Below are 140,387 nucleotides of genomic sequence, written 5' to 3' on the forward strand. Positions count from 1 at the left end.
ATAACCTTTGGTCTGGTAATATCAGTTCTAGGAATTTGTCCCAAACTAATATTCAGATATGTGGAGAGTTATGTTTGTACAAGGATGTGCATCCTGGCTGGATTAATAAATAGCAAAAATGGGATAAATGCAGATGTCCAACAATATAGAATTGCTCAAATAATTATGTAACAGTCATATAGTAAAAACTATGGAATCATTATCAAAAAGCAGATTGTTGGTTGCCTGCAAAGGGGAAGGAGTGGGGAGGGGTCATCAAGGGCAGGAGGAGCTTTTAGATGTGTTCACTATGTTAATCGTGGTGATGGTTTCACGAGTGTATACAGATGTCAAAACTTACCAAAGCGTACACTATAAATATGTGTAGTTTATTGTGTCAACCTTAAAATAAAATAGCCAGTTATTTTACCAGCAAGATGATTCAGGAATTCCAATTTGGGACATGCAAGCTATGGCAAACCACAGGCAAGTTTGGAAAACTAAGCAGAGGAGCATTCTTTTATAAAGGAAAGGAGGGATTTGGGAGGGGCTATTATAAACAAAAAGCCCATTGGAGGAAAGCCAGAGTTCAGGGTGGTGATAGTTTCTCATTGGCTGAGTGGTGGTGATTTCTCATTGGCTGGGATGGTTGCTGGGCAAGGAGAAAACTTTCTTCCTCTTGCTGTAGTAAATTAGTAGCCTTCTTCCTTCTTCTTTTAAACATAAAACTTGAAAGCATAAAAGTACTAAAAGAGAATATAGGAAAATTTCTTTATGACCCTAGAGTGGGGACAATTTTCTCTATAAGTCAAAATTTGGAAGCCATAAAAGAATAAGAAATTTATAGAAAAAAATCATTTAAAAAATCAAAGTCAAAAGACAAATTGGTTAGCCCTCAAGAAAATGCAAATCAAAACCATAATGAGATACTCCTTCATATCCACTAGGATGGCTATAATCAAAACTACAGTGGGAATTCCCTGGCAGTCAAGTGCTTATGACTCCACACTCTCAATGCAGGAGACACGGGTTCGATCCCTGGTCGGGGAACTAAGATCCCACATGCTGCACAATGCGGCCTAATAAATAAATAAATAATTTAAAAAATTTTTAAAACAAAAACTGCAGGTAATAACAAGTGTTGATGAGGATGTGGAGAAACTGAAGCCCTCATACACTGCCGATGGGAATGTAAAATTGTGCATAGCCAACAAGTGGAAAGAAGCGAAATAGCCATCAACAGATGAATGGATTTTTAAAAGGTGGTATATCCATATAATGAGATAATATTCAGTCATAGAAAAGAATTAAATACTGACATATACTACCACACAGATGAACCTCAAAAACACTAAGCTCAATGAAAGAAGCTGGACTCAAAGGCCACATATTGTATGATTCCATTTATATGAAATGTCCAGAACAGGCAAATCCATACAGACCTAAAGTAGATTAGTGCTTAAAGTAGATTACTGTTTAAGCCTGAGAGAGTTGGGGGCAAATGGGAAGTGACTGCTAATGGTAGGAGGTTTCTTTTGCGGATAATGCAAATTTTCCAAAATTAATTGTGGTGATCATTGCACAACTCTGTAAATATACTAAAAACCATTGAAAACCATCCACCACTTCAGATGGATGAATTATATCTTATACCATATGTGAATTATATATATATATATATATATATATATATATATATATATATATATATATGTATGTATACACACACACACACACACACGCATTTCTTTTTTTTGGCCACACTGCACGGCTTGTGAGATCTCAGTTCCCTGACCAGGGATTGAACCTGGGCCACGGCAGTGAAAACCTGGAATCCTAACCACTAAACCACCAGAGAACTCCCATGAATTATATTTTGATAATGCTACTTTAAAAAACATACACTGGTGAGGGTATGAGGAATAATTTTATATGTCAACTTGACTGAGCCACTGGAGGCCCTGAACTTTGGTCAAACATTATTCTAGGTGTGTCTGTGAGGGGGTTTCTAGATGACATTGACATCTGGATCAGTGGACTAAATAAAGCAGATTGCCCTCCCTAATTTGGGTGGGCCTCATCTAATCAGTTGAAGGCCTGTATAGAGAAGGCTAACCTCCCCCTGAGTAAGAGGGAGCTCCTCCTGCCTAACTGCTTTGGAAGAAGGACATCAATTTTTATCCTGCCTTCAGACTCAAACTGAAACATTGGCTCTTCCTGGGTCCTGAGGCTGCTGGCCTTCGGATTGGAACTACACTATGGGCTGTTCTGGGTTTCCAGTTTGCCAACTGCAAATCATAATTATGTGAGCCAATTCCTTTTTTTAAAAAAATTTTATTGGGGCTTCCCTGGTGGCGCAGTGGCTGAGAGTCCGCCTGCCGATGCAGGGGACGCGGGTTTGTGCCCCGGTCCGGGAGGATCCCACGTGCCGTGGAGCAGCTGGGCCTGTGAGCCGTGGCCGCTGGGCCTGCGCGTCCGGAGCCTGTGCTCTGCAACAGGAGAGGCCGTGGCGGTGAGAGGCCCGCGTACCACTTGCCGATGGGCAAGTGTGGGAGTAAGACGTTTCCCTCAATACTATTTTTTAATATAAATTTATTTATTCATACTTTATTTTTGGCTGCATTGGGTCTTCGTTGCTGCTCACGGGCTTTCTCTAGTTGCAGCGAGCGGGGGCTACTCTTCATTGCGGTGCGTGGTCTTCTCATTGTGGTGGCTTCCCTGAGTTGTGGAATATGGGCTCTAGGCGCGTGGGCTTCAGTAGTTGTGGCTCGCGTGCTCTGTAGTTGTGGCTCGCGGGCTCAGTAGTTATGGCTCCTGGGCTCAGTATTTGTGGCGCACGGGCTTAGTTGCTCCGCGGAATGTGGGATCTTCCCGGACCAAAGCTCAAACCCATGTCCCCTGCATTGGCAGGCGGATTCTTAACCACTGCACCACCAGGGAAGTCCTCCCTCGGTACTTTTTTATACTGACTTGATATTTGAACATTAGTGATTGAAACCGTCCCTATTTAAAAAAATAAAATACCCGTCCTGACCCACCTACAGTATACTTGTCAGTTGCCCTTGTAGAAGGTCAGGCCCAGGAGGGTGGTGTCTATTTTGTTCATTATTGTACTTTCTGAACCTAGGAGAGGTCTGGGTCTGGCACACAACAGGTGCCCCAGAAACGCATTTGGGATGAACGGCTGAATAGAGAGAAACTGGAAACAAACGAAAAACAACAAACAACAGAGAATGCTCGACAGGAATGAAGGTGCAAACTATGGAATATCATAGCAGAGTTAAGAAAGAGGTGTATCTAGACCAAGTGAGTTTCAAAACATACCGTTAAGTTGCGGGGTGGGGGGATTCCAAACAACCCAATCTGACTTATGTAAAAGAAGTCCCTAAGTAATACTCGTGTGTGTGTGTGTGTGTGTGTGTGTGTGTGGTGTGACGTAAAATGTGGAAAAGTCTGGAAGAACATCCAGCAGAGAGGGGAGTTGGATGGGGTGGGGAGGGAGGTGACCAGGGGCTTCTGTGCAGTTTCCATGTATTCCAAGAGAATGCATCTAGTACTCGGGGAGAATGAATAACGTCAAATCAAAAAAACCATAGAGACGCTTGTGCACCATACGACTTCCATTTCGTAAACATGCACGAAATGAGAGTGAAAAGATACACAGAAAGTAGAGCCATCGAAAGATGGAAAGGAAATGCAGCCGCGAGTGTGATTCCAGGCAATTTTAAAACTTTTTGATTACGGTTCAGTGTTCCTTGTTTTCCCACAATGAATACACCTTAATTGCGTAATTTAAAAGGGTAATAGAGGGGTGGCCTGAGCAGCCAGCCTTGTAAGTCAGCTGCCGCTCCAGACCCTGCGGCGACTGGCCGCGGCGTAAGCGGATCCGCCGGGGTTGCACGGACCGAGGGCACCCGGCTTGCGTAGACGGAGGGCACCCCAGGAGGAAGCGCGCGGCCACGGGGAAGCCCCGCGCGTGGAAGGGCGCAGGGCGGGCGCACTCGGAGTATCCCCGGGGCTCCGTGCTCCGGCCCGGCTCCGGGGTCCGGGCTGGAGGGCACGCACGCCGCCCCCAGCCTCCTCCCTGCGGCCTGAAATCGGCCAGGGGGCGATTTCACAAGCCCGCCCGGCTCTGCGCCGAACCGGTCCCTCCCGAAGTCTGACTCTGACCCCGCGGGCGCGGCCCCGGGCGACCTTGACGCTCCGCGAGCGCCCGCCAGCCGACCTCTGCTGACCCCGGGAGGGTGTGCGGGGAAACAGCGCGCCGCCGAGGCCGCCTCTCCCTCTAACCTCCAGCTCCTCCTCCTGCGTAAAAGAGCGGCCCTAGGGAACCCGGGGACGCACAGGGGCGGGTCGGTGGGCGCCGAGAGGAGACGGGGGTGGGAGAGCGGAGGAAGCCGGGGGGCGTCCCGGGGCCCCCTCCCCACCCGCGACCAACGCCTCCCCGGCGAGCAGGACCGGCGGCTGCGCGGGACGCCCGGGACCTTGACCTTCCCCGGGCCTGCGGCGGGCACCCAGGCGGGCAGGGAAGGGGCCTGCAGCTTCGGGATCGTCCTCCGAGCTTCCCACGAGAAAAACACAGATTCGAGGGAGCAGGACAATTGGGCATTTTTTCAACTGAAACCGCGTTCGGCAGCCGCCAGCAACCGCTGGTCTGCCGCTCCCGCCCCACCTGCCCCCCCAATGCCCCCCCAACCCCGCTGCTGGGGCTGTCACTTCCTTCTCCGCACCCCACCCATCCCTGAAATTCCCCGGCTTTTCCTCCTCCCGTCAAAGGCAAGAGATCTCAAGGAAACAATTAGTTTATCTGGCGGCCAGTTAGCGCCTAGCCAATCCCCCTCTCTCCTTTCCACAAAAGGTTTGGCGGGTTGGCGGAGTCCAAGCCCAGGGGCTTCAGAAATGGGACTCCACCGCGGTTCCGGATCTAGAGTGAGGCGTGGAGACGCCTCAGGTCTTAGAAAAGGCAGGTGTCCTGGAACCGGGCCCGGTGGGAGGGCGCGAGAAAGGGGTTATCAGTCTGTTTGGGGTCATCTGGGGAGGCTTCTTGGAGCTGATGGTGTCTGAGTTGGACTTGGAAGGTTAGATGGGAATGTTTCCGGTGGTAAGGGAGACGGCCAGCGGCTTGTATTTCAGGGTCAAGGTCAGAGTGGGGGGCTGCACCCCTCCCCAGCCCTCCCCCACAGGCAGATTGGCAGCTGGTGTGTGAAAAGAGCTATGGGCATCCATCAGGGGATGAATGGGTAAACAAAATGTGGCATACCCTTACCATGGGATATATGCGGCCCTAAAAAGGGATGAAGCACTGACACAGGCTACAACCTGGATAGACCTTGAAGATATTATGCTCAGTGAAGGAAGCAGACATAGAAGGCTACATATTGTAGGATTTTATTTATATGAAACTTTCAGAATAGGCAAGGCTATAGAGACAGAAAGTAGATTCGTGGTTGCCAGGGCCTGGGGGCCTGGGAGGAGTGCTGCTGATGGGGGATGGGGTTTCTTTTAGGAAAGAAAGTTTTGGGGAACGTTCTGGAACTAGACTGTGGTGATGGTTGTATAACCGTGTATATGTAAAAACCACTGACTTGTACACTTTTATTTTCTTTTTCTTTTTGGCTGCCCCCTGCACGGCTTGCGGGATCTCAATTCCCCGACCATGGATGGAACCCAGGCCATGGCAGCGTGAATTGTACACTTTAAAAGGATAATTTTATGGTACACATGAGTCATATCTTAGTAGATTTTTTAACAGGGAGGAGGGCTATGAGCAGAGCCCCACGTGGACCCAGCATCGTCCTCGTTGCTGCCTGTTTTGCAACAGAGGAAAGTTTGCCCGCTTTGGGCCTCACAGCTGGACACAGCCACAGCTGCGCCAGAACCCAGATGCCCTCTGAGCATCTTCTCTGGGGAGTTGGGACTGGGTGTGGTTTTCCCCATCTCCCTTCCTGGCACCTAGCCCACGGCGTGGGAAGGCACCCTGGGCGGTGGGAACCCCGAAAATAGATGCCCAGAGGCCGGAAGTGAGATGAGGTCTTGAGTGGAAGAAGCACCGAACTCATCGAGGCTTGTAAACACAGGCTGGCGTGGTCTCTTGGGTGCAGATCTGGGGAGGACTTGTGGCCCTGTCCTGGAGACAGGGCCGGCTGCCTGAGTGTCCCACCCGTGCGGTCGCAGAGCCAGCACTCAGAAGAGCCCTGTGGTTGGTGTAATGCCTAGTTGTCACCGTCTTGAAATTCTTAATGATTTTTGAACAAGGCTCTGCAGTTTTGCTCTGTGTTGTGCTGGGCAAATTATGTAGCTGGGTCTGCCTGAGGTCACAGGATGCATCAAAGGTTTCGAGATGCAGAAGGTGACTTTAGGAGCACCAAGAAGAAGGACAGGCAGGAGTGAAGTTTAGAGGGGTTCCTGCAGGGGACTTTGAGATGGGATGAGGGCCTGGAAAGGACGGGCCAGATGGCAGGGGCCCCAGGGAGCTAAGCCGGCAGGGCCCTCCATCCATCTGCCCACCCACCCATCCACTCAACCATCAGTTAATCATGCAGCTAACATTTCTGAGACCATATGATGTATCAGGTGCTGGTTAGAGCGTCCCCACCCTTTGGAGCGTCTGGTCCATTGAACACCAGCTCCCATCCACTGTATTCTAGGCCATGCACACTTTGTCCCACTTTCTGTTTTGTTTTGTTTTCTCATTTTCCCTTTCTTTTCACATGAGAGAGTATTTGTTTCTTGCCTGCCTCTCCCACCAGAGTGTGGACTCCTGAGGGCAGGGCTTGGTCTAAAGGCTCTGTCACTACTGAGTTGCTGAGTATGTATTTGCCAAATGAATGAATGAATGGACAAATGAATGAATGGACAAGTGAATGAATATGGGTAAGAAGAGGGCTGGATTCAGATCATTCGAAAGCCCTACTTGCTAGAAGGATTATGGTAACCTCTTCATGAGTAATTTAAAGGATTATGGTAACCTCTTCGTGTGTAATTTAAAAGATATACTAAAATAAGTGTAAGAAAATCCATCAAAGTTCTTCCTTTGAGGGCTATTTGCTGTTTTCTTTAACGTAGAAAATATAACACCCCTCCCCCATTTTTCTTTTCTTTGTGGCCCTGCTTTGCTCGCACCTGAAGCTTGACTTCTCCTCCTGGTAGGTGACAGCCCTCAGAAGCGAATGAGTCAAGTCATTTCTCTTGGAGAGGGCCCCTCTGTTGGGGATTTGGGAGGATCAGAATGGGAGTGCCAATGTGGCAGGGTGGAAGCTCGCAGGAGAGCAAGGCTAGTGGCAGAGGCAGGGCCAAGGCAAGAGGCTGGGAGCCTCACCTAGCCTGGGGTGGGGGCCAGACAGAAGGGAGCCAAGGAAGGCATCTGAGAACAGGTCCCAGGGGAGGGGAGGAGTGGGGCAGAGGTGACTCACGGGTTACAGAAGGAGAGGATTCTGGCGGAGGAAGGGGGGAGATGGGACAACAGTGAAATGCAGCAGAGGGTCCCAACAGGATGGAACCTGGGGAAGAGGCAGGTGCGGCTGGTCACTGGTGAGCCCTGTGTCACTCTTCATCTGGCCGTTCATCTGCATCCTTTATCATATCCTTTACTAAGTTGGTAAATGTGTTTTCCTGAGTTCTGTGATCCACTCTAGCAAATCAAGCAAACACAAGGGTGGGGGGCTCTTTGGAACCTCTGATCTGTAGCAGGGGTCAGAAGCACAGGTGATAACTTGGACTTGCAACTGACAGCTGAAGTCAGGGGACAGTCTTGTGGGACTGAGCCCTTAACCTGTGAAATCTGATGCTATCAATGGGTAGATAGTGTCAGATTTGAGTTGATTCTTGGATACCCTAGTGGTGTTGGAGAATTGCTTGTTGGTGTGGGGAAAACGTCCACACACTGGGTGACCAGAACTGTCAGAAGTGAAGTGTTAGGGACTTCCCTAGTGGCCCAGTGGTTAAGGCTCTGCGCTTCCAATGCAGAGGGCATGGGTTCGATCCCTGGTTGGGGAACTAAGATCCCACATGCCACGCAGCGTGGTCAAAAACTTTTTTTTTTAATTTTGAAAAAAGAAAATTCTTTCAAAAAAAAAAAGAAGTGAAGTGTTTCCTGTGAGCAGTGAAGAAAACAAACAGGGAAGAAACACACAGTGGGGCAGAGCTGGGGGTTTCCCCGCACAGGAAGGGTAGACAAAATCTGGTTTTCCTAAACAGGTACAAAACTGGTTAATATTCTACACAGCAATAAAACCACAACTTTGGCGAATACTTTTTTTCAACTGAAAGAAATCCTTGCATTGCTTTTTCTTTATTTAAAAAAAATTTTTATTGGCATATAGCTGATGTACAATGTGTTAGTTTCAGCAAAGTGAATCAGTTATACATATATAACATGTATCCACTCGTTTTTAGATTCTTTTCCCGTGTAGGCCATTACAGAGTATTGAGTAGATTTCCCTGTGCTGTACAGTAGGTCCTTATTAGTTATCTATTTTAATTCTTGCATTTTTGTGGGACAAAAATCTACCAGTTACATGTAACTTCATAAGAGTCTGGGGTTTAGTCAAAACACAATTCCCTAGAGAATGAGCTAATCCTTGGATGGGCGGAGTCAAAACACAATTCCCTAGAGAATGAGCTAATCCTGGATGGGCGGTTTAGATGGTGAGCCGGTGAATGGACATTCCAGACATCCTTTTGCCTTGTTTCAAAATTTTGGATACATTTTTCTTAAACTGTGTGGGTCAGGAGTTGATAAATGGGCTTTGGAAGGTCCAAGACTGAAATTATTTACCACTGTTGACGTGTGTGTGCTTTTTTCTGCAGAAAGTGTTTGTAGCTGTCATCATGTTTCCAAAGGGTCAGTGACTGCCTTCAACTCCCAAGTTTAAAAACTATTGACTCAAGGTATTACCTCCTCACCTCCTTCTGCAAAGGGGAAGAATTAGCATCTTGACACAGAAGTCTTCTGCCGATGCTTATTTGGATATTCAGGCATCTGTTAAAATGTGCCGCAGGATAGTCACCTCTTCCCCATCTCTGAGGTCACAGTGTCCAGGCAGGCCAGTCAAGTTGCCAGCTTCAAAGAGCATCTGCTGAGGTGTCGCCTGCTCTTTGCCCAGCATGCTGCTCTGGTCACACCAAGAAGCTCAGGTCCTGGCCCGAGCTCACATTCTCCAGGTGGGCTGGCTGGTGGGACCCTCAGAGATGCCTGGGATCTGAGGAGGTCATAATGCTGAACTCTGAGCTATTCGGACCTTTCCAAATAGCCTTAGAAAGGTCCCACATTTATCTGAAATGAACCTACATGGATCAAAGTGTGCATGTTGTCTGCCCCTGGCTGGCAGCCCAGCAGGTCTTGGCAATCCCTGTGCTTAGAGGCAAGCATCTCTTGAAGGAATGAATACATCTCATACTGATTGTAAGATGGCAATTGTGCCCATGTTTCTGATTAACAAATGAGGAAATAAGTTATTAAATGTGCTGTTTATAGACAAAAGCTATTAAAACATGTGCTCCATAGAGGGAGAAGGATAATCACAGCCAACATTTATATGGCGCCTACTGTGTACTGAAGAACGTCCTAAGGGCTTCCCATCAGCTACTCAGGTAATCTTCATTAGGATTCTCCAAGGCAGCTTCCACTCCTCTCCCCATTTTCCAGGTGAGGAAACCACAGGACATAGAGGTTAGGATCACTCAGCTGGGAAGCAGCAGAGTCAGGGTTTGAAGGCCGTCTAGATTTGGAGTTCACAAGCCTAAGTGACTAGAATTACTGCTTCTTCAAATAAATAATGGTGGTGACAGACTTAGAGAACAGACTTGTGGTTGCCAAGGGGGAGAGGGGAGGGGAGGGACGGATTCGGAGTTTGGGATTCCCAGATGCAAACTATTATATATAGAATGGATAAACAGCAAGGTCCTACTGTATACCACAGGGAACTATATTCAATATCCTGTGATAAACCATAATGGAAAAGAATATAAAAAAGAATGTATATATATGTATAAATAAATCACTCTGCTGTACAGCAGTAATTAACACAACATTATAAATCAACTATAGTTCAATTAAAAAAAAAAAAGAATGGTGGTGAAAGTTTGCTCATTATTGTCCCAGCCCAACATCCTTGTTTTTTTCTTTTAATTAATTAATTTTTAAAAATTTTATCTATTTTTGGCTGCGTTGGGTCTTCGTTGTTGCACGCAGACTTTCTCTAGTAGCGGCGAGCGGGGGCTACTCTTCGTTTCGGTGTGCGGGCTTCTCATTGCAGTTGCTTCTCTTGCTGTGGAGCATGGGCTCTAGGCACGGGCTCAATAGTTGTGGCTCGTGGGCTCTAGAGTGCAGGCTCAGTAGTTGTGGTGCACAGGCTTAGTTGCTCCGCGGCATGTGGGATCTTCCCGGACCAGGGCCCAAACCCGTGTCCCCTGCATTGGCAGGCGGACTCTTAACCACTGCACCACCGGGGAAGTCCTTTTTTTTTTTTTTTTAAGTGAAGAAACTGAGGCCCAGATGGGGGAGCGAGGCACCCACAAAGCCAGCCAGGGGCAGACCTGGCCCAGGGTCCAGGCGTGTCCACACCTGGCCACTGTGATGCCTCCCTGGGAAGGCAACCCTCACCTCTGCCCACCTTCCCTGTGCCTAAAAGGGCCCCAGCAGGGCCCTGGGTGTGGTGAGGTGCAGAGGAAAGAGAGTGGAGTCCACGCCCTGGAGAGGAGGAGGAGGCAACAGGACAGGAAGGAGGAGAAGAGAGGCTGGGGCGCAGGTTTCCTTTGCCGCTGCTGCCCACAGCCCTGCCAGCTCCTTGGCTGCGGACACTCTCCTCGCTGCTCTCCCTGCCGCTCCCCTGCACTAGCAAGGAGCTGGCAGCGGTCCCCACCCTTTCTCTCCTCCCCAGCTCCACAGTCTCCCCAGGTGACCCAGTGTCTCAGCTTCATCACCTCTTCATTTCATGACCACCCAGATGGCCTCACCCCTACCACCAACAGTCAATGCCCTACTCACCTCTAAATCTTTTTTTAAGTTTTGATTATTAAAATTGAGGCCATGGGAATTCGCTGGCGGTCCAGTGGTTAGGACTCGGTGCTTTCACTGCTGGAGCCCAGGTTCAATCCCTGGCCGGGGAAATAAGGTCCGCAAGCAGCGAGGTGCGGTCAAAAAATAAATTAAATAAATAAATAAAATAAAATTGAGGCCTAACATCAGGGAGAAAACACCATCAAGTGCATAATCTTATGCATATGGAGGAAGGCATTTTCATACACCCCACCTCCCCCCACCCCACCCCCACCACGGGCTCCTTTGTATATTTCTAGGTCAATAGCCATCACCGCTGTTAATATGTCTCACTTGGGACTTCCCTGGTGGCACAGTGGTTAAGAATCCGCCTGCCAATGCAGGGCACACTGGTTTGAGTCCTGGTCTGGGAAGATCCCACATGCTGTGGAGCAACTAAGCCCTTGCACCACAACTAATGAGCCTGTGCTCTAGAGCCTGTGAGTCACAACTACTGAGCCCACGGGCCACAACTACCGAAGCCCGCGCTCCTAGAGCCCGTGCTCCGCAACAAGAGAAGCCAGCGCAATGAGAAGCCCACGCACTTGCAGCAGAGTAGCCCCCATAGCCCCTGCTCGCTGCAACTAGAGAAAGCCCGCGCACAGCAACGAAGACCCAACGCAGCCATAAATAAATAAATAAATAAATAAATAAATAAATAAAACAAACTATCAGAGGGAACAGAAAGAAAAAAAAAAAACTCAAAAAAATGTATCTCACTTACGTTATTGAAATAATACAGTATATTTATGTGTGTGTGTGTGTTTGGCTTTCTTTTGCTTAACATAAGCTCTGTAAGATTCATCCACATTGTGTGTGTCAGTAGTTTACTCTTTTTCCTGGCTGTGTATTATTACACTGTATGGAGAAACCACAATTTATTTAACCATTCTACTGCTGATGGGCATCTGGGTTGTTTCCAGATTTTTGTCACCTTGAGCAAATCTTCTATAAACCTTCCTGCCTGAGTCTTTGCATGGACATGGGTTCTCATTTCTCTTTGGTGCATACCCAGGAGTAGGATTACTGGGTCGTAGGCCAAGCCCATTCAATTAAGAATTCGTAAAAAAAAAAAAAAAAAAAAGGAATTCATTGTCACTCTGAGGTCCTTTCACTGGCACATGGTCGAGCCGCCTTCCTTCTTTGCTTGCATCTGCGTTATCTCATTTTCTCCTCACCAAATCCCAGTGATGCTGGCTGAGCAAACATTGTCACCACCCTGATGTGAAACTGCTACTACTTACTCACTGTCTATGGGGCTCAAGGTTCAAGTTCAGAAGTGCAGAACTCTGAGATTATAAAATTGTCTCCTATGGGAAATAGAAACTGAGTTCCAAAAAATCTCACACACTTTTGGACCAGAACCTGCTGGGAGCTGCCAGCAAGAAATGAGGCTGGCAAGGGTGAGTGGGATTCAGCTGTGCTCTTCGCAGGCCCAGAGGGCTTTACAAGTTTTGTATTACAATTGTTTCTCTATTTTAGGTTGGACAATGGCATTGCCATTCTGTATTTTTTTTTAAAGGACCTTTATCTTTCTTTAGCGATTCGTACTCAAGAACGTGTGGACAAAATGACAAGATTTCTGGGTTTGCTTTAAAGAAATCAGAAAAAAAGAGGGACAATATCCGAGTAATAATAAAAACATTACACGCATTTTTTAAAAAAGTGTTCCTTATGGCCACAATAGGTAGCTGCTACAGTGTGTTCCAATCAAATCCGGGAAGAATTTGAAAAAAACAGAGCTTAAGAAAGACTACTTTCTGAGGCAGACTCTGGGATATTTTTGACCCCGAGGGAACTCAGGACCCAACCGGGCTGGAGCTCCCCAGGGACCTAGTTCCTCAGTTCTTTATTAATAGCCACCCCGGGGAGCTGCAGTCCCCAGGAACAGAGCTCAAGAAGGGAATGAGGCCTCCACCGCTCGGCTGGAGTCGCCAGCAGGCGTGGGCTCATTATCGTCCCCGGAGAGAGTCCAGCCTCTGGAGCACAGGTGAGCGCGGAGGCGACCGCGGTCCCTGCCCCTGCCCCTCCGGGCCTGCAGGTGACACTGAGGGCAGCACGCAGGGAGGGGTGCACCGTCAAGGCCGCAGAGCCCTGGGAACAGACGGACGCCGGGCCAATCCCTGCGGGGCGCACGACGGGGCAAGGAGGGAAGGAGAAAGTGACCTTGGGGCGGGGACCTGCAGACAGCTGGGATTCCAGGAAGAGGAGGGAAGGGCATGGGGGGTAAAGCGACCGTCCAACTTGGGAGGCACAACCCAGGGAGGCCCACAGGCTGGTAGAGACGCGCAGGTGATTCTGGAGGAGCCAGGGTAGGTGCGGTGCGGCCGAGCCTCGGGCAAGTGTGCCTTGGCCCAGACCACTTGCCCTCTTGGGCCACGAGATCTTCGGGGTTCGGGGCCTGGGATCGCTCGCGGGCCAGACAGGAGCCAGCAGGGGAACGAAATCTCCAACTTCTAACTTCAAAGAAATGCGAATTAAAATAAGGAGAGATACCCCCCCACCCCGCCTTTAGGATTGACAGCCAGCGGTGGTGATCTCCTGGAGACCAGGCCGCACTCCCACACCCGGGGGCGGGGGCGGGGGGGTAGTGGACGCTTTTCCAGAGGGCAGCTCGGCAAGTGGCACCAAAATGTCACCAAGGCGTCTCACGTGCCTTTGACCTGGCTGCTTCACTTCTAGCGATCTACCGAGAGATATAGGCGCTCAAAGACGCACATTGACGGCCCACACAGCTTCATTTATGTCTGCTGCGGTGAAAAGGGGGTGCCTAAGTGTCCATGGGGCGCGTTACATACTGTGAAAGCCTCGGTCATCTCTGTGCCTCGACAGGGGATCCCGTCCACGACATAAGCCAAGTGAAAGCAAAGGAGTGTTACAAACAGCACTTATCCTATGACTTCATTCAAAACAGCCTGGAGAGTGTGCGCCGACAGTACACTGGGGGCAGTGGGGGGGGGCGGAACTAGACAGGACTTTCATTTTCTCTTCTAAACCCATCTGGAAAGACAGAGGCCAGCAGGGAGTTTTCTCCGCCCAGAGGAGCGGCTGACCCTTAGGAAAGCCCGGTCTTTGTTCATAGAACTGGTTATTTTATGGAGCACCTGCTGTATGCGGGACCACCCGCTGGGGCCTGGGAAGCATTTTCGGCAGAGATAGAGAAGGGGCTGCTCACGCCGCGGGAAGCGCGGACCTCCACCCCGCGAAGTAGCTGCAGGTGGCAGCTGCCCTTGGCCTGGACCTAGACTCTGAGATCGGCCAGTGCCAGCTCAGTGACAGGTACAAGGCACATCAGTCACTCTGTCTCCACCTTCAGCCATTTCTATCCTGGCACCTACTATGCTTTAGGTGCCTGAATAGTTTACTAAATCTTACCAAAGCCCAGCAAGGGAGCAGTGTTTATCCCAGTTATATGAAGAGGGGGCTCAGAAAGGTCACTGGAATAGGCATTACCATGTCGGTTTCGTGAGCCACGCTGCCTCAAGATCCTATCAGCTGTCACTCCTGGGATAAGGTCCAATTTGGAGTGTGGGCTCTGAAATCAGACCCGGGCCCAATGTCGAATCCATCTTCTTAGTGTGACTGTGGGCAGGTTAGTGATCCCTTCTCTGACCCGGGCTAGGATCAACTATTTATAGGGGTGCCGTGAGGATTATATGGGGCAATGCCTATAACGGACGAGCATGAGCTAGGCACTGTGCTAAGCGCTTTTACGGGCATGGCCCTAATGAGTTGGCCCATTTTTCAGATGAGGAAACTGAGGCTCGCAGGGCGAGAAATCTCGTCCTAGGCCTCAAGCTGGCAGAGGCGGAGGTGGCCTGCACCCCTACGAGCCTCAGTTTCCTCGCCCGACCCGCTCCCCAGGGCGCCCCGCCCCTGCTGATGCCCCGCCCCGTTCGTCCAGGTCCCGCCCTTGGCCCGCCGAGCGCCGGGAGTCGCCGCACAGCCCCTCGCGCCTCAGCCAATCGGCCGCGGGCGGCGTCGGTTGCCTTCAGCTTCGCCCGCTGTCCTCCCGCCCGGCGCTCGCTCGCTGCCTCGCTCACTCAGCCGCCGCTGCTGCTGTGGCTGTCGCCGCGCCTCTGTCCACCGACTCGGTAAGGCCGGGCTGAGGCCGCGCGCCGCGGGGGGGGGGTTGGCGGGAGCCGGGGGCTGGCTGCGGCGGCGCCCAGGGCCAGGGGCGGACGGGGACTGCAAGGGCCCGGACCGAGGCGGGGGCGGGGGGCCGCCGCCTGTGTCGGGGCGCCGAGGGACAGCCGTTCTTAGAGAGCTCGAAACCGGAGCGGGGCGGGACTCCCCATACCCCGCAGTGGATTGGGTCTAGGGGGTCCGCGTCAGTGTCGGTCCGCATGCGGGCAGGTCCGGTGTGGCTGCGGGAGGGATGCTCAACCCTTCGGACTTGGCCGGACGCCTCCGGGCTGGGGCCAGTAGGGCCACCGGCTCTCTTTCCCTTCCCATCTCCCCGTCACTTCCCAGGAGTGGGTTGATTGGGTCTCGGGGTCTACCCGAGGATCGGTCGGCCTTGCGAGCAGGTACTGTATGGGAGCTGGAGGGACGCTTGACTCTCCGGACTTGACAGGATGCCCCCGGCCAAGGGACACCAGGACTGCCGGTTCCCTTTCCCCAGCATCCCACTCCCTTCGCCGAAGTGGATTGGGTCTGGGGATCCGTGTTAGGGCAGTGGAAAGGACGCGACGGCGGGAGGGATGCTCAGTCCTCGGGATATGGCAGCGCGCCGCGGATCCTTCCTCTATCTCGCCCCATCCCCTCCCCCTCCGAGAGTGGATTGGGTCTGGGGGGCCGTCCCGGGGTCGCGGGCCGGCCGAAGCGGGAGCCAGAGGGACGCTAGGGACTCAGCAGGGCGCCGCCGACCCCCTCCAGGCTCCCTCCCCCGCAGCGCAGCCGTGGGGACACGCCCTTGGCGCTGGGACTCCAGGCGGTGTCCAAGCGCCCTAGGTGGATGCGAATGGAGGCACCGGGCCTGGGTCCCCTCTTGCGAGCGCCCTCCATCCCCCCATGCGGCGCGCGGTCTAGGACAGGTGGGCGAGGAGAGCCTGCCCAAGGTCGCGCCGGGCCGGGGAGCTTGCCTTGCGGGGGGTGGGAGGGTGTGGGCGCTTCACGTGACCAGGCCTGGGCGAACTTGGCCTGCGAGCCCGGACGGCGTGGTCAGGGCGGTAGAGCAGCCGGGGCTCCGGGGCCCCTATTCCGGCAGCCCCTAACCCCAACTCCCTGGGCGAGCAGACAGTTCCTTTCGTTTTGGAAAGGCTGTGGATCAGTGTCTTTATAGTGTAACTCGGTGGTTGACTCACGTTAAAGCCGAACGGAACAAAGATGATCTTACTTTTTTAACTCCAAGAGTTAAAAATCTCGAGAAATCAGGTTGAATACAGAACAATTTAATATTACCAACTTGGAGCTGCTTTCGGTTTCCTCTGTGCTCCATGTGATATTAAAATATTGAAGGGCAGATTTTAGTAGGAAACTGGTAACTTTGTAAGTCACCAAATAAAATCAGTTTAACCTTTTGAAAAGTGTATTTTGTTAGACCATTTTCTCACACAGGCTTCCGGTTTCTGGTCATTCCAGATATTCAAGCATGCTTATTTCTTTCTAAACCACAAACCAAATGAATAAAAAATGGCCGAACACACTGGTCTTTTTATTTATTTATTTTTTTATGCCAGCAAGCATCACCCCCCTTTCCAAATTATTTAAGGTGACTCTTAGTGAATGTGGCATAAATGAGAACATTAATGCTGATGATAATGCTTATCGTTGAGGCGAGGGAGTGTTTAGTTCTAAGTGATAGGAGCTGAATGCAAAATTCTCGGTGGAGTTTGGGGTGGTTCTGCCCCTGCGTGCCCGGGGGCTGCTTTCCGTATGTAAATGAACGGTTTCCTTCCAAAGATGTGTGGCTAGACCTGATCTTGCACATTGAACGCCATCTGAACAGCTGTTGGAATCAGAAAGAGAGCCATCTTAAGGAGTGCACATACTTTGTATCAAGAGTGGCAGAAATTGGAGTTATGCACAGGCCGAAATAACCTTTCGAGTTTGTACTGAAAACAAGCGGCCTTAACCCAGAGGTGAAGGGAAGAAAGCTGGCGTCGCTGCCGCCCGGCCTTGGCCCCGGCCCCAGCCCCCGTGGTCACCGAGCGGTCAAGCCTGGGTCTCCGGGGAGTCCTGGGGCGAGGGCCCGGGCTTACGCAACCCTGGCCCCGCGTGCCCATTCATGGAAGCACAGTTAATTGTTCCTTGGGCTGCGCGGTGAGCCCCTTCCGGAGGCGCTCTGGGCTCGCGGGGCGCGGGGCAGCGTTTCTGGTGTGGGCTGTCTTCGGGCACACCAAGCTCTTAACTGTCCCCAAAGTTGACCATGCAGGGCTCGGCCTTCCCTCCCAGAGGCGCTGCATTTCGCCCGCTGTCGCCGGAGTGGCACCGCCGCCGACGCGCGCCAGCTCGCTCCGGAAGGTGTCTACCCGGGCCGGGCCGGTGGAACAGGATCTGAACTCCCGGGGCGCGCCAGGCCGGGGGCGGGGCTCGCGGTAACCTTTCCCCTACTTTTCTCAGCCGTCACGTGACGCCCGGGGGGGAGGGGCGGGCCGCGCCGACCGCAGCTGCTGGCGTTGCCTGTGAGGACGCGTTCCAAGCGAGCAATTAAAGTTGCAGCCTGGAGTCTAAAGGCGGTGGGAAGGTGGGAGGCGGAAACGCTTACCCGCTCCGGCCAGGGGCTGGTTCTGCACTTTGATCCAATGCATTTTTTCCTTTGTTGGAAAAAATGTTTAGTCACTCTGCATGGTTATTATTGGCAGACCTGACAGTTCAGTTACCGGTGGAAGCCTGCACTTTGAATTCCGGAAAAATTGCTGCTTTTAAGAATAAAATTGTTGCTCAAGCTGGTGTGTTTCAAGTGTGTTTCGGAGACTCTCCCTCTTTAACGAGACCTCTACTTTCTTCGAATGGCTTGAGCCCCTCTTGAGCTTTTCCTGCGAGGACTTTTCTGTTTTAAAAATAAGTACTAGAAGCACACGGTGCAAAATGAAGGGGGTGCAGGTGGGAATTCAGCACAAAGCTGGCCTCCTCACCCGGTACCCCTCCCCAGAAGCTACCACTATTAAGTTTCCTTGACAACTGTAGAAATAGTCTAGGCTGTACAGGGCGTTAAAAAAAAATCTGTTACAGACATCTCACAGCTCCATCAACATCAAGTCCTACTGCCAAAGAAACAAACCAATGCTTTATAAAATACAGAATTGGGAACAATTAGGGAAGCAGAGGCCGAACTTGCATGGATATGTAAGGAAACCAGCCGTGAAAAGAGCCTTTTTGAGGGGGTTTCCTTTGCATTATATTTGTACACAATTATATTGATAATCCATATAATTATATTTTGAAAGATGTTGCATAAAAATAGGCAATATATGAATAATACTACTAACCTTCAACAGTTCATCCTAACGACATGGTAAAAATACGGATAATCTAAAGGAAACTCTTCAAAAAATCTGTTACTTAACACAAGTAAGGAATATTTTCTGCTTGTTGATTTCTGATTGCCTTTTGATTTTGCTGCCTTTTGTGAACTTCACCTTTTACCCCAAGCAAATATTAGGTGACTGAGAGCCTCCGTTCAGTGGAATGTCCTTTAGTTTTTTTTCATGTGAGCTGTTTTTGTTTCCAGGAATGTTTAGGGAAGTTAATAATTGAAAGGAATTGTGCTACCCAGTGAGGTGTGCCTCTCCAGGCGTACAGTAGGTTAATGGCCACTCTGGAGGGTTGGAAAATAGGGTAGCTACGTGCAGCTTACGAAGGCTTATCGGCTAATTGTTGGACACCGAGTTCTCTAGGTAAAAAGGAAAGGAATCGTTCGTACACTCCATGTGGTGGTTCACCCACCCATCCCAGGAACCTGAGGGTCATCCTAGATTCTGCTTCCTAAATGGCTCTTTTTTAAAAAAAAAATTTACTTATTTATTTGGCTGTGCTGGGTCTTAGTTGCGGCATGCGGGATCTAGTTCCCTGACAAGTTTGTATTAACAGCTAGAGTCTGTCATAGAGTGAAGTAAGTCAGAAAGAGAAAAACAAGTACTGAATGTTAACACATATATATGGAATCTAAAAAAAAAGAAATGGTTCTGATGAACCTAGGGGCAGGCAGGAATAAAGACGCAGACGTAGAGAATGGACTTGAGGACACGGGGGTGGGAGGGTAAGCTGGGATGAAGTGAGAGAGTGGCATGGACCTATATACACTACCAAATGTAAAATAGACAGCTAGTGAGAAGTAGCCACATAGCACAGGGAGATCAGCTCGGTGCTTTGCGACCACCTAGAGGGGTGGGATAGGGAGGGTGGGAGGGAGACGCAAGAGGGAAGGGATATGGGGATATATGTATGCATATAGCTGAGTCACTTTGTTATACAGCAGAAACTAACAACATTGTAAAGCAATTATATTCCAATAAAGATGTTAAAAAAAAAAGCTAACACAAAATAACCTTGCCTTTAAGAAGTCGTCATACGCTGTAACTCGGACTTTCCTTCTTATGAAATAATACTTCATTTATAAGATTATACATGTATCACTGATTTTTCCAAGTGTCGGCCTCTCCGTGCCCTTAAAAAGATTTAATGCACGGAGTTTTGGTTTCTTTCTCCTTTTGCAAGCGAACACTGTTGTGCAGAGTGAAGTACAGTAATGCTGCTGAAAGTTAAATGTCAAAGACGTTGGGCTGGGGTATCAAACGTAGTGGGAAGAGGAAGGATGGAAATCCACATTCTTGGAGGACTGCTGCTGGCCTGTGGCTGCAGTTGGGCAGGTACAGAGTATGTTCCTGCATTGGAGACCTAATGTGAGTTATGGGTAACGTGCGTACTTTACTTGACAGGAAACAGATCTTATGAATGGCGATGACATGTGCTCTAGGCGCCCCCCCCACACTCACACACACGTCTAAGTGTCAGACCTGGAAGTTGAACCCTGATCTGTGTTCTCCAAAACGTGTGCCCCCTCCCCCTGACAGGCTGCTTCCCAGACCACTGCAGGCAGAGGGCCTGGGTGTTGGCACTTCCCCCAGCCCAGGGCCCACTGGATGTGACATTGAATCAGCTGTGTGTGTTTCTGGGTTTCCACTTCCTGATCTCTAAGGCGGTGCCTCTGACACCTGTCATCCTGTCTCACAGGGGTTTTATGAGGATCCAAAAGAGGCCAGATGTGAGAGTAGTTTTGAGGGTGTGAAATGAATACAGCTTCCAGCAAACAATACGGTGGCTGCAGGCAGGGCTTTTTTTTTTTTTTTTTTGGCTGCTCTGGGTCTTCATTGCTGCACGCGGGCTTTTCTTTAGTTGTAGTGAGCGGGGGCTACTCTTCGTTGCTGTGCGCGGGCTTCTCATTGCAGTGGCTTATCTTGTTGCGGAGCACGGGCTCTAGGCATGCAAGCTCAGTAGTTGTGGCACGCACGCTCAGTAGTTGTGGCTTGCGGGCTTAGTTGCTCCACAGCATGTGGGAATCTTCCCGGACCAGGGCTCGAACCCGTGTCCCCTGCATTGGCAGGAGGATTCTTAACCACTGCGCCACCAGGGAAGCCCCTCAGGCAGGTTTTATGGATACGGCTGCCTTCTGTAGTCCTCAAATTGTAACGTGTGGTTTGACCAGTTCAATTGTACTTCTGGGTGCAAAGGAGAAGCACGTGTGTGGGAAATATGGGGCATCCCCCACAAGGTTTTAGGGACATTTGAGGGAACCACACCCTGGTGGCGAGGAGAGGTTCGGGGACTTCTCTTGGGTGGACGCATGCCTCTCCCAGCCGTTCTCGCTCAGGCCATTGTCCTGATGTTGGCCAGGCTGGAGGGGGTCCTTCTGGATTGCCATACAGAGAAAAACACCTGAAGAGGTAGTGCAGATAATTGGGTTAGACAATTATATTGGCAGGTTACGCCTGCCAAGACATTCTGTATTTTCTTTCTGTTTTTTTTCCGGCCGCTCAGCACAGCATGGGATCTTACTTCCCCATCACGGATTGAACCCGCGCCCCCTGCAGTGAAAGCGCGGAGTCTTAACCACTGGACTGCCAGGGAAGTCCCCAAGACATTCTGTATTTTCTTTATAAAAATGTGACCCTCGATGACCTTTCCCAGTTCTTTTTCTTGGTGAAATCACATTTCTCTGCATTTAACTGGTTAACCATTACTTGTTAATACAGCACAGTATAAGTGTTACGTTTGAATTTGCTTTAGTTACGTTTGAATTTGCTTTATTTTTACAGTACCTCGGTAGGCAGAACCTGTTGTTTTTCGAGAGCCATAGAAAAAGGGATAATGATTCGGGTTTCCCCTATAACCTGCCTTGACTCAGCATCTTTACCCTGTAAATGTGAACGGTTTATTATGATATACTTCACTGCGAGAAATGAACCGTGTGGCCAGTTTACTTAACGCGGCTCTTCAGCGCTCTGTCATCAATTCAAGATGTAGCCATTCATAGATGAAAGTTCCTGCACCTTGCCTGTGCACGAAGCCCTCCCCCAAATTTAAAGTGAGTTCTGAGTCTCATGTTCTTGCTTCTAAGATGCCTCCCTCAGATTAGGGAAAGAATAAAGTGTATTTGTTTGTGTACACACTTGCTGAACAAACACAAGAGCACAAGTACAGAGGATCATGTCTCCAAGGAAATAAGGACTGGCCCATGGTGTGCAGAGAGGTGGGGTGCCCGCGCTCTGGTGGAGAGGCGCCCTTTTTTTTTTCTTCCCGTTACTGCTAATTTTTGCCTGCATCTAACCTCTCACCCTCATTAGCAGCAAAATGGCAGGAATACTAAATACTAAAGAGCAAAAAGGAACCTGAGAAGACACATGGACCCCTGGGCTGGTGAAGCCGTTCCAGAACCTTCCTGGTACTTTCCTTGATGTGCTTCAGGTAGCAGTGCTGAGGTAAACCTGGGTACCACCTTGGTTGTCAAGTATGGCAGGAACATGGCTTCCCCAAGTTGCAGCCAGTCCTGGAGGGCAGAATCAGCTTTGTTCAGCTGAACCCTCCCAGGCGTTGGTCACGAGACCGTAGAAGAATATGTGGTAGAGGATCAGATAATTGCTCTGCCCGCGGCTAAAGATGATGCTACAGATTCTTCGCCTGCACTGGCTTCTCACAGGAGGTTTTCCAGGGGTGGCAGCGCAAGCGTCATCCAGCCTCACTCTGATGAGGGATACAGGCTGTGCTCCTGGAGACCCTGCCAGGTACTCGTGCTGCGCTAAGCTGTCGCTTCCTGTGGGTGACCTTTTCTCAGAGGATTTCCAGCTCAGCTGTTTGCCGCTAGATGAGGTGGATTTTAATAGAAGGCAGGGTCCGCTCCTGTGGGCCTGTGAACTGTGCAATTCTAGTGGGAATACTGGAAATACTGGAACATGGGAGTAATTTTAGAGTTGGCACCCGCTGTATTTGTAGTTACTGTACTTTTACTGCTGGTTGCAGTCACGTCATTTTGGTTACGACAGAGTGACCTAATTTTGTATCTGTGTTGTAACGTTAGGAATCTTAAGTAGAACTTTGTGTGGAGTACGTACCACCTAACTTGGTAGGTAAGAACATGAGTTTTGGAGTTGGACCTGGGTCTGATTCCCAGCTCTGCTGTTCGCTAGCTGTGACCTTGGGCAAGTTGCTTGACATCCAAGCCTCGGTCTTCTCATTTGTAAATGGGAAAAGCAATAGTAACCAATTCCTAGAGTTCCCGTCAGAATTAAATGGGTTAATGCAGGTAAAATACGGATCACATTGTCTGGCATATGCCAAAGACTTTGGTAGAAAGAATATTTTGTATCTTCATTGTTAAAAGCACAAAAATTAATCTGTATGCCTTACCTATCTATCCACCTACTACCTACTTCTCTCTTTATCTGTTAATTTCAAGACCGTTTTGAAAGGCTTCTGACAACACATAATTTATTATAGATTATATTATTATATGCTATAAAGACCGTTTTCTTGGAAACCTGCCGTCACATGGCAAGTTTTTATTGTTTGTTTTATATTATAGAGGTGATTTTCACCCCTCAGTTTTCCCCAGGCCTGTTTTGAAGTCTGGCCCTGCACTTTACATTGGGTGACCTTTTACCTCCTTTCCTGCTGCCTGTTGCAGAACCTCGGGGGGAGGTGGAGGAGGCCGGCTCTGAAGGAGGCCAGATGCCCTTGAGGGAAACAGGATGTCTTATGGATGACTTTTTTAAAATTAATTAATCTATTTATTTATTTATTTTTGGCCGCATTGGGTCTTCGTTGTTGCGTGTGGGCTTTCTTTAGTTGCGGCGAGCGGGGTCTGCTCTTCGTTGAAGTGCGCAGGCTTCTCATTGCGGTGGCTTCTCGTTGCGCGGAGCACGGGCTCTTGGCGCGTGGGCTTCAGTAGTTGTGGTACACGGGCTCAGTAGTTGTGGCGCAGGGGCTTAGTTGCTCCGTGGCATGTGGGATCTTCCCCGACCAGGGCTCGAACCCGTGTCCCCTGCATTGGCAGGCGGATTCTTAACCACTGCGCCACCAGGGAAGTCCTTATGGATGACTTCTTGATTACATGACCAGTGTTACGATTTGCAGGCCACTGACCTCTGAGGTTAAAGGCTTTTGTTAAGAGGAATTGGTTGTGGAGAAAGACGGCAAAGTGAACACATGTGACAAACAAAGTACAGACCAATTTATTGGCCAGGGAGTTAGAGGGTGGCATTGGGCTGTTAAAATGAAGGTAGTCTTAACAAAATTGAATGAGGCGTTGCAGCATTTCTCCCCCAGATTGTTCACTTGACATTCACTGTTGGAGAACTGTGGGCTCATGGTTTGTTCGGAGAATTCAACAAGGATTCGTGTCCTGGGGAGCTTTACAGCTTATGTTGGGAGCTTAAAGGAATAACTGACAGGTAAAAGTCATTCGCCAGCAAGTGCAGCTGAAATTGCTAAATGTAACTGATAGAATTCCTGTGTTTCCAGAATGTGCATTCCAAGGCAGGCACCTGGGCTAGGGGAGCTGTAAGCTAGGTGTGAAGCAGGAAAAGGGAAAACGAAAAAGGTCAGAAGGCATCCATCCCAGCTATGAGTCGGAGTTCACAGGCCACCGGTCATGGCCAGTGGGCCTGGCCAAAGAGGAGGTGGCCAGGAGACTGAGCTTGGGAGGGCCTCGGGAATAGCAGCATAATTCAAGACCGGAAGTGTGAATTTAAAAAATTGCGATAAATAGGTCGTCATTCTCAACCGGAGTGTCTTATTCTGGATCTCGGTGTTTTTCCTGGAGCAGATTAGCATAAGGTGCTTAAGTGCTCTGGCACAGACCTTGGTGACTGTCTCCCTCCTTTAGTGGCCCTCCTGGTTTCTAAGGCGGCACCGTCGCATGGTTCCCACGTTCAGCTGGGCGGGCAGCAGCGCCCAGGTGTGTCCCGGGCCGGGAGCTTTGTGCACAATCACCGTCAGGTGGGGCTCCAGGTGGGCGCTCTCCACCTGATGCGGTCAGAAGTGATCTCTGTCCTCCCAGGGGAAACAAACGGGTCCGTAGCCCCACGGCCAACACACACACAGAGAGGGCTTTGTTTTCAGCATGTTGGATCAATTTCTGGATGTCTCCCCGCAGCTGGGGGGTTGCTGCCACCAGCGGCCACCTCCAGTTTACCCCCGAGCTGGTCTGGTGGAGCACTGCAGGAGGTGGCCTCACGTCAAGAACAGTCCCCAAGGGGCCTTCTCCCATCACCTAGCCAGACCTCCGGCAGGGAGGAGCAGCCAGCCTGTGCTCCCAGAAGGTTCTTCCACTGTCCCCCTGTTCCCTCCAGTTCAGAATTCTTGTCCGAGGGCCTCCGGTAGTTGCCCAGTGATGATTTGCCAGAACAACTGAGTGCAGAAGTGGAGACAGTTTGTGTGTTTTCTTCTCCAGCCTCCCGAGTATCCGGGGCACAGGTGCACGTTCTGTGGGTGGGTCCCTGGGGAAGCCACATCTCTCCACCCAGGTGGAGTGGTACTGGGGGAGAGGGGCAGCATACCTTCCCAGAACAGCAGGTTCTGGTGCTGGTCCAGCACGGGGTGAGGGATGGAGTGAGGGCTGCCCTAACCCGTCCGCGCCCCGGCATGGCAGGCGGTTGGAGGTGTTTCAAGGAGAGAGTTGGCCGGGAGGATGCGGGAAAGATGCAAGATGGGTTTTCAGTTGACTTGTTTTTGGCATCAGTGTAGATGAGTTTGGAGAGAGACTCATGTGCACAGATACAAGACAAAGCCCTGGGCAGGGCCTTGTGGGTGGCTGAATCCCGGGTGCAGAGGGGCTGGAAGAGGACCCTCAGCAGATGAACTGGTAAAACAGTCTATGTACCTGGTGACCTTACCTGGGAGGGAGAGGAAGCTGGAGAGGGGACCGGCACGTGGACACTCAGGGTTTAGCTGCACACCGTGTGTGGGCATGGCAGAGCCCGTGCCAGCCCAGGGAAGCCGGGAAGGGGGTGCCGCCCGCTCGCCTGGCCCTTGGGGCCCTGCCGTACCCTTTTTTTAAAAAATTTTTTGGCTGTGTTGTGCAGCATGCGGGATCTTGGTTCCCCAACTAGGGATGGAACCCGCGCCCCCTGCAGTGGAAGCACGGAGTCTTAACCACTGGACCGCCAGGGAAGTCCCCTAGCGTGCCCTTTGCCTTCATCCTGGAAGGTTGAAGGGGTGCAGAGAAGAAGCTGTCCAGGGTAAGTGGCCCGGATCCAGACACAGGCCCCAGCCTGCCAGCTGGCCCCAGGGCCCTTCCTCTCCTGCTGTGTTGAGGTTCCCAGCGGCGCTGACAGTGACAGGACAGCCGTGCCAGCCTGGGCTGGCGTGCCTCGGGGCTCCAGGGATGCGGACCGGGAAGGGAGAGTTGGGGAGAGGGCAGTCTCCGGTCCACATGGCACAAGTATTAGTATCTGTTCCTTCCGGGAGCAGATATGTAGGTGTGATTCCTTGCTCTCGTGTGTTGGCAGTATCTCCTGCTGTAAGACAGAAAACATCCTGCTGTATTAATACAGTAAAGTTCACTGGGGCTCTTTTGCGGTCCTCATAATTCCTGATTTTCCACGAGTTTATTACTGGCGTGCCCCCTTGCACCTGGAGCAGGTCTGGCCTCTCCCCCAGCTTCACCTGGAGGTGGTTTGCTCACAAGGCAGGTAGATTTGCCAGCAGTGGGGAGGCCATTCGTCAGCAGTGGCCCTTCAGCTCCAGGCACTTTTGCCAACTCTGCGGGGCTGCCGACCTGAGTGACTTCAGGGAAATATCCAGAGGAACAGCTTGCCTCTCTGTTGGCAAGGTTCGCACCATTCTCATGGTGGTTTTCAAACTCTGGTCTGGAGCCCTCCACCCAGGAGGGCCAAAGGGAGGAAGAAGAGGGTTGAAAGGCTTTATCCACCAACTTTTCCTGTGTGTTTACATTTGAAGAAAAAGGTCCCCATTTTTAGAGATGTTAGGAACCCTCTGGTCGAGCGACCCACGGGAGATGCTTCATTTCCAGGGGCCACGGTCAGCCTTTGGGAAATGATGGTAGCTGTGTCTTCATCAGTTACTCCAGCTGCTGCTTCGGGGCGACTCCAAGGTGGGAGAGGCAGGGCAGTGCGTTCAGGCTGCACCCACACCCACCTGGGTTGGGTGGAAGGTAGGAGCTGGGGGTATGACCCGCGAGGGTGCCCCAGGACAGGGGGCGCAGTGACCCCACAGGCAGCCTCGCCCTTCCTTTCTTGTTTCTGTAGGTGTGGTTGGGTGGGTGAGCAGCTATTTCCCTGTGGTGTCTGGGGAGCTTTGAAAGTTGGTCTCTGGGTGTGAGATTTAGCACCGGCTGCAGTGGATACGTGTTTTATTTCCTTAAACATACTTTAAGCAATTATTAGAGCAGATGACAAACATACAGAAGAGACACAGGCGAGAATTCTCTGGCGGTCCAGTGGTTAGGACTCTGTGCTTCCACTACAGGGGGCACGGGTTCGATCCCTGGTCAGGGAACTAAGATATCCCACAAGCCATGTGGCATGGCCCCCCGCCAAAAAAAAAAAAAGAAGCACAGGCATAAGGATTCTCACTTGGTCACAGCCCAGCTTCACCAGTTCTCACATATGGCAATTCCTACCCCTGTCCATCCTTCCCCCACCTCCAGTGGTTTTGAAGCAAGTCCCAACATGATAAAAGATAAAAGTGCATTGGTAGGGCTTCCCTGGTGGCGCAGTGGTTGAGAGTCCGCCTGCCGATGCAGGGGACATGGGTTTGTGCCCCGGTCTGGGAAGATCCCACGTGCTGCGGAGTGGCTAGGCCTGTGAGCCATGGCCGGTGAGCCTGCACGTCCGGAGCCTGTGCTCCGCAATGGGAGAGGCCACAACAGTGAGAGGCCCGCGTACTGCAAAAAAACAAAAACAAACAAACAAAAGTGCATTGGTAAATATTTCAGTATGTATCGCCAAGAGATAGCAGCTCTTACCGTTCAATTAAAAAATAGTTTTCTAACTTTGTAAAATGTGTGCATGTTATATTTGAAACAGTTGTTTTCAGGCACCTGCAAAAGGTCTCATCCTGATGAATTATAACATACAATACACCATATGTTTATATTTCCATGTGTATTGGTGAAGCAATGCATAGAATTTAATTTGAATCACAAAGTTGGTGATTTGACATTAAAAAAAGACAGCAGCTCTTTTAGAAAATAACCACCATATCATGTGACACCTAAAAGCATTTAATAGTAATTCTTAAGGTTATGAAGTAACAATTGTTTAAAGGGGTCCTTAGTGTGAATGCAGAACTAGGCCCACATCGGGGGAAAGGAGTAGTAACGCCCCCACCCGCCCGCCCGCCCCCCTGAATTACATGTCTGAGGAGAGAAGGTTCAGATGCATGAGTTAAATAAATAGATACCACTTCTGTTTCATGAGACAGCGGTGTTTGTGTGACAGCTTTATTGGGAGATCATTCACATCCCATACCATCCACGCACCTCAAGTGTACACGTCAGTGATTTTAGTATATTCACACGTATGTGCAGCTGTGACCCCCATAAATTTTGGGACATTTCATCACCCCCAAAAGAAACCCTTCTCTCCTTAACCCCACCTCCCTCCAGCCCTAGGCAACCGCTACTTTCTGTCTCTGTGGATGTGCCTGTTCTGGACATTTCCCATAGATGGAATCGTACAATACGTGGCCGTCTGTGTCTGGCTGCCTTCACTCAGCATCATGTTTTCAAGGTTCACCCGTGCGGTGGTGTGTGTCAGTGCTTCATCCCTTTTTATTGCTTGTAAACAGCATCCTGTTGTATGGATAGGGCATATTTTGTTTACCCCCGTTCATCAGTGGGAGGGTGTTTGCTTGCACTTTTTGGTTATTATGAATAATGCCGCCGTGAACATCATGTACAGATTTGTTGTGCAGACACATGTTTTCATGAGCATAAGCCTAGGAGCGGAATTGCTGGGTCGTGTGGTAACTCCACATTTGACTGTTTGAGATGCTGCCAGACTCTTCCAAAGGGGCTGTGCCATCTGACATCCCGGCCAGACGTGCACGAGGGTTCCGATTTCTCCACATCCTCTCCAGCGCCTGTTATCGCCCCTCCTTTTGATTATGGCGGTCCTGGTGGGTGTGAAGTGGTATTTTACTGCAGCTAAAGCTCTGCATTGTCCTGGTGGCTGCAGGGGGCAGTATTACAAGGCTGCATGTTTCCAAGTGCGAGGCTGTGGATGCCAAAATCGAGGGTGGAATTTTCACTCGATAGATTTGCAGAGGGAGCGTCTCAAGCCCTTGTCATCCGGTTCACTAACTCCTGCTTCTGGCTCAAATCAGGGGAGGCCGGCTCACGATAGTCATCCTGGCTCCTGCAAAACTAGAAAAACAAATTGTCCACCTGGAGGGCACTTAAGACTCTTCTATTTGGTTTTTAGTCTGAACCAATCAAAACAAGCAAATCACTAGTTAAATTTAGAGTTTTTTCGTTTTTTAAAAAATAATTTTTAGGGACTTCCCTGGCAGTCCAGTGCTTAAGACTCCATGCTTACACTGCAGGGGGCACGGGTTTGATCCTTGGTGGGGGAACTAAGATCCCACATGCCACATGGTGTGACCAAAAATAATAATAATAATAATAAAATAATTTTTATTGGAGTACAGTTGATTTTAAATGTTGTGTTAGTTTCTGCTGTACAGCAAAGTGAATCAGTTATACATATATATATATCCACTCTTTTAGATTCTTTTCCCATGTAGGTCATTACAGAGTATTGAGTAGAGTTCCCTGTGCTGCACAGTATAGGCCCTTATTAATTATCTATTTTTCAGAGAGTTCTGATAAAGGCCTCCAGAAACGGAGGCTGTAAATATCCTTGTCTGTGTGCCCCGGCCCGGCAGAGATTAGCTCCCTGAGCAAACACCGGACACATACCTTTGGAGAGAATTGGCTACAAACACTATATTTAATCTACTGCCATTAATAATCCCTTCCTGTTCTGCACAAAGCCCTTGAAAGATTTTAAAAATCATTGAGGGACTTCCCTGGTCGCACAGTGGTTAAGAATCTGCCTGCCAGTGCAGGGGACACAGGTTCGAGCTCTGGTCCGGGAAGACCCCACATGCCACGGAGCAACTAAGCCCGTGAGCCACAACTACTGAGCCTGCACTCTAGAGCCCGTGAGCCACAACTACTGAGCCCGCCTGCCACAACTACTGAAGCCCACGCGCCTAGAGCCCGCGCTCCGCAACAAGAGAAGCCGCTGCAATGAGAAGCCTGTGCACCGCAATGAAGAGTAGCCCCCGCTCGCCGCAACTAGAGAAAGCCCGCGCACAGCAATGAAGGCCCAACGCAGCCAAAAATAAAAATTAATTAATTTAAAAAAATCATTGAAAGGGTAGCCAGTCACATAAATTTATTTGCTGTGATGCATGCTGTGCAGAATTCTTATCTTTGTAAGACCTGCTTCGTGTTCACCCCAAGGCTTTGATGGGGGGAGGGGTTGAGTTAACCTTCAGGTTCTGGAAAAATCTTAAGAGCCACCTTGGGTAGCTTTTCGAGAAATGGATTCCAGCTGTTGGTTTAAAATGTCTTCAACATTTTAAATTTACCTGTAGCGAGCTTTTGCTTAGAGATCGTGCTGCTTTCAAATGGGATCTGTCTTCATAATTAACCAGGCTCTGGACGTTTGCTCTGTGCCAGGTAAATAATGTGTAATTTTTTTTTTTTTTTTTTTTCCCACGCCGCACGGCTCGCAGGATCTTAGTTCCCTGACCAGGGATCGAACCCAGGCCCTCAGCAGTGAAAGCACAGAGTCCTAACCATTGGACTGCCAGGGAAGTCCCAAATAACGTGTAACTATTCTTGAATGCTGGGCAGCTGGCACCAGGCCAGGGTTCCGTGAGTGGGATGCAGTTTCGCTGACTTGCTTTTTTCTTTCAAGGTCATCCGAGCAGAGCTCTCAGGTGCCCATCCCAGCCACTTCCTCTGCCCCAGCACCTCCACGTCGGTGCCCCGGTCCACCCCGGGGTGAATGCACCACTCCCAGCCCACCCCACGCTGTGGCTCTTCTGTGTGTGGAGGCTCCGTGGAGCCCACACGGTTCAGACCCCAGCCCCAGGGCACCTCCGAAACCTGTCTGGAGTGAGTCATCCTCCCCGTCCCCAATGTTCCCACTCTGGGCCACGCTCTCCTGGAAGACCACCCCAGCTTCGTACTGGTCTCACTTCCTCACCCCACCTGCCCCTGGCTCCAAACAGCAGCGCGAGTGGTCTTCTTTAGAACAGACACAGACACAGGAACTGACGCCCCTGGCTCACAGCCCTTGGATACTTTTCCATTGCCCTTAGCATGAAACCCGACTGCCTCTGGGACTTCCCTTTCTGAATTTAGCGCCCACCTTGACCCCAGCCACCCTGTACCTCCAGCCCTCTCACAGGTCTGCCTTCAGGCCTGAAAGTCTTGCCCTCTGGCCGATCCTTCTCCTGGGCTTCTGTGTCACCTGGAAGGTCCCCTCTGTCACTCCCTCTTCTTTCCGCCCCCTGTCTGAGCTGCAGGAGGGCAGGGGGACCTCCATCCTCCCCACTGCTGGCACATAGGAGGCAGTCAGCACACGCTTGTTGAACAAACCAGTGAGTGAAAGTTGAGATCATTTGTCCTGATTTGCTGAAGACTAAGCTAGTTTGACTTTTGTAACTGGGTATCTCTGAAACCGCCTTACCCTTGATTTTGACGGGTCCAACGTCTGCCCCCAATAGGCTTATTACATGGGTAAAAAAAGGAAACATAGCATGCGATGGGGATACACACACGCACTCACAGTGTTGGATTTTTATTCTGGTTTATTCTGGATTTTTCGCTCCTCTTTATCCACATGTGCTTGCTGGCACACGGTTTACGAGGAGGTGGTGCCATCGCCTGCCTTCAGAAGGTTGGCAGAGGGGCCGGTGGTGGGGAGGCCAAGAGGGAAGAGGTGAGGCAGGAGCCCGCCAAGGAAGAAGGTGAAGGGAGACCAGATATGCCCAGCAGGGGAAATGAAATGCGCTTGCCTTTGCCAGGCGGGGAAGCCCGCAGGGAGGGCCAAGCCTGCTGCGGGGAAATGTGATACTGGCTGTTGACAGCAGTTTGATTTCTACAGCCTCTGAGGAGGAAGGCCCAGCCTGTCTTGTCCACACCCCACCTCCCCCTGAAGGTTCTGTGCGTCTGGTTTTCATGGAGTCCTTTGTGGAGCCTGAAGGGGTTTCTCGGGCAGCCCCACGCGCACCAGAGGCCAAGGTGTTTGGTGTTGGTCCTGTTTTCCCACCGTTGATCCCCGAAGATAAGGGATCAGGGGCCATTGTGGATGCATTTGTGGACTTTCTGTGCCAGCCTCTAGGCTGGCTGGTGGGCGGGAATGGGATTTGCCTCCCATTTGCAGGGCAAGTTGCTAAACCGCCCCGGGCTTCCTGGGTCAGCCGGGTGTAGACTGGGTGGCAGAGTTGGGTGGATGGCGGGTAGTGGAGGGAGGAACGAGGGGTTCCCGCCCCTGGACTCAGCTAATCACCCAGCGCCTCTAAGCAGAGGCCGCAATTGTCTGTATCTAGCTGGACCAGCAGGGAAGGGGTGATGGCTAATCACAGAATCGGGTGTGTTAATGAAAAACTTGTAATCTATCAAATGGGAGGAAACAGTGAGATTTCAGAATGGATTGCGCTTCTCTACAAGTTAGAGGTTTTCTAATGTCCAGTCAGTGCCCCTTCGTGTTACGTTCTCCCCTTGTCTTTTCAGGAGCTCCATAACCATGGCGGAGGCTCACCAAGCCGTGGCCTTTCAGTTCACGGTCACTCCCGACGGAATCGACCTCCGGCTGAGCCACGAGGCCCTCAGGCAGATCTATCTGTCTGGACTTCATTCCTGGAAGAAGAAGTTCATCAGATTCAAGGTTTTCAGACACTTGCTTCAATCTGTACAGTATTCCCTTTATTGAAGTTTCAGTGTGTCAGAGTGGTAGTTGACACATCATGTATGTTTCCTTGGTCCTTAAGGCTTGTGATTCCCATGGATTGCCTCGCTGAATTCTTGGAGAAATTCTGTAAGGCAGGTAGGGTGGATGGGGACCCCGTAGGGCAGGCGAAGAAATCAGGACTCGGAGGGGGTAAGTGACCTGCTTGGAAGAAGCAGAATAAAGGCTAGAATCCATGTCTCGGCTCCGAGTCCAGAACCCTTTACACCTTTTAGGAAAAGGGTTGTTTTTCAGCTGTGTGAAACCGCAGCGAGTTTAACAGCAGTCTCGCCAATAAAATAGTCCAGCGTTGAAAAAGATGCACGTAAATGCAAATACAGTTAACTACTCATGTTCTCAATTCTGTTTACCTGCAAGAGTGGACATTTATTCACTGTTTTTAAGCACGTGTCTTGTTTTTAATTCACTTATTTTAAAAATTACAAAAGTCATGAACATGCATGTACCCTTCGCTTAAAACTTCCCCAATTTTGCTGTTTAGGGAGACACTGCTGGGGAAGATCCCTGGGGTGTTCCTTACCTGCTGCTTGTAAGAATAAATCCTTCCTTTTCCCGAAAATAAGAATCACAGAAGGACAAATGCATGTTTAGAAAAATTCAAACAAGACGAAAGTGCACCAAAAGCATCTGCCCCCCCGTTCCCCAGTTTGTGTGTTTGTTGTCCAGTTTTCCCTTCAGAGGGCAGCTCCGAGGCGGGCTGTTGAAAAGGGACTTCCCTGGTGGTCCAGTGGGTAAGACTCCACACTCCCAATGCAGGGGGCCCGGGTTCGGTCCCTGGTCTGGGAACTAGGTCCCACATGCATACCGCAACTGAGTTCACATGCCGCAACTAAGGAGCCTGCAAGCCGCAACTAAGACCCGGTGCAACCAAATAAATAAATAAATATTAGAAAAAGAAAAAGGCCCAGGAGCTAGGGTGGATGGGAACAGTGACCAGGGGGACAGTGGGCCGGCCCCTGGGACCTGGCCTGGCTGGACAGGTGTTCCCGGGCTCTGCCGGAGGGGTCTGGGGCCCCGTCACACTGGTCCCTTGTGGGCGCCAGCAGCATGACCCACCCGAAGTGGAGGAGGGCGCCACCTACAGGGGAAGGTGCCCTTTGTGCTCCTGACCTTGCTGGGACGCCTCCTTTTACCTACGAATGGAGGAAAGTAGAAGCTTGAGTGCCCCGGTGTGGCCGTTGTCTTAACCCAGTGGAGACGTTGTTCCCAGACTTTAAAAACCTTGTGGTACTGCCGAGGGGGCAAAACTAACGTACAAAAACAGTGCACAGCGAGGGTGCATCCTAACCACGTGGTTCCTTAGGGGACCATCTGATGCTCAGAGGAAGCGGGGGCAAGGCTGGCAGAGTTGCTGCCGGGTCGGGGGGTGTGGTGAGCAGAGACCTTTTATCTAGAAACGTCCTCCGTACATTTTAATTTAACGTATGTACCTGTTTATTTTATAAGAATGGTTCAGAGAACACCAGAAGGCCCCTCTGTGCCCAACAACGTTCTTTAAAATCTTTTGTGATTCTCCATAATAAGAATAACATGTAGGGATGTGTAAGTCTCTTCTGAGAGGATTCAGATAAAGCTTTGAGAGTTTTTTAATCTATTATCTTAACTATTATCAAATCAGTCTTACTAAGATGGTTTCAGTAAGATTTTTAAAATTTATTTATTTATTTATTTAAAAAAATTTTTTAAAATACTTTGCCTGCGCTGCGTGGCATGCGAGATCTTAGTTGCCCCACCAGGGATCAAACCTGGGCCCCCTGCATTTGAAATGCAGAGTCTTAACCGCTGGACTGCCAGGGAAGTCCCAAGATTTTTTAATTGGAAGTTTTGAAACATATGCAAAAGTAAAGAGGGTAATAAATCCACACTGCTCGTTTCCCATAGCTGTCAACATTTTGCCAATTTTGGGTTATATGTCTTCCTTCCCCCTCCACTGCTACTACTTTTTTGAAGGTAGGCTGGGGGAGCTTTGGCTGAAGCATCTAACGGCAAATTCTCGACATGGAGTGAGGTTTCCTGGAAATACCTCGGGTTGAACGGTGTCTGATTCAGGAGCCGCAGGAGGGATGGTTTTGGAGTTGGGGGAGGGTCTCCAGGCATCCTGGGTGTAGCCTGTTGGGGAGAGGACATCGTGGTTGGCAAGGTGGCCAGTATCCTGAGTCAGTCTGGGTGAAGCTAGGGAATTTGTATGTTAAACTAGTGCTTCGGGTGAGTCTAATGTTCTGGGGTCACTTTCGGGGAGAACTGTTTTAGGGAGGGTTTTGGCTCAGAAGTAGAGGAAGGGAAGGAGCTGGACAGAAGTTGGAGCAGCTGGGGGCCGGAGACTCTGGGGAACGTTTCCAGTAGTGACAGTGTGGCCGCTTAGCTGCCCCTGTGCGCAGACCCTCCACCCCTCCACTGCCTGCCAGCTCACGGGCCCCCACCACCAGGAGGGACGTTGTTCATGCTGTGCGTGTCTGTGTTTAGAATGGCATCATCACCGGCGTGTACCCGGCGAGTCCCTCCAGCTGGCTCATCGTGGTCGTGGGCGTGGTATCAACAATGTACACCAAGATCGACCCCTCTTTGGGAATAATTGCAAAAATCAATCGGACCCTTGACAGGACGTAAGTAATCCTTTCAAATCTCCAACGGTCTAGGGAGTTATTGACTTTTTTGTTGCTGACGTTTTTAATGTCTTCTCACACATCATGGCTGTTGTGGATTCAGTTGGAGGCTTTTGCTGTGGTTGTCATGTCGGCTTTCTCCCCGTGTCCCGGACTGGTATGAAGGTCCCCTCGGGAGTTTGGGGACCCTTGTGGCCCTTTCTCTGGAGACCAGGGACAAGAAGGGCAGGCTTGGTCCCGGGGTACCCGCCAGGACATGTCAGGGCCCAAGGTGGGGGCCAGCAGTGGCAGTCAACTTAGCCTGGCCAGGGGGACCCTCAAAACGAATTTCTGCCCCAGGAGCTGGTTCTGGACAAGGTCTTTTCCCTGCACTGGGGTCCGTCCTGGAGTTCTGGGACCCCGGGAACTGACTGCTGTCGGGGGCTCTGGGGAGACCTCAGCCCCTCAGCTCCCTGTCTGATGATTGGCTTAGAACACCGGGGGACCCCAACACTCTCTCCTGGTTGCTATAGATTTTTCTAGGAGCTTTTTTAATACCATGATATTCGGCAGGGCGGGGCCTTGGGTTGATATTTTTCTTGCGAGGTACGTGGTGGCTGGGGTCTCATGCCAGAACGTTGGCCGTGCCCTCGAGGGCATTTCTGGAGCCCCTCTTTCTTCCCTCCGGTCCTGGGGGTGGCCCTGGCTCCCGTGTAGCCTCTCCTGCCGTTTGGCCCCTGCGCTGCAGTGACCTCTCTCCCTGGGGTCTCCGACATGAAAAAGTGAGGAAATGTTCAGAGATGCAGATTCCTGCCCAGAGTCACAGAGAGGGGAAGTGGGGAGCTGGAATCCAGAGCCAGCTCCGCGTGGTCGGACACCGGTGCTTCCTTCAACGTGCCCTGAGCCTCCCCTCGGAGAACCTTCTTGCCAGGCAAACGCAAAAACACAGCACCTCTGGGGGCTTCCCTGGTGGTGCAGTGGTTGAGAGTCCGCCTGCCGATGCAGGGGACGCGGGTTCGTGCCCCGGTCCGGGAGGATCCCACATGCCACGGAGCGGCTGGGCCCATGAGCCATGGCTGCTGAGCCTGCGCATCCGGAGCCTGTGCTCTGCAACGGGAGAAGGCCACAACAGTGAGAGGCCTGCGTACCGCAAAAAACCCCAAAAAAACCCAGCACCTCTGCCTTATTGGTGTTTGAGTGGCCAAATGATGGGACATACACAGGTCTGTTTCCATTACCCCATTTGTGATGGCGGCCCTGGCTCTGGAAGGCACATTTGAAATGTTTGGTTTGGCTGCACCAAGCAGCTTGTGACGGGATCCTAGTTCCCCGACCAGGTATTGAACCCGCGCCCTCGGCAGTGAAAGCGCCAAGTCCTAACCGCTGGCCCACCCGGGAAGTCCTGTGGCAGTGAAAGCGCCGAGTCCTAACCGCTGGCCCGCCCGGGAAGTCCCGTGGAAGGCATATATTTATCTTCTGGTTGGAAAGTACTCGTGCCTCCAGCTCAGCTGTGGCTGTCCCCTGCCAGACCTTTGATCCTATTCCTGTGTTGCTTGTTAACACCGGAGGCCATCGTAGGTCTGTTACTAGAGAAATAATAGTCCCCATGTCTTCGTCCCGTGCTTGGGCTTTGCTTTTTGCGCCACGGGTTTTGGGAGGCAGGTGGGGTCTGTGAGGGATGGGGTGCATCCCAGGTGTGTCCACGGGATCCCTGGGCCATAGCTACCGGGTCGTGGCTGGGCCTGAGCTAAACAGATGAACTTCTGGACCTTTTACTAAATCAGTTGGTTGTTTGGATTTAAATATTGTTCTTTCAGAAAAGAACAGGAAAGTAATGTGGCAAAATGTGACATAAAGGAAAGCTCCCAGCTCAGGACTGAATTTGATTCTGATCGCTCTCAAGAAATGATTAAGTGGTTTTCAGTTAAAGGTCGGAATCTTCTTAACATTGCTTTGAGCGGGTGCCCCTCACTCCTGAAAGCTGCTCCTAATTCATGGTGTCCTGGGATACACGAGAGTCACCGAGAGTCCAGCTGAGTTCCTCGGAGCCTCCGGCCACCTCGGGATCGCTGGCTCCTGCCTTTATAAGCGTCCGCAGGGCCCAGGATACAAAGCCCTGTCATTGCAGTGGAAGCACGCCTGTGCTGGACGCCTGCCCAACTCCTTGGTCTGCCTGGGGGCCGGGAAGCCAGGCAGGGACCCTGTCGCTCTCACCTCCCTGTCCCAGCCTCTCTCTTCCCCTCCTTTATTTCCGGGGAGCCGCAGGCCTGCCCCCCCTGCAGACGGTTCACCTCCGATTTCCTGCCTACTTGGGTTTAACACAGTTTTTAAATTTACTTTTGAGCGGGGGCAGTCTCTTTGCACTGGATTGTATTTAGAAGTGTTGCCTATTTAAAGCCCTTTCTAATCTGGGTCTTTATAAGATTTGTTTCTTTGTCTCTCTAAACCAATTGCGGTAAACTGGGCCATCCCTGGCCCAAATTTAGAAAGACCAGGTGAAGGGGCCAGCGTCTTCCAGGTTCAAGGGCTGTTCTGCAAAGTCTTCCTGGAGAGGGTTCCCAGTGTCCTGAGGTTGCAGCTTCCCTGAGTGCAGGTGTACGTCGTGCTCTGTGTAAGCCCATCCCCTGCATCCTCGGAAGGGACACGCCCTTTAACAGAAAGCTATTAAAGCTGATGCTTGCTGTCAAAGTGCCTGTATGCATATATATAAAAAATGCTGGGGGACTTCCCTGGTGGTGCAGTGGTTAAGAATCCGCCTGGCAATGCAGGGGACACGGGTTTGAGCCCTGGTCCGGGAAGATCCCACATGCTGCGGAGCAACTAAGCCCGTGCGCCACAACTACTGAAGCCCGCGTGCCTAGAACCCACGCTCTGCAACAAAGAGTAGCCCCCGCTCGCCGCAACTAGAGAAAGCCTGCATGTAGCAACAAAGACCCAACACAGCTGAAAAATAATTTTTTAAAAAAAGAAAAAAACTTAAATGCTGAACACATCATTTGTTTGTTAATGTAAAAATACTACTTGATTTTTGTGAATCAAGTGTGTGTGTCTTTTCCAAGTTCAGTGACATAGGACTTAGAAATCTAAAACATAGATTGTCTGAAAGACAGGTTCTTAAATCCAAGTTTGCTTGTAGATTAGACTATCAGAAAAGAAGGTAGAGGTTTAAAGTAGAGACTACAGTTAAACTTGAATGCAAGAATTGACAGGATATAGAAAGATATGTTTTGAAGCAGACTTTTTGCCAGTATTTTACTTTTTGTTTCTGTGTTAGTGAACTAAGAGAAGATGTTTAATTGGTGGTTTCCAAATATTGGCGAAACCTTTAGGTTAAGGATATAATTGACATAAAACATTGTATTAGTTTTTAGGTGTATAACATAATGATTTGATATATGTATATATTGCAAAATGATTACCAAAGCTTTGTTAACATCCATCACCAGATATAGTTACAAATTGAAAATGTTTTTTAGATTTCATTATAACTGAGATTGTACAGTATGTGTATTTCTTTTTTTAACATTTAAAAAAAATTGAAGTACAGTTAATGTATGATATTGTGTTAGTTTCTGGTGTACAGCAAAGTGATTCAGGAATATATACATATATATTATAGTTTTCTACATCTGTGAGTCTGTTTCTGTTTCATTAAAAAGCTCGTTTGTGTCATATTTTAGATTCCACATTTAAGTGATATCATATGGTATTTGTCTTTCTCTGTCTGACTTATTTCACTTGGTATAATGCCCTCAAGGTCCATCCACGTTGTCACAAACAGCAGGATTTTCTGCCTTTTTTCCTCGCCGAGTAATATTCCACTGTACTGACATATACCTACCACCTCTTCTTTACCCATTCGTTTGTCCATGGACACTCAGGTTTCCATATCTTGGCTGTTGTACATAGTGCTGTCGTGAACATGGGGTGATTTCACTTCCTTCAGATAAATGCCCAGAAGTGAAATTGTTGGATCGTATGGTAGTTCTAATTTTAATTTTTTTTTTGAGGAACCTCCATACCGTTCTCCACAGTAGCTGCATCAATTTACATTCCCACCAACAGTGCGTAAGGGTTCCCCTTTCTCTGCAACCTCACCAGCATTTATTATTTAAATTATTTTTATTTTGAAAATATATTGTGGTTTCTAAAACTACAGCCCACAAAGGTGAATGAGTAGCTGCATTTCTTCTTTTTTTTTTTTTTTTTTTGCGGTACGCGGGCCTCTCACTGTTGTAGCCTCTCCCGTTGCGGAGCACAGACTCTGGACACGCGGGCTCAGCGGCCATGGCTCACGGGCCCAGCCGCTCCGCGGCATGTGGCATCCTCCCGGACAGGGGCACGAACCCATGTCCCCTGCATGGGCAGGCAGACTCTCAACCACTGCACCACCAGGGAAGCCCTTCTCATTTTTTGAAGTCCCATCTTTACCGGATAATATATTACTTTCCTTAGCAAACGAAAACATTTTCTCTGTCAGTTTTCGATTTAAATGATCATTTTACGTCATCAGTTTCTACATTTATTCATGGTAAGTGTTCCTGCCCAGATCGAAAACAAGCTCTTTTGATCTAAACAGTTGAAGTAATAGTTGTGCCAGTTGATCTGCGTTTCTTATACATCCTGGTGAAATCCCAAGGTGTGTTTAAGGAAAAAGCGTCCTGAGCAGCAGGAAGGGAACGTGCAGGATGCTGCCGGCTCCCAGCCCAGGAGAAAGCAGGTCAGTCTGGGGCTGAGCTCTCATCGTGGACGGACCACCGCCTCCCCCGTACCCTCCGTCCTCATTCCTAGGCCTGGAGGAAGTTGTCCATGCTCCCCAGTTATGCAGATTAGCCTTGGTTTGTTTCGAGGACCAGCAAAGCAGATGCGGCTGGTTCATCTCGAATCCAGGAGAAAGATGGCTGAGTCTTTTGAGAGTTGGCTTAACACGGGTTGTCGTCTCCCTGATCAGGCCTGACTCCAACTGGGGTCTGTGGCCTCAGCTGTGTCCACAGGAGACCACCCCACCTTGTAGCACGTGGCGCCTCTCGGCGCCATTGCCCGTGGCCTCCTTTCCACGTGGACGAACCTGTGGCTTGTCTGGTCTTGTCTCGGCAGTAGCTACATGTCCAGCCAGACGAAGAAGGTGGTCAGCGGCGTCCTCTTCGGCACGGGCCTGTGGGTGGCCCTCATCATCACCATGCGCTACTCTCTGAAGGTGCTGCTGTCCTACCACGGCTGGATGTTCGCCCAGCACGGCAAGATAAGCCGCGCCACCAAAATCTGGATGGTAATGCAAACTCACTGCCAGTGCACGACTGGTGTGGATGTTTTTAAACCGCTCTCTCGAGGTATGCCTGACATCTGCGAAGCTGTAGCTCTTTCACAGCTTGATGTGTTCACAGATAAGTGTGCACTTGTGACCCCTTCATCACTGCCAAGGCCACAGATTTACCCACTCTCCGAAAGTTTCCTCGGGCCCCACTTACGCCTCTTGCCTTTGGCCGTAAGAGCATTTAACATGAGATCTGCCCTCTTAGCAAATTTGGAAGAGTCCAGCACAGGAGTGTTGGTTCCAGGCCCGATGCCTTAGGGTAGGTCTCCAGGACGTGCTTATTTCTTGTAACTGAAACCTTGTCCCTTTTAACCATCCCGCAGCCCCGTGTCCCCCAGCCCCCGGCAGCCCCCATCCCTCCTTGCTGCTTCCATGGTTCCACGGACCTGTGAGACCATGCAGGATGTGTCCTGTGCCTGGCTCATCCGTCAGCTCCACATCTGGTGTGGGAGGCTTTTACTTCTGAAAGGAAGGTCCTCGCTGGGCCTTTTCCCCTGGGTGACTTTTTTTTTTTAATTAATTTTTGTTGGGGTATAGTTGATTTACAATGTTGTGTTAGTTTCAGGTGTACAACACAGTGAGTCAGTTATACATATCCATATATCCTATATACATATACATATATCCATTATACATATACATATATCCATTCTTTTGGAGACTCTTTCCCATATAGGTCATTACAGAGTGTTGACTAGAGTTCCCTGTGCTCTACAGTCCCCTTGGTGACTTGAGCGTTGCCCCGTAAGTGCCAGAGAGCTGATTCAACGTGCCTCATTGTTTGGGCCAGAGGCTCTTTTTCTTTAACGATCTTAGTGTGTTCTGAACATCTGGTATTAATTAATGTCTGCTGGGTTTCTCATCCAGGTCACCCATCAAATAAAAGCGCCATCCGTCCGCTTCTTTGTAGCTTTTCTAACCTTAGCTGACCGGTTGACCGGGACTCCCTGACTCACCCTTAGCTTCTAGTACCTTCCATCAGCTCACCTCAGCCCTTAGTCTGCCTGTCACTTACCGGCCATGTGCGTGGATGTTTGTCCCGTGATGGGTTCATCGGTGGCAGAATGCTATCCCCTGGGGCTCCTTGTGAAAGGAGCAGGCACCCTCGTGCCCAAGCCCACCGTACACCCTGGGCTTCACTCTTTCCCAAACCGACTTCCTGCTGTTGCTTGGACGTAAGATTTCTGATTTCCAGACAAGTAGAATTCAACTCCCAGGAGAGATTCTGAGATGGTTTCCACACTGTACAGAGCAAGGTAAACGACCGTCCCCAGGGTGGCCTTCATGGCTGGTGTCCAGGTGAGTCCCACCTGCTCTTCGACATCAAGAATCACCCCCCTGCACACTGTGAGCCCTGGAAGTTCCTTTGAAGTCTGGTCAGCATGAGATGACCAGTCATCACAGCAAGTTTAGATCATTCCAGACTATAGCAGGCAACTATGTGCCATCCACCAGGCTTGATATTGACCAAAGGGGCTGCACTTGGCTCCAGGTCCAGGTCCCTCTCCCAGCCCCGGGAGCCAATCCTGAAAACGAGGGCCTTGCAGAAGTAGGTGGGTGGAACTTACCTGCCATGCAGAAGTGCAGTCAGACCCAATGTCAGGGTGCCCGGGGAACAGCACCGCCGGGACAGGGCAGGACGTCTCAAGGCATCTGTCAGACGTAGGGTTTCATTCACCCTGGGTTTTATTTGGGGTTACTTGTTTGCTGAGGCCTGCAAGTGTAGGGGCAGAAAATGGACTAGAGGAAATGAACCAGCACAGAAAATCAGTCCACGGTCAGCAGGTTGTATATCCTGGAGAACTGGCTTCGGATCTTTGACAGAGCTCGTCTTTGAGAATGTACCTTTTTTTTTTTTTAAGGGTATGGTCAAGATCTTTTCAGGCCGCAAACCCATGTTGTACAGCTTCCAGACGTGTCTGCCACGCCTGCCGGTCCCAGCCGTCCAAGATACCGTCAACAGGGTAGGTGCGGCTTCGCCCGTCCCCAGAACGCTCGCTCTGAAACGCCAGCATCTTTGCAGTTAAGGTCTATGACTTGATGGGACTTCCCTGGTGGTCCAGTGGTTAGGCCTCTATACTCCCAATGCAGGGGGCATGGGCTGGATCCCTGGTTGGGGAACTAAGATCCCGCATGCCCCACGGCATAGCCGGAAAAAAAAAAATCTCATGGCAAACCCACCGCCTAGCAGCAGTTTTGTGTCCTGTAAGTTTGCTTATGCACGTGGTGGACGCTATTGAGTGCTGTGAACTGCTCCCTGCCTGCTCTTACCTGCAAGGGCCAGAGCAGATCAAAGTGGGGACCCCGAAAATTCTGAACTGGAGGCCTGGCCTTGACCTGGTGGCGTGACCTTCTCCGTCCCTATCATTCTGGCTCCTTTCCCGTCCTGGTGTCCTGAACACCAGTCTTCGGTCCTACCCTTGGCTCTCAGGGCTTCCCCACCCATCTCATTGGCACCTTCGTAGCTTAGGTGAGAATAGAGCTCTTATTAAGGACCAGATGACGGAGAAAAAAATACACATTGAAAGTTCCTTGTCAATCAAACCTCGATCTTGTCAGTCTAGTATCCAATTTGATGGTTTTTGTGGTGATTCAAGATCTGGGAGCTTGTATGCCAGTAAAGGACAAAAAAGTTTACTTGTTGAGTTATCACCGATCTAAAACATCCTTTAGTATTGGAGTTAGCTACCTTGTGTGAAGACCTGCCTCTTTCTAAGGCACAAGGAAGGAAACCGCCTGTTTTAACTAGGCTTGTGTTTTTCCCATCAACCCCAGTACCTGGAATCCGTGAAGCCTCTTATGAAGGAAGGAGACTTTACACGGATGACAGCTCTGGCACAAGATTTTGCTATCAATCTCGGGCCGAAATTGCAGTGGTATTTGAAGCTGAAGTCCTGGTGGGCTACCAATTATGTGAGTATACATACACGCTATTTTTCTTGGTGGCATTTTCTGTAGGAGCATATAATCTGTTCCATGAGCCAGCTAGCTTCCCTGCGCATGGCGGGTGGGAGGAGACATTGAAACGAGGCAGGGGGGTTGAGGTTTTGAGGAATGGCTAGCTTGGAGGAGAAGGTGTGACCCAGACACACCCGGTGGGTGGGGCTGGAAGTGGGAGGTGGCTGGAGAAAACGTGGTGGGTGGGGCAGGTCACCTTCGAGTTTGATCCTGCGTTGGTTACATGGGCGTGTTGAGTTTGTAAACATTTTCACATGTACGCTTAGGTTCTTAGGTGAGCACTGTTCTGTATGTGTATGTACTTTACAAAGTGAGGGAATCGTGATCCTTGGGTCCTGGAGGTTGTGGATGCGGTTAGGATGAGGTTGCTGGCCTTCTAGGGGACATCAGGAGGACAGCACACATGGACCCTGTGTGGCTCTGAAAGGGAACTGAGCATGGCTCAGTGGCTGCCTTGGGGAGGCTTGGCAGCAGAAGGCGAGAAGCAGTCTGTGGGGCAGTTTGGGGTGGTGTTGATGGTCAAGAAATGTTAGCAGTCCGACATTTATCCCTTCTTTTCCATTTGGTTTTTTTTTTTTTTTTTAACCCTCTATAAAATGAAGGTGATCTGCCTTCTAGCTATGTGTTGACTTGAATAAAACCGCTTTCCAGTTCCTTCCCACTGTTTTGCATTCCATCTAGTTAGGGCTGTCTTGGCCCCCAAGAGAGGGACAAATGATGTCAAACGTGCATGACAAAGCACTAAATGCACCCTCCCCCAGCCCCCCCACACCCCGCCTCCGCCCTGGGCAGCCTGGTTAAGCCTGTCGGTTGGTCTCTCCTGTGTGCACCTGACAGGTGAGTGACTGGTGGGAGGAGTACATCTACCTCCGAGGACGAGGGCCACTGATGGTGAACAGCAATTACTACGCGATGGTGAGTCCCGAGCCGTGTCTGATGGAGACCACGCACCAGGGTGGCCTCCTCCCGGCCCTGTGGGCTGCCTGGGGACGCTGTGGGTTTCCCCGTGCTCCTCTGGCCCTGCCGTCCCCGTCCGAGGCCTCACGCCCCTAGCAGGGAGCCCAGGACCTGCTTTGCACACTGGAGAGCCCCGTGGATGTCCTTTTGGAATTGCCAAGTAGCTCAAGGCACCCACCAACCTGCTGCAGAGACATTCGGATCGCACAAGTGCTCTCGTGGCAATTGGCTTTCCTCGTGGCAGCGAACCTCTCCCTCTTTTCCTTCCCTCTGTTTTCCTGACTGAGCCTGCGTAGTGGTGAAGGATGACATCCCTGCCCACCCCGAAAAGCTCAGGGGCCGTGGGTCGGCTGAGGGTTTGTCCACACGCTCAGCTTTGTTATTCTGGGCCCTGGGACGCCAGGGGTGCTGCACTGAGTGTCATTTTCACACCTCCTTGGTCTTTCTTGCCTTTTGAGACATAGGTGGTCTGCAGAGCACACCCTGTTATTTTTTTTTATTATTATCATTTTTTGCGATACGCGGGCCTCTCACTGTTGTGGCCTCTCCCGTTGCGGAGCACAGGCTCCAGATGCGCAGGCTCAGCGGCCGTGGCTCACGGGCCCAGCCGCTCCACAGCATGTGGGATCTTCCCGGACTGGGGCACGAACCCATGTCCCCTGCATCGGCAGGCGGACTCTCAACCACTGCACCACCAGGGAAGCCCCAGAAGACTTCTTTTTGAGAGTGAGCTGTCCACCTGGTGCCCTTTCGTTCCTGAAGACTTTGGTGTCCATTTCCCACATAATCAGGGGCAGCCCTGCGCATAGGTTCTCTCAAAATATAGTTGAGACAAGCATCCCTTGGACTTGAAAAATGTAGACACTTAGAAATGTGTCCCCAGATTTAGAAAGTTGCAAGCACTGCTCTATATAAAAGGTTATTTTAACCTTTGGTTCCTTCTCATTCAGAAAACTTCCTAATTATCTAATTGCTCCTTTCAATTTCTGCTTTCCTTTTTATGTATTCTATGAGGATAATTGGGGTGAAGCGCTGTTATCTTTTTTTTTTTTGGCTTGAATTATATTTATTTACAATTTACTTTTAAAATATACGGTTACCTTTCCTAGCCCAAGAATTATTTGGGGGCTTAAAACGTGAACACAATAAAACTGAAAAAGGGTAGAAGATGAAAATAATTTCTTTTCCAGCAGAGCAGATGTCATTAACACCTGTATAGAAATATTTTAACTGTGTGTTGAAGTTAGCTTGTCTTTTCCTATTAACATGCTCCCTGCTGTTGTGTGTTTTCTTGTATCAGGATTTGCTGTACATCACACCGACTCACATTCAGGCAGCGAGAGCAGGCAACGGTATCCATGCCATCCTGCTTTACAGACGCAAACTGGACCGGGAGGAAATCAAACCAGTACGCAAACAAACTGCTTTTTAAAAAATTCTTTTAGAACAGTTCTATCAAGGTGTAACTGATGTACTGCACATGTTTGAAGCATCCGCTTTGATAAGTTCTGATATACTGATGTATATCTCTGTACTCGTGAAACCATCACCATAGTCAAGTTAGTGAACCACCCCCGAGAGTTCGCTGGTGTCCCTTTCCACTCCCCCCCGACCATCGCCTTGATCTGCTTTCTGTCACTCTAGGTTAGCTTGCATCTTCTAAAACTTGTGAATGGAATTTTACAGCATGCATTTTTTTTTTTTGGTCTAGCCTCTTTCACTCAGCATAATTACTTTGAGATTTAATTCTCCTCTGTATCCTAAATGGATATATGTTTGATGTATTTTAGTTCTGCAATTTGTCCTACGAAGAAGCCCTCGCTTGCTTGTGAAGGAAATAATATAGCTGTCTAGCTACTCATGAGAAGGCATTTTTTCCTTCTTTTTATTTTTTTAAAATTTTTATTGGAGTATAGTTGATTTACAATGTTGTGTTAGTTTCAGGTGTACAGCAAATTGAATCAGTTATGCATATACATATATCCACTCTTTTTTAGATGCTTTTCCCATGTAGGCCATTACAGAGTGTTGAGTAGAGTTCCCTGTGCTACAGCAGGTCCTTATTAGTTATCTGTTTATATATAGTAGTGTGTATATGTCAATCCCAATCTCCCAGTTTATCTCTCCCCCCGCCCCGGCATTTTTTTTTTTCTTAAATACCCCTTTGGTTTAAGTGTCAGTTTATAAGTGACCCATTAGGGTGTGTTATTTAGGAATAAGAAGCAGGATGTTGTGCCTTGGCCTGGTTCTGCAAACTCCAGGGCAGCACGGTGTCCCAGGGAGCCACCGTTCTTTATAGTGTTTGGAAAAGATTAAGTCCAGCCACGCTATGTGCACAGAAAACAAATCCAGCATTTAAATGTGTGGACTTGATTTGCTCCTTAGGTTTTTGTCTGAAACATGCTTCTATTACAGATTTTTCTTTTGGGATCTACAGTTCCACTCTGCTCCGCCCAGTGGGAGCGAATGTTTAATACTTCTCGGATCCCAGGAGAGGAAACAGGTGCGTGATCTGCTCACGGTTCCTTTGCGAATCAGAACTTTCCATCCTTATGCTCAGGAGTTGTTGGAGGACACCACACTGATGAGTGCTGACCTTCTAAGATTTCAGAGATTTCAGGCTCGTCAACCTTCCTTCTGTTGAATTTCCTTTGTCTTTCTCAGGCCTGGACAGTTAACTGATTTTCAGACCTCAGTTTCTCTTCGGTTGAAGGCTGTCTTGTGGTGGAGTTTTTTCCTAGGTTGGGTTAGGAATATTCCTATTTCTTCATCTGGATCTTTCAGGGGCGTTTTGCTCTGGCTGCCACGCAGGGTTTATGGTGGAAAGCGCCCTGGATTGTGCTCAGGGAAACCAGATTTGTGGTTCAGCAGCTCACTGCCAGCAGCCTGACCTGGGATACGTGACCCCACTCCTTTCCCACTGCCCAGCATAGGGGGGCCACATCTGTCCCAGCCGGGACACCCTCAAGAATGTAAGGGAGAGACAGTGGCACCGCCTGGGTCCATCCCAGGCCCACCAGGGCTCAGGCTTAGCGAGGGTTGCGTCCTTTGCTCCAGGAGACACGTCCAGTGAGCGGCCGAGCAGAGCTTAGCACTCAGGCCTGTCTGATCCCAGAGCTCTCGATTCGGGTCCTCTACCAAGTCCTCTGCAGACCTTTGGGAAGCGGACTCGTGAGCTGAGCAGAGTGATGCGGGGAGAAGAATTGGTGCCGTCACAGGTGGTTTTCTCCCCTCCCCTAACCGGGTGCCTCTGGATTCTGTCTCCCCTCACCCCGTCCCCAGACACCCTCCAGCACCTCAGGGACAGCAGGCACATCGTCGTGTTCCACAAAGGCCGCTACTTCAAGGTCTGGCTCTACCATGACGGCCGGCTGTTGAAGCCCCGGGAGATGGAACAGCAGATGCAGAGGATCCTGGATGACCCGTCGGAGCCCCAGGCTGGGGAGGCGAAGCTGGCAGCCCTCACGGCGGGAGATAGGTGTGCAGCCCCTCTGTGATGCCGTTGTGTCTGGGGGCCATTGGGGGCGGGCGCTCAGGGTGCTCTCCTCACCCAGGGTCCTGTCTGGCGGCGAGGTGTGTCCACTACCTGCAGCCCTTGGCTTGGCTTTGTCCCCGGGGAGCGGGTTCTGCCCCCACCCTCAGGTCCCCTCGGGCATCTCCGTGGGACAGGCAGGCGTGCATGTGCACGGGTCCCAGGGCACATGACAGAAGGAAGGAGGTAGGCGTCTTCCCAGGGCTGCGGCATATTTAATCTAGAAACAGACGTGTTTAACCAGGGCCTCTGTGTTAGGGGTAACTTCCTGCCTCGTCTGAAGCTTGAGGACCTGGCTTGTGCAACCTCGGCTCTGATACCTTTGGGGCTGGATAAGTCTGTTTTAGGTGGCGGAGGGGAGCATTGTCCTGTGCACCGTAGGGCGCTGAGCGGCATGCTGGCCTCTCCCACTGGATGCCAGTAGCATCCCCCAGCGTGGCAAGCAAATCTGTCTTCAGTCTTTGCCCAGGGCCGCTGGGGGCAGTATGGTCCCTGGTTGAGGACCCCTGAGGTCAGCAGTGTGGCCACCGTTAGGGCAGCACTGGGAATAAGGTGGTGAGTGACCGACCTGTGGAGAACAGGAAGGTGCCCGGGCGAGGGCACACAGAGACGGGCAGTGAGCCGTGGGGACCTACAGGCCGCAGAGGCGTCCAGAGAGCAGATGCTGGAAGCCGTGGAGTGGGTCAGGGTGCCAGAACTCCAGGTTGGATGGGTCCCGTGTGCCCGGCTGCACTTGGGCTTGATTCTGTGATGGGTTGCTGTTAAAGGGACCATGTTAGGCTGGAGTGACCTGAGCAGACTTGGGAGATCATTCTGGTCCAGGGGCTCCTGGAAGCAAGATCCTCGCTGCTTGAGGACCAGAAACAGGCGGTGTTAGTAGGAAGGGAGGCTCAGTCCGAGAAGCTGGAGTGTTTGGCCATCTCTGGGGGCAAAGACTCAGCTGGAACAGAGGGGGCGTGTGTCCTGGGGAATGAGCCCTGGGTCCCCAGTGCTGATTGAGTGTCATTGGGGCACCCAGCTGGGCAGAGGTGGGGCGGGGCGGGTTGCAGGCTCAGTGAGCTCCACCCTGATGCTCTGCCCGTGGGGCATCGCCCATCTCCTCTGCCTGAGCGCCGACGCTGTCCCCAGGCACTGAGGAGAGCGGTTGGGGCTGATCCTGTGATGGGACCCGTTGTGTTTATGGGCGTTTTGGTCCCATGGGCGGCCTCAGCTGAGCACTCGGTGCGCGGGGAGAAGAGGGTGGGAGACAGAGGCCAAGTGGCCCTGATGTGGAAAGGCGGGAGGGGGCCTGAGTGAGGGGGCCCAGGAGCCATCCGGAAAGCCACGGCTGGGGTGGCTCTCAAGAAGTGGGTGTCCCGTTAGCACTGTGTACCCCACGTAGGGCGGGACGGAAAGGGATCCCTGAATTCTGCTCCCGGGGTGCCCCTTATCAAGGGGGTGTCGTGTGGCTGTTTGTAGCATGGACGCATTGACCTGGGGCAGGCTGGCCTGGGTAGGAATCCCAACCTGCCACGAAGGAGTTGTGACTTCATCTCTGTGCCTCAGTTTCTTCATCTGAAAAATGGGACAGTGGTGTCGGGGTCCGTGAGCTCGTCCCAGCACCAGGGAAGTGCTCTTGGCACTCGCTGTGGCTTCCGTGGGGAGGTTCCGTGGAGGGGGTCTGGGCACGGGGCTGGGAAGGATGTGAGGGGGGCCCTGCCTGCCTGTGGGTCCGCTGCCCCGGACGGCGGAGCTTGGGGCCCGTCTGGATTCTTGTCCTTCACTTGGCATTTATGGACGAGGTTCCATGCCTGCGACTGCCCTGGAGCAGATACAAGGAGAAGGCGAGGCCCCTGCCCGCAAACAAAGCAGCCCAGCCGGCAGGCAGGTGGGTGACTGCAGATGCAGAAAGTCGCAAACGTGTAGTTTTCCTTAAACTCCTACAACACTGGAAACTGAAAACCGTTGTCGTTTCAAACATCCCACGTAAAGAGATGTCACCAAACTGCTGCAGGTTTTTTTATATGTTTCTTTTTCATTTATTTCTTTTTATTTTTGGCTGCGATGGGTCTTTGTTGCTGCACAAGGACTTTCTCTAGTTGCGGCGAGTGGGGGCTGCTCTTTGTTGCAGTGCGCAGGCTCTAGGTGCGCAGGCTTCTGTAGTTGCGGCACGCGGGCTTCAGTAGTTGCGGCTCATGGGCTCAGTAGTTGTGGCACATGGGCCCTAGAGCACAGGCTTGGTAGTTGTGGCGCACGGGCTTAGTTGCTCCGCGGCATGTGGGATCTTCCCAGACCAGGGCTCGAACCCATGTCCCCTGCACTGGCAGGCGGATTCTTAACCACTGCGCCACCAGGGAAGTTCCTGCTGCAGGTTTAATTGTATTTAATCCTCACTGCAGAGTCCCCTGGGCCAAGTGTCGCCAGGCCTATTTTGGACATGGGAAAAACAAGCAGTCTCTGGATGCAGTGGAAAAAGCCGCGTTCTTCGTGACATTGGACGAAACAGAACAAGGGTATAGGGAGGAAGACCCGGTTACGTCGATGGATAGCTACGCCAAGTCTCTGCTGCACGGCAGGTGTTTCGACAGGTATCACGCTTTCCTTCTGAACCACAATGGTTTGCCTGTGGACTTGGGAGAAATGTTACATGTGGCTGACACCCAGCCTCAAGTATGTATCTACGCTCTTAAGGGATAAGGCTAGTGTGAAAATATGACTGGTAGCTCTCTTCTTTCCACCAAAACTGTTACACACACACAGCTTAAGCAGCGGCTTTGAGGTCCTTCCCCTCTTTGTGCACAACACCTCCACTTGGAGATGCTCGTGAGGAGTGGTTGTGGGTTACCTGGAACCAGGTGGGGGAAGGTGGTACCTGGGGCCTGACCTGGATGTCGGCTCTGGCTTTGCTCACCGAGCGCGTGATTGTGGTGAGGCTCTTCCACCTCTTGGAGCCTCCTTTGCCTTGTCTGTAAAGTGAGGTCCTGCCTGCGCATCAGGCTGGGGGTGAGGATTGGCTGGGGTGGGGGAGGGGTGCGGCAGGCACAGTTGGTCTTCCGTATCCTTAGGTTCAGCCAACTACAGACCGTGGACCGTTGTTTTAGAGCCTTGGTTGTGGAGCCTGCGGATACGGAGGGCCAACTGTGTGGGGCTGGAGCATCCTCAGGTTTTGGTATCGGCAGCAGGTCCTATAACCAACCCCCTGGCAGATACCGAGGGACGACTTTGCAGCCTCCTATTTCTCCGCAGTTGCCTTGTGCATCCTTTTTTGTTACAATGATACGCCCTGTTCTGCTCTCCAGTACCTGAATGCCTATCTCTGCATCGGGAGCAGGGGAGAAATGAACGACTTTAGGGTCTTATGTGTGCTTTTATTGTCACCTGTGGAGACCTGTTCACCCCTGCGGGTGCCAAGTCAGTGAGCCCATCCAGAGGAAAACAGATACATCGTTTGGGTTTATTTGTGTCTTTGTAAACGTGTAAGTCACATAAACATTTTGGTTTCGTGTAGGTGGTTTGATAAATCGATCACGTTTGTCATCTTCAAAAACGGCAAGATGGGCATAAACGCGGAGCACTCCTGGGCCGACGCCCCCATCATCGGTCACCTCTGGGAGGTGAGTGTCTGCAGGCTTAACCTGAGTGTGGAAATTGCTGTTGGAATTTCTGAATTTAACTGAATTTAACTTCACAGTATCTGTCTGGTTATACTAAGTGTTTCCAGCAGGTGTCGGCGCCGAATGTAAAGTTAAATCAGTAACGGAAGTCATTCCTGTCTTCATTCCCTACGGCTGAGGGTCCTTAAATGGAAACATTTAATGTCATGTCCTGATGGAGCCAAAATAGTGAGATGGCCTTGGCTCCAACGCACTGACATCAGGGCGGAACTGAAGCTCAGTTATTTTGAAATAAACCACCCCTTCTTTGCTGTGTTTTCTAGATTTTCCTATCTGCCAAGCGTTAGGCCAAATAAAAGCAAGGATATTAAAAATCTTGGTTTATAAAAATGCAGCATGCCTTTTACCACTTCACTTAATTCTTAGAATTACCAAGTTCTAAGAAAACCCACCAAATCCCTGTCATCTTCTCCCTCCATCTAATATTTTATTTTTATTCTTTGGGCCGTGCCATGCAGCGTGTGGGATCTTAGTTCCCTGACCAGGGATCGAATCCAGGCCCCCTGCATTGGGAGCGCGGAGTCTTAACCACTGGACCACCAGGGAAGTCCCCCACCTAACATTTTAAAATACAGTGCGGGGCTTCCCTGGTGGTGCAGTGGTTGAGAGTCCGCCTGCCGACGCAGGGGACATGGGTTCATGCCCCGGTCCGGGAAGATCCCACATGCCGCGGAGTGGCTGGGCCCGTGAGCCATGGCCACTGAGCCTGTGCGTCCGGAGCCTGTGCTCTGCAAAGGGAGAGGCCACAACAGTGAGAGGCCCGCGTACCGCAAAAAAAAAAAAAAAAAAATACAGTGTGTATTGGCCCTGCCACCTTTTAAACTGTTTTAAAATTCATTTCTCTCTGAGCTGTTTGACCTGTGTCATGTTTGGCATGAAAAGTTGAGTGAAGGTTTTATTTTCTGAATTCGCCTGTCAGGTTCTTTTGTAAGGAAATTGCTAAATTCTAGGCCTGTCAACAGTGGACTTGACAGAGAAAGACAAGTACTATACGATATCACTTATATGTGGAATCTAAAAAATAATACACATGAATCTATATACAAAACAGAAACAGGGACTTCCCTGGCAGTCCAGTGGTTAGGACTCTGTGCTCTCACTGCTGAGGGCCCGGGTTCAGTTCCTGGTCAGGGAACTAAGATCTTGCAAACCAAGTGGTGCAGCCAAAAAAAAAAAAAAAAAGAAACAGACTCACAGACATAGAAAACAAACTTATGGTTACCAGAGGGGAAAAGGGAGTGGTAAATTTAGGAGTCTGGGTTTAACAAACTACTATGCATAGAATATTGGGTTGGCCAAAAAGTTCGTTCGGGTTTTTCTGTAACATCCTACAGGAAAACCCGAACAAACTTTTTGGCCAGTCCAATAGATAAACAACAAGGATTTACTGTATAACACAGAGAACTATATTCAATATCTTGAAATAACCTATAATCTGAAAATATATACATAAGATGGAGTCATTTTGCTGTACACCTGAAACTGACATAATATTGTAAATCAGCTATACTTCAATTTAAAAAAAAAAGGGGGGGACTGCAACTAAAGATCCTGCATGCCACAACTAAGACCCACGCAGCCTAAATAAATAAATAAATAAACATTAAAATAAATTGGGTGTCTTTAAAAATCAATAAATACAACAACAACGAAAAAAAAAAACAGTGGACTCGACTCAAATTGTGTATCATCCCATCTGACCAGACTTGAGGTTACTTTGATGAAGAGATAAGCCCCTTTGAGAGTCACAGTGAACACAGTATTTCTGCAGTCTTTATGTTGCTGCTGCTCTAATAAATGGAGTGGAACACAGTGACGCACTGTCACTGCCCAAGTGGGAGACACACCCCCGTGACCGCAGGCCGATCACCTCACCGTCCTGCCCAGGGCGTAGAGCCCGGGTCTTGTCCCTGAAATCAGATCGTGTAGTGCACTTGTGATGACATCCACAGGGGAGCTCCTGCTGTCCCTTTTCCACTTTACTTGACTGTCTTCCCTCTGGTTAGGGTCTCAGCAAAACCTAACCTGCCGTTCCTTCAACCAAGGGAGGTTTTCTATGTGAGGAAACCTTTAAAAAGGGGGAAAAAATGCTGCAGTCTAAGACAACAACAGCGTGGTCCTAAGACATTTATCCGTGATAAAAACGACCAAGTATCCAAAAGGCTCATCACCACCCTGGTCTTTGCTTCTGCCAACAAAAGCTTAGAGATCCTTTCAGCTGAAAATCAAGCAAAGATCAAACCCCCTTTGCCACCACTGGACACCACAACAAGACCTTTTAAGTCTGTTTGCACAGGATAATGATCTAGGTCTGTTACACCCTGTTCCAAGGACTCTCCCAGTAATAAGTGCATAAGAGCTGTTTTTTGGTAAACTGGAAAAGACTGAATCCTAGGCAGTCTGGACTATGTAGGGTACATTTACCAAACAGAGAAATCTACTGGATGCTGACAAGGCCAGGCTTATTTTTTCAGTACTCTGGATAAGATAAGGTAAAGGGATTTAGTCTCAGACCAGGGTGACCAGTTGGAAGTGGCGGTGTTTAACTGTTAACTGCCCAGTGGACAGAATGGCCTGTGACTCCAGGGGTCAGACAGGAGCCCAGTTGCTCCCCGCACGGGTGGGAACTGACCCACTGTCTTGTCGTGGAGGCCCATGCCAGAGCCACTTAAGGGGCCGGTACAAGGATGACACCCATGCCAGCTAAAATCAAATCTGGTCCAAGCTGAATCCTGTTGGCTTTCGGTTGTTCCTGATGTTTAATTGTGTTGGACTCTTTAGGGGCACTGACACAGTGCAGACACAGATAGGCTGGGCTCCCTCACCTGCCCAGCTCTGCAGGATGCCGACCGCACATGCATGCGGCCCCGCTCCACGCTCCCCCATCATGTAACCCCCCCTGCCCCCCTCACCATTTGACAGTATCACCATCTGACCTTTGGTTTTTTTTAATTTTAAAAAAATATTTAAAATTTTATTATTTATTTTGGCTGCACCGGGTCTTAGTTGCAGCACACGGGAGCTTCGTTGCAGCATGTGGACTTCTTAGTTGCGGCATGCGTGCGGGATCTAGTTCCCCCACCAGGGATCAAACCGGGGCCCCCTGCATTGGGAGCACCCACTGGACCACCAGGGAAGTCCCTTGAGTTGTTTTTTGTTTGTTTGTTTGTTTGTTTTGCTTCCCCCACTGGAATGTAAGCTCCCCGAGTGCAGGGATTCCTTTTTTTAAATATTTTTATTACTGTTTTATTGGATGTAATTCACATACTATGAAATTCACATTCTTAAGGCATACAGTTCAGTGGTTTTTGTATATTACATGGTGGTTGTCTATCCATCACCACTGTCTAATTCCAGGACATTTTTATCATCCCACTAAGGAAACTCCCCACCCTCAGCCCCCTCTTGTCCCAGCCCTGGGTAACCATTCATCTCCTTTCTGTCTCTGTCAGTTTGACTGTTCTGGCCATTTCACAGAAACGGAATCACACAGTACGTGGCCTTGTGTGTCTGGCGAATGTTTTCAAGGTTCATCTACATTGTACTATTAACGGTATTTCATTCCTTTTTATGGCTGAATAGTATTCCTTCATATGATTAGACCACATTTTGTTTATTCACCACTCAGTGGACATCTGGATTCTTTTTACTTTTTGACTACTATAAATAACGCTTCTGTGAACATTAGCATACAAGTTTTATGTGAACATATGTTTTCTTGTTCTTTTCTTTAATTTTTTTGCCGCACTGTGTGGCTTGTGGGATCTTAGTTCCCTGGCCAGGGATTGAACCCAGGCCCTCAGCAGTGAGAGCGCCAAGTCCTAACCACTGGACTGCCAGGGAATTCCCTATTTTCATTTCTTTTGAGTACATACCTAGAAGCCGAATTGCTAGATCATGGCCACCTTTAACCTTTTGTAGAAAGGCAGACATTCTTGTCTGTTTTGTTCACTGTCCGGTCACTGGTGCTCAGAAGCATTGCTGACCCATAGTAGGTGCTCTGTAGATACCGCTGAATAAACTGGCTTAGGTTTACCTGCCAGTGAACAGAAAACATCCACACCTGGGCCCACAGCCTGGCTCCCTGAGGAGTGTGAACTGGGACAGACTCTTCACCTCTCTCAGGCTGCTTTTTCATTTATACAAGCGGGAATGATAATTACTGCTTTACAGTGTAAATAGTGGGGTAGCACCCAGAGGGCACTAGCGCACAGCCTGGGACCTCGAAGCAGGCTCTGAGCTGCTTTCTGTGCGTCAGCTGCTCTGCTCACCTCCTGGCTGTGCTCTTTACCTGTCCCGACGCTGTTGCACCTTTCAGGTCCATTTTCTTGCCCCTGAAATGGAGGTAAGAATATCTCAGGTGTCTGTGCAGAGGATGTCAGATGCACAGCAGACTGTAAGCAAGTAGTTATGGTTAAGTCTTCTTTTTTTAAAAATAAATTTATTTATTTATATATTTCTAAAATTTTTGGCTGGCATTGGGTCTTCGTTGCTGTGTGCGAGCTTTTCCCTAGTTGCAGCGAAAGTGGGGTCTACTCTTCATTGCGGTGCGCAGGCTTCTCCTTGCAGTGGCTTCTCTTGTTGCAGAACACGGGCTCTAGGTGTGCGGGCTTCAGTGGTTGTGGCACGTGGGCTCAGTAGTTGTGGCGCGTGGGCTCTAGAGCGCAGGCTCAGTAGTTGTGGTGCACGGGCTTAGTTGCTCCGTGGCATGTGGGATCTTCCCGGACCAGGGTTCGAACCCATGTCCCCTGCATTGGCAGGCGGATTCTTAACCACTGCGCCACCAGGGAAGCCCTATGGTTAAGTCTTGATGTTATCTCTAGAAAGAACGAGGGTTTGTCTACTTTGGGAGGTCAGATAACTTTTATGTAACGCTATTAAGCTGTGATGATCTCTGACTTCACAGATGTATCTTTTTATTTTCGACAGTACGTACTGGCCACGGACAGCTTCCAGCTGGGTTATGCAGAGGATGGACACTGTAAAGGGGACACCAACCCAAACATCCCATACCCCACCCGGCTACAGTGGGACATCCCACAGGAAGTAAGTCCCAGTGATCAGGCACTTGTTAATTACCTTGGGTGGGAAACGAGTTTAAACTCTTAACAGTCGACTTTTCCAGCTGTCCTTCCTAAGTGTTCACGAGGTCAGTTGAAGACCCCCGAAACGGAAATCTGTCTGCCTGGGGGTTTCTTACTGGGACCTCGGAGTTGCTACAGCTCCAGTTGCCTGGGAAGCCCCAGTAAATATTTCTTCTTTCATTTAAAGCATTTGGCTAAAATTGTCAGTGAAATTTCCAGCTCAAACTTAGCTAGACATCACAATGAAAAAGTGAAAACCAAAATCACTTCCTTTGGAGTTCGAATACTCTAAATCACTAATTTGTCATTTTTGTCCCTCTAAGTGTTCTCCAATGCAGTTCGCTCAGTGGAAGCCATTTCCGGAAGGAATTTTAGGGTTGGAAATACCAAATCCTAGCTTACCTAAGCGAAGCAGGAATTCCTGGGGCCTGTGAAGTGTTTTTCTTTTTTTTTCTTTTTTTGGCCGTGCCGTGCAGCATACGGGATCTTGATTCCCCAACCAGGAATTGAACCCGCGCCCCCTGCAGTGGGACCACGGAGTCTTAACCACCGGACTGCCAGGGAAGCCCCAAGAAGTTTTTTTTTTTTTTTTTTTTGCGGTATGCGGGCCTCTCACTGTTGTGCCCTCTCCCGTTGCGGAGCACAGGCTCCGGACGCGCAGACCCAGTGGCCATGGCTCACGGGCCCAGCCGCTCTGCGGCATGTGGGATCTTCCCAGACCAGGGCACGAACCCGTGTCCCCTGCATCGGCAGGCGGACTTTCAGCCACTGCGCCACCAGGGAAGCCCCCAAGAAGTCATTTTGATGTGGAAAATATTGCATCTAGTCTTGCAGTCTTGCCCATCCGCATTTTTTTTGTCCAGCCTGCCTCCCTGGGGCTGGTGTGTGTTCCTCAGAGAGATATAACCTCTGCTGAAGTGTGTGCTTGAGGGTCCTTTTAGCTAACCAAGTCACTTACCGTTTATTAAAAAAATTTTTTTTGATGGACTTTATTATTTAAAGCAGTTTCAGGTTCACAGCAAAGTTGAGTGGAAGGTTCAGAGATTCCCCGCGCTCTCTCTGCCCTCACACATCACAACCTCCCCTGCTACCAACGTCCCCTGCCACTTGGTGCGTCTGTTACAGTCGAAGAAGCTGCACTGACAAGTCAGTATCACTAGAGTCCGTAGTTCACGTCAAGGCTCACTATTTTGTTTTCCTCTGTCCGTGCCGTGTGGCTTGCAGGATCTCAGTTCCTCGACCAGGGATTGAACCCAGGCCCTGGCAGTGAGAGCCCAGAATCCTAGCCACTAGGCCACCCGAAACTCCCCAGGGTTCACTCTTGGTGTTGTGCATCTGTGGTGTGGACAAAGGTGTAATGACGTCATAGTATCATACAGAGCATTGTCACTGCCCTAAAGAACCTCTCCTCTGTCTAGTCATCCCTCTCTCCTGCCTCACTCCCGGCAACCAGGGGTCTTTTCACTGTCTCCATCATTTTACCTTTCCCCGAATTTCATAACTGGAATCGTACAGTGTGTAGCCATTTCAGATCGGCTTCTTTCACATAGTGGTAGTCATTTAAGATTCCTCCGTGTGACTTCATGGTTGAGGGCTCATTCCCATTGTACGACTCTACCACAGTCCCTTTCCTTTTTACTTTATCGTTCTAATTTTTTGGCCACACCGCATGGTGTGCAGGATCTTTTTTTTTTAATATTTATTTATTTGGCTGCGCCAGGTCTTAGTTGTGGCACATGGGATCTTTGTTGCGGCCTGCAGGATCTTAGTTCCCCAGCCAGGGATCAAACCCTTGCCGCCTGCAGTGAAAGTGCAGAGTCTTAACCACTGGACCACCAGGGAAGTCCCAGTCCATTTCCTTTTTAAAACTAGTTCCTCAGTGGCCAGCATATAACAAGAATGGATCTCACGAAACAGAACCTGTGACACTTTGAAATGCCCTTTGGGATCCCACTGGGAACCAGGAGTCCCTCCTGCTTGGGCCACCCCACTGCTCTTCAAGGGCAGGGGTGGTGCCATGTTGCTAACTCATTTCAGCTCTTAGGTTAGAAAGGTTGGGGAAAACCAAGAAGAAAAAGTGATGTGTGTATTTCCAAGCAACAACTCTGTTAGCTGTGCTGAAAGCCAGCTTGCTGTTTTCCTCAGAGTATGTGTCAGTATTTTCCTTCCCATTAAGTGAAAGCTTTTCTCTTTTTTCCCCAAGTGTCAGGAAGTCATAGAGACTTCCCTGAGCAGCGCGAACCTCCTGGCCAGCGACGTGGATTTCTGTTCTTTTCTGTTCAGTGCTTTCGGCAAAGGGCTGATCAAGAAATGCAGAACCAGCCCGGACGCCTTCGTGCAGCTGTCCCTCCAGCTGGCTCATTACAAGGTGAGACCCCAAGCTGGGGTTTTCATCCTGAGGGCTTCTGGGGTCCCTAAATGCAGGTCCAAGGCCGTTTGCCCAGTGGGTAGGGAGGACCCATCATGGGAGCAGGTCGTGCCTGTCATGGTGCAGGGGGCTCCTCCCACAGACAGATGGGCAAGTGTCTAGCAGAAGCGCCTGGGGCAGCAGCAGTTTTCTGTATTACGTAGGAGTAGAGGGAGAATGTGGGGTTGATAGCCAAGTGAGATCTCATTGCTCCACAAAGTGGGAAATAAACCTTTAAGCTCCCAGTCCTAGGGTTTGATAAAGCAGAACTACTTAGGGCAAATGACTGGGTGTCTCTGACCTTTGACATCCTCTTTCATAAAAGGGGATATGCCAGGCCCTGGGAGGTGCTCTGGGATGGATGGGGTCCCTGTAGGATCAGAAGCTCATGGTGTTTCCACTGCCTCTCTGGGCCCCTGGGCACATTCTGGCTTGCACATGACAGCCCCATCAGAGACATAGCCCAGGCCCCAGGAGGACCTTAGTGGGATTTTTTTCTGTTGGAGGGAGCATTCCACCCTGAGAGGGAACCCCTGATTTCCAGGGCTGGCGGGAATCCTTGTGGCATTGGCTCAAGATATGCCCTGTTGTTTTGTTTGTTTGTTTTTAATGTTTTTTGTTTTCATTTTTGTTTTTTCTTTGGCCATGCCAAGCAGCATGCAGGATCTTAGTTCCCTGACCAGGGATCGAACCCGTTTTGGGTTTTTTTTTAAGATTTTTTTTTTTTGATGGGGACCTTTTTTTTTTTTTTTTTTCTTTTTTTTTTGGTACGCGGGCCTCTCACTGCTGTGGCCTTTCCCGTTGCGGAGCACAGGCTCTGGACGCGCAGGCTCAGCGGCCATGGCTCATGGGCCCAGCCGCTCCGCGGCATGTGGGATCTTCCCAGACTGGGGCACAAACCCGTGTCCCCTGCATCGGCAGGCGGACTCTCAACCACTGTGCCACCAGGGAAGCCCATGGGGACCATTTTTTAAGTCCTTATTGAATTTGTTACAATATACTGTTTTTGTTTTATGTATTGGTTTTTTGGCCGCGAGGCATGTGGGATCTTAGTTCCCTGACCAGGGGACGAACCTGTACACCCTGCATTGCAAGGCAAAGTCCTAACCACTGGACTGCCAGGGAAGTCCCAAGATATGCCCTGTTTTTAATGGAAAACTTTTGTTTTAAAACTTGAGTGCTGTGCACAGATGCAGTGAAGAATCCCTGGATACTGGTTCTGCCCTTGTGAGTTTTGCTTTGTGCCAGGCACTGGTCTCAGTGCTCTCACAGTCCCCTCACTAGGGAGGAGCTATTGTTCGCCCATTTTACAGGTGAGAAAACAGAGGTTCAGAGAGGTGAGGTGACCTGCCAAGGTGACACTGGAGTCGGGTGGATCCAGGGAGTGGCCTGTAGGTTCGATTCCTCTATAACTCAGGTCAGGAAGATAAACAGATGCAGAAGAGCACAAGAGGCAACATTAGTATCAGGTAAACGAAAACTGATGGGCCACAATTGTATCTAAAATTAACTGTAACACAGTTCTTAATAAAGATGGTCACGATCGAGTCCCTCCCATCAGGGAAACTTGCACAAGCCTCTTAGATAGCCTAATCCACCAGGGGGCAGACCGCAGAAGCAAGAAGAACTACAATCCTGCAGCCTGTGAAACAAAAACCACATTCACAGAAAGATAGACAAGATGAAAAGGCAGAGGGCTATGTACCAGATGAAGGAACAAGATAAAACCCCAGAAAAACAACTAAATGAAGTGGAGATAGGAAACCTTCCAGAAAAAGAATTCAGAATAATGATAGTGCAGATGATCCAGGACCTCAGAAAAAGCATGGAGGCAAAGATCGAGAAGATGCAAAAAATGTTTAACAAAGACCTAGAAGAATTAAAGAACAAACAAACAGATAAACAATACAATAACTGAAATGAAAAATACACTAGAAGGAATCAATAGCAGAATAACTGAGGCAGAAGAACGGATAAGTGACCTGGAAGACAGAATGGTGGAATTCACTGCTGCAGAACAGAATAAAGAAAAAAGAATGAAAAGACATGAAGACAGCCTAAGAGACCTCTGGAACAACATTAAACGCAACAACATTCACATCATAGGGGTCCCAGAAGGAAAAGAGAGAGAGAAAGGACCGGAGAAAATATTGGAAGAGATTATAGTCGAAAACTTCCCTAACGTGGGAAAGGAAATAGCCATCCAAGTCCAGGAAGTGCAGAGAGTCCCATACAGGATAAACCCAAGGAGAAACATGCCAAGACACATAGTAATCAAATTGGCAAAAATTAAAGACAAAGAAAAATTATTGAAAGCAGCAAGGGAAAAATGGCAAATAACATACAAGGGAACTCCCATAAGGTTAACAGCTGATTTCTCAGCAGAGACTCTACAAGTCAGAAGGGAGTGGCATGACATATTGAAAGTGATGAAAGGGAAGAACCTACAACCAAGATTACTCTGCCCAGCAAGGATCTCATTCAGATTCGATGAAGAAATCAAAAGCTTTACAGACAAGCAAAAGCTAAGAGAATTTAGCACCACCAAACCAGCTCTACAACAAATGCTAAAAGAACTTCTCTAAGTGGGAAACACAAGAGAAGAAAAGAATCTACAAAAACAAACCCAGAACAATTAAGAAAATGGTAATAGGAACATACATATCGATAATTACCTTAAACGTGATGAATGGATTAAATGCTCCAACCAAAAGACACAGGCTCGCTGAATGGATACAAAAACAGGACTCATATATATGCTGTCTACAAGAGACCCACTTCAGACCGAGGGACACATACGGACTGAGAGTGAGGGGATGGAAGAAGATATTCCATGAAAATGGAAATCAAAAGAAAGCTGGAGTAGCAATACTCATATCAGATAAAATAGACTTTAAAATAAAGAATGTTACAAGAGACAAGGAAGGACACTACATAATGATCAAGGGATCAATCCAAGAAGATATAACAGTTGTAAATATATATGCACCCAACATAGGAGCACCTCAATACATAAGGCAACTGCTAACAGCTCTAAAAGAGGAAATAGACAGTAACACAATAATAGTGGGGGTCTTTAACACCTCACTTACACCAATGAACAGATCATCCAAACAGAAAATTAATAAGGACACCAATGAGCAGATCATCCAAACAGAAAATTAATAAGGAAACACAAGCTTTTTTTTTTTTTTTTCTCTATGCCGGCCTCTCACTGTTGTGGCCTCTCCCGTTGCGGAGCACAGGCTCCGGACGCGCAGGCTCAGTGGCCGTGGCTCACAGGCCTAGCCGCTTTGTGGCATGTGGGATCTTCCCGGACCGGGGCATGAACCCATGTCCCCCCTGCATTGGCAGGCAGACTCTCAACCACTGCGCCACCAGGAAAGCCCCAAAACACAAGCTTTAAATGACACAATAGACCAGATAGATTTAATTGATATTTATAGGACATTCCATCCAAAAACATCAGATTACACTTTCTTCTCAAGTGCGCACAGAACATTCTCCAGGATAGATCACATCTTGTGCCACAAATGAAACCTCAGTAAATTTAAGAAAATTGAAATCATATCAGGCATCTTTTCTGACCACAACGCTATGAGATTAGAAATTACAGGGAAAAAAAGTTAAAAAAACCCACAAAACACATTGAGGCTAAACACTGCCATACTAAATAACTAAGAGATCACTGAAGAAATCAAGAGGAAATCAAAAAATACCTAGAGACAAATGACAATGAAAACACGATGATCCAAAACCTATGGGATGCAGTAAAAGCAGTTCTAAGAGGGAAGTTTATAGCTATACAAGCCTACCTCAAGAAACAAGAAAAATCCCAAATAAACAATCTAACGTTACACCTAAAGGAACTATAGAAAGAAGAACAAACAAAACCTAAAGTTAGCAGAAGGAAAGAAACCATAAAGATCAGAACAGAAATAAATGAAATAGAAACAAAGAAAACAATAGCAAAGATCAATAAACCTAAAAGCTGGTTCTTTGAGAAGATAAACAAAATTGATAAGCCATTAGCCAGACTCATCAAGAAAAAGAGGGAGAGGACTCAAATCATTGAAATTGGAAATGAAAAAGGAGAAGTTACAACAGACACCACAGAAATACAAAGCATCATAAGACACTACTACAAGCAACTGTATGCCAATAAAATGGACAACCTGGAAGAAATGGACAAATTCTTAGAAAGGTATAACCTTCCAAGACTGAACCAGGAAGAAATAGAAAATATGAATGGACCAATCAAAAGTAATGAAGTTGAAACTGTGATTAAAAATCTTCCAACAAACCATAATTCAAAAAGTCATGTACCACAATGTTTATTGAAGCTCTGTTTACAATAGCCAGGACATGGAAGCAACCTAAGTGTCCAACAAGAGATGAATGGATAAAGAAGATGTGGCACATATATACAATGGAATATTACTCAGCCATAAAAAGAAACGAAATTGAGTTATTTGTAGTGAGGTGGATGGACCTAGAGTCTGTCATACAGAGTGAAGTAAGTCAGAAAGAGAAAAACAAATACCGTATGTGAACACATATATATAGAATCTAAAAAAAAAAAAAAAGGTCATGAAGAACCTAGGGGCAAGATGGGAATAAAGGTACAGACCTACTAGAGAATGGACTTGAGGATATGGGGAGGGGGAAGGGTAAGCTGTGACAAAGTGAGAGAGAGGCATGGACATATATACACTACCAAACGTAAGGTAGATAGCTAGTGGGAAGCAGCCGCATAGCACAGGGAGATCAGCTTGGTGCTTTGTGACCACCTAGAGGGGTGGGATAGGGAGGATGGGAGGGAAGGAGATGCAAGAGCAAAGAGATATGGGAACATATGTATATGTATAACTGATTCACTTTGTTATAAAGCAGAAACTAACACACCATTGTAAAGCAATTATACTCCAATAAAGATGTTAAAAAAAAAATCTTCCAACAAACAAAAGTCCAGGACCAGATGGCTTCACAGGTGAATTCTATCAAACATTTAGAGAAGAGCTAACATCCATCCTTCTCAAACTCTTCCAAAAAATTGCAGAGGAAGGAACACTCCCAAACTCATTCTATGAGGCCACGATCACCCTGATACCAAAACCAGGCAAAGATACTACAAAAAAAGGAAATTACAGACCAATATCACTGATGAATATAGATGCAAAAATCCTCAACAAAACATTAAAAGGGTCATACACCATGATCAAGTGGTATTTATCCCAGGGATGCAAGGATTCTTCAATATATGCAAATCAATCAATGTGATACACCATATTAACAAATTGAAGGAGAAAAACCATATGATCATCTCAACAGATGCAGAAAAACTTTTGACAAAATTCAACACCCACTTACGATAAAAATCTCTCCAGAAAGTGGGCATAGAGGGAACCTACCTCAACGTAATAAAGGCTATATGTGACAAACCCACAGCAAACATCATTCTCATTGGTGAAAAACTGAAAGCATTCCTCTAAGATCAGGAACAAGACAAGTTTGCCCAATCTCACCACTATTATTCAACATAGTTTTGGAAGTCCTAGCCACGACAATCAGAGAAGAAAAAGAAATAAAAGGAATACAAATTGGAAAAGAAGAAGTAAAACTGTCACTGTTTGCAGATGACATGATACTATACATAGAGAATCCTAAAGATGCCACCAGAAAACTACTAGCTAATCAATGAATTTGGTAAAGTTGCAGGATACAAAATAAATGCACAGAAATCTCTTGTATTCCTATACACTAATGATGAAAAATCTGAAAGAGAAATTAAGGAAACACTCCCATTTACCATTGCAACAAAAAGAATAAAATATCTAGGAATAAACCTACTTAGGGAGACAAAAGACCTGTATGCAGAAAATTATAAGACACTGATGAAAGAAATTAAAGATGATACATACAAAGATGGAGAGATATACCATGTTCTTGGATTGGAAGAACGATTATTGTGAAAATGACTCTACTGCCCAAAGCAATCTACAGATTCAATGCAATCCCTATCAAATTACCGATGGCATTTTTTTACAGAACTAGAACAAAGAATCTTAAAATGTTTTGGAGACACAAAAGATCCTGAATAGCCAAAGTGGTCTTGAGGGAAAAAAATGGAGTTGGAGGAATCAGGCTCCCTGACTTCTGACTACACTACAAAGCTAATCAAGACGATATGGTACTGGCACGAAAACAGGAATATAGATCAATGGAACAGGATAGAAAGCCCAGAGATAAACCCACACACATATGGTCAACTAATCTATGACAAAGGAGGCAAAGATATACAATGGAGAAAAGACAGTCTCTTCAGTAAGTGGTGCTGGGAAAACTGGACAGCTACATGTAAAAGAATGAAATTAGAACACTCCCTAACACCATACACAAAAACAAACCCAAAATGGATTAGAGACCTAAATGTAAGACTGGATACTATAAAGCTCTTAGAGGAAAACATAGGAAGAACACTCTTTGACATAAATCACAGCAAGATCTTTTTGATCCACCTCCTAGAGTAACGGAAATAAAAACTAAAATAAACAAATGGGACCTAATGAAACCTAAAAGTTTTTGCACAGCAAAGGAAACTACAAACAAGACGAAAATACAACCCTCAGAATGGGAGAAAATATTTGCAAACAAATCAATGGACAAAGGATTAATCTCCAAAATATATAAACAGCTCATGCAGCTCAATATTAAAAAAATAAACAACCCAATCCAAAAATGGGCAGAAGACCTAAATAGACATTTCTCTAAAGAAGACATACAGGTGGCCAAGAAGCACATGAAAAGCTGCTCAACATCACTAATAGAGAAATGCAAATCAAAACTACAATGAGGTGTCACCTCACACCAGTTAGAATGGGTATCATCAGAAAATCTACAAACAGCAAATGCTGGAGAGGGTGTGGAGAAAAGGGAACCCTCTTGCACTGTTGGTGGGAATGTAAATTGATACAGCCACTATGGAGAACAGTACGGAGGTTCCTTAAAAAACTAAAAATAGAATTACCATATGATCCAGCAATCCTACTACTGGGCACATACCCAGAGAAAACCATAATTCAAAAAGATACATGCACCCCAGTGTTCATTGCAGCATGATTTACAATAGCCAGGTCATGGAAGCAACCTAAATGCCCATCCACAGATGAATGGATAAAGAAGATGTGGTACATACATACAATGGAATATTACTCAGCCAGAAAAAGGAACGAAATTGGGTCATTTGTAGGGGCCTGGGTGGATCTAGAGACTGTCACACAGAGTGAAGTAAGTCAGAAAGAGAAAAACAAATATCGTATATTAACGCATATATGTGGAACCTAGAAAAACGGTACAGATGAACCGGTTTGCGGGGCAGAAATAGAGACACAGATGTAGAGAACAAAGGTATGGACACCAAGCGGGGAAAGTGGCGGATGTGGTGGTGGTGTGATGGATTGGGAGATTGGGATTGACATATATATATACACTAATATGTATAAAATGGATAACTAACAAGAACCTGCTGTATAAAAAAATAAAATTAAAAAAAAAAAAAAAGATGGTCACGATCATGATGATGCTTTCTTTTCCCAAGTAACACATTCCCTGAAATGAATGCACCCAAAGCGGTTGGAGAGAAGCACAGTCATTGTAGGGGACTTGAGCTTTGTCTGGCAGATCAAGTGAATAAAAGATATAACGGGATTGAGGTCCTGGATCTTAGATTTAATTATCTTGATTTTTAAAAATTGATAAGCGAATGGCACGTAAGTCTGCAGCGTTAGGAACTGAGGAGGTGGTGACACTTCAGATACAGAGACGATTTTAGTAAGAGGATCCCAGGTTCCATAGCAACACATTTGAAAATCTCGATGAAATGAGGATTTTCTGCAGGAACACAAATGAGTAAAGTGGGCCCCAGACAAGGTAGACAGTCTGAGAAGGTCGGTGTGCGTGTATGACAGACAGGTAGTTGGAGAGCTGCCCGCCCGTCAGTGTGAACCGGCTGGCAGCAGCTTCGTGGCTTTGAAGAGTGGGCCGCTCCAGAGGCTTCAGGAAGGAAGGAAGCTGCCTGATGGCCTCCCAGGACTAGCCTCACTCTGGTCATGACAGTGACCTGCACGGAGCCTGCCCAGTGCCGGGCTGAGTGCTGGCAGCAGCCGGTTAACCCTCATAGCCACCCCGAGGAGGGTACTTTCTCATCTCCACTTTATACTTGAGGAAGTGGGGTATCCTGCCTGCAATCTATAGCTCGTTTATGGCAAAGCTGAGCTTGGATCCAAGCAAGCTAGTTCTAGAACTCATGTCCTCAGCCGCTGTGATACAGCTTTTCAGCTGACGGATGCACGAATAAAGCCATGGATCAATTTTGCTCACAAATGCAGGTGCAAAAAACCTAAGTAAAAGAACAAGTAGCATCTACCAGTACAGGGAAAATAGAATCCCAGCAATAGTTAATACCAGTGGCGGGAGGATGGGTTGGTATTAGGAAATCCGATAGCAGATGAAATCATATTACTAGGTCAGAGAAGAAACCAGTCATTGTGGCAGATGCTAACAAGGCATTCAAAATGTAGCATCCTGTCTCGACAACTCTTGGTATAGGGGCTGTTTCCTTAACACGGTAAATCCCATCATGTATCAGCCACCAGCGTATTCCTCAAAGGTAAAGTGTGGAGGCGACCCCATTAAAACAAGAAGGATGAGGAGGCCCCAGGAGGCTGTTCCCAGACAGCTTTCCATGAAGTACAGCGAGTGCAGCCGACAGGATCATGGGGCAGGGGGAATATTCGCACATCTGCTCAGAAGATGGAGCGGGCGGAAAAGCTTTTACGGTTAAGAAGCGTGTTTGGGAAGGAGGCCCGGTGCAGAATTATACAAAGATCAGCATCTTCCTCGTACAGCCACGACAGCCAAGCAGGAAGCGTAGTAGGAAAATGTGATGCAAACTGGAAACAAAAATCTGGGACCCCAGGTGTTTCTTTCTTTCTTTGTTCCTTCGTGCAGGCATGCGTGCCGTGCCACGCGGCTTGTGGGGTCTGAGTTCCCTGACCAGGGATTGAACCCGGGCCCTAGGCAGTGAAAGTGTGGAGTCCTAACCAGTGGACTGCCCAGGCGTCTGCTTATAAAGCAGACGGGACCTTTGGGTAGGAAGGCCCAGAGCTGTCGAGAAGGGATGGACTCTCGGAAAGGGAGAGAAGGCTGTGATTTGGGGTAGAAAGACTCGTCACCGTGGAGATGGATGTTCCCAGTTCACGAGTGCAGTGTGAACATAGTAAGAGGTCCGGAGATGATTGTAGGAAAGGAGCTTGACCGCTTTACCTTCAGGTTCATCTGGAGGGCTAACACTTATATGAGAATAACCAGTAATATTCTGAAAAGGAAAAGTGGTCAGGTGGACACGGGGCAGGCTGAGGTGGCGACTTGTTCTTTCAAAGCCAAAAATATAGAAATCAGAAGCTTATAGTAATTAATATGGTGTAGGTTTGGTCGCCAGAATAGTTCTGTGAAATCGTATAGCGATTCATTTAACATGGGTGGGAAGGAACGACTTGAGTCATCAGTGGAGTTGGAAAAACTGGCTAGATGGTTCCATTTCGGGAAAATAAACCACCCAATAGAAAAACACGGAGTCAGAGCAGAAATGCGTGGTTCACAAGAGAAGAAAAATACCAACAAACAGTCAGTGAATGTACACCAAGAGTTTAATCTTACCAGGAATCTAATAAGTGCAGCTTAAATAAGACTGAGTTTTTGTCTGTGCAGTTTGCAAAGAGCTTTTCTACATTCTCTGTTTGGAAGGGTGGCCTGAGAAAGGGGTGTTCGAACTCAGCAGTGGGGAATGGTCATCTGTGGGGCGCACACAGCCTGAAGAATCACTGGGAAGGCACACCCGTTTACCCAGCAAATTCTACTTTGAGAATTGTATTCAGTGAAAGGACAGGTTGACAAAGATGAGTTTAAGCTTGCCCTCTAAAAATTTGAAGCAATCTAAAAGGTTCTCAAAGTGAAATTTGTTAGACTGTGGCATTTTTGTACATAGAATATTATGTAATTATTAAGTGATGTCTATGGTGTATTCTGTGAAAAAACTTAGTCATAAAACAAGATGTTACTCATTGTTTACAAGTGATCTGCAAACTCTGGCCCACAGGCCACAGGGGCCCTTCAGCTAGTTCACATGGCCCTTGAGTGGAGAATGGTCTTACTTTCTTTGTTGTTATATTGGCTGCGTTGGGCCTTCCTTGCTATGCGCAGGCTTTATCTAGTTGCGGTGAGTGGGGACCACTCTTCCTTGTGGTGTGCGGGCTTCGCATTGCGGTGGCTCCTCTTGTTGCGGAGCACAGGCTCTAGGCACGCGGGCTTCAGTAGTTGTGGCTCGTGGGCTCAGTAGTTGTGGCTCACGGGCTCTAGGTGCGTGGGCTTCAGTAGTTATGGTGCACAGGCTTAGTTGCTCTGTGTCATGTGGGATCTTCCCAGACCAGGGCTCGAACCCGTGTCCCCTGCATTGGCAGGCGGATTCTTTTTTTTTTTTTTTTTTTTTTTGCGGTATGCGGGCCTCTCACTGTTGTGGCCTCTCCCGTTGCGGAGCACAGGCTCCGGATGCGCAGGCCCAGCGGCCATGGCTCACGGGCCCAGCCGCTCCGCGGCATTTGGGATCCTCCCAGACCGGGGCACGAACCCGTATCCCCTGCATCGGCAGGCGGACTCTCAACCACTGCGCCACCAGGGAGGCCCGGCAGGCGGATTCTTAACCACTGCGCCACCAGGGAAGTCCCTGGTCTTACAGTTTTAATAGTTGAAAAAAATTAAGACTGTTTTGTGATAGGTGAAAATCAAATGAAATGTCAGAGAGCAGAGATCAAGTTTATTGGCACGTGGTCATACCCACTTTTTGGCGTATTGTCCGCGGCTGTTTGTGAGCTATGGTGGCAGAGCTGAAAAGCTGCAGCAGAGACCACCTGGCCCACCAAGACGATGATATTTACCACGTGCATTTTACAGAAAACGCTTCCTGACTCTCACTTTATTCTATGCAAAGTCTGGAAAGGAGAGAGGGAAAACATTGGCAGGCAGTGCTCTGAAGATTGATCTTCATTTTCTTATATTTTTCTGTTTTAATTTTTTGCATAAGCACGTATTACAGTGACTCTTAAATCAAGTTACTCTTTCAAAGTTAAGGATTATTTGTGTTAATAACCTAAGGGCTCATATTTATTCTTTGCGTTGCAGCTAGAAACAACCAGAATGTCTTTCTTGTTCCCTCCACCCACACCAATTCTTCACATGGCACTCAGTCTGTTGAAAATGATCGATTGAAGTGATCTGTTAGTGTAAATCAGATTCATCTGTTCAAAGGTTCTTTCCTGCACACTTGGTTGAAGGCCAGCTCTGTCAGGGACAGGGCTCATTGTGGAGGCTGGTTGCAGCAGGTTAAGTGGGCTGCAGGCATAACCCAGCTTGGCTCTGTGAGGGGTCTGAGCACACTAGTATTCAGTGCATTGGCCACGAGGTTTTGAGATGGCCTTTTTTTTTGGCTGTACGCGGGCCTCTCACTGTTGTGGCCTCTCCCGTTGCGGAGCACAGGCTCCGGACGCGCAGGCTCAGCAGCCATGGCTCACGGGCCCAGCTGCTCCGCAGCATGCGGGATCCTCCCGGACTGGGGCACGAACCCGTGTCCCCTGCATCGGCAGGCGGACTCTCAACCACTGCGCCACCAGGGAAGCCCGAGATGGCCATTTTTTAAAATTGTGGATGTAATGCATGATTGCGCTGACCACTTATACAGTTGAAGTTTGACGTTGGAAAGCTGACCTCAAATAAATCATTGCGTCATCTATCCCAAGTTAACCTGTATTAAATGACTAAAATACCACATTTATACTTCTTCCTTGTCCCCTCCTTCCCTCCGTGCCCCAGTGTTTCATGATGAGCCCCTTGGAAAGCACCCCCATAGTAAGATCCCCTCCTGTAGGGAGTTCTCCCAAAGGCATATTTGGTAAGTGACCTGGGACCCCCTGCTGACCATAGGCCAGAATGAGGAGTTAGAACCTCTCGGACCCCATCCAAGGGAAATTTAATAACTGGTGTATTGAAGGACGAGTGGTGTGAGCTGGTGGGTTTTTGTGCTGGGCACTGGGGGCCACCAGAGGCTGGGATGGCACTCAGACCCCATGGCCGGCTGGCTTCATCCCTGTACATGCAGGATGGCAGGAACAGCCAATGTTAAGTCAACCCTACCAGCCTTAGGGGTGGGGGGAAGAGTCCTGCAAGGCTACTCACGGGTCTGGTTCGCACACCGGAGGTTCAGCCTTGCCCGCTCCTGAATTTACTTAACAGTATCGGCCTATTGCAGGGTGTCCCCTGTCATCCTGGGGCCACCAGGACCCAAATGCCCAGAGGGATGTCTTCTGGTCAGGAATCACCTGGGTCTACAAACTGCCACTCAGCACTTTTCCCGTCCATGTCGGGGAACCTGGTCGTCTTCGAGCAGGTGGTTTGCAGATGGTTTCCTCCCATGGCACGGGTGCTGGGCTGCCCCGAGTTCCCGTGGACCTGACCCAGCTCTCATGCATCACCTGCTGTGCCATCACATTACCTGCAGGGTTCCAGCCACAGGCGCCTTAGTCCTTCCCATCATCCCGTCTCCCCTCTGCTCCCTGACACCAGCGTTCCTGGACCCCATCAGGGCCTCCACCCTGCCCTTCCCTCTGCCCATCTTGCCTCCCTCTTTTCCTCTCTGGACTTGGATTCCACAGCCTGTCACCATCACCCCTACCTCGGCCCTGGGGCCCCAAGCACAGCAGACCCATCCCCAGCGCAGTCCAGGTGTCTGCCTGCTTTGGTCCTGCATAGCTGGAAAAAAACCCCAAATCGCTGGCTCATCTTCCTTAATTCATGAGCCCTGACTCTGATGGCCCCAGACCACCCACTCTCTGTGCCCTTAGAGTCTGCTTCACACCCCCTTTCTGACTCCAGTGCCGCCTCCCCATCCTCACTCTCAGTAGGTGAACTTATTTCACCGAGAAAATGCGAACGTTCTAAAGAGACCTCCCGTCTGCCTCCCACCGCCTCTGCCAGCTCCCACACAGCTGTTCTCTCCTGCTTTCTCTCCCTCCTGTCTACTGGGGGGCGGGGGGCTGTGTGCTGTAGGCGCCGGCCACCCACCCCCTTCCTGCTCCCTGGAGGAGGACATTCCCAACCGGTCCCCTCTCCTGAAGTTAAATAATTTCCTACTCCTGCATGCCGGTCTACTGGTCCTGTCCTGTATCCCTCCATAGCCACGTCTGCACTCGGGCAGGTGTGTGAAACTCAGGAAATCAGGTCATGGCACCAGTTGCATTTGGAAACAGAAACCTGGACACCCCCCCCCCTTTCCTTTGCAAAGCCAATGACGTTTCCACCTGCCTGCTGCATAAACCTGAGTAGAAATTTGACGATGACTAAAAACTGCAGCTGACGATGAAGTGTGCTTTACCCTGCTGACCTTAAGCGATGCCCTCTTATGCTTTAGTTTGTCAACATGCCCTGCCTTGTGTTAAAATATTTTTCCTTTCCCAGGACATGGGCAAATTTTCCCTCACCTACGAGGCCTCCATGACCCGGCTCTTCCGAGAGGGCAGGACGGAGACCGTGCGTTCCTGCACCACTGAGTCGTGCAACTTTGTGCTGGCCATGGTGGACCCCACGCAGACGGTAGGTGCTGCCCGGCCGGGAGCGGGACAGTGCTTTTCACAGAACAGCCCCTGAGGTTGACATTCAGCCTTCCCTGATTAAATCCCATGCGTACTTTCTCCAGCAGGTCTGTGTCCAGCATCTCCCTCCCTTCACCCCTCTCGAAGGGACAGAAAGTATTAAAAGGTGACTCTCGGGGACTTCCCAGGCGGTCCAGTGGTTAGGACTCCGCGCTTCCACTGCAGGGGGTGCGGGTTCAACCCATGGTCGGGGAGCTAAGATCCTGCATGCCTCGTGGTGTGGCAAAAAAAAAAAAAAGGTAACCGTTAGGAGACACAAGGGTTCACGTTTGCATCAATCTTCTGTCCTTCTGTAACGTCTATAAATCAGATTATACTTCCTGAGAGTCTTTAAATCAGAGTAGTACACAGCCAGTGAGTAAAGGAGTGGCAGGGAGATGCTGCAAGACGGTGCAAGTAGTTGGTGTCTGGGTGGGAAAACAGTGACTATCACAGGAGCCTTCTGTTCGGGGTTCCTGAAGCCTGCTGCCCATGCTGAAGCTTCTCGAGCAGGCTTGGGGCTCCAGGTTTTCTGTACGTTGCCTTTGACAATCCTAGCGGTGGCCGCTGAAGTATCATCAGTTTATTCTTGTAGATAAAGGAACAGAGACTTAGATGAATTCGGCAAACTGCTGGGCCGCACACCTAGTTAGGGGCTGAGGCCCATCCACGGCCAGTTCTGCCTGACCCGGAGTGCAGGTGCCTGCTGACCCCCGAGGAGACATGGCCCAGGGCTCTTGCTCTGCTCTGGAGGAACCTCCGTTCTGCAAAGGCTTTCGATTCTGTGGGAAGAGCTCAGTAGGTCTTGTGACGGATTGCTCTGATCTGTCATTAGCTACCTTCAGAATCATCATTAGCTGCCTTCAGAATCAGCCTTGAGGACCAGTTCTGGAGTGGGGGGGCCAAAACCCGGATGGGCCTCCATATCCCACGGAAGGGTGCTGTGTCACCTCGTTCTGTGATTGACTGAACAGGGCCCAAACGAAGCTGAAGCAGGCTTTTCGGGTCCAACCTGAAGGCCCCAGAAGCGCTGTTTTAGTAGAACTTCCAGACCACTTTGGAGGGTTATTTTTGACCTGCAGGAACATCGCAGCCCGCTGAGAGGGACAGACCGTCATTTCCACTTGATGAGACTTGGAGGCTGGAGCTTTCCTACCTGCTTGGTGGTCTCATTTGTATAAAAGGTGGAATGATGCCCAGTGGGCTGCACACAGGACCCCGAAACTGCGTCTCCAACAACTTGACCCCCTGCAGCCTCCACGCCACCCCGTTCGCAGCAAATCTGCAGAAGCGGCAGCCGGCCAGTGGGGTTTCTGGTCAGGTCGCCTTGGCAACTACCCAGAGACACCCCCCCCCGCACCCGCACCGCCACCAGTGACCTGATTTCTCAGCACCTTGTTGGACCGCTGGAGAGAAGGGCCATGAGCCTCATCCTGGAGCTTAGCCCATGATGCACGACTTGAAAGTCCCCGTCTTTTGTTATTTTAGGCTGAACAGAGGCTCAAGTTATTCAAGATTGCGTGCAAGAAGCATCAGCACCTGTGCCGCCTGGCGATGACCGGTGCCGGGATCGACCGCCATCTCTTCTGCCTCTATGTGGTGTCCAAATACCTCGCTGTTGACTCCCCTTTCCTGAAGGAGGTGAGTCACTTCTGGGGCAGCCCGCTCAGCTTTCTTGGCTAAACCAAAACTTAGTAGATCAGTAGTACAGCTTTGCCAATCGGAACTGGCCTCACAGGTGGGTCTTGGGGCTCAACTGTCCTCACCATGGAAAATTGGAGCCGCATTTCTTCAACCCCTGGAATGCCGTGGCTTGTACTAAAATAATTAGCAGGTGATGAGCTCTGAGTGTTTTTTTCTTTTCCTTCAGCCGTGCCACGCAGCATGCGAACTCTTAGTTCCCCGACCAGGGATCGAACCCATGCCCCCTGCAGTGGAAGTATGGAGTCTTAACCACTGGACCACCAGGGAAGTCCCAATAAAATTTAATTTTTTAATAATGGCTGTGTTTAACAAGCAGCTTGGAAAATTCCGGAAATTTGGCAGCCATCTCAGGGGAGCTGGTACCAGTCAGCTCCAGCACACCACTGCCCCCGTTCCGAATCTTACTCCACGTATCTGCCACCTTCCCTGCCTTAAGACCCCATCAGCCGGTGTTGGCCCCTCCAGTCCGGGTGTCCTCACCTGCTCCATCCCTCTCTACAGACCTGCCCTGAGCCGCCGGCGAGGCCTTCAGGGACATAGGCCTCTGGTGTCTGAAACAGTGCGAACACCAAAGAGGATGGAATTGGGAAGTGTTGTTGGAACATTTCCTTGTTTTACTCCACAGGTGCTATCTGAGCCTTGGAGATTATCCACCAGCCAGACCCCTCAGCAGCAGGTGGAACTGTTCAATTTGGAAAGGAATCCAGAGTACGTGTCAAGCGGAGGCGGCTTTGGACCGGTAAGCGGCCAAGCGTCTGCAGATATTGATGGCAGTCTCATAGTGAAAATGTCAGAAATTCCCTTTGCCCGTGGCCTCATTGCCCAGGATTCTATTGATGGATTCGCCGTGCCCCGTGGCATGCAGGATCTTAGTTCCCCGGCCAGGGATGGAACCCATGCCCCCTGCAGTGGAAGCGCGGGGTCTCAACCACTGGACCGCCAGGGAGGTTCCCCCACGGATCCATTTAAACCTGCTTTTCCATAGGTTGCTGACGACGGCTATGGGGTGTCGTACATTCTCGTGGGTGAGAAGCTCATCAGTTTCCACATTTCTTCCAAGTTCTCCTGCCCTGAGACAGTAAGTACAAAACAAAAGTTCTCTTTTCTAAAGTTGGGGTTTTTCACTGTTTTCTTTTGAGCACATCCTTGATTTGACAGAAAATTTCAATTCAGTTATGTACTCTTACTTGGTTGGGACATTTTCAAAACAAGGATTTTGAAAGTCTCTTAATAGTTTTAAAGGGATCGATCTTATTTGGTTGAAAGTGTGTATCTTTGCTGGTCAGAGTGGTTTTAAATCGTAATGTTGGAGTGCTTCTACAGCTTCCAGACTCTCTGTAACATTGGAGGGTGGACTAAGATTCGTGTGCACGTGCTAAGAAATACATATACACATTGAAGCAGGGGTCTGCAGTGTTCTCTGTGAGTGGAACCCATGACCACCTTCCTAGCATGGCACATTTAATCCTTATTTATATTCTCTCCTTTCCACATTGTACATAGCCTGACAGGCAATGCCAGGTTCACCTTTAACAGAGAAGATTGGAATTCACTTGCTTATTGTGTTTTTTTTTTTTTTTTTTTTTTTTTTTTTTTGCAGTACGCGGGCCTCTCACTGTTGTGGCCTCTCCCGTTGCGGAGCACAGGCTCCGGACGCACAGGCTTAGCGGCCATGGCTCACGGGCCCAGCCGCTCCGCGGCATATGGGATCCTCCCAGACCGGGGCACGAACCCGTATCCCCTGCATCGGCAGGCGGACTCTCAACCACTGCGCCACCAGGGAGGCCCGCTTATTGTGTTTTATGTAACACATTGACATTAGGGGAAGCCTTAGATTAGGGGAAACCACACCCACACAGAATGTAAATTGGTGCAGCCACTATGGAAAACAGTATGGAGGTTCCTTAAGAAACTAAAAATAGAGCTACCATATTATCCTGCAATCCCACTCCTGGGCATATATCCAAAGAAAACTCTTAATTCAAAAAGATAACATGGGGCTTCCCTGGTGGCGCAATGGTTGGGGGTCCGCCTGTCGATGCAGGGGACATGGGTTTGTGCCCTGGTCTGGGAGGATCCCACATGCCGCGGAGCAGCTGGGCCCGTGAGCCATGGCCACGGAGCCTGCGCATCTGGAGCCTGTGCTCCGCAACGGGAGAGGCCACAACAGTGAGAGGCCTGCATACCGCAAAAAAAAAAAAAAAAAAAAAGATAACATGCACCCCAATGTTCATAGTGGCACTATTTACAATAGCTAAGACATGGAAGCAACCTGAATGTCCCTCAAGAGATGAATGGATAAAGAAGATGTAGTGTGTGTGCGTGTGTGTGTGTGTATATATATACACACACACATGCATACACACACAGTGGAATATTACTCTGCCATAAAAAAAACGAAATAATGCCATTTGCAGCAACATGGTTGGACCTAGGGATTATCATACTAAGTGAAGTAAGTCAGACAGAGAAAGATAAATATCACATACAATCACTTATATGTAGAATCTAAAAAAATGATAAAAATGAACTTATTTACAAAACGGAAATAGAGTCACAGACATAGAAAACAAACTTATGGTTACCAAAGGGAAAAGGGGGTGGGGAGGGATAAATTAGGAGTTTGGGATTAGCAGATACACAGTACTATATATAAAGTAGATAGTCAATAAGGACCTACTGTATAGCACAAGGAACTCTACTCAGTATTCTGTAATAACCTGTATGGGAAAAGAATCTGAAAAAGAATGGATATATGTATATGTATAACTGATTGACTTTGCTGTACACCTGAAACTAACACAACGTTGTAAATCAACTATAATATAAAATAAAAATTAAATTAAAAAAACAAACTATCAGTTATTTCACTGCAAAAGATAAAGTGTTGGAAGCTAATGGAAACTTCAAAAGGTGTGTGACAGTTAGCTGAGGCATGGAAACGATGTTTGCTCCATACGATAAGTTATATGAGAAGAATAAGACAGGTACTGTTCAAACTACTCTTTTTTTTTTTTTTTTTGCGGTACGCAGGCCTCTCACTGTTGTGGCCTCTCCCGTTGCGGAGCACAGGCTCCGGACGCGCAGGCTCAGCGGCCATGCCTCACGGGCCCAGCCGCTCTGCGGCATGTGGGATCTTCCTGGACCGGGGCACGAACCCGTGTCCCCTGAATCGGCAGGCGGACTCTCAATCACTGCGCCACCAGGGAAGCCCCAAACTACTCTTGATAAGTTGTTTTTACAAAGAAATAAAGCACCTTAGTTTTCAAAAACAAAACAAAACAAATATACACTACTATATATAAAATAGGTAAGCAGCCAAGTTGTACTGTATAGCACAGGGAACTATATGCAGTGTCTTGTAACAACCTATCATGGAAAATGAAAACACACACACACACACAAACATGTATGCTATCTTTGTTAACCCTTAACATCTCTCCAGACGCTATAACTTAATGATTAAGTGACTAAGTCAAAGCTTAGAGAATTGGCAAAAAGGAATGTTAGTTCTTCGAGTCAGATTACAAGTGAAAAGGCTTGAAATGTGAGAATTTCCACATTGTAACCTGTTTCTGTTTTTTGTTTTTAAATGAAAGGATTCTCATCGCTTTGGGAAGAACCTGAAACAAGCAATGATTGACATCGTGAGTTTGTTCGGGCTCAGCTCCAATTCCAAAAAGTAAATCCCTTAGCACTGCCAGGAAGGAAAATGAGCTCTTCGGATGAAAAACCAAATGAAAAATAGCTGTGAATCCTGATTGTAGTTCAGGATGAAAATTTGCTCTAAAAGACTCAGACGTTTCCTTTCCTTCGAGGGTTTGGTGTTCTTGCTTTTCTAGACGGCAGGCGCCACCCCATGAAGTATAACCCTACTCCTTCCAAGCAGGTCCTAACCTGGGGGACATTGGATTAAAGTCCCCACTAAGGTCTTCCCATCGCCTTGTGTTTCTTAAGGGATGAAAGTGTCGTTGAGCGATTTATGGAATGAGTGGGGCTGTGACTTCATACTCGTTGGAAACGGCCGACCCGGCACGCTTCCTCGGCGGCCACTGGACACTTGGTACTTACGGGCATTTAATTTTATCAGAGCGATGTAAACATTTGTTTCCTTCCGAGAGAAAAGCATTGTTTAAGCTGCAGATGTTAGCAGTTAGTAGCCAACGCACATGCAATGCACTAACCAAGAAAAGCTGTGCTTTTGGAACCCATTCTGTCCCTGTGGTAACTCTGTCACTGTCTAGTTTGGTCATATGCATTTGCCTCTCCATGTTTGAAGCATGTAGTATGTCTCATCTTTAGTTTTCCTGACCTTGCAAGTCTTCGAAACCCAGTGCCTTAAAAACGGAAGGCCCTAAATGTAAGGGAGACTGCACGAGAGGTTTATTTTGTAAAGTCTTTAGGTGGAATTGTGGGTGTCTTACTGCTTCTCAACTTACTGGGTGGATAACCCTATGTAGGCATTTTACTGTGGTGTCCCTGTATCCCAGAAGGACCAGTTCCCTTACGAGGGCAGTTGTGCTGCATTCCCCCATCAGACTGCCTTCCTTATGCTTCCTCGTTAAGCTGCAAAAGAAGACGTGGGCGTGCCTCAGAAATGGGGAGCAGGGGATGTGATGGTCGAAGATCATGTGTCTGGAGCACTCACTGAAAAATCAAACATCCTAGGTGCCTCAGGATTCCTGCTTACCCAAACTGGCAGCAGGGAGAACATGACATTTGCCACTGAGGAGGGAACAAAACTTGAGAAAAGCAAACCTCAGGGCAGTCAGGGTTGGGCATCCCAGCTGGTGAGAGAGGAGACGCACTCCCGTTTCCAGGGAGACGGAGGGAGATGGGTTATCGGTGACCTCCTAGAATGTCGCAGGTGACAGGTGCTGGGTTTAACACAGCCTACCCTTTGGACGGGAGTGCCTTGATCGAGTGATTGACCAAAAAGCGATGAGGCGCTGAATCGTCTTCAGTATTTAATGTAAAAAGAACGGATCATGGAATGAAATAATACCCACTGCCTCTGGGCTGTAATGACAAGCTTAGCTGTCCGTCTGTTAAAATCATGTATTTATTTTTCTGACCACTATGTTCTGGTGGGGCTCGCCGCTCTAAGAGTTCTGAACTCCAGCGATACGGTGACGAGGCCGAACCCTTGGAGCAAGAGGAAGGCGCTTGCTGCGGAGCACGTGCATATTTTATTCCTGTACATGTTGTGATGTAAAAACCCCACCTAAATGGGCCAAAGACTTTTTTTTTCTTTTAAAAGCAAGCAGAAATGAGAACAGACGAAAAGAGCAAAAAGGGACATCTAACCACCACAGCAACAAAAGGCCCTGTTCATCTGTGTTATGTAGTCAAGGAGGCGTGAGGGGTACAGCCCCTCTGCCTCAGCGAGGTGTAGCTCCCAGTCGAAGCCAGGGCCACTGAAATCATACACTGTTGACCACTGACCAGTCTGTATTATGATTCACGGGTGAATTCGAGCACAGACACGTTAGCACTCAGACTTACTTGGGCTTGTCTCTCAGGTTTTAAGTGTTTCAAATGTAATCACTGCTAATCCGTGCAGTTATCAATGCAATTTTATATTCCCTAAAAGGAGGAAGAATGGGTTTTTATTGTACATGTTGAAAGCAGGGGGTAGGAGTATGATGTATTTAATTGAATTTGGAATAAGCCATAGTCTTAACGGAGCTGTGGTCTGAATTTGTTATCTTGAATTGGCCATTGCATGTAAATACAATATGCTTTTTTGGATAAATCTTAGAAATGCAGTATGAATGTTATCATTAATAAAAACATTAATTCCAGTCTACCACAGTATTGCTTTCTGTCTCTTTTGTTATACTGATAAGGAGGCTATAGGTCAAGTACCAGGCTCAGGCACTTGGGACAAAGGTGACCAACCAAGATATGCAGAAAAGGCCTCGGGTTGGGCAGAGTGGACATCGCTCGATTCACACACCTGACAGAGAAGGGTGGCTGCTAAGAAGGGCTGTGGATTTTGCTGTGTTCATTTGTGCATCCTCACCCTTGCCCCGGGGCTTAGAACAGCGCCTGACACATAATAGGTGCTCAGTAAATTACATGAATTCTGTTTTCTCCACAGTTCTTATTGAACACCTACTGTATGCTTAGCTCTGTTCTAGGCACTGGGAATACAGCAGGGACCCCAAAAGGTTCTGGCTGTCGTCGATATCACATTTTACTGGGAGGAGGTTGAGAACCAAGGAAACCTCTCAAAGGGTCTTAAGGGTTCCTGGGCACTTGTGTGTGTGTGTGGTGGGGGGGGAAGAGTAGCTGGCTCGGGGAGGAGGCTGATTTAGAAATGGGTTTGGGGGAATTCCCTGGTGGTCCAGTGGTTAGGACTCCTCGCTTCCTTTGCAGGGGGCCCGGGTTCCATCCCTGGTCAGGGAACTAAGGTCCAGCAAGCTGCGTGGCCGAAAAAAAAAAAAAGTGGGTTTGAGCTGAGGCCTGAATGACAAGACAGAGCCGGCCTTGGCCGATCCAACAGGGCCAGAAGAGCATCTAGGAACTGCAGGTGCTCAAAGGCTCCAGGCCTTTGATCCTGCCCAGCATGGTGACACACAGATGGCCATGCACGCCTGACCCATGGGGACTGTTCACTAGAAATGTCTGATGTGTGAAGGAGTGAACGGTACGGCCAGGGGGTTGATGTGCTTCTCAGGCTATTCAAGCTCTTCACGGTTTTCCACTTGGGTTCTTCAGTTTATATTGCCTACAGTTTGGGAAGCCTGAGTTGCATTCTCAGGCCTGCCCCCAAACTCAGCTGAGTTCAAAGAGATGTGGCTTTTCCAGCCATAAAATTAAGGAGATCCACATGACAGGTGTATGCTGATCTCCAGAGAAAGGGCTGAAAAGATACACAGCAGACTTCACAGGGATTCCCTCTTTGAAAGGCAGTGTGATTGTGGATGGTATGGAACCCAAGGGAACTTCAGCTTTATCTGTAATATTTAATTATTTTGGTAGGAGGGCTTATGTACTGTACAGGTCTTCATCGACTTATGATGGGGTTAAGTCCTGATAAACCCACAGTAAATCAAAAATGCACCTAATAAACCTACCCTACCAAACATCATAGCTTAGCCTAGCCTACCTTAAATGTGCTCAGAATACTAACATTAGCCTACAGTTGGGCAAAATCATCTAACACAAAGCCTATTTTATAATAATGTGTTGACTATCTCATGGAATTTATTGATACTGTCCTGAAAGTGAAAAACAGAATGCTTGTAAATGTATCGGTTGTTTATCCTTGTGATTGCATGTCTGAGAGCTGCCCAGCCTCACTAGAAGGGAGCATACATATCCCTAGCTTGGGAAAAGACCAAAATTCAAAATTTGAAGTATGGTTTCTACTGAATGCATATCACTTTCCAACCATCATAAAGTTTAAAAATCCTAAATGTCCATTGACAGTTGAATGGATAAATAAGATGTGGTACATATATACAATGGAATATTACACAGCCATTAAAAAGAATGAAATAATGCCATTTGCAGCAACATGGATGGACCTGGAGATTATCATACTAAGTGAAGTAAGTCAGAGAAAGACAAATATCATATGAAATCGCTTATATGTGGAATCTAAAAAAAATTAAAATGATACAAATGAACTTATTTACAAAACAGAAACAGACTTACAGACTTAGAGAAGGAATTTATGGTTACTGGGGGGAAGGGTGTGGGGGAGGGATAGATTGGGAGTTTGGGATTGACATGTACACACTGCTATATTTAAAACATAACCAACAAGGACCTAGTATTAAAAAAATCCTAAATGAAGGACATTCTGTATAACTAAAGAAAAAATCTGTCCTAATTTTAATCTGAAGAAGCCACTAAAGCTTTCTATGGAGTCCTGCCCTATAGATCATAGGCACACAGGAAATGAATTCTCCAAGAACTGGACAGTATTTCAAGGCAAGTATGTTTGCAATGAACTAGTGGCTGGGAATATATTTTAAGTCATTCACATGGTAGGAAAATTCCAACAGTGAGAATTTAATTACATTATGTTCTTTTAATGTCAACTTTTAATGTCCCATTATAATTTTTCAGATAAGAAAGTCCCAGCAACTTAAAGCTGTGCCTTAAATTTCTGGATTGTCAACTGCAGGTGCTCAAAGGTCCCAGGCCTTTGATCCTGCCCGGCATGGTGACTCACACAGATGGCCATGCACGCCTGACCCATGGGGACTGCTCACTAGAAATGTCTGATGTGTGAAGAAATCGCAAAATTTTCTTGCGATTTCTTGAACGCTGAAGTGTACAGCCGAATAGTGCATAGTGCTGGTGTGCCTTGGTTACTACTGTTTGATTCAGCGAGATTAGAAAGCGAATGCATTACTTTTTTTGGGGGGGTGGGGCCGCGCCGAGGGTCTTGAAGGATCTTAGTTCCCCAACCAGGGATTGAACCCTGGGTCTTGGCAGTGAAAGCCCGGAGTCCTTGGGTTGCTTACATTGCTCGAGGGCAGAAAAAATACACGGTCAAGATTAAGGTCTGCGGTCAAGCCAGGGAGTCCCAGCCAGCGCTGCCTCAGACTGGCCTGGGGGTTTCTGGCTCCCCACCTGAGCCTGGAGCTGCTGGTCCCGGGAGTGTCCTTCCCCGTCCACCTCCCCTCAACTGGCCGGTCCCTGACCTCCGGCCCCGACTCCGCCCAGCTCGCCCCGCCCACCACCCTCCAGCACTGTCACGGGGGCCGCCTCCCCCGCCCCCATCCCTGCTTATCCCCTCACACTTCCGGGACCCGCCCATGCCCCCACTCACTTCTGCGCCCCGCCTTCGCATCACCCCCAACCCCTCCCACCCTCTGACCCCGCCTCACGCGCCCCGCCTCCGCCTCGCCCTGGCCCCGCCCACCTCCGCGAGCCCCGCCTCCGCTTCGCCCCTGGCCCTGCCCCAGTCCATGGCCCCGCCTCCTCCCCAACCGTCAGTTGCTCGGCCCCGCCCCCGCGCTCGGCGCTCTGCCAGCTCCCGGGGCCACAGGTGCGCCGTCTGAGAGGCCTGACTCGGCGCCCCTCCGGTGCCTGAGACCCCGGCAGCCGTCGGGTTTCCCCGCGGTCCCCGGTCCGGCCTCGGGTCTGCAGAGGGGAGGGGGACGGTGGGGCCCCTAGTCAGCCTCGAGGGGGCGGCGGGACCCCCCTCTCCAGTCGTCCCCGTCAGGGGCGGCGGGACCTCCAGGTCTGCCCCTCGAGAATGACGGACCCCCGCCCCTTTCAGCCCCAGTCGGCCGGTCGGGCCAGCAGGGCCCTTTCTCCGGTCGGCCTCGCTGGTGGGGGGTGGGGTGGGGGGTGGGGTGGGCGGGCCCCTTAGGCCGGCCTCTCGGGAGCGGCGGGCCCCCCGGGTCGGCGGCCGGGGCGGGTGGGGGCCGCCGCCTGACTGCGCCGCGTCGTTGCAGGTGTGCGGTTCCCGCCGGATCCCCCTCGCGCCGGGTGCTGGGCGATGCCCGGGCCCGGGTGCCCCCAGTGGACATGGAGGAGGCCTCTCTGCTGGGCGATATGTCCAGCCCCGAAGACGAGATGGTGATAGACCTTTTCAGCGCCGAGAGTCAGTTTGTTCCGGAAATCCTTCCCCTGAAAACCCCGGTGGCGGTGACGCAAGAGGCAGATGAGTTCCACGTCTTCAAAGACGCGTACCTGGGCTCCGCGGACCCCAAAGAGCCCCTGCTGCACGCCTTCAACGCCCCGCTCGGCGGGGACTGCGAGGGCAAAGTCAAAGAGGAGCTGCTGGAGGATGAGAACGAAGATGAGGAAACGCTCGGGGAGAACCCGAGTCTTCCCAAGCTCAATCCCCTGGAAGACGCCGTTCTTCCTGCCGCCCAGCAGCCGCAGGCCTACAACCTCTACTGCCTGTCCTCCCTGCTGACCCCGCACAGGAGTCGTGCCGTCGGGCCCCTGGGCGCCTGGGCCAGGGAAGGAGCCGCCCACCACGGCGTCCTCATGATTCCAGTAAGATCCACGTCGCACAGTACCCCCTCACCCCTGCCCTAGTGGAGACGGGAGACTTCCTGCTTCTACCAAGATTTTTCTCGTGTCAGTAGCATCCCTGATCGGATTCAGTCATTCCCAACAGGGCGCATCCCTTGCTAAACGCGAGATGCATCACCCAGCCAAGCCATTCTACCTGAAGGTGAATTAGGTCCTCGGTCCCTGGTTCAAACCTGGCCTAACCCGGCAGAGATCATACAACAAAAGAGGAGGGAAACAAGTAGATTTTTTTTTTTTTTTCAGCCAGGGAGCTTAGCCCGTGCCCCTTACAGTGCAAGCGTGGAACCCTAACCACTGGACCACCAGGGAAGTCCCTAGAAAGTTTTAAAAGCGGCTTTAGGAAAGAAACCCTAGTGTCTGTGAAAACAAATGCAGTGGGAGTCTTCACGTGCTCACCTTTTACATTTTTTCCCCTTTAGATTGATAAGGGTTGTAATTCACAGCCAGGACTCACAGTTAGTACCTGTGTTTGGTGAGCCTTGAAATCAAGGTGTTAGAACTTCCCTCTGCTAATAAGTGGTTGTTCCTCAAGCGTATGTAATATAAATCAGAGTCTACATGAATTCATGGTAATTGTCAGCCAGCTACCCTCTTTTGCTGTGGATAACTACTGGCAATTTTCTGCTTTGTTCTTATTTGTTTATCTTTTTTTTTTTTTGGTACGCGGGCCTCTCACTGTTGTGGCCTCTCCCGTTGCGGAGCACAGGCTCTGGACGTGCAGGCTCAGCGGCCATGGCTCACGGGCCCAGCCGCTCCACGGCATGTGGGATCTTCCCGGACCGGGGCACGAACCTGCGTCCCCTGCATCGGCAGGCGGACTCTCAACCACTGCGCCACCACGGAAGCCCTTATCTATTTATTTTGAACCTGGACACTGGGCAGTGAAAGCACAGAGTCCTAACCACTGGACCGCCAGGGAACTCCCCTTTTCTGCTCTGTTCTTGCTGAAGCTAAACAAATCAAGTTTTAAAGGAAACAAAGGATCTGTAAGGAAATGTGTACTGGCCCCTCAAAACGATCTAGTTTGGAAAACTAGATTACTCAGCTGTTAAATCATTTTAGTAAGTCATAAATTAAGCTTTTGTGGAACATTTTTGAACTGTTGAGCTGGCTGGAGCCTGACTTTGTTTGCATATCATAAGCCGTAGCAGCAGGAGCTTAGATTTCTGTTTTCTGGTGTTCTTTGAGCATAATCACTGCTCCTTAGCGCACAGGAAAGGTGGGGAGGAGAGGCTGAGGCCTAGAGAAACCATGGAGCATACCTAGTCCCACCAGCTTTCAGCTGGTGCAGAGGTCTTCCTCGGAATCTTTTTCAGATGGCTTGTAATGTCAGACACTCCATTTTGCTACCAGACCAAATGTGTGTCCCAGCACCTTTTGCCTCTTGGTCCTAGCACCGCTCCCTTCCTGTACCAAGGGGACTCAGTGAGCATTCACCAGAGCAGGAAAGGAACTAGCTCACGTTAAAATAGTAAATTCTCTTTAAATGTAATTCAATTTTAACAAAATAAAGGAGAGACTATTTGGATGCTATTTCTTTGGTTTTTTGAATTTTTATTGACAATTTCCTAATTCACTAATAAAATGAAGAAGATTTAGCATGGGCATGTTTGTCTTTTAAGCAGAGTGGAATTATTTTTCAGTAAATATTCAGGGTCAATTGCTAATTTCCTTTTTCTAGAAATTCATTCCCACATATTGACCTCTGTTTATTCTGTAAAAATAGGATTTTACTATACTGTAAGTAGTTCAGATATCAGTTGCATGGAGTCGAGGAATTGATATATTTACCGTATAAGTATTTGTTAATTACAGGGAGATAAGTTAAATCTAAACTTTGATGATGTGGGACTTCCCTGGTGGTCCAGTGGGTAAGACTCCGTGCTCCCAATGCGGGGGGCCTGGGTTCCATCCATGCTTGGGGAACTAAATCTCACATGCCTGCCGAAACTAAGAGTTCCAGCGCCACAACAAAGATCCCGCGTACTGCAACTAAGACCCAACACAGCCAAAATAAATAAATAAATAAATAAATAAATAATTTTTAAAAATAAAAATAAACTTTGATGATGTGTACATGACAAATTCCCCAAAGCAGAAAGCAGACGAAAATTGAAAACTTTCTACGTTCCTATAAAATTTGAAATATCTAAATAAAGTTATAACTTGAAATATAGCTAAACTTTCCTCTGTCTTTTGAATCATTTATACCTAGATGCTAGTCTGATGTGCTAAGGGATTTGGCAGTCCATGAAAACTATTAATTGTTTAGATCCCAGATTTTAAGTTAGACGATCTCCAAGTTTGGAGTCAACACCCACACTTTGAAAGATAGTTGTCTGTGCTGTGATTTTATATGAGGTCTTCAGAATGTTACCATAGAATCACTCTTCTTTGAAGGACTTTATGACCTGCCTCCTGGCCTCTGGGGAAGCTCACCTGTACTCTCTAATAGGCAGTCTGGGCAGGTGGAGGTTAAGGAGGGGAGGGAGAGGTGATGTGAGTGCAGGTTGACTGCTGCTTCCCAATCCTCCGCACAGTATCACATCTTAAAAAGAAGCACCCTGATTTTAAAACACTTAAATCTAATGGTTATTATTTTTTTAATCATCGAGACTTTTTAGTTTTTAAAATTCTGTTGATTTTCAGTAACATCATTGGAATCTCTCCCTATTTTTGGTAATTTTGCCGGTGTGTCACTGAGTCGTTGCAGAGGATAGCTTAAAAACAAAGTTAAAGTTGGCAAGTTATTCCCTACCCTCACTGTTTTCATGTTAATTATTGTCCTACCATTCAGTTAGGGAAGCTCTACTATTTATAAACATTACTCTAAATACATTGTAAGTTACAATATAAATATTACTAAAACATCAGCAAGGATGTCAGGCTTCTTGATGAAAAAGCCAAACAACAGACTAGAACATTAATACAACCTAATGAGCGTGCTCTGAGAGTGGCAATAGAGGAGCACCATTTCACACGGTTTTAAGGAAGGTCCCATGAGGCAGCCAGCTCCTTTGGAGTAGGGGGCTGTCGAGGAGCTCAAGGGGCAGCTGACCAACCGCAGAATCTTCTCAAGTTACTTATACTGTGTTTTTGAAGCAGCAAGAGGGCCACATCAAAATCACATCTCCACACCTCGTGGGCAGATGGTCCTTGTCCTCGGGGGTCCTTGATCCCCAGTGAGGCTGGTCAGAGGACTTGTCACCCCATCTTGCTGCCCCAGAGAGAGAATAATAGTCGGGAAGAGAGGACACTAAGAGTAAGGCTGCTCTTTACTTTAAAAATGTAACTTCTACAAAGAATTTTCTGTATTATGCAACTGTAAAGTACAATGGCCAAAACGTGATTTCTAAACTAACGTTTGCTTTTTTAGGTTGAAATCAAGGAAGCAGATGGTACTATCACAAGTAACAATCTGGAGGAAGCAACTTTGCAGAACCCTCTGGCCCAGGAGTCCTGTTGCAAGTTCCCAGCCTCACAAGAAGCAGAGGATGCCTCTGGCTGCTCTCAGAAGAAAGACTCTAACCCAATGGTAATTATGCCAAAGAAAATGTGTCTGACTAACATCATATCAAATGTTTGACCCTTACCATGACTAAGTCAACAGTAATATATTTTCAGTCATTATTTTTCATTCTGTTTACTTGTCGTATCAGCATTTTGGGTTGTCTTATCTATGAAAAGAGGGATATAATTAGAGCCTTTCTAATGTTTCTGTCACGTCTAAGATTCTCATTTCTACTTGATCTTAACAAATCAAACAAAGATTAGGACACCACTCTCTTTGTTGAGGAGAGAAGCCATAAGTGACATCAGTCCATGCAGACCCGTGGTTGGCCCAGGAACGGGGCAGCTGGCTGAGCTGCATGGTTTGGCATGTTGCTGGGATGGTGAAGCTCCCGTTCTGTGGCTGCAGTACAGAGGCTGCTTTCCTGCCTGCCTGCCTCCAAAGTCCTAATACTAACTAACACGCATGTAAGATAGGTAATCAGTGACATTTGTGGTTTCTGCGATGTTTTTGCATGTTTGTAATTTCATTTAATCCTCTATCAACTCTGTAGTGTACGCATTGTTTTTATCTACGTTTTATGGATAAGAAAACAGAGATGTTACATAGTCTTCTTGTAAGTGGTACGTTGAGGACTCCAGGTCTCGGTGTGGTGAAGACTGGGAAATGGGGGGAGCTAGGGAATCCAGCCCCAAGCATTCTTTTATTTATTATTATTATTTTTTTCTTTTTTTCTTTTTTTTGCGGTACATGGGCCTCTCACTGTTGTGGCCTCTCCCGTTGCGGAGCACAGGCTCCGGACGCGCAGGCTCAGCGGCCATGGCTCACGGGCCCAGCCGCTCCGCGGCACGTGGGATCCTCCCAGACCGGGGCACAAACCCGTGTCCCCTCATCGGCAGGCGGACCCTCAACCACTGCGCCACCAGGGAAGCCCCCAAGCATTCTTTTAGCAGAGTCCGGAGAACCAACATTTGCCGTCCCCCTATCAGCTCTTTATTCCGATAAAGGAGGCCTTAGCCCTAAGGCATATACTTTAACTAGAAAATACTTGAATATGAGCTCATCATGAACTTTGGCTTAGCTGTGGCATACACCAGTACTCGCCTCTGTCCATGGTTCTCCTCAGGCCCATGGGTTCTGAGAGCAGAGCTTTTCCAGGACACCTGGAGCAGGTGAGCAGGATGAGAGCTCCTCCAGTTACACCAGCCTCCTGAGTAATGTTAGAACGCTCCCAGGAGGGACAGGGCAGAGCCCAGAATTGTGCAATAAGCAGAGGCCTGGAAAGTCCACTCTGAGCCTTTCCCCCCCAGTTTGTGCACCTGTGTGTCTGTGGCTATAACTTTATCCTCTACATGCAAATAAAATTCCAATCAAACGTGAATGCTGGCCTCTTATCCAATGTCAGGATGATCTGAAGGTTTGACCCAGTGGTCAGCACCTCATTAACGTAGGCTCTGTGTGTGTTATTTTGGTAACGTTGATCCTTTATGGTTATTTGGGTTTTCCTGTCTAGGAAACCCAAAGGCAACCTAACATCAGAAGCCATAGCTTCTCTGGGTATCTGTGGTTTTACCATCAGAATTAAAAGCTATGTGCAAGCAGAAACAGTGACTTCTCTCACCTTCATGTTCAAGCTGCATCGCCATGGACAGGGCTGACCGGTGTGGCTGACCGGCCAACTCACCCGGCTCACTGAGGACGTATTTATGGTCGGAGCCCAACTAGGTGATCTTAGGGTTAACCTTTCTAAACCGCACTTGTAGGAAATGAAATAAGTGGGTATTTTAAAAGCACCCTACATGTTAACTAATAACATGTGCATGTGGCAGGAAAGAACAACTGCCGTAAAACTGACGATTATTCTAAGTATCTGGTCAGCTACAGAGGTGGAGTCAGCGGGGCAAAGTCCTTCGTATAGTTCACTGGACCTGAATGGGGCCGGGGCTGGATCGGCACACTCTCTCCGTTTACGATGACCACGGAGTACGTGGACAGGTGACGGAAGCTCGGGCTCACAGTCACCTGTTCCCTACCCTAAACCTCAAGGGCCAGACACCCGCAGAGAAAGGCATGAGCAGGAACTTCTCTTAACACACTAACCACATCTCACAAGACATGTCCCAGGGGTTTTGCCCTGTGGTGCCTCCAGAGAGCGCATCATCGCAGGGTAGGAAACTGAGAACATGTCTATAGTTTACCGCTCTCCATGAAAACTTAAGTTCTGGATTAAAACTGTGTTCTCAGATTTAAGTTTACTTAGGTTCATATTACTGGCTATCTTTTGCAAAATGAAACCTGATCATTATTTTTCATTTTAGGTGATATGTCAGTTGAAAGGGGGTACACAAATGCTGTGTATAGACAATTGTGGCACAAGAGAATTAAAAGCACTTCATTTGGTTCCTCAGTATCAAGACCAAAATAATTATCTACAGTCAGGTACAAAGTACATTAATAGAAAAATATGTCCTATATCACATGGAAGTTGGTAAGTGAGTATGTTTGGCTTTGTATAGAGAGTAAAAGTGAAATTATCAGTGAGGCAATTTGGCCATCCCCATAGCCCATGGGTGAGCTCAGAATAGAAAACAATATCTTTAGAGATTACTTTATGTACACTGTACTGACAATCTCAACTTCTTGGATAGCTGTCCTCTCCTTCTGCTGGTTGCAGAGAGCTTTGTGATCCTTGTACAACTGAGTACAAGCGGTCCAGGTGACTACTTGTACCCATGAGTGCTGTGGCTAGAGGTACCTGGGTTGAAACATCAAGCTTTTGCAGGTTGGGCGGCGGGTTGACTGTTCCGATGTGGTAAAAACTGCATATGTTTCAACGTAAACGTTTTCATGTAGTCAGTGAGAACTGCCACTCTGCTTTAATCACCACGAGTTCTGAAATGACTATATCAAATGCTGATTCAGCTGCCATTCATTTACTCAGAAACGTCTTTAAACTGGTGCGTTAGCAATAAATGATCTATAAGTACTTGATTACCATCAAATGACCTAGGAATGATTAAAGAAAGGCCAAATGACACAGTTTTAGGATTGTGTTTACAAAGTTTAGACACTAATACTTGAAAACTGGACACCTACGTGTACTGTATACATAATTGCGTTACTCTAAATCTTGGCCTAACCGGAGCCTCTCATTATCAGATGATTCACCGACCTTGTCAATAATTTAAATCCGTATTACATCCAAATGTCATATCAATGGGCCTTTGGAGCCCAGGGCAAAAAGAAAGAGTGTGACTCCCAATTCCATCCTGGTAGTCTCTTTACCCAGGGACAGGGAACATGCCTTTCAGACATTTACTTTTCTATGGTGCAGAGAGCCTTCAGGAGCACTTTGCTGCACCCCAGCCACGGCTTCTCCGGCTCCATTCCCTGAGGGTCAGAGCTGCATCTGCTCCTCTACAGGCAGAGAAGGGTTCTTTCCTAATTCCTTTCCTTCTGGAACACGACAAAATCCTAATGCCTTTAGATCACCCACAGAAGGAAGATTTACATAATGCTCTCCAAGTCTATTTCCTTGTCATGTCATCATAACCGCCCCCCCAGCCCAGTCTCCTTTGTTTTGCTGTGTACACATTAAATATCACCATAAAATAAATGCATTCTGTTACTGAAGTCTTAAGGTAACATCACTCAAAGGATGCACAAGTCTGGAGCAGGAAATGTGTTCAGCTGGTGGGCAATCAGGAGACTAAGACACATTTCTCCGGCCACTTTGACTAAAACATAGAGTTTCACAGGGACCTTAGTGTCTCAGGGATGTTTTGCCTGGCACCCTGAGGCCAAAGAAATACCTATCGGTTCCAGTCTTAAGTAGTTTGGTCCCAGTTAGTAACCATTTGAAGAAGAGTGCAGGTAAATTGAAAGTAGTTCATGTGGCCTCCTACAGATGGTGCTGTGCTCTGCTTGAAAACGTGACATACCTAGTGCGTCCCTGGTGAGTTTGGGGCAGCACTGGAGGGCACCTTAGCACACAGTTTGGGAACCTGGGCACTGACAACATTTTTTAGCATAGCTATCCCTGGAAGCTCGAGTGAAGTAGCATTATGACAAAGCAAAAGGGTGTAATAAGTAAAAACAACAATAAAAAAACCCAAAAACATTGACCAGAAAGGTTTTATAGAAAACATAAATAGGATCAAGATAAGTGTCAATGACTTTGCACATGTTAAACTGAGGATACATGATCATTTTTGTACTTTCTTCCATGTGCAAGTGGAAGAGGAACAATATATGCTATCAATTAATTGTAATTGTCTTCCTTACAGATGTCCCTAAACCCATGACTACTTTAGTAGGAAGATTTTTGCCAGTACCAGCAAATTTAAATCTCATTACACAACAAGTGAGTCATTGTTTTAATAAAAAAATACAATAGGGCATTCTTGTCTCTTGAAATACCGATGGTCGAAGTTTTTATTACTCGGAAAATATAATTTATCCTCCATTTCACAATCAGCAGTGAAACCAAGTATTCAGTACCTTCACTACTGTGTCAGACACTGGGTAGGAGTCATGGAGTCTGAAAGCCCATTCTCTGCCGGCCCTGTGAGAGTGCCCGGCCCTTTCCTATAGCCTCTGAACCCTGGTTCTGCCCCATTTGCTGCACATGTCCTTTGCGGTCCGGTCCTGCCACCCATTAGCATATACCACCCACTTGGTCTAGAATGTCTCTCACCTTCCTCAGTGTTAGGGAAATGCTCTTTAAAAGTTTAAAACGCTTTTATGATTACACCATAATATGCATAGATTAAATATAATTATAAGAAAAATGTGCTCTTTTCCTTAAGTCTTGTTTTTTTTTAAATTTTCAGTTTTGACAGTCCAGGGTTGTATTTTTTAAAATTAATTAATGTATTTATTATTTATTTTTGGCTGCGTTGGGTCTTCGTTGCTGCGCGTGGGCTTTTCTCTAGTTGCGGCGAGCAGGGGGCTACCCTTCGCTGCGGTGCACGGGCTTCTCATTGTGGTGGCTCATTGCCGCAGAGGTGGCATTTAAAGCCACGAGACTAGAGGAGATCTCTGAGGCAGTGGGTATAAATAGAGTGAAATATTTTGCTGAGTGAGTAAATAAATACTTCTCGAATGATCCATTAGCCAGGAGGGGCAAAGAGTTAATCAGGGCCGGAGATGAGTGTCAGCCTGATGCTGTGAGCGCCTGATGCAAGTCTCTGTCGATGCTGCACGTAGGCCTCTACCTCCTGGCCTCCTCCACACCACCGGCCTTGTTTTGCTAATGGTTTCAGCCCCAGTCAGCAAGGCACACGTTGGACTTGCTTTTCTACCACTGAGCTCATGCACTGAAAGGCCCCTTTGGACCATAGTCTCCCTCTTTCTGCTCCTCCCCTCTTTTCCTTGGCTGTGTTTAGAGCTACCTCATTTTGGCTCCCCCGACCTCTTATCCAGTGTGGACCTCGGGGTAATTATTTTAGCAATGCATTTTCTGCAACCCTAGAACCCCTGGCTTCCTTGCCAAACCCCAATTCTGTAAATTCTTCAGCTCTTCGCTACTCAAAGTGCATGTGGTGTGTGGACCAGGAGCGTGGGCATCACCAGGAAGCTTGTTAGAAATGCAGGATCTCGGGCTCCACCCCAGGCTCACTGACACAGAATTTGCATTTTAGCAAGATCCCCAGGTGACGTGACGGGGAAGCACCCTCTTAGGGTTTATTTCTTCCATCCTAGGCAGTTCAACATTGCTGAGGAAAGTCATGGATTCTAGTATAAAGCTGCCCTAGATTTACCACCTACGTAGTACTGAAAAGACATCTCTCTTTCTCTGCTTTACTTTGGGGCTAAATAAGCAAAGGAGAAAAAGAGCAATTGTATTTGGTTTATGCAAAGAATTGTCTCAACCCCGAGAGCTGTGAAATCCTTTCTTCAAAAGAATGCAAAACTTTGGACTGCCACCTGGAGACGTTGCCCCAATAATTAGGTAGGTGTCTGGGTGACTGCAAAGGAAACAGTTGCAGTAGCCTGTGAACACTTCCCTCCAGTAAAGTGAGTGAGAGGAGAGCAGAGCCCCCCAGCTCTCGGCCAGACCCAAGAGGGCGGGTCCTGGGGGTGACTCCTCAGTGGGACTCGGGGTTTGGGGTGGGGGGTGGATTTGTAATGAAGGAGTTGGACCCAGAGTGGTTTCTCAGTGTCTTCAGACCCCAACAGGGATTACACACAATTTAAAAACAGGCAGAAGAGAGAAAAGAAGGAAGATGAATAAAATGTGTTTTTCCAAGACCATGCTTTTTCTTTCTTTCTTTCTTTCTTTTTTTTTTTTGGCTTCACGGCTTGTGGGATCTTAGTTCCCCAACAAGAGATTGAACCTAGGCCCTCGGTAGTGAAAGCGTGGAGTCCTAAGCACTTGACCGCCAGCGAATTCCAAGACTATGCTTCTTAAATAAAGCTTATTTTTAAATTTCAAGTTTTCAGGGAGGAAGGGACAAGGATAGGATGTTTAACTGTGATATATACAAATAATCTCAAAACCTAAATTTATTCAACACTTTAAGTTTCTTCAAGCTTCTGATAAGAAGAAAATTAGGTCAGTGTTGATTTTGCTACCCTTTCCCTGTGAGCCATGCTAATGGATAATATAAAGGAAAATGAGAACGGAGAAAGCAAAGGACATGGATAATGCAGAGATTATGACATTGCTTTTGAATTTGTTAAAATTGACTACAAAATTTTTTATGACTAGATGAAAAAGTAATGGTTGCCAATGAGACTTCAGATGTCAAGATCTCTTGTGTTGTACTAAGAATATAATAATAATTAAAGAACATTTCTAGCTTACAGAAATTTGTAGTTGAATTTATTTCACAGTTTGTAGTTCATCAAAATGAAAAAGATGCCCATTGCAATATCGCCGGCCAGCCAACTGACAGCTGTGTGTACTGCTTGCCAGCTTGTGGATAGCCTGGCCCAGAATCCATAGCCCATTTCCGTCTCTGTCCACAGTCAGGGCTTCCTCACCCCAGGGCAGTCTGTGGTCAGGCGGGGTGAGATGACTGGGCTGGGCTCTTCCCACTTCTGCTAAAAAGCCTCGGCTGGAACCTGCTCAGGTGTTAGCAGAATCATGGTGGTAATAAGGCCTGGATGAATGTAAAGGGATTGTGATGTAAACCTCCAGAAGAAAAAGAATCATTTTTAGCTGTACCTAGGGGCTGACGGGAATGAACTTTCAAAATGTATACTAATTCAGGTCATGCTTGCTTTTGACTTTACACAGCTTGATAATGGAGCCTTACCATCCGCAGTCAACGGGTTTGCTTCCCCTTTGGGATCAACTCTTCCAGGACCACCCAAAATAACTTTGGCTGGGTAAGGATTAAAAGCAATCAATTGTCACTTACTTTAATGTAAAAGTTTAAGAGGCTCTTGGGTACATTTGTGATTTTTTTCCTGAGTTTTAAAATTAGCTTTACCTGCAAACCTTTATGACTTCTAAAATATGACGTTTATACTCAGCAGTGCTCTAACAATGTTGCTGCGCGTGTCTGGTTTGTGGTCGCTGGAAAGACTGGTCTGTAACCTCCATTTGCTTCCACTCTCCGTCCACCGTCCGCTGTCAGTGTTTCAGAGGCTTGCTGCCGTTCCTAGCTCTGTCTTGAGTTCACATTGATTTAAACTTAGCTGCTCTGTTTCTTTTTTGCTGTCATCAACATAAGTAATGGTGTGGCAGTCACTTAGTGTCACTTAATGTCGGCGGCAGTCTTTATGTGCCTTTATGGCTGCCTCTGCCCGCTGCCTTCCCTGTTCTGTCAGTTCACGTTCAATGGCACGGGCCGAGGCACACGGTCTCCAGGTGGACGTGGCTGCTCTTACCTGGGGACTCGTCTTGCCATTTTAAAGTCATGTCTATAATTGTAACTAATTAAACTAACCAAGCTGGTCGAAACTCTTTGTGGAGTTGACGAGTAACATTCGTGTGCTCTTAGTAGACAGGGCAGCCCTTTCTGTTCATGGAACCCTTTAGTTGGTGATGGAGATCAGTCTCTCCCTGCCTTCTGAAGTTTTGGGGCACACAGCCTAAGGCAGATGTACATCTGAAGACCCGAAAGAAACCAGGGCAGGCAATTTAGGAAACGTAGACTGTGACCTCTAGAGCCTCCGGGCTCCTGAAGTGTCTACCATCAGGCACATCTTCACTGCGGCGCTGGTGAGGGTGAGGACAGTTGTCCGGGGTGGTGTGAGAGGCTTAGGTGGAGTTCTGGAGACTTGCTGGGATTCAGCCAACACTTCACCTCCGCATCGTCGCTGAAGAGTGTCGGTTGCTCATGTGATTTGCTGCTTCGGTCTTAGCTGTTGGTTGCGGAGCTGGTTGATGACTCTCACTTGATTTGATGGACTAAGACTACAGGAGCCATTCTCCTGGCTCCACTCTTGGCGCGATGGATCAGCGAGGGTAGGGTTGCTGCCCTTGTAATTGGTTCTGTAAGCATGGCTCTTAACGTTTCTGGACAAAACAACTATGTGGGCAACCTCTAGATTCTGCTGGTATGTAAGGCTGCCGGCATAGTAGTACACCATATACCCAGGACGTTACTATCCTGAAGACACTCACTTTATCTTTCTTGTAATCTGGGAGCATCCGGCCAGCAGTACGGCACCGCTGTGTGCTTTAGCATGTCTAGCACATTCAAGGGAATTTGGTGTTTCTAACACTTCAGTTCAGGTGGGTGCTCTCAGAGCTACAGTGCCATCTGAGGTTTCTCTGTGTTGTAGCTGATACACGTTTCCACAGAGGAGCAGTAGTGAGGAAGTTTTCACTGCAGTGTATTTCTCCTTTTTCCCACCCTCCCCCTGCCTTCTTCCCAGTCTCTACTAGGTTTTCTCTAGTGTGAAGGAATTACGCAGGTCATAAAATATTTTTCTATTATAAATGATGTGCCAGGAACAACATGAGCTTTGTTTTTGTATTGTTTTGCTGCAAGTAATTACTTGATTTGATGTCACACCACTGAATCAGCCAGATGATTTTTACTTTTTTTTTTTTTTTTTTTTCGGTATGTGGGCCTCTCACTGCTGTGGCCTCTCCCGTTGCGGAGCACAGGCTCTGGACACGCAGGCTCAACGGCCATGGATCAGGGGCCAAGCCGCTCCGTGGCATGTGGGATCCTCCCGGACCGGGGCACGAACCCGTGTCCCCTGCATCGGCAGGCGGACTCTCAACCACTGCGCCACCAGGGAAGCCCCAGCCAGATGATTTTCATCTCAACATCCATAGTACTGACAGTGTACTGGAATCTCTACCAATTTATTATTTGTGGTGAGGGAGCTGTCAGAAAACTGTTTGCTGACTGCTTCATTCTGTACGAGTTCCCAACCACAACTAATTTGCTAGACCTCTTTACCTCTTTAGATGCTTTGTTGGGCTTTTTTTTTTTTTTTTAAACTTCCACGAGATAAGAGGGTCAAGCTAGGTCTGAAGACATCAGAAAGGAAATTCTGTCAGCCCAATACTGTTTAAACGTTCTAAAATAGTAGATGACATAGAAGCAGGCCAGCTTGGGCCTTACGGCCAGCAGTCCATATGGGTGAATTCACCCAACCGTCATTCTTTAGAGATAGGTGGTGAACTGGCTAACTTATTAACTACCTTATCATATGAATAAAAATTCACGTCCTGTCACTCTGCATAGCTTTAATAATCTGATTATCAGTCAGGAGTTAATGTGAATTTTGTTACATCATTGATGCCTTTATTTTTGGTGACATAATGAACATTACAATATTCAAGAGTCCGCTTCTCTGGAAATTTTTTCTTGAAGGTGAGGTCATATCTCAACTGTGGTACAGTTTATTTATAATGCTTTTCTGAGGCAGAGTTGTCCAGATCCCTTCTAACCCTTTACTCTTCAGATTGGTAAAGTAAAGAGCAGTCAAACATTATTAGAGCCATGGAAGTTTTTTCCCAGTTTAGTCCATTACAGTGAACTTGTCCCTTTACTGACCCCTCAGGGGCTCTGTGCTCATCCCTGAGGTGGTGTCTTTGCTCGTGCTGTTATTTCAACTGAAACATCCTTTTGTTGAATAACAAAAAACTCCACACCCTTGAAAGTCAATGTCAAGTTCTACTTCTTTCAGAAGTAGTTTGTTTTGTTTTTACATCTCTATTAAACTGCCCCTGAATTTTATGTCACTTACAATCAGTATCATATAATTTGATAGTTGATTATATAATATCTTCTGTTCTCTAATTTTTCAATTGTATATATCATCTCATGTCCCAAATTATTTGGTGGATTCTTCTAGAACAGTCACTGTAAATTTTAAAAAATATATGTATTTTGGTGTTCCCCTGAAGCTCTTATGACAGTCCTGGCCACATGGGGATCTCTTAGTCAGTGCCTGTTGGCATCTTCCTGACACTGTAGGTACTCAGTGAATTGTCCTCTCTGCTTCCACAATTGTGGGAGGTCACCACTGGAGTGTCTCCATGGACCTCCACCTCATTTTTAAAAAGAAGAGTTTTGGTTCCTCTGGAAAGGTAGTGCCAGGCCACCCCGTGCCCCATTTTAGAGGCAGGGCTGAGGGCAAGAGTAGTGAAGTCTGTGCACATGTCCCCTTCCCCTGAACAGCCCATGTGTGATCCAGGGTGGGTGGGCCAGGAGCAGTGTAGCCAGATCTGCCATCTCCAGGCACCCATGAGAATAGAAGGCTGCAACTCTCCTCTCTATAAAGGAGAAAACTAGACTAGATGAAGAATAAATTAATATAGCATTCAATGACATAGTATGGGAACATTATTTTAAAAACGAGAGACATCTCCAGAAGAAGTAACCCTTAGCAGCTCACCCAGGAGTCAGTCGCCATTTGCTGTTTCAAATGAGGGAGGGTGGGGTCACGAAACAGAAGCAGAGCCGGTGAGAAGAGTGGCGGAGCCCTGAGGAGCGAAGTAGCCAGAGCAGAGGGGAGGGTGGGCTGAACTGAGGCTGAGACTGACCTCAGCCCCGACTGGAGACGGTTGTGTTTGTGAGGGCACGGAGCACAGGCCGAGCGTAGTTCCTGTGCTCTGTGGGGTGACAGGGGACTGTCAGCACGCCCTGTGTGTGCCAAGTACTGTAGCAGCTCCTGTAGGAAACCCGAGACCAGGATGTGTCCCTGCCCGGAAGCAGCCAGTGGTTGCAGAGGCGAAGCCTGCACACGCAGTCTCGGGGAGCAGGTGGCCAAACTCGAGGGAGGGAGGGAGAGCCCCAATCACAGCCGGGGTTTTGGCACGTGTGCTCCTTCTCGTCCCCAGGATCTACCCACCGTCTCACGTGGCCAACATCCCAAGTTCTCTCAGGGAGCAACATTTCTAAGCAGCACTTGGGAACTTGTCCCGATTTCTTAACCCACAGCCGCCTCTCAGGTTTAGCATCATCCAGCGCACATTCATCTCTCCTCCTCCCTTGCCCTTGGAGATGGCTTCTAGGCTAATCCCCAAAGGAACGGTGAGGAGGGAGGTCCCCAACGCCCACGTGATACATTCAAAACACGCTTTGATACTGGTGGTAATGGTAGTTGGACAGCTCTAACAGTGGGGACAGTCGTTGATCTGTCAGTCTTTAATTCATACTTTTCATTAGTGTTCTGAGTTTGGAAAATACAGAAAATAAAAATAAAAAGAGCTATTTGGTGTGGGGGGCCAGACACAGTAGAGGTTTAAACAGATCAGTGGAAGAAGCTCGGGGAAGGCTCCTTGGGGAGCAGACAGCGATGGGGTCCCTGGACCTGCAGCTGGACCTGGCCAGGCTCGCTCCCCCATGTGTGAGTGTGCGCGCCACGCCCCCTCATGGTCAGGCACCGATAAATAACACCCATAACTCTCTGGTGTTGAGATTTTCAGTATTCGTTCAAAAACACCAGGTGCTTAGCTAATTCTCTTTTGAAAGAGTAACGATCTGAATACATTTTCTTTTTCAACCTTTATAGAGTAACTGTTAGTTCATGGGACACAAGGTCTAAAAAGCCATGTAACTATACCAAATCCCAGTGTCTGAAATTGTAAGTAATCACAAATCCTTCATTATTAAATAGAAATAAGGTCGTTTAGAAGTCAGTAAGTGAAGCAGAGTCCAGACAGACCTGAATGGCTAGTAGCGTACAGGTTACAGTTAAGACTCAGCAGCTGCGTCCTGACGCTGCTCGTAAACCAGAGCAACAAGAAGCCACACTTCCTGCATAAACCTGGTTGGGGTCTTTTGGTGTTATCTTGACCAACTAACCTAGGAAAGGACCTCAAGTGGTGTGATTTTCTCGGATTTGGTTTTCGTTGTCCAGCCCCCTAGACACGCGCTAAACACGGCATCGTTGTTGAGCATTAACTGGAACATTTCCACCTCCTAGTTCTTAAAAGTTTGATGAATTGGTTTACTCTATATTGAATTCTTCTTAGAAACATTCTCCCCCAGGGATGCCAGCTCCCGGGAGGCTCGCTCAGCGGCGTGGTAGGGCAGGTTGTGAAGCAGAATCATGGGTCGGGGTGGATGGTGTGGCTGAAATAGGAAGTGGACTGGCCACCCCGACTGACGGCACCGTGCGCTCGAGCCCCCGTCCCCACCCTGTCACGTGGAGTCTCTCACTGGTGTGGTCTGCCGCTCTCAGCCTCTGCTCTGGACTGCCGCTTTCTGCCCTGAGTGCCTGCCTAGCTTTGTTACGTGATGGAAGGGGAGATGCCGCCTCGCCCGATGTCTAACAACCCTAACCACCATCTCCACGTGATTTTTCCGTTGCAGAGCTTCTGCTGAAGTCACTGAGAGCTCCAGTAATGGGACAGTGATATGGGGGTGCAGACGTGGATAAAAATCCAGAAGTCCATGAAACTTGGTTCACAAAACAAAACGGAGAAAAAATCTGATTTTTTTAAGTTAATGTTGAAATCTAGGGTTGACTGTATGTGAATACTGAGCTGTCATTGGTTTAGTCTGTGAATGCGAGGCCTATACCTGTCTGAACATTGGAAACGCCACGAGACCACTGATCAGGAGCTCTAAAAATGCAGCTGGGTGAGGAGGAAGGAGAGAAGAGGGCAAAGCCCGGACCACATGACACTGTCAAGCCGGAGTGGCCGGCCCAGATGGAACTTGTGATGCGGTGGAGGACGAGGTGGTAGAGTCTAGAGTGGACAGAGCCGGGGGTGGGCGCGGCTTCCTGTGGACAGGGACTGCCAAGCTGCTGGCTGGGGTGGCGGCTGGGGAGCCCGTGAATAACCCATGAAGCCTAGAGCAAGGTGTAGACTATGACCGGAGACAGAATGAGGTAATTCTTAAGGACGTGGAGATGAGATGAGTCTCCAGGGAGGGTTTAACTTACTGATTACCTCATAATGGAAAAGCCCAAGAAAGAGCAGCTTTCCAGATTAATTGGTGACTGACACACTAGAGAAAGAGTTTATCATCATAAGGGGGCTTGGTCAGCACTGGGACAAAGGAAAAGGAGGCTCAGAGCGTTTCCAGTGCTGTCCAGGGAAGGGGGGCAGTGTCGTCTCCAGAGAAGTGCTGTGTGCTGTGTGCCGGGGGCTTGCACCCTCCCGTTGTGCCCCGTGACTCTGCGCCTCTAACTGTTACCACACTCAGCGCCGGCTGTTTAGCTTCCTCAATAGCTCCATCCCGAGGAGCAGGGGGCCCTGGGTAGAGGCTGCAAACGTTTTGGGCACTGGAGGGGTTGTTATTTCCACCGTAAATTAACACACAGCATTCTGAGCAGTGCATCGCAGTTTGGTTGGTATCAGTCTGTCACTGAGAAACCAATTATCTCTGGAAATACTGCTTTTGGAAAGGCCAAGGGCAAATGTACCCCCGCGGAGCTTCTTGGAGAGACCTGTGAACTGGTGCTGGCGGCATCACCACTCTGTCTCTAAGTGTGCCACAGGCACTCGCATTGGAGCAAGTCGGGGTGCGGGGGGTTCACGTTGCCTGCTTCACTAGCAAGCTTCACTGCTTCACTAGCAAGCATCACCACCAGCTTCCTTTAGCATTTTACTCCCCGCAGCTAAGCCACGTTCAAGGCAATGGAATCTAATTTTCTTGGAGTGCATTTGTCCTACTTTATTTGAGAGTCTCTCCTGGATAAAGGTTAAGAGTGATTACTACTAATTGGCCATTAATAAAGAGAAAACCACATTATTGTATTTTTTAGAAATCAAAGTGATACCTACACGTGGGTAAAAATCAGTGACTGTATCTGATTATGATGGAAAGTCCTAGTACCCTGCTCCACCTCTCCCCACTCTCTGGACTCCTCCCTAGAAGCTACCATTTTACTGACTTCTGTTTTCAGGCTTTCTGAAGTTGGCTTCCACGTCTGGAAAGGTTATCTATTGCCTTCTTGCTGTGGGAGAGGAGGGGCCCCCTCTGCGCTCATCCTCCTTTGCCAGAGCCGCCCTCTGTAGTGCCTTTGCTGATTACCCTCGAAACCTGAAGTCATGTGCTCCAACCTTTTGTTGTTGTCGTTCCATTAGCCATAAAAAGCTGAGAATTATTTTTAAATGATAAAGTTAATCTGTATAATTAAAATGGTGTTGATGTAAACTTAATTAAAAGGTAGATAAATGTTTTGTGATTATTTTATTGAAAATTTATCATTAAAAATTGATTTTAAGATTTTATAAGTAGTTCATGTCTACCTTTCCATCACTGTGGGAAATGATTTTCTTAATAATTTTTGTACATTTTAAACATTGATTTACTGCATCATGATTAGGTTATTAAAACACTGATTGTAACCCACTTTTGTATCAGGATTTTTTTTTTTTTTTTTTTTTGCGGTAAGCGGGCCTCTCACTGCTGTGGCCTCTTCCGTTGGGAGCACAGGCTCCGGACGCGCAGGCTCAGCGGCTATGGCTCACGGGCCTAGCCGCTCCGTGGCATGTGGGATCTTCCCGGACCGGGGCACGAACCCGCGTCCCCTGCATTGGCAGGCGGACTCTCAACCACTGCGCCACCAGGGAAGCCCCCAGGACGTTTTTTGATACAGGCAGTGACATGTGTTAAATTCTGAACCTTTGGACAATAATTTCATAGAGTGAGAAGGAACCCTCTGCAGTGGAGTGGAGAAAGGGCTCTTCTCTTTCACGAGCATGCTGAAGGAAGGAATTGGCTTTATGTTACGAGTATAGGGTTTTTCCATGGCAGTTTTAATTAGCCCTTTCATGTATCGACTTTAAACAAATCCAAACTCAATTTTTTAAGCATCTTCCATTCCAACTCAATTTTTGCTGAGATACTGGGTGGGACTTGTAGGGAGCAGCTATACTATCTAATTTTTCACCCTAATCAAATCTAAATCAAGATTTTAATCATAGATTGGGTAGTCTCCAATATTGCTTCTTCAAATGGCCTTTGCCTCTGGTTAATTGGATTAATTAATTAACTAGAATGAATTAACCAGAATTCTGTGGAGTAGAAGGTCAAATCTGGATGGTCATTTTTTTTTTTTTTTTTCGGTACGCGGGCCTCTCACTGTTGTGGCCTCTCCTGCTGCGGAGCACAGGCTCCAGACGCGCAGGCTCAGCGGCCATGGCTCACGGGCCCAGCTGCTCCGCGGCATGTGGGATCTTCCTGGACCGGGGCACTAACCCATGTCCCCTGCATCGGCAGGCGGACTCTCAACAACTGCGCCACCAGGGAAGCACTGGATGGTCAATTTTATAGTTTCTTGTTCCTTACTTATACTTTTGATCCTTTCTTTTATATTTTAGAATAATACTTAATTTATATTCTATAGCTTATAATTCTAATATTAAAGTCTCTGCTTATCTGATTCTGGTGATTGTTTCTTCTCTCGATCTTTCACTCATTATGGCTTGTTACGTCATGTATTTTGTGATTTGCTCTGTGTGTGTGTGTGCGCGTGCGTGTGCGCGTGCGCGAGAGAGAGAGAGGGAGAGAGAGAGGGAGAGAGAATTATAATCACTGGAACTTTATATGTGGGAATTCTTTGAGGTTGGCTTGAGAGTGCATTTCTTCAGAGAAAGTTTGAATTTGTTTCTACTTGGGACTTGGTGGCCCTTTCAATTTGGACAACCTAAAATTTTTGGCTAAGACTTTTTTTTTTTAGGCTACACAGTTAATATGAATTCAGGTCTCAAACCCAAGTGAGCCCCCTCCTCTCAAGCCAATGCCCACATGCATTTTTCTTGCCCTCTCTTTTGCAGGGCATTTTTCCTAGTTCATTCTTCCACTGGGTACACACCTTCTACTGTTCCAGCTTTATGTATAGATCTTGGAGCTGATCCCATACCTTGAGCATTAATGTATATAAATATATTAAATATATGTAAACACACGTGTTAGTGTATAAAGCACTTAGAGCAATGCCTGGCATATTGTAAATGTTCTGTTTGACATTATTATGGTTGTTGTCATCCCCCCCTCTTCCTCCCTGTAACAGTTAAAACCAAAGCCTTTGGTTGTTGGGATCAGCAGAGCCCTAAGATAGCTGCAAGCTTCAGCTTTAGCTTACCCCGCTGAGTTTTTGCTTCTCTTTCATTTTTTGGTCTCTGAGGCATTTCTTTAATTTTTTTTACCAGCTCAAATATGCATCTAAAGCGTTTCAAATATTTATTCCAATGTTTCAAAGTGTTCCTAGCTGGGGATTTGTCAGGATGCCAATGAATGAAGAATGAGTTTCGAATATATATCATCTCAAATCTTTTCAAACACTACAGCTAAAATTCGAGGATACAATGTGCTTGTGAGAAGTGACTGTACCACAGGGTATCGCAGGTATTTTCTTGACAGTATTATCACCTTCTCGTTAAGTGACAGAGTAAGATTACCCACAGAGTGCTGGAATGTTGCCAGCCTGGCAGCACTGAAACAGTCTGTACCTCAAGGACAGCATCTTTAACAGATGGTGCTCACTTGGTATTTCACAGCCAAGAGAGGGGCCACCAAACCTCAAGTGATTGCTGTAGATGTGGTTTCCTGGGCAATGGTGAGAGTAGACTGAAGAAGGGGGACAATACAAATACCTTGTACGAGAATACCTAGACCGCAGATGGCACCGGTGACAAAGCGTAAACTCACAGGAATGAGGCATGCCCTGAAAGACCACCATCCACTCTCATTCATCAAACTGCAGGCAGTCAGATTTTCTTCCACTGAAGACTTGGAACCCTTACCTCTGTCTTGACTGACCCACCAAGCGGGGGAGCCTGAGACCACAGAGGGTGATGCTTTCCCAGCTCTCTTCTTGTGGCTGCCACTATCGCTGTTACCAACGGGAGCAGACCAGTCTGAGCCTATTAGGAGAGGAAAGCAATTTTGTGTGGAGGGGAAGCCCACATAAGTAGTAGAAGGGAGTGGAAGTTTGGCTGGGGGCCAAGGTGTATATCCCAGCCCTAGACATGGGTTGTCGACCCTGTCTGACCGTCATTCTAACCCCAAGAGAGAGCACGACCGTAAGTCTTATGACAAGGAGGACTGTGTCTTATTTACGACTGTATCACCAGTGTCTAGCAAGAGGTCAATGTCTACTGGGCCCTCAATACGTATGGCTGAAGGTGAGCAGTGACTTTTGATGAACAGAAGTTTTAAATTTAATGTAGTCAAAATTATCACGTTTCTTTATTAGTTTTTTTACATGTCTTTATTATTATTGCCTTTTTGTGCCCCGTTTAAGAAATCTGTCCATATCCCAAGGTTACACAGATGTGCCATTAGACTATTTCTAAAAGTTTTAAAGGTTTGCTTTTTGTCATTGAGGCCTTAATGCACCTGAAATGGATTTTTCTGAGTGGCAATAGGTAGGAATCTAATTATTTTTTCCATAGGTACAATTAATTTTCTAGCACCATTTATTGCAAAACCGTAATATGGTCCCCCATGATCTGCAGTGTGTTCCCTGTCAGCTGTCGAGGTTTGAAGTACACATGCGGGTCTGGTTCTGGGTTCTTAGTCCTGCTCCTTGCATGGATCCCGCTTCTTAGGTGTCGTGATCCACCTGTGAATTTCCTTCACCTTTGTATTTAATCAGTCATCTTGCCTGCAGAGAAGGACCATGGTATCTTTCCTATCGCATCCTTTTCCTTGCCTTATAGTCTTAGCTCAGACCTCAGCGCAGTGATGAAGGGAAGTGCCGGTGCTGGCATCGCCTTGCTCCTGATTTTAATAGAAACACTTCTAAAATTCCCTTACCCTGCCCGAAATAAGATATTTGCTGTAGGTTTTTGAGAGATGCTCTGTAGTAGGTAGAAGACATGCTGAGACACTATTTCAAAGACTCTAAATGACAACCATTTCAGGACTCTGGGGCAGCTGATCAGTATCAGTGTCTCCACCTCCTTTATCAGCTGCTCTGCCATCCTCAGGTGAGTGGTTCGGTTCTGTGGGCTAAGAAGGCTGCCCCAGCTGCCACCCTCACATTTGCATTCCACCCACTGGGGAAGAAGAAGAGGAGGGCGAAGGCACACTCCTTACCTTCCAAGGCATAACCGGAAACTGCCACAGTCACTTCCACTCGTATCCCTTTGGCCAGAACCTAGTCATGTGGTCAGACCATACCGGGTAGGAAGCTGGGAAGTGGAGTGGAAATTGAGCGGAGTTGACCACATGCTCAACCAGAGTTGCTGTCAAGGGGCAGAGTAAGGGGAGGGTGGGTCCTTCTCTGCCACATGCCCACTTCGAGCTAAGGAAGTGTCCTTCTATGCCTGGTTTCCTAAGAGGTTTTCTTTTTAAATTCATATTATAAATGAGTGGTGATTTTATCAAAGCCTTTTTGCCTGCATTCATTGAAATGATCAGATTGTTTTCCTCTTCTAATCTTACAGTTTGATCTATTACAACATTTTCTAATGGTCATCCACCCTTGTAGACCAGGGATTAAACCCAATTTGATCATGATGTACTAATTTTATCTTTTGTAGGTACTGCAAGATTTAGTTTTCACTATCTTGCTTAGGATTTTTGTATCTTTTTCATGAGTGAGATAGATCTGTAATTTTCCTTTCTCATATTTTCTTTGTTTGGTTTTTGTTTTAGTGCTGAATTGCCTAATAAAATGCATTAGCAGTATTGCCCATTCCCACTAGACCCTCTTCTTTTTCTCTAGCCTCTGAAAAAGTTTGGGCAAAGTAGGACTTATTAGTTCTTTGAAGTTGGATTAAACTTTGTGCGTAAAGCTTTCTGGGCTGGCGTCTTTGGGGGCTGGAGTGGAGGATGAGATGGATTACTCATTTATTTTATTTAGTACTTATTGCTCTTTCTAAGTTTGTGTTTCTTTTTGAGTTCATTTTGTTATTTTATTTTTTCTTGAAAATTGTTGATTTCTTTAAAATTTCAAGTCTATTAATATACCCCCGTTCATATATTCTTTTATTATTTTAAAAATTATCTCTGTATCTGTAGTTATAGCCTTTAAATTTTTCTAATTTTAATTTCTGCTATTGTTTATTTGTGCCTTTTCTCCTCCTCAATCAGTCTCATGAGAGGTTTGTCTGTTTTGTCAGTCATTTCAGAGCACCAACTTTTGGTTTTATTGATTTTCTTGCTACTCTTTCTGTTTCCTATTTCAGAAATACAGTAAATTTTACTCTTTACTATTTTCTCCCTCATACCTTTATTATTTTACTCTCTTGTTTTGCTAGCTTTTTGTGTTAAATGCTTATTTATTTCCAATCTTTTTTGATTTTTGAGGAAATGCATTTAAAACTATAAATTGCCTGTAGGTTCTGCTTCGCTACATCCTCCAAGAGTTATGTGCTACTTTCATTGTCATTCACCCAAAATATTTTGTAGTTTTCATTATAATGTTCTCTTCACCTCATGGCTTATTTAGGTGTACATTTCAAAGTATCCAGATATGTATGTATGCATACATGTGTATTATATATATATTTTAAGCAACATTTTTGTTGTTAATTTTTATGTTTAATTATAATGTGGTAAGATAATATGGTCTATATGATATCAGTGCTTTGAAATTAATGAAGACTTCCTTATGACTTAATGTTTGATCGATTTTTAAATATTCTATATTAACTTAAAAATGTATATTCTCTATTTGTTAGGTACATTTACTCTCCATTAGCTCCAGTTTGTTAATTTTGTTTTTTAAATCTGCTAAATGCTTATTAACTTTGGTGTGATTTATCTGTTTTTGATAAAAGTGCATTAAGACCTCTCACTGTGATTGTGAATTTGCTTATTTTTCCCTTATAATTCCATTTTGGTTTGTATATTTTGAGTCTATAGTGAAGGTTTATACAAATTCATGATTGTTATATCTTTTTTGTGAATTATTCCATCAACTGTTAAATATATCTCTGTAACCTATTGCTTTTTGCTTTATATTTGGGGTTTTTTTTTGATTTCATATTAATGTTGCTATACCACATTTTCTTTGGTTAGTATTAGCAGGTTGTGCTCATAACATCCCTTTATGTTCATACTTTCTGTGTGGTAGTTATGTTTTAGGTGTGTCTCCTGTAATCTAAATATAGTTGGCTTTTTAAAAAGCAAATCCAATAATCCATGTTTTGATAGACTTTTAAAATCCATTTGCATTCTTTGTCTCATTATTGGTAAACGTGGAATTATTTGTACCACCTTTCTTTGAAGGCTTTTTTTTTTTAGCATCTTTATTGGAGTGTAAATGCTTTACAATGGTGTGTTAGTTTCTGCTTTGTAACAAAGTGAATCAGCTACACATATACATATATCCCCATGTCTCCTCCCTCTTGCGTCTCCCTCTGAAGTCTTAAAATTTATTTAAGTTCTTTTCTTTCCCCAGTAAAATGGCAGCATTTCAAACATGCTCTCTGCACCTTGCTTTTTTTAAATCGTGGTAAAATATGCAAAACATAAAATTTACCATTTTAACCATTTTTAAATGTATAATTCAGTGACATTAATTACAATCACGATGCTGTGCAACCATCACCATTATCCGTTTCCAGAACCTTTTCATCATCCCAAATAGAAACTCTGTACACATTAAGTAGCTTTCCATTAGCCCCTTGCCCCAACCCCTGGTAACCTCTGTTCTACTTTCTGTCTCTTAGTTTTCATATTCCAGGCACCTCATATAAGTGGTATCATACAATATTTGTCCTTTTGAGTCTGGCTTCTTTCACTAACATGATGTTTTCAGGGTTCATCCATGTTGTAGCATGTGTCAGTACTTTATTTTTTTTCAGGCTAATAAAATTCCACTGTATGTACAAACCACGTGTGTTTATCCATTCATCTGTTGATGGACACTTGGGTTGTTTCTACCTTTTGACTGTTGTGAATAATGCTGCCTATGAACATGGGTGTGCAAGTATCTGCTTGAGTCCCTACTTTCATTTCTTTTGGGTGTATACCTAGAAGTGGAATTGCTAGATTATATGGTAACTCTATGTTTAACTTTTTCAGGAAACACCGTACAGGTTTTCACAGTGACTGCACCATTTTACATTCCCACCAGAAATACACAATACCACTTTTGTGTTTTCTGATTACTGCTTTTTCTTTGCTTCTTTTTGCCTGATATATGTTTTAGGAAATTAGCACTAACGGCAAGGTGGAGGAAGTTGAAAGTTAGGAGGCTATCACAACAGTATAGACAAAAGATGATGATGACCTGAACTAGGGCAGAGATAGTAGCAACGAAGAAAATATCCACAGATTTAAGAGACATTTCAAACATACGCATTGTAGCATTTTTTCCACTCATCATTTATTCATTCCACAAAGTATTTTTGAATGCCTGTGATTTCAGGAATAGGGAAGACAGAAATGAGCAAGATAGTTATGGTCGCTGCCCTCTCAGCACTCACAGTCTGGTGGGGGAGACAGACATGAATAAAACAATCACACATGTGGAGGTCATGGTGGAAAGGAGCAGCAATGGGCAGAGGGCGATGGGGGGAGCTGACCAGGTATGACAGCCAGGAAAGCTTCCCAGAGGACAAGAAGGGTGTTGGATGAGGGGGCAGAGGTAGATTGAAAGTGGGTTGATAAGAGTGTTCTAGGCAGAGGAGACAGCAGGTGCAAAGGCCCTGTGGCAAGAGAGAGAGGGTACACGGTTCTCAGAACAGGAAGGAGGCCAGTGCCACTTGTGTAGTATTGTTCATTATTCCAAAATATATAAAATAATCTGAATGTTCAGTATAAGGCGAATTATTAACTAAATTATGATGCCACTATAGAATGGGGTATTGTTCAGTCATTAAAATGGCATGTAAATCTATTTACATGTAATATTAACACTCATAACATTATATTGATAAGTAATGAAAGCAAGCTGTCACATTGATTACTGACATTGTTACATAATAAAAGCACATTGAAGCAGTGTATAGAATATGATCTTTTTTTAATATTATGTGTAACCAAACAACATGTATTTATTTTAATATGTATAGTTTTACAGAAAAACTCTGAAATATATTTGCCAAATGATCATCTCTAGGGAGTAGGATTCTGGGTGATTGTAATTTTTCCTTTTTGCTTATTTACATTTTTTAAAACTACAACAAATTGTGATTTACTTGTATCAAGAATAAAATTAGCAAAGACATTTCTGAGCCAGAATCAGTAGACTTGGTAACCCCTTGGATGTGAGAAAAGAGAGAAAGGTAATCGTCAGAAATGACTCAGGCGTCATGTTACTGGGTGGATGGACACCATGAATGCAGAGAGAGACTACTGAGTGAGCACAGTGAGGGCTGAAGGTGAAGGTCAGGAGTTAAGGTGTGGACACCATGAGTTGGAGGTGGAAATGTCTGATAGGGTGGAAATGTCTGATAGGAAGTGGGGAATGTGGTTCTGGAGCATAATAGTGTCACACGCTGCTGAGAGGTAAATGCAGTGAAGAGGTCCTTGCCTTTCTGGTTAAGGAGGTTGGTTGAGAGTTAGGGGGATGGAGAAGACAGTCCGAGCACAGTAGGTTAAAGAAAGAATAGGAGATGAGGAAGGATAAGCAGCAAGCGTAGAAACCCTTTCTTGTTTGGGGAAGAAGAAAATGAGGGTTCGGTGATACACAGTTACAAATCCTCAACATAAAGTTTTAAAAAGTAGAGGGGACGGAGTTAATAAATAAAAGCACCCAGCAAGGTGTGGGTGCAAGAGAAGAAATATGCCTAGCTTGGACCTTGGTGAGTAAGCATAGTTTGACTAGGTATAAAATTCTAGATTGTCAGTTTTTCTCTCAGTGCTTCGAAGGTATTATTCTACTGTTTTCCACTATTTCTAACACGAAGTGAGTGGTTAGTCTAGGTAATGTCTTTTCTTCTGGTCTTTTTACAATTTTGTCTTCAATTTTTCTTTTTATTTGCCTTTTTGGGGTTCATAACATTTCTGAAATCTGAGGATCCACAACTTTCAACAGTTCTGGAAAACTCAGAGATATCCTCACTCCAAATATACCTCTCTTCCATTTTCTCTTTTCTGTCCTTCTGTAATGCTAATCAGACATACATGAGCCCCTCTAACTAGCGACCATTTCTTTTAATCTCTCTTCCATATTTTTAACTTTTGTCTTTTTATGCTGAATCTGGATCTAATTTATTTATCTTTCAGTTTATCCTTTCCGACTTTTCATTTAGTTATTATTTTTATCTAGCTCATATGCACATAGTTTAAAGAGCCAAATAATTATACAGGGCTTATGACAAAAAAAACGTAGTTCCCTGACAATTGTTCCTTATTTTCTGATCTCCAGGAACTTTTAAACCTTAGCCAAATCTTTTTTTTTTTTTAAGGCTTTTTTTTTTTTTTTGATTTGGGGGTAGGAGTTTATGAATTTATTTATTTATTTTTGCTGTGTTGGGTCTTCGTTTCTGTGCGAGGGCTTTCTCTAGTTGTGGCAAGCAGGGCCCACTCTTCATTGCGGTGCGCGGGCCTCTCACTATCGCGGCCTCTCCTGTTGCGGAGCACAGGCTCCAGACGCGCAGGCTCAGTAGTTGTGGCTCACGGGCCTAGTTGCTCCATGGTATGTGGGATCCTCCCAGACCAGGGCTCGAACCCATGTCCCCTGCATTGGCAGGCAGATTCTCAACTACTGCGCCACCAGGGAAGCCCCCTTAACCAAATCTTTTAATATTTGCCTCCATAAATCTAAATAACGTGCTTGTGTTGCTACTTCTTGGCTTTTCAGTTTGGGCATGATCTCTTGTATTTGTGCCATAAATGATGTGGATTTAGCTCTGTTCCCTCTTGCTACTCACACGTAACCCCCCTCCCAACACACACATGTCCTGTTCCCAGACATCAGATGTACTTGGTCGGATCAGCAGTATTTATTTTTTATGGCTATGAAAACACTCCTCACTGCTGAGCCTTGATTAATTTTCTTCCTGCACTTCTTTACCTTTTTCCTTGAGTCAATACTCAGTTTTCTAATGTACCTAACACTAACTTAACCCTTAACTCTCCTCCGCTTCTGTAACTGTTCTCTCAACGTGCTCCAACACACTAGGTACTCAGTGAATTGGTCTGGAGGAAGCCTTTCCTGCAGCCGTCACTGTCCTGCTCTTGAGTGGTTGGTTTCCAGGCCTGCTGCACAGTTCTCTTGGACCCTCCCTCCAGCATCAGGCCCAGGGTTTCCTTTGCTTCTTCCTCAGGTTTGACCCCCTGGCTCCTGGATTCCATTATCCTCCTCATTTGATTCACTGCATCATTTTGGTGCGGCACGTCCTCCAGTAGCTACCCGAGCAAGAATGATGGGAGAGAATGTTTTCAGACCGTATGTGTCTAAAAATGTCATAGTCTGTCCTCTCACTGACGTGATCCTTTTGGATGGACAATGGGATTTCCACCTTCAACTAGTGGAATTTTCCTTTAAAATTTTGAAGGCTTTGCTGCATTTTCTTCTAGTTTCCAGTGTTGCTATGAACTTTTTTCTTGCCCTTTGTATGAAACCTATTTTATTCTTTCTAGAACCTTGTGGGAGCTTCTCTTTGTGCCCCGTGCTCTGAAATTTGGTGAGAGGTGTCTTGTTCTGGCCACTTGGCGGTCCCTTTCACTCTGGGAACCCATGCCCCTTAGTGCTGGGAAATGTTCTTGACTTACTTTCTCCCCTCCATTCTTAAAATTCTATCTTTCTGGAACCCTTATTTTTTACCTAAGTGTTGGACCCTCTGATGCTCCTCTACATTCTTCTTCCTCCTGTTGTTTTTTACTTTTTTGTATGTGTGTTCTGTTTTCTTATCTTCTGTTAAGTTTTTCATCCCGGTGATTACTTTTTTATGTTACATAATGTATTTTTTGTACTTTGAGTGTTTTTTAGCGTCGTTTTCTTGTTTCCTGGATGCAATAACTTTTCTTAATCTTTCCAAGGCTATTGATGCCCCCTGGTCCCCCGCCCCATTTTCTTTTCCCTTCAGAGTCTGTTTCTTTAGGCCCCTGTCTTTCAGACTGGATGAGTCCCTAAAATGTCTGCAGATCTTTGCCTGCCACTCTGCTCATGGTTAAGAACAAGGCAGAAGGGAGGGGGCTCTTGGTACGTGGGTGGGAGCTTGCTCCCTGTGGCTTCACCGTAGGGTGATCTTACCAAGCCACTTATTGGGGAATCTCAATGTCAGACTCTTTATATTTTCTCTTGGGCTAGTGAGTCCTCAGAGAAAGCCTTTCCAATCTCCTGCTAGAATTCTAAGGGCTGAGTGGAAAAACCTAGGGGTCTCAGATTCACCTTTCCCCCTTTTGTTCTTTAGAATACCCCAGTCCTCAGTTGTTTTACCCCAGAGAGTAATTTCAGTCTCTTGCCATGGTGGTGGAGGAGCAGTCAGGTACTGGAAGGGAAGGAGCCTGGGGACCCCCTACCTCCTAAGGAGAATTTCAGCCACGTTCACCCCACTTCAGAGCAGCCTGGTACCTACCACCCATTCATGCCTTCAGAGCTGCTTCTCCACTCTCTCTTGCTAGCTCAGGTTTCAGTGTTCTTGAATCTGCTGTCCATTAACTCTCTCCCCTCTGTTTTCCAGCCTCCAAATCTTCTGTAATTGTCTCCGCTCCCTTCTGTCCATCCTAGTGGTCAGGAAAAACTCTCACATTTTCCCCTTGTTCTCTATCTGTGGCTCAGACAGTACTGTGTCTCCACGCTCTCCTTCTGTGAAGTAGATTTGTGGGGAGGTGGCCTTTCAAGGATTCACACTTTATATGGGTTTTTTTTGATCCAACTCCCACCTTCAGACTTTGTCTGAAGCTTTGTAGCTTCAGACTTTGTAGCTCAGACTTTGTCTCTTGTCCGCTGCAGGAGTGGCCCGTTTGATCCCTAGGACCTGCAGAGGGCCCAGGACAACACTTGGCAGCTACAGAGCTCACGTGTCTGGCTTCACAGTTCCTTATCTTTCCACATCTGACAATCTCCTTTACTCTCCTCTTGGTTTGACATGCATTTTGACACATTATTTAAAAATATTAAAATAATAAATGTTAAAATAATTGTGTTCAGGAACTCTGTAACAGGAAGTTTTCTGCAAACACCTAGTCCACCATATAGCCAGACGCAGAGGCCCTCCTGCATTCGTTCACCACTCTGTCACCCGCTATGTGGGAAGCACGCCAGGCCTTCCCTCAGTGACCCTGTGAGCCCGGGGGGTCAGGTGCCAGGGCTTCCTGCCTCCAGACGCTGGCTGGTAACCTGGATCACATAACATGGGGTGCCAGCAGCAGAGCTGATGTCAGACCTGCACTTGAAGCTCTTTTCAACGAATCATGCTCTCGGAAGAGAACGCTGTGGGTCTTCTCTAGTCACAAGCTGAGGCCGTGGAGTGGCTGATGAGCCTCCCAAAGGCTCTCGAGGGCGCAGGTTACAAGCAGGATATTTTACATGAATTTTTACAGGAGTTGAGGAAAGTGTCTTGCCCCCGCCCATACTGAAAAGGTGTAAACCTCAGGCCTATGAGGGCCTCTGTCGCGCAGCACAAGAGCAGGCTCCTACGAGAGCATGTAAAGCAGCTCACAGTCATAAACGCTGAGAGGTCTTCAAGGGAAACGCAGCAGAGCAGGTGCTCGGCACTGCCCTTGAACTGCCGGGCACTGCCCGTCTGACTCCAGGATCCCGGGGGCAGGTGCTGGAACAGGGTCTACTCAGCACGCTGTCCCGTGGACTCTGCTCGTGGACGACATGTATTATCACAGTGTGACAGCAATCGTGTCACACCTGTGTTTCCGACCCAGTCATGCCTCCTTTCTCCACCACTGACATGGAATGAAAGTGACACAAAGCCTGGGCCAGGGTCCACCTCTAGGTCCCTTCGTTTTTTTCTCGTAGACGAGGTCTGGCCGAGAGGTGAACTCGCTTTCAGCCGGGTTGGGACGGTTGATGGGAAAGTGGCTCTTTGCTCACCAGCTTACAGTGTTCCTGGGAGAAGGGCGGCGGGCATTGGGGGCAGGAGACAATGGACGCCAGCGGACGTTGTCCAGGAAATTGTTTACTCTGCACATGCCTGTTTTCTGAAACCAATGATTTTTAACGAGTCTCTCTCTCCTGTGTTGGTCACTGGAGAGCATCATCCCAGTGGAGCAAGTTTTCACATAAAGAGGAGAATCACGTGACTGACAGTTGTGTTGCCTAGGCGTGTCTCTCCCTGCAGGTGTGTGCACGCTTGTTTTCAACTACTCCCGGTGGTGCCTTTGACACACTGTGTTGTCCTGTTCACAGGTACTGTGATCGCTTTGCAAGCGGGGACTTTTGCAACAACGGCAATTATAATAATTGTTACAACAATTTACGTCATGAAATGGAACAGTTTAAGGCCATTAAGGTAACAGATTTCCATTAAATACACACATTCTGAAAGCATTTAGTTTTTAATTTTTATTTATTTATTTTTCGGTATGCGGGCCTCTCACTGTTGTGGCCTCTCCCGTTGCGGAGCACAGGCTCCGGACACGCAGGCTCAGCGGCCATGGCTCACGGGCCCAGCCGCTCCGCGGCATGTGGGATCCTCCCGGACCGGGGCACGAACCCATGTCCCCTGCATTGGCAGGCGGACTCTCAACCACTGCGCCACCAGGGAAGCCCCTGAAAGCATTTAAAAATGCAGGGGATATTCACAAAACGATCTCCTCAGATTTCTAATTTCAGTATTGGGAAAACCCAGAGTGTTGAAGAGTATACATTAAATAGGACTCTATGCCTGAAGGTGGCGGTATTGACCATGACCAGGGGCAGTTGTGAGAGTGGCAGCTGGAGAAAGACCTTTATCCTCCACCAGCATGGGAGGGCTTCAGGGGGGCAGCAGGGTCCCAGAAGGGTCTGGTTTAAGAGCATGGAAGGATCCATGTTGTCTTTTTTTTTTTTTTGTAACCGCTTTATTGAAATACAGTTGACCTGTAAAAAGCTGTACATTTAATGTATACAACTCAGTGAGTTCGGGGTTAAGTATACACACATGAAATCACAACCATGAAGGCCATAAACATATCCACCACCTCCCAAAGCTGCCTCCTAACCTTAGCAGAAAGTCAGCCCTCTGCTTGGAACAAAGTGGGTACCCAAGAACAAATTTAAGGGTGTTCAGTAAAGATAAAAGGCTGCTCAACTCAATGGAAGCAGCAACTGAAAAGGACAACTCAGGTTGTCACATAGTGATCAGATGCAATGTCTAACAGTTACATAAATAGAAAAATTCACTTAAGTGCAGTTTGGTAGACAGTCTTTTGGGGAGGGGATAAAGTCTTCCATACAGAACAGCTTGTGAGTACATTTGATCCATTTCCTTGGAAACTGGCAATACCTTCTACTTCCGTTGGCATCAGGGATTCTTTGCCTTATTTTGGCTAGATCTTTCCCAATTCTGTCTTCAGAAGAGTTAGTTACTAAAAGATACCTAACCATCACTTTTTTCAGGTGACTGAAGGAAGTGGGAACATTAGTGTTCATAACAAAATAGACATTGCATTTCCACGTTTTTAGAGGGCACCCCTTCCCAGAATAGCTACTCAGCGGTGTGAGTAGAGCTCTTTTTCATCCAGCTTTGGCCAAGAGATGTTACCTGGGGGAGCCACAAAATACTCCTCCACACCTCGATGAGAGTTTTGTAGTAGTTCTTCAGCACAGTTGCCTTCTACCACATTGTCGGATCTCAGGTACAGACATCTGTCCTCCAGAACTGACTCCTTGGGCTCCACCCGGTCCGTGTCCACGGCGCGGAGCCGGTCGTTGAAGGTCCATAAATTTTCTACCTTTAAGTGTTCAAATGAATTAAAATGAAATGGGGGGGATTCCCTGGTGGTGCAGTGGTTGAGAGTCCGCCTGCCGATGCAGGGGACACGGGTTCGTGCCCCGGTCCGGGAAGATCCCACATGCCGCGGAGTGGCTGGGCCTGTGAGCCATGGTCACTGAGCCTGCGCGTCCAGAGCCTGTGCTCCGCAACGGGAGAGGCCACAGCAGTGAGAGGCCCGAAATGGGGGGGAGGTGATGCACTTCCTCAGCGATGTGAGGAGATGAGGCAGACTGCTCGTCGTGGCTCGTCCTAAAGTAACAACCAGATCCAGTGACGGGCAAGCCAGGTACCTTGCACTGAACATTATTTTTAAATAAAAAAATATAACTTGATGGAGTTTTGTATTTTCTGTCTTAGGCATATCTTGATAGAAATCTGGAAGCTTTCCAACCAAAAATTGGGAAAGGAAAATTGGGAGACGTTAAGCCTCGACACAACAAAGGATGTAATTGCAAGAGGTCAGGCTGCCTTAATAATTACTGTGAATGCTTTGAGGTCAGTCAGCAATTCCTAAGTATTATTTTTAAAAATCAGCTAAATATATGGCCTAAGTAACTTCGTGGTTAAAAAATCTTCAATTTAAAGGGAGAAATATAATTTAATTTCTTCCTTCCAGGGCTTCTAAAAGGGCACCCATCAATCTACCTTAGTTTCTCAAATGTGCATTATGCCTTATGAATCAAGTAAATGAGCTCAGGCCTCCTTTGGGAGCATGCTGTCTCCCCTGAGCCCGCCCTGAGTGTCCAGCAGAGGGTGCCCAGTGCCAGGGCCTTGCCCGCCCTGCAGCTGCTGATCTGGTGCTGGGGCTACCCTCAGCGGCCAGCATCTGGTGGCTCTCAGAGGTAGGCCTTTTCCTTGCTGAGCAGGGCAGAGACACTGTGGGTGGGGTAGTGGGGGCAGCCTTGTCCTCAGGTGAGTATTCACCTGGGTGCTTTGAGAGGGCAGCTCCCAAGCAGCTCGTCTGGCTGCCGAGACACAGTGTGTCAGCCCACTTTCCTCTGCCGGGAAGTGGCCCACGCAAAGTGCTGATGTCCTGTAGTGTCTGGCATTACAACAGACTAGCAATCTTGAAAAACCTCCTATTCAAAACACCCAGAGGTGCAGAATAAAACACACCCCATTAGATGCATGTCTGAGCTGGAAAGGACAGAGGGAAACCCCCAGGGGCTGAAACTAAGAGGAAACTGGAAACCAGAGTGTCACAAGGCCAGCCTTCTGACTGCCCCCAGGCCGGGCCTGAGCCAGGGGTTGGTCCCCAGCCCTGAGTGTCACGCAACCTTGTGACAAGAAACAAAGTTCGCCCACAAGGAAGCAGGAAGGGCCTCCCCCTAGAATGCCCACCGCAGGCCCGGCCTCGGGTGGGTTTCAGGTTCCACGCACTCACACGTTCTCTGCAACAGCAGAGCCAGCACGACACGCTCGGTGCTGAAGGAGGAGGGTGGTCGAGCTGGAGTGCTCTAACCGGCTGAGGCGGGCTTCGACTAGAGCAAGGGTCAGATGGAGGCTTCGCTGCGCTCCGCTGGACGAGGGAGAGACCCCCACTCTCTGCTCGGGGCTCACACCCACACCCGCCCGCCGGCCCTCGGGGGCCCCTCCCCACCTCTCTTCACATCACAGCCCCCTGCCCCTCTTCACTTCTGCCTTTCTTTGGTATGAAAATTGCAGATTACATACGTGCGTGCACACATAGATATAAACAGTTATTTAAGATCCAAATAGAATTTGTTGGTTTTTGATGAATGGTAGGACAACCTAATTTTATTGAAGCATTTTACATTACCAGGCCAAAATTATGTGTTCTTCTATTTGCAAATGCATCGGTTGCAAAAATTATGAAGAAAGCCCAGGACAAAAAACACTAATGAACATGCCAAACTATATGGAAATTGGAGGTTTTGAAGGCGGCCATCATTTGTCAACAACTAAATTTTCAGGACTACCAAAATTCAGAAAAGATAGGTAGGTACTCTGAACTAACCCTCCCAATAGGGGAATTCAAAAGGTTATTTTGAGAGGAGAGTTGGAAATTGCCTGGCAGTCCAGTGGTTAGAACTCCGCGCTTTCACTGCCGGGGCCCGGTTTCAATCCCTGGCCGGGGAACTAAGATTCCCCCATAAGCCGTGCAGCACGGCCAAAAAAAAAAGAAAATTTCAGAGGAGAGTTAAAACAGTTTACACACTGGAAAGAAAGCGTGTTTGTCTATAGGTGGGGGACAAGGGATGGGGAAGGAAGATGCCAGTTTCTTTCTCTGTCTTGACCAACCCTAGATCACACACTGTTACCTCAGAGCGGCGCCTGCTGTCGAATCCGCTTGGTCCTATTTGTCCTCTTAGCTCGACCTTTTTGTCCTGACCGTCTGAGTTAACCTTGCTTTTGTACAAGAGCAGAAGGTCCCTACAGGACCTCGGGAGGCAAGGGCATGATCTCTAGGCAGCAAATACCCGAACCACTCTTTACCATAGGAAGTGACGGCAGGGAGATATTCTTGGTGTGTGCTGTGTTCCTTACTAAAGGGATTACGGAGTCCACTTTAGTTGGATAGCTTCCCATTTAATTATTTTGAGGTCATATGATACTCCTAGAAGGTCTCAAAGATTGAGTAATAATTTTATTATATATTGGACTAGATTCATCCATTTAAAAACGTTTCTTTGAGTTCTCTGTGATGGGTCATGTCATGATAAAGTACTAGATATCATTAATTAATTGATAACATGTAGAAAAGCCAAGCTCATGCTTATTTGGTTAGAGGCATCAGAAATACTCATCACTGTGACCTGCAGAGGTCGTCATTGGTAAAAATGTACTGAAACATGGCTGCATCTTCTGTGAAATTATATGTGAAAACATTGCCTGACATGGGGATGTTGTGTGTCCGATGGAATGTGATAGGGGCTCCATACGTTGGAGTCTGGTCTCAAAATGTTAAGACTCTTGACCTGAGGACAGCCCTGTTCTTTCATCTTCAACAAAAGTCATTGTGTATTGCCTTTACAGAGAGATTTTAACTAGTCCCAACATCTATATTTTCATAATCCAACACTTCTGAATACTTTATAGTTTTCCTAAATTTTTTCAGTTTGAGCATGACTTGGGCAACTATCTAGCTAAGCCACAGTTGCCCCTTGAGCCCAGCGGGGAGAGTGGCTGGTCCCGTACAACAGAACTTCTTCAGGGATCCAGGGGGCATTCCGAGGCAAGGCCATGCTGACAGCACGGCCCCTAGGAGGCGAGTCCTCAGAGCCATTGTGCCTCTGCAATGCAAGTGCCCCTGGGAGGAGGGGCCGGTGCCCAGGGCAGCTGTCCTACTGCCGCTTTCCTCAGGCAGACTTGTGCACAGAGCTTAGAGCAAGGCTGCATGGCTTGTCTTAGCTGAGATTCCTGCTGCTTCGACCGCTGCCCAGCCCGTGGGCTTGATACTGCAGCCCAGGTCTCTGGGCTCGTCAGTGGATCTCAGTTTGAGAAAATTTAGGATCTGCCGTGAGAGGGATGTCTAGGAGCTGACAGATTCACCTGACCTCTGTATTATTCTTCTAAAAGCAGTCCTTTATATCATGACAGGTAATAGAGCTTCCAGTATTAGGAAGACAACATTAGATTTTACCGGTGACATTCTTTACAATGCTTTGACAAACATGTCTCCTTGAATATGAAAGGTATTTAAAAACAGTGAAGTGATTGAACGTGGCCTTTAACTGGTCTGCTTCTGACAGGCAGTCATCCTCATGCATCTCCTGGGAGGTGGTGGAAGCCACGTGCGCCTGCCTGCTGGCTCAGGGCGAAGAGGCCGAGAAGGAGTGCTGCTCTGAGTGCCTGGCAGAGCAGATGATCTTAGAGGAATTCGGGAGATGCTTGTCGCAGATTCTCCATATTGAGTTTAAATCCAAAGGGTTGAAAATTGAGTCAAGTACAACGTGGTGAAATGTGCATGCATGTAGATTTTGTCTCCATATTTTGAAGGAAAACTCATTTCGAAAAGTTGTTTTAAGGACCATGAGGCCAGGTCTGCACCCACAGCTTCATCATTAAAATCAAGCTTTCCCTCTGCGTCAGGGCGCCAAGGGGTTATTCAGAGTCTCTGAGGGATTTGGCGATTAAAAGCCTCCCTCCATTTTTGAGGAGGTGCATGACATAACTGCTGTTGTCCGGCCCCAGGAGAGAGCATGTGTTCCTGTGATCCCGGGAGAATTGTCTGCACTAACATTGAGTCATGGAGGGTGGAAGCAGGCCCCGGAGAGAAGTAAAAGTCCATTGCTACTGACTTCACCCTCTCTCGGGAATTTCTTCCTCTGGCGGGTTCTCTGCATAAAAAGCCATAATGATTTTCCCCTAAATTGTTTAGAAACAAATTCTCCAGATAGGCTGCTAAGATACAACTTAAAATCTGTAGAGAACTACTGAATACCTTGGAGAATTTCTGAGTGTAGATGTCTCCCCAGAGTCACAGGAATTACCAGTCTCCTCTAGGGCCACAGTGAAATGCAGACAGCAGGGTTGGTTTGGTCAGTAGCATTTTGAGTTGTGGGACTGAAAATTATCTAGTTTCTTATGTGTTTCCATTTAAATTGTGGAAAAGCTCTATTATCCAATTAACTTCTCCATAATTATTGTTATAATATTATTATTGTTTGTAAAGTAACTAGTTTGCAGAAATCAGCAGGTAAGATAAGTTATTAAATTGACTCTTTGGGTTCTATTGTAAAAGCAAAGAGGAATAAAAATTTGACATGTCTTCCATTGTTGTAATTCATTTAATATTTGAAAAATATATTTGTTATGTTTCTGTGTTCATTAATAGTATTGGCCCCTTGGAGAATGTTTAGAAAGCTCATTTACAAACACACCACTGAGAGAAGTGGGGTCATAGGGCCTGGCCACTAGGCACATCAGTAAGCCAGGAGCCAAGGAGTAAGCTGATGATTTGTAGAGCTGTGTTTGGAACCGCCTAGCTCTGATGGGGAACCAAAGGGGGGAAAGAAATTCTTAATTCTTCTCTGTTTCAACGCCTTTGTGACCCCTTGGGATCTGGATTCTGTGGCAGGAAGCTGGAGGTAGAGACAAGTATCATAGGATGGCGGAGTCCTCCATGAGCAGTGCTCCCTGTTGCTCTGCGAGCTTTCCGTCCCATCAGCATCTCGGGACAGAGCAGGGAGGGGATGCTGCGGAGGAGCCCACCTAGCCCACTTCACCCTTGGGGGCTGGAAGGGGACTTGGAAATGGGGGGTTTCGTGACTCCTCTGGGGGGGCTGCCCCTCGTGGCAGTGCTGCCAACTGCAGTATCTGCCGACCACAGATAATTTAAATTTTTCTAGTAGCCATATATGAAAAAAGGAAAAAGGAAAGGTGAAATTAGTTTAACCATCTTTTATTTAACCCCATATATCCCCAACACTATCATTTCAACATATAATCAAAGTAAAAATGATTGAGATATTTCACATTCTTTGTATGTACCAAATATTTGAAATCCAGTGTGTATTTTACACTTCTGGCACATTTTAAGTGCCCAGGAGCTGCACAGTGCAGGTGTGGAGGGAGGGGAAGGGGACAGAGTCCTCCAGAACTACTTTGAGGCAAACAGCTGCCTAGAAAGACCCTGCAACTAGGTATAGCCCCCTGCAGAGGCCGGAGGCAGCCCTGATCAGCAAGGAAGGTGAGTAGCAATCCTGAGGGCAATGACCCCAGCATTTCAGGGGAGTCCGCCTGGAACCTGGGCTCCTGGGAGCTAAGGGACCTTTGGTGCTGCCTGAGGAGACTCAGGCTGTGGCCAGGTACACTGAGCTGAAGCCTGAAAGTTAGGGAAAGGGCATCTGGAAAGGCATGACCCCTGCAGGGATTCTCAATGGAGAGAATTTATTAAGTCAGTACAACTTGTAGAAAATTCAGTATGAGAAGTAAAAGCCAAAGTAGAGTTGTGAATAAATCCACTCTAATGCCCAGAGTTAAAGTTACATAGGATGACTAAAAAAACATAAAAGCACATCTTTTTGCTTCTGAGAAAGAAGTAATGCTATTTTAAAACCATATAAAAATAAAAATAGTATGTCCTTATTTTCTGGGTGTGGCTGTGCAAATTTAACCACCTTGTCATCTTTCTACCTTCTGTGTACGAAATGACATGGGCCACCTTTGTGATTAGGTTAGATTATCTGCTGGGTTTTTGTTTTTCCAGAAATGCAGTTTAGCTTATGTCTTGTCTTTTCAAGAATCTGAGAAAAAGCCATTTACACAAAAATGACACATGCTAAAAGAGAACTATTTCTCTACTCACACTTCTGACACCAAATGCCTGGTGTTTTTAATTTTTTCCAACACCAACCAATTCTCCAACTCTCAGGTGTCCTGTAATTGAATTGAATTGAATTCAGATTCCACAGAATTAAGGCCTCAGTCCCACAAGACTGCCCCCACTGCAGACACCAATCACACGTAGTGGGTCCCAGGTTACCCCTACTTCTGTCTGACTTCTCTACAAACCTGAAGCTCCCATGACCCTTCCTCAGGTTAGATAATTTGTTATAACAGCTCACAGAACTCAGGAAAACACTTTACTTACCATTACTGGTTTATTATTGAGGGTATAAATGAACAGATGAAAAGGTACATAGGGCGAGGTCCAGAAGGGTGCTGAGCACAGGAGTTTCTGTCCCCTGGAGCTGGAATGCACCACCTTCCTGGCACATGGATGTGCTCACCAACATGGAAGCTCTCCACACCCTGTAGTTTAGGGATTTTTACTGAGGCCTCATCATGCAGATTAACTCAATCTCCAGCTCCTCTCCCCTCCCTGGGGAATGGGGACGTGGCTGCAAATTACAAGCTTCTAATAATGGTTTGGTCTTTCTGGAGACCAGCTCCCATTCCGAAGCTATCCAGGAGCCCACCAAGAGTCACCTTCGTGGAACAAACGACATCCCTATCACCTAGGATATTCCAAGGAATTCAGGTGCTCTGTGTAAGATGCTCCTACCACCCCTATCATTCAGGAAATTACAGGAATTTTAGGAACTCTGTGTCGGGGCAGAGACCAAATATATATTTATGTCGCACATGCTGAAAATCTTCTTTCCTATCAGTTAACCATAAGCTTGTACACAATACAGAAAATGTGGGAGCAAGCAAACCATCCTTAAGAGACAAGCTTCTATTGGCTGCAGTATATCAGCAGGAACCTACTTGTAACCCTCATCTTGGCTCTGAAGACCTTTATCCCTTTTATAAAACCCTGCACCAATACCTGAAATTCTGCCAGGGATTGTCTAGTTTCAGTGGGGTGCAGCTTTTAAAACCACAATAGACAAATTATTGTAAGAAGTAAATATACTTGTTTAAGGAATTGAAGGTGGAATTTTCATCCAAGATAAAAATGATGGGAGAAGTTAGAGAATCTAAGAGAACAGCAGTTTGAGGAAAGGATAAGGACAACTGGAGGGGAAAGGCACAGCTCATTCTGCAGGTGAAGCTCTCTTTATGAAGGTCGTGGGCCCAGGTGGGCAGAAGTGAGCATTGGGTGGTGTCAATGTTTTGGATTTTGGCCATTTTGATAGGTGTGTGGCCGTATCTCGTTGTTGTTTTAATTTGCAATTTCCTAAGGACAAAAGATCTAAAGTATCTTTTCATGTGCTTACTTACCACCTATGTATTTTCTTTAGTGAGGTATCTGTCCAGGTCTTTAGCCCCTTTGTAACTGGGCTGTTCATTTTCTCACTGTTGAGTTTTAAGAGTTCTCTGTATATTTTGGATAATAGTCCTTAATCAGATGTGCCTTTGCAAATATTTTCTCCCAGTCTGTGGCTTATCTTCTCAGTCTCTCAACAGTGACTTTTGCAGAACAGTTTTTAATTTTAATGAAGTCCAGCTCACCAGTCATTTCTTTTATAGATCACAATTTTATCTTCTAGGAGTTTTGCATTTTACAGTTATGTCTGTGATCCACTTTGAGTTAATTTTTATGACGAGTATAAGGTCTATGTCTAGATTCATTTTTCTGCATGTGGATGTCCAGTTGTTCTGGCACCATTTGCTGAAAAGACATTCTTTCCTCTATTGTATTACCTTTGCTCCTTTGCCAAAGGTCAGTTGACCGTATTTACGTGGGTATGCTTCTGGGCTCTCTATTCTGGTCTATTGACCTATTTGTTAATTTTTCCACCAAGACCACACTGTCCTGATTACTGTAGCTTTATAGTAAGTCTTGAAGTCGGATAGTGTCAGTCAAACTTTTGTTCTTCTCCTTCAATATTGTGTTGGCTATTCTGGGTCTTTTGCCTCTCTGTATAACTTTAGAATCAGTTTTTTGACATTTACAAAATAACTTGCTGAGATTTTGATTGGGATTGTGTTGATTCTATAGATCAAGTTGTGAAGAACTGACACCTTGGAAATACTGAGTCTTCCTTTCCATGAACATGGAATATCTCTTCAATTATTTAGTTCTTCTCTGATTTCTTTCATCAGAGTTTGTAGAGTTTTTAAAATAAATTTATTTATTTTTGGCTGCATTGGGTCTTCCTTGCTGCACGTGGGCTTTCTCTAGTTGCAGCAAGCAGGGGCTACTCTTTGTTGCAGTGTCAGGCTTCTCACTGTGGTGGCTTCTCCTGTTGTGGAGCACAGGCTCTAGGTGCACAGGCTTCAGCAGTTGTGGCGCACGGGCTTAGTTGCTCCGCAGCAAGTGGGGTCTTCCCGGACCAGGACTCGAACCTGTGTCCCCTGCATTGGGAGGCAGATTCTTAACCACTGCGCCATCAGGGAAGTCCCTGTAGTTTTCCTCATATAGATCTTGTACATATTTTGTTAGATTTATACCTAAGTATTTTAACATAAATGGTATTGTGTTTTTTTTTATTAGTTTCTGCTCTATAACAAAGTGAATCAGCTGTACGTATACATCTGTTCCCACATCCCTTCCCTCATGCATCCCCCTCCCTCCCACGGTATTGTGTTTTTAATTTCAAATTCCACTTGTTCACTAGTGTTGCATAGGAAAGTGATTGACTTTTATATATTAACCTTGTATCCTGCAACCTTAGTATAATTGCTTTTTCTTTTCTTTCTTTTTTTTTTTTTTTTGCTGTACGCGGGCCTCTCACTGTTGTGGCCTCTCCCGTTGCGGAGCACAGGCTCTGGACGCGCAGGCTCAGCGGCCATGGCTCACGGGCCCAGTCGCTCCGCGACATGTGGGATCCTCCCGGACCGGGGCACGAACCTGCGTCCCCTGCATCGGCAGGCGGACTCTCAACCACTGCGCCACCAGGGAAGCCCCTATAATTGCTTTTACATTCCAGGAGTTTTGGGGCTGATTTTCAGATTTTTAACACAGACAATCATGTCATCTGTGAACAAAGAAAGTTTTATTCCTTCCTTCTCAGCCTGTATAATTTTGATTTCCTTGTCTTCTCACATTAGCTAGAACTTCCAGTATCATGTTGAAAAGCAGTGATGAGAGGGGACATCCTTGCCTTGTTCCTGATCTCAGTGGGAAAGTTTCTAGTTTCTCACCATTAAATATGATGTAAGCTTTAGTTTTTTCTGTAGATATTCTTTATCAGTTGTAGATATTCTTTATCTATTCATAGTTTGCTGAAGTTTTTTATCACCTATGGGTGTTGGATTTTGTCACATGCTTTTTCTGCATCTACTGATATGCTCCTGTGATTTTTCTTCTTTAGCCTGTTGATGTGATGGGTTACATTAATTGACTTTTGAATGTTGAACCAGACTTGCTTACTTAGGTTAAATCCCACTTAGTTGTGGTGTATAATTCTTTTTATACATTGTTGGATTTGATTTGCAAATATTTTGTTGAGAATTTTGGCACTCCATAAGGGATATTGATCTGTAATTTTCATGTAATTCCTTTGTCTGGTCTTAGTATTAGGGTAATGTTGCCCTCATAGAGTGAGTTAAGAAGTAGTCCCTCTGCTTCTGTGTCCTGGAAGACATTGTAAAGAATTGGAATAATTTTTTCCTTACATGTTTGGTAGAAATCACCAGTGAACATACAAGGGCCTTAAAAAATATTTTTAATAGCTTTTCAAAAAGTTAAACATTGGGCTTCCCTGGTGGCGCAGTGGTTGGGAGTCCGCCTGCCGATGCAGGGGACGCGGGTTCATGCCCCAGTCCGGGAGGATCCCGCGTGCCGCGGAGCGGCTGGGCCCGTGAGCCGTGGCCGCTGGGCCTGCGCGTCCGGAGCCTGTGCTCCGCAACGGGAGAGGCCACAACAGTGAGAGGCCCGCGTACTGCAAAAAAAAAAAAAAGTTAAACATTTCATTTTGAGATTTATATGCAATTGTAAGAAACAATACAGAGAGATGCTGTGTACCCTTTATCTAGTTTCCCCTGGTGGTAACATCCTTGCAAAACCTTAGTACAATGTCACAGCCAGGATAGTGACATTGATACAGTCAAGACGCAGAACTCTGTCCCCCCAAGGATCCCTCAAGTCACTCTTTTTCCCACCATCTCTCTTCTTTTCCCACCCCCTCCCAAACCCTTGGCAGCTGCTAGCCTGTTCTCCATTTCTTTACTTTTGTCATTTCAAAAATGATATATAGGGACTTCCCTGGCGGTCCAGTGGGTAAGACTCTGCGCTCCCAATGCAGGGGGCCCAGGTTCCATCCCTGGTCAGGGAACTGGATCCCATATGCATGCCGCAACTAAAAGATCCTGCACGCAGCAACGAACAGCCCGCATGCTGCAACTTTAAGACCCGGCGCAGCCAAATAAATAAATAACTATATATATATTTCATTTAAAAAAAGAATGCTACATAAATGGAGTCATACAGTTTGTAACATTTTAGGATTTTTTTTCACTTGGAAGAATTCTCTGGAGATTCACCCAGGTTGTTGTGTATCTTAATAATCTGTTATCTTTTATTGCTGAGTAGTAGGTACATGGTGTGGATGACCAGAGTTTAATCCATTGAAGGACATCTGAGCTGTTTCCAGTTTTTGCCTATTATGAATAAACTACTATGAACATTTGTGTGCAGGTTCTTGTGTAAAGGTAAGTTTCCATTTGGCTGGGATAAATGCTCAGGAATGCAGTTGCTGGGTTGGATAGTAGTTGTGTGTTTGATTTTTAAAGTAACTGCCAAGCTGTTTTCCAGAGCGGCTTCAGCATTTTACATTCTCAGCAGCAATGCATGAGTCATCCACTTTCTCTGCATCCTTACCAGCACTGGGTGCTGTCACTGTCTTTTATTTTAGCCACTCTGATAGGTATTTAGTGATACTTCATTGTGTTTTTAATGTGCATCCCCCAAATGACTAATAACGTTGAACATCCCTTCTTGAGCTTTTTTTCATCTCTGTAACCTCTTTGGTGAAGTGTCTGTTCGTGTATTTTGCCCATTTTAACTCGATTTTTTGTTTTTGTTCAGTTTTGAGGGTTCTTCCTATGTTTTAGGTAACGGTCCTTGATGGCATATGTGGTTTGCAAATACGTCCTCCAAGTCCCTATTTTGTCTTTTCATGCTCTTTCTTGATGGGAACTGTGTTAAGCCTGTGTATCAGCTCGGAGAGGATCGACCTCTTCACCCTGTTCAGGAGGCAAAGCAGGAAACCCAGGGTCTCCGCACCGTGTCACCCTTCACTCCCGAGCTTCCTGGCCGGGCTGCCTTCTCCTTGACTTGGAGTCTCCTTGTGCTTGTTTCATGTACAATGTCCAGGGCTTTTCATTGTGCTGACAAGAGGGTGAGAGAAAAGTATACCCACTCCTGAGAGTGGAAGTCAGCAAACAGTTTTTCTTAAACTTAGATCAGAGGTGGTCAAGCTTTCTGTTTTCTAGAGCCTTCTTCGTTTTTACCTTGGGTAAAATAGGGTAAGATCCAGACTTTAAAATGGACCGCTAGAATCTCTCTCTCTCTCTCTCTCTTTTGTAATGTACTAAAAGCAAAAGTTGTGGGTTGTACGTGAGAAGGTAATCAGCTGTGATTCTTTTTGTCTTTCTAAGACTTCACCGCCCCGCCCTAGGACCCCCTCAGCCCCCCAGTACCTCTCTCCGCTCCTCTCACGCATCACTTTCCCCTCCCTCCCGGAAGGGCCTCCTGAGCGCGGCTGTCTCTTCCTCGGCCTGGGCGCCCGCTCAGCAAGCTCACCCGCACTGAGTATGACCAAGCAGCGTGGTTCTGGGCAGGCGGCGGGGCTGGGTCCCCTGCCCTCGGCCCTGGGGCGTAGCCATCAGCGTGTATGACTGCGCCTTCGTGGGATGGATACAGCCACCTCCTCAAGGTAAATGGCGCCTGCGCTCTCCTCTTCCACCTCTCGGCGGGCCACCTGGGTGGTTCTCAGCACTGCCTGTAAACTCTCCACTTCCTCCGGCGGCCGGTGGACCCTTTTCCTTGAAAATACCGCCATGGTTGGCGACTGATTTATCCGGCACGGCCGTAGACAGCTCCTACTGCGTTCTCTGCAAGTAAAGGGCCTCTTCTGCAGCCTCCCTGAGAATGGCCACCTCGTCCACCACTTTGTTGGCCGGCAAACGGCAACACGGCCGCCCCCCGCCCCTCACCTGTGGCTGCAACCACCTCTCCCACGGCAGTTATCCCGAAAAGGAGGAAGAAGCTTGGAGGAGGTGGGTGGCTGAGAGGGGCTGAGATTGCAGAGCCCGATTCTGGAGCGCACGGCAGTTCCTACCTCTGCTCCTGAGATGTGTGTCGTAAAGCTCTCCTGCCCGTCGGGTGCCGTGCTGGAACGCAGAGAGTGGCCCAGGCGAACCTCTGTCCCACGCAGCACGGTTTGTTTCTTGAGGGAGTTACCGCGTGGTGAGGAGACACAGCCGCAGATGGAATGAGAGCGGTGAGCACTCGACTGGGGCAACGCCCGCAGCCCTGCGGGGGAGGGGAGGGCGAGCAGGACGGCGCCCTCGAGAAGCCACTGCAGGGTGGGGTCCTGTGGGACGTGGAGGAGCTTACCAGGCACCAGGAGGGGTGTGTGCAGAGGTTGTGGGTGAGCGAGGCTGGGCCAGGAGCTGCACTTGGTGGGGGTCTGGAGCTGAGGGCATAAGGAGGCTTCTAGAGCAGCCTGGGGTGGGCACAGGTGTGTCCACGGCCGCCGGAAGGAAGGAGGCAAGGCCAGAGGGAGACCAGGCAGCACAGGCTGCCGGCTGCGGTTGGAGTAACTGAGGTGTGGTCCCTGACCAGCAGCCGCGGCGTCAGTGGGGTGCTTGTTCGGAGTGCAGATCCTGCGCACCTTGTCCTCCTGAATCAGCACTCTGGGCAGGGCCGGCCGCCCGACCTCTGACAAGGCCTCCAGGGACCCTGGGGCCCACCCAAGTCTGGGCGATTTAAAGCAACGTGAAAGAGGAGAACCGAGGATGGCGAGGGGTAGGGAGTGAAGGACAGGCCGGGGGCATGCGGAACGCCATGTGTGGTGTTCCTGAACCCTGAGCTGGGATTGGGCCAGCCGGGTCTGCCCATGGCACGTACAGAGGAGGGAAGGATGGCTGGTGGGAGGAGGGAAAGTGGCTGCCAGTGTGTGTCACGTGTCATGAGAGAGGGAGCAGGGAGAGGAAGCGGGGCTGGGGCCCTAACAGCAGGGCTTGGATAACTAACCAGTGTCTACTTCTCCCCGAAGCCGGTCTTTAGGGGGCGAGCCTCACGCTTGGCTGTGTATTGCAATCACCTGGGGGAGCACGAAAACACGGCGGGTGCCCAGACTCTGATTGTGGTGGTCTGGGGGCCACCTGGGCCCCCAGGGGTGAGAGGCACTGCTTGGGGAGAGAGCACGGAAAGATGCCCCCCACTTCCGCATCAGATCTGCTCTGGTTCCCGCGGAAGTGCCCACGGGCCGTCATTTAACTTGATGTCTGGCTTGTCATCCTTGTCCGTTTTCTTTTTGGATCTTCTGTATGACCTTTCTATTTCTGCTCCAAAGATCACCCCATCTCTGCTATTACTGTCCCCACATGCTGCCTTTAACTCATCGTTGACTTAGCACATAAAATAGTTTTGGTTTTTACGATAGTTACTTTCTAACTCGGCCACACAGACTTTAACGCTGTGCGTGTTAATCCCCACTTCACCCGTGGCCCCGGCACTGTGGCTGCTTCTCGTTGTCACTTTTCACCTTCACAAGCACCAGACAATTCTCTCATCTATCATGTTTAGGGTTTCTTTAGGCTTTTTGGTTCCCATCTCCCTAAAATATTAGCTCCATGAAGCCAGGGGTTCTGTCTGTTTTGTGGTTTTGTTTGTCTCAGAAACAGACTTACCTTCATAATTACGTTTGACTCAGCTTAAGATAACTTTATGTTCCCTGGACATGAGTGACAAAAGAAAGTGTCTCAGAGATGCTCTGGATGGTAGAATTTGGGTGTAAAACTTTTCTCCATTACGTGTGACTATAGTCAAGCATCATCTTTTAAAAACACACTGGTGACAGTGGCAACAAGACAGACGTGTGGAAGAAAACGATAATCACAAGCTGCTGCTGGTTTTTTATTTGCCGCTCAAAATTATGACCAAAGGGAAAAAACCTTAAATGATAAGAACACAGCATCAGGGCAGAGAGGACAAGGGTGGTTGACTCTGCATTCGTTGCCATATGATTATCATCGTCTTCTTCGAGCTTGACTTCGAATGACAACGAAGAGTGGAACCCGCCCTGGGAGCCTCCTAGGGCTGCTCCACGCCTTCTGAGGACACTGCTGCGGGGAGACTGGGCCGGCGCTCCAGGGCCCCGGCGTCTGCAGAGGGGAGGGCCACGCTGAGGGCAAAGCTCAAGAGCTCGTCCTCTGCAGAGATGCTCACGGCAGCAAACCCAGAATCAGGCACATGTCACATTTAACTCTCGTACTTAGTATGCATTTGAAACGGTCAGACTCTAAAAAAGTGTAATTCCTGTTTGGGCAATAAAAATCGATGTCTCCTAATGAAAGAAGTTCCGTGTTACAACATCCAAAACAAAACAAACAAACAAAAAACCCAGAAGAGTCCATCTGCCCCTCGCTGGAAAAGTCACCAGCAGATTTTCTCCAGCAGAGATTTCCCCAAAGGCTGCACTGGGCTCAAACAGAGGCGATCGGTTACTTGGTTCTGAGGTTTCTAAAGTTCTTCTCCCACAGTCCCCCTGCCCATGGATGGTTTAAGGAAAAGCCACAGGCCTTAAGTCTCCTCCCCCCACTCCTTCCCCCCTCCCTACGCCCACCTGAAGTCCCTCAACTAAGGCAGTGGAGCCTGAGAGCAAATGGATCAAAACAGAACCCAAGAATAGTCTTCGTTCTTCCAACTAGACAACTAAACTGTGATGTGCAGAACCTGACCACCCAAGGTCTCCCCTGGAGCATCAAAGTGGCCCATGTCCCACTGTGTCCCCAGGCCACCTCCCTGTGGTGAACTCTGAGCCCCTTCCACAGGGGCAGCTTTGAAGCTCCCAGTGGCATGCATGACAGCCCTGAGGCACGGAAGCGCTGGGGCTTGAATGCTTCACAGAAAGAACCCGTCAGCTGTACCAGATCCCGGGATGGAGAGCTGTCGGGGTTACATGCAGCCAGCCCCACTGGAGGCTCGCAGGGTGAAAGGGCAGTCCGGGCTGCGGGCTCCCTCCACTCGCCGCGCTCCCAAGATACGGTTTAAGGTGGTCTACGGAGAGCCTGACTGTGTGTAGTAACTAGGCCCCGGAAGGTACAGCCGCTGTTACCATGTCAAGAAATGTGGGTCCAGCAGAGTGAATGAACCAGGCCCCTTTGCAGCTGGTTCCCATGCCCCCGCCTGTAACCCCACCCGCCAGCGTGACTGTCAGTGTGTAGGTGGACCACGGTTCCTTCCCAGGAGAAGTCTGTGGAATCCTTTCTTGACAGGTTTTTTTGTGTGCACAGGCTTCTAAGAGGTGGCCTTTTATGTTGGTAATATTTCACATACCTTTGAGCTGCAAGAAAGTCAGAAACTCGATTATCGTGCGCACGACATTGTTCTCCAGCAGCCGCCTGTCAAGGCTTCCTAGAAACCAGAGGGGATCAGCGTTGATGACCTTGGTGCCTGTCTTAGACCTGGGCACCCGGGGGCGTCACTGGCATGTCCCTCCCTCCCTCTCAGAGCCTGGCTCAGTGCAGTGGAGGCCCTGAGCCCCTTGTGGCCACCCCTGAGCTTACCCTCAGGTTTGCTGCTCCTATTTCTGGCGGCTAACAGATGGGGCCGGGCCAAGCTCAGGCCCTGGCTGTGGGTCAGCGGTGGCAGGAGCCTGATACCCCCCACTGCCCTGTGATTAAAGTCCTCTCACCTGGCCTGGCTTCATCTTCAGACTCGAGTTCCCGCTTGCCAGTGAAGCCATGCTTGTCGTGAAATGATCTGTGGTTGTCAATGGCATCTGTTTGCAAATCAGAGGAAAGCACCTGAGTGTTGTCACTATAATGGAAGGACACATGGCTGCTTGTAGCCAACACGTAACACAAGGGACTGTAAAAGCAAAGCCAAGGTCGGGAAACCATGGAAGAGGGAGCTGTTCCCCGTGGACCCTGAGGGAGGGACTTGTGCTGGGGCCACAGGGCACAGCCCTTCTCCAGGGGCTGCGTCCCCCACGGGACAGGAGGGGAGCCTCCAGTCAAGAGGGGCAGCACGGGGCCAGCAGAGGGCACCGGCCCCAGGGGCGCAGACCTGGTGCAGGGAGAGGGGAGTGCCAAGGGGGCCCCGCGGGGGCTGGAGTTTGAGCTGGGTGCCTCCCAGGCAGAGGACAGGGGCTGGAGTCCTGCGTCCCTGAAAACGGGGTCGGGGGGGGAACCACAGGATTTGCAGTTCTGATGTCATCAGAATTTTATGTCTCAAAGAGCACTGGCTGCTGTGTGGGAGACGGACTGAAGCCGGGGAGAGAGATAGAGACAAAGAGAAGGAGGAGGGGAGGGGAGGGAGGTTGTGTGTGTGTGCGTGTGTGTGTGTGAGTGTGAGTGTGTATGTGTGAGTGTGCGTGTGCGTGTGTGTGTGCACGCAGGCGCACACTCTGGGTGGAGTGACACGGGGGAATGGTAATTGCAGTTCCCTGGCGGTCCAGGGGTTAGGACTCTGCGCTTCCACTGCAGGGGCCCAGGTTCGATCCCTGGTCGGGAAATTAAGATCCCATGTGCTGAACAGCACGGGCAAAAAAACAAAAACAAAAGTATTGGAAAGAAAGAATGAGGGCTCTCCACCAAGTGCCCTGGAATGAAGAGAAGGGCCTGATAGAGGCCCTCTCCGGGCTAAAGGAGAAGGTCTGGCTCTCGGTCTCTGGCTACCTGGCCTGGTGGACTGTACCATCTCCAAGCCCAGACAAAAGAAAGCGAATTCATTTTTCCAGAGACAGAGGTCTTGGCATTAAATGTGGAGAAATGATAAGTAACCCGGCGCTTCTAAAGGCCACTGGGTGCAGTCAGGCTCAGACAGTCTTCAGCATTTTTATGTTGCCATTTTCTATGCTGACCTGACAACAGAAGTCAGGAGCACAGTGTGACGTTGCAAAGAATTCTGACAAACAGCTGGTCTAGACAGACAGCTTCTGGTAATCCAGCTTGATAGTAAAAAACAGTTTGTTTTCTAACAGGATTTTTTGGCCGTGCCACAAAGCTTGTGGGATCTTAGTTCCCCGACCAGGCATCAAACCCGGGCCCCAGCAGTGAAAGCACTGAGTCCTAACCACTGCACCGCCAGGGAATTCCCTAAGTCTTCTTGATAAATACATTTTCAGTATGCCAGTCACACGGACAAGTATTTCTGTTGAAGGGCTCCTTCTTTCTTTCGGGCCAGTGGCACACAGAGACGAGGTGCTTTCTCAGGGGAAGAACTGAGGGCTGCAAAGGGTTCAGGAAAACTCGTGCCCTTTAAATCAGTCTTTCCCTCCTGCGGGCGAAGTGACAAGACCACGTGGGGACTGGCTGCTGCGTTTGATCTGAGACTAAAGATGCCCAGCAGATCCTGCCTGTGGCCCCATTTAGTTTTTGTCATTTCTGTGCCTGTGTTTCTCAAAGCCCGGCTCTCAGGCACCCTCCAGGTGATCAGATAAACAACCATCTGCAGTGGGAGAAGAGTCTGTACTTAAACTTGGGGATTAAGAACTAAAAGTAGCTCCCCGGGGTAGTTTAAATGGGGACCATTCTTCCCAACGACTCTGGAAGGATTGGGATATGAGCTATAGATGAGTTGTTCGCCTCCTTTCCGGCAGGAAGGTAGGAAATAAATAGAGGAGGATTTTTTTTTTTTAAGGTTGATGGCTGTCCCCAAATCAACCATGCCTGCAAATTTGAAAGCTACGAGTAGGTAGGAGGTTGGATGGGAGGTAAAAGGTCTCCCCTCGCCCTCTCCTTTAGGACAATTAAAATCTGAAAGTGTCACTGCAGACAGAGGACGTGAAGAGAGCAGAGAGTGGGGGCTGAGTGGGCGAGGGGAGGCCGCAGTGGCCGTAGCCTGCAGTGCCCAGAGCTGTCCCCTTTAGCGCTGAAGGCATGGCCTGTCTGCACACACCCACTCCCCCGTTGCCTGCCGCCTCCTGCGCCCACTTAGGAATTCCACAGCAGCGAGCTGGTCACTGAGCCCCGGGCTCTGTGTGCCTCCCTGTAAATGCAGCAGTCGAACAGGGGGTCTCTGAAGGACCCAGCTGCCCTAGACTCACTGGATTCTCTGCATCATGAATGTAATCAAATTTCTCCCACCGAGTTCAGACGATGTCACCTCAAGGACAAGGCACCAAGCATCCGTCACCCTGCAGGACAGCTCCAGGGACAGATTTGGAGCAGGAAGAGGACCTTCTGCATTTAGTTTTGGGGCGAGCATGTTTTGGCTTCTCCAGGTCACCTGTGAATTCCTATCCCAGGCTTAGGCTCACGGAAGATGGAGATAAGGATGGGGTCAGTTGACCTGGGGGTGCTCTGTGAAGCCAAGGAGTGGATGGGAACGTTTAGGGAGATACAGAGGGACCCAAGAGAGGGCCCAGAACAGAGCCCCAAGGGATGTCTGCCTTCCAAGCCAGTCACCTGGGAAAGCCTGAGCAAAGTCTGAGGCTAGGAATCCCAAGGGGTGCAGGGCAGGAGAGCCAGAGGAAGGAGAGGCTTCCGGAGGTATCAGGCCTGGGCCAATGTGCCGAGCGGCTGAGACTGGCCAGGCCGAGGAACGGGGGTAAAAAGGGGGAAGGGTGCAGAGAAGGCAGGAGGGGGCCCTGAGGGTTTGCCAAGCTGCAGGCTGCAGGATGGGTCAGGGTTCAAGAAAGAGTGAGGCGCCCCAAGGCTGGGGGTGGGGGGAAAAAGGGGCGGAGACTGGGAATTGGGACATCCGGGGGACTGCCTTTCAGGGAATCAGTTAAACCTACAGAGGAACCATCCTGCCTCAGAGTCTCATGGAATACTCCCGTTTCCCTTTATCAGACTCAAACCGGAATATCAAGGTGCCAGAGTGACGGCCGGCTACCCCCCTACTTCGGAAACAGCAGGGCGAGCAACAGCGCTGCACCCAGCAGCAGAAGAGCAGGTTCGGTGTCGAGAGGCCGTGCACCTGCCTCACTTACGTGGTCCGAGAAGGTAGCCGGCACTGTTCAGGGTCCAGCCTCTCTTCGCCTTCACCTTAAATGGGAGAAAGGGGGTCAGAGGGCAAGAATCTTGCCTGGTACCGGCTGCGCTGGCTCAGAGAAGCCCCAAAGGCCGCTTCTGCTGTGAAGTTATCTACTTCAAATAATCACAGAACTTAAATTACAAACACACTTGAGTTACTCTTTCATGTACGAAGCCAAGAGATGCGCACTGTTAAAGCAAGAGCTTTAAGTGAAATTCACTCAGACCTTCCGGGCATGATACCGGCCTTAGAATAATGCATGTACTTTTGGAAGCTGCAAGAAATCCCAGATTTGCTGATAAGCTATATTTGACATGAAAATAGGACCACTCGCTTTATCAAATGCTTCCTTTAGCGCCGCAGACCACAGACCCATAGCGCGCCCACTGGCTTTTAAGTGATGCTGAGAACACCTGTACGTAACACCAGCTCGCACACGGGGTACTGACGCACTACTGAACTGAATGGAACTAGATTTGCTTCTCACTCGTCCGAGGCGCTAACCTCAAGTACAGCAGTGTCCATGTTTAGTGGTCAAGAGCCAGGGGCTGTTTACACACTGGGAGAGGCGAGGTGCCAGGAGGAAACGAGGGAGCCTCTGAGCGGAAACCGCCGCCCTCCGCCCAGCCCCCGCTGGTCTGCTCGCAGGAGCCGGGCCCCTCCCTGCGCAGCTCCCCGCGGCAGGGACACCCCCCCCCACCCCCGCCAGCCGGAGGCAGAATTGATGGCACAAGGCATCCACCCTCCCCCGAGTCTGGTTCTGATGCGGTTGCCCCCCTTTGCGGAGAAGGGGACCCGCTTGGGGAGCGTTTGCTCCCCAGCCTGCACTTACCGGCGATCCGAGCCCCAGGGTGGCTGAAAGGGCCGCGGCGAGGAGCAGCGAGGCGAGCAGGAGGGCGCAGCCTCTGGGCATCTGCAAGGGAAGGCGGGCGGTAGGGGACGGCGCGGGGAGGCCGGTCTCGGTCCCCAGGGCTCACGTCGGGCGGAGGCTCGGACCCCCGCCCCTGCGGGTGCGGGAAGGGCGGCCAGGAGCCGAGGGGCCGAGGGGCCGAGGACCGAGAGCCCGGGCAAGGGGCAGAGGCGCCGCGCCGGCCCCAGGGAAGGTCCACCCGCAGGCGGGCGCTGCGGAGAAGGGAGGGCGGAGAAAGGGGGTCCGCCTCCCGCTGGGGTCCCGGGGGCGCGGTACCTTGAGCGGCGGGGCCCGGGGGATCTGCAGGTCCTGGGGCGTCAGCGGGTCCGGGGATGTCGGCGGGGCCGCGCGTCCGTCGAGTCTGGTCGAGTAGGGTACGGCAGGGGGCTCTCACCGCATGGCGCGGCCTCGGGGACACAGAGGCGGGAAGCTCACGGCGGCCGGGCTCCCTCGACGTGTCAGCGCCCGGAGCCGCCGCCACCGCAATTTATGCGGCGCGTCCGGGGCCGCTCCGCCGCGTCACGGGCTCGGTTCCCGCCCCCCGCGTCCTCGCCGGCCCGAGTGTGCGGGAGGGACCGGAACTCGGCTCCCAAGGGGCGCGCGGGAGGGCGGGGACGGCGGAGAGCCCCCCGCACCCCGCGCGAGAGCCCCCCGACCCGGCTGTTAGCGGCCCCGGGAGGGCGAGCCCCCCACCCCGGCACCGCGTCCCGTGCCGCCAGCGAGCCCTCCGCAGCCAGAGACCCTCAGTCCGAGCTGGGTGGGTCGCGGGGTCCTGAGCCCCCGGGGCAGGGGGCGCCGCGCGGGCCACACCCCTCGCACGCTTTTGCAGCAGCTGGATGGCGGGTTCAGCCTCAGAGCCATCCATGGGGGGAGGACGGGAGGCCAAAGCTCGCCCAGCTTCCCTGCCTCCCAGTCGGTGCCCAGTGGTCCTCGGGGGCCCAGACCCCGTCCTGTTTTTCTAAAAGGGGGCAACTCAGCTATGGGGGCACTTAGGCTGTCAGTTCCTGGGGGCTGACTGGCTCTCCCGCCTCGGAGCTGTGGGCCCTCCTTACGTCCCTCAGGCGCTGCTGGGCCAGAAGGGGTCCCTGCAGACGTTCCCTTCATGGAACAAATATGGGTCCTCTAAGTTGACATGGTCTGTCACCAAGACACCACCCGGGGGGACACCCACTGTCGCTGCTTCTCCCTCAGCCTGGGTGAGGGGATCCTGTACAAATCCTGGGTGTGGCCCGTGACCCTGAGATACTGACACCTCGTCATCTGGAAGACAGCCCAGTGTGAGGCAGAGAAAATGGGTCACCATTAGAGTAATGGAACTCAAACAGAAAGCATAATTTTACCCTTGCTTTGTGCGCTGGCCCGTCTTCCCTTAGAGGCCCTGCTCACCACCAAACACCAGCCTGGGCCTGGTAAGCAGGAAGAGCGAGTCCAGAGAAAACCGAGGCCACAGTCCAGCACGTGCTCATCCACGCGTCCCCGGAGAGCTCCCCCCGGCACCGCACGGGCACTGCGGCAGCAGATGGAAATTACAGTCTAGTGGAGACCTGAATGCACAAAAACAGTTGTACAAGTCACCACTTCATTATCATGAGAAGGAGGTACGTGTATTCAGGGAGCTTGACCTGAAAGGTGAGCAAGGTTGGCCAGGTGGGGCCCAGCACATTCCAGGTGAAAGGGATCACACAGGTAGGCCTCTTTTTTGGTCCTTTTCCCTTCCTCCTTCCTCCTGCCTGGAATGTGGATGCAAGGGCTGGAGCTGAGCAGCCATTTTGGATCACAAGGTGATGACTTTGGATGACAGCAGGACTGAAGGAGCCTGGGTCCCTGGGCTGCTGACCTCCAGGCTTGTTTCACAACAGAGAGAAAGAAACCTTTCTTTTACTTAAGCCAAATGCTGTTTGGAGGGTTTCTATTATATGTAGTTGGAATGACACCTCACTGACAAACGGTGTCTCACACAAAACAGTCGACAAATATTTGATGAATGAATGAATGAATACACATGAGTAAAGGGACGCACACCTCCAATGCTGGCTAGGAGCTAGTGGTGGTGAGATGGGCTCATGAAAGGAGGAGGCTTAGAAGAGAGGATGACAAAGGGACACGGCCAACTGATCCTATGGTGATCTCATTACTACTGAAGAAATGAGGAAATGTCTTGACCATCTAACCTTGGCTTTCATTTGACTCCACAAATGCTGCATCCTTGATCCTGCCCTTCCATGGGTTCTAGCTGCTAAGCCCAGCCCTACCCACGCCACCCACCCCAGTAGCTCAGTTGTCATGAAAAAAATCCCAGTTGCTCCCTAAAGATAGTAGCTTGTTAAGGATCTGGCCAAAGTGAAGGCTGATCTAACTCTATGAACGGTCTTTTGAGTGTATGTATTCGGCTCATCAATATGTCTTCGTTAAAGGATTCATGATACGTGTGAAGATTTGTTTACTTTGTCCATAGGAACAGTCGGTGTTTTTAGTAAGGGTGTGAGCTGAGGAGAAGGGAGAGGTGATCGAGAAGAGGCATAAGCAGTTTGAGGACTTTGGCCGAGAGGATCCCCGCCTCCCTTTCCCAATCCTCGGGGGACCCCTCCTCCCACTTCCTTGAACGTCTTGCTGGCCGGAGTCACGCACGACCAGCCGCGATGGAAGCTGCAAAATGAGGTCTGCAATCGTGTGCGGTGCTGGTGCTCCACTGAAATCAGGGTTCTGAGCCAGAGGAAGGAAGATTGGCTGCTGGTCCCTGCGAGCAGCAGGCTCGGCCTCAGGCAGGGCCCCAAGGCAACTGTTTTCAAGGTTGCACACTTTTGTAAGATTTGAAATAAGCCATAAGCACAGTCAGTCCAGACCTGCGTCTTTCCACATCGCTCCCCAGCCGGGATCACCCTCGTGGAAAGTGGTGCTGG

At 48.3% G+C, this 140,387-nt stretch overlaps 3 protein-coding genes across 4 annotated transcripts; 2 read left to right on the forward strand and 1 right to left on the reverse strand.

Moving 5' to 3' along the window:
- The first annotated feature begins 14,979 nt into the window (after positions 1-14,979).
- CPT1A (carnitine palmitoyltransferase 1A) lies at positions 14,980-80,207 on the forward strand. Of its 2 annotated transcripts, none has more exons than XM_082628250.1 (19): positions 14,980-15,111; positions 32,232-32,385; positions 34,930-35,069; positions 40,146-40,317; positions 42,225-42,326; positions 43,138-43,275; positions 44,158-44,235; positions 45,578-45,685; positions 46,693-46,780; positions 47,560-47,755; positions 50,188-50,376; positions 51,297-51,402; positions 56,392-56,508; positions 58,750-58,914; positions 72,517-72,651; positions 74,178-74,330; positions 75,019-75,132; positions 75,379-75,471; positions 77,993-80,207. In XM_082628250.1, the coding sequence occupies exons 2-19, from the start codon at positions 32,245-32,247 to the stop codon at positions 78,077-78,079; spliced, it is 2,322 nt and encodes a 773-aa protein (XP_082484376.1). In that variant the 5' UTR covers positions 14,980-15,111; positions 32,232-32,244; the 3' UTR covers positions 78,080-80,207. The 2 variants fall into 2 exon arrangements, with proteins under 2 accessions (XP_082484376.1, XP_082484377.1); XM_082628251.1 differs by lacking the exon at positions 14,980-15,111 and adding an exon at positions 29,997-30,494.
- Positions 80,208-83,888: 3,681 nt separating this feature from the next.
- TESMIN (testis expressed metallothionein like protein) lies at positions 83,889-121,070 on the forward strand (the record flags this gene model as incomplete). Its single annotated transcript, XM_082628135.1, has 9 exons — positions 83,889-84,365; positions 87,781-87,939; positions 90,234-90,354; positions 92,202-92,278; positions 95,159-95,250; positions 115,504-115,606; positions 117,428-117,565; positions 118,854-119,029; positions 120,784-121,070. 9 exons carry the CDS (start codon positions 83,889-83,891, stop codon positions 120,989-120,991), a joined length of 1,551 nt encoding a protein of 516 aa, XP_082484261.1. The 3' UTR covers positions 120,992-121,070.
- Positions 121,071-131,504: 10,434 nt separating this feature from the next.
- On the reverse strand, positions 131,505-137,931 carry GAL (galanin and GMAP prepropeptide). The gene is made up of 6 exons (XM_082628734.1): positions 137,764-137,931; positions 137,410-137,490; positions 136,534-136,588; positions 133,291-133,377; positions 132,933-133,010; positions 131,505-131,758 (listed from the first exon to the last, which is right to left on the reverse strand). Exons 2-6 carry the CDS (start codon positions 137,488-137,490, stop codon positions 131,688-131,690), a joined length of 372 nt encoding a protein of 123 aa, XP_082484860.1. The 5' UTR covers positions 137,764-137,931; the 3' UTR covers positions 131,505-131,687.
- Between the last annotated feature and the right edge of the window lie 2,456 nt (positions 137,932-140,387).

The sequence above is a fragment of the Mesoplodon mirus genome, assembly GCF_964341445.2.
Source record: "Mesoplodon mirus genome assembly, chromosome: 7".
NCBI classification, from domain to species: Eukaryota; Metazoa; Chordata; class Mammalia; order Artiodactyla; family Ziphiidae; genus Mesoplodon; species Mesoplodon mirus.

Coding starts and splice junctions, on each gene's coding strand:
- CPT1A (XM_082628250.1), top strand. CDS start 32,245: ATGGCGGAGGCTCACCAAGCCGTGGCCTTTCAGTTCACGGTCACTCCC. Junction 45,686..46,692: donor ACCGGGAGGAAATCAAACCA/GTACGCAAACAA, acceptor CTTCTATTACAG/ATTTTTCTTTTGGGATCTAC. Junction 56,509..58,749: donor AGTGGGACATCCCACAGGAA/GTAAGTCCCAGT, acceptor TTTTTCCCCAAG/TGTCAGGAAGTCATAGAGAC.
- GAL (XM_082628734.1), bottom strand. CDS start 137,490: ATGCCCAGAGGCTGCGCCCTCCTGCTCGCCTCGCTGCTCCTCGCCGCG. Junction 136,589..137,409: donor CCCTGGGGCTCGGATCGCCG/GTAAGTGCAGGC, acceptor CTCCCATTTAAG/GTGAAGGCGAAGAGAGGCTG. Junction 133,378..136,533: donor CGGCTACCTTCTCGGACCAC/GTAAGTGAGGCA, acceptor ATTTGCAAACAG/ATGCCATTGACAACCACAGA.